Below are 144179 nucleotides of genomic sequence, written 5' to 3'. Positions count from 1 at the left end.
AAATCTACTAGCTGGGTTCTGACCCAGCCTACTATTTTTCAGGTGATAGAGATCGGGGAGCGCCACCAGCTTGATCCCAGTTCGTCAGTTCAGAGCTCCTTTCTTAGTTTTCGCTTTCGAGATTAGGTAGTTATTTGGAGTTTCACTTTCTAGATAGTTATTTGTTTCATTCGTTATTGTCCGACCTACGTGTCGATGATTCAGAACCATTGTTTGAGTTAAGAAAGTTTAATGGATTTCTTTTAGATGATTTATTGATTCTTATGAGCTTCACATTTGATATTATTTGTCTCTTTTGATGGGTATATCAACTATGTTTACTGTTCTGCGGAGAAATGCTTTGAGTTTAGGTTTTCATGGCGGCCGACGTGGAAATCTAGGCTTGGGGCATTACAAGAAATCACTCGTTCAGAACATAGATGTGCTCATTATGGTATGACACTTGCATTTTAGGGTAAGACCATTAGTGAAGAGATCTTTAGCTTCCACATGAACTTGTTTACTTGATTCATTATGTTTTGACATGCTTAAACCCTTCACTATATGAACCATGCTTATCTATGATTTGGATGTTGGACCCTTTTGTTTTATGAAAATCGATGTTTGTGGGTATCATCTATGGAAACCCTCACGAGACAACACTCGTCCACTAGGGCAACCTAGGGGTTCAACGGCTTGTTGCATACGCTAAATGCAACCGGGATGCCTCCGAAAGTGAGTTAGATTTTTGTTTTGTTTTGTTTTGCTCGAGTACTAGCAAAATCTAAGTTTGGGGATGTTTGATGGGTCATGAAAATGTCCCATCTGAGTCGTTTAATTTAGTCGAGTTAGTTCATTTAGAGTCTTTATTATAATAAAAGGGTTGTTTTTCTTGATTAGGTGTCTTTTGTAGAGTTATGTGTGAAAAGTGATTAAAAACGGGAGGAAGTTATTTGAAGGGCATTTTGGTCTTTTTGACACAAGGGTATTCTGGTAAATTTGGCCAAGATAAGTTTACGGGTGAGAAGTAGAGTCCAAGACGAGCTCGTAGGAGAAAACGGAAGTCAATTCGGAGTCCGGATGAGTGAAATATGCAAAGTCAAAGTCATGTCAACATTTAGTCAACACTCGGGACACAGTTAGGCACGGTTCTGGCTAGTGGAATAAAAGTCGCTTACGTGGCCCGACCTGGGATGTGGAGCACAAACGGACATTAGTCATGTGGTCCCTCTTTTCTACTTTTTACCCCCGCCCCCCCGAAATTACCTAATAGCCCCTCCTTTTTGTCCTTTTCAATTTTCAACCAATAAGAACCCATTTCTTGAGTAGAAAGTAACCCTAACTTCCTATTTTAACCCTCTTTCTCCCTTTTTCTCCCAATTAACTCCTAAAACCTAGTCATCAACCCATCTATAAATAAATCTCTACCTCTCTCATTTCTCTCTAGACTTGAAAACCCTCTCAATCCATTTTTTTTCCATTTTTTTCCATCTTTCTCTACTACTACTACTACTACTTCCTCTCTACCACTATTATTCTTCCATTAATAGTCATCTCCTTCTTTCTTCCATATTCTTCTATCATTTTTATCCCCCTTCATCTCTTCTTTCTAACTTCTTTCTACATCTAATTTCTTCCTTTTCCTTCTTTTTCTTATTTGGGTGGCAATAAAATAGCTATTACTTGGATTTCTTGGAGTAAAATTCTTGAGCACAATTGGAGAAAATCTTGAATAAAATGGAGATACATGAGAATATGGATTTTGAACATTCTTGGTGATTTCTTTCCATTAATTTCTTAGTATTTTCATTTATTTTACAATGTCAATCAATGTTACTCTAGATTTCATGTATAGTTAACTTAGCAATCTAAGGTTGTGAATGAAACCCATTTTGGATCTTTGTAACACTTGTTCTTGATTAATTAAAATCCCTTGATGTGCTTTAATGTCCATTGATTGTTTATCTATATGGATTGGATTTTCTTTCCATTACTCATGCCTCATAATTAGATATTACATACTTTCGTTAAGTTGTTAGATGGAGTATGCTTTTTAGAGGATGAATAATAGTTAAGCGATCTGAATCTCTATAAGGAAGACAATTAGAATTAGTAATTATAAAATTGTTTTATCTAGAACAACATCCGGAATCCAAATAGTTCATTATATTGGATCCCGAGTAAATACAAAAGAGATTTAAGTAATTAAGTGCTTGTTTTATAAAGTGAAATTATGCGGTGGATTTTATAACCTTAGATATCTTCTCACCTCTCACTTAGATAGTTTAGTTAGTTTTATTTATTTTCTTATTTCTTGCAAATCAAACATCAAATTTATGAGTGGGGTGGGTGTGTGTGTTTTAGTCTAAGTTAGCTATTGACATCTTGATTATTGGGTTAAACCCGCATTCAATATCCGAAGTTACCTACCTATTTCTTGGGACGATTCACGAATTTACTAACTTACTATAACTTGACCCCGTATACTTGCGGGAATATACCTATTTTAGGCCTATCATTATTTATTAATAGTGATGTTTCAAGTTTTCAATGTGATGTTTGTGCACTAGCAAAAAGTCACCGTATATCGTTCCCGTTAAAATTAAATAAAAGTCCAATTTCTTTTATGATCTTACATTCTGATGTTTGGGGTCCATCCAAGGTTCCTACTTTAGGTGGGTCAAGGTTCCTACTTTAGGTGGGTCACGGTGGTTTGTTACATTTATTGATGATTGTACTAGGATGACTTGGGTGTGTTTGATGAAATCTAAAAGTGAGGTGAAAGTATTATTTCAGAAGGTTCATAAATTGTTTAGCACTCAGTACAACTCAAAAGTCCAGATACTTCGTAGTGACAACGATGGAGAGTATATAGATCATGAACTTCAAACCTATTTGGAATCCCATGGTGTTGTGCATCAAACCACTTGTCCAAATACCCCTCAGCAAAATGAAGTCGCGGAAAGGAAGAATCGTCACTTATTGGAAGTCATCAGGGCTATGTTGATCGAAGGACATATGCCGTTATCTTTTTGGGGAGAAGCACTTCTTGCTTCAACCTATTTAATTAATAGACTACCTTCTAGTACTATTGAGTTTAAGACTCCCTTTCAAGCTCTAGCAGATGTTATAACCTCTCCGACAGTTTCAAATTTACCTCCTCGTATCTTTGGTTGTGTAGCATTTGTTCATCTTCATGAGCACCAACGTACAAAACTAACTCCAAGGGCATTAAGGTGTGTATTTATAGGGTATGCTGCAAATCAGAAAGGGTACAAATGTTATCATCCTCCAACTAAACGAATGTTTGTTACATTGGATGTTATCTTTCATGAAAACTCTAGTATTTTTCATCCGAGTCTGAACTTCAGGAAAGAAAAACAAACAAGAAGTTTTGACTCTTGATTATGAAGAAACGGAAAATCATATAGAAGAGAACAATCTTGGATCTAATATTGAAATATATTTAATTCCTGAAGAAACAATACCAAATGAGTCAGTAATGAAAGAAAGTGTTAATGAAATCATTGACGAAATTGTGGATTTGTCTCCAATTGAAGCCACTGCACCAGAGGTTCGTGATACACCAAACCAATCGCTTTTTCGAGGATGATCCTGAAGCACCATCTGAACCATCTAGGAAAATATTACCACCACTTCAAACTAGAGGTATTCCTAAACCGACATATGAACCTGAATTGTCTAATAAAGTCAAATATCCTATGAGTCACTATGTGTCAGATCATCGTCTGTCAGAATCAAATAAGTCATTTGTAAATCAATTATTTACTGTATCTATTCCTAACAATGTGCAGGAAGCCTTATCTGATCCAAAATGGAAAGCGGCTATGAATGAGGAGATGAAATCCTTACAAAAGAATGATACGTGGGAGTTAGTTGATCGTCCAGTTGAAAAAAATCCAGTAGGATGTCGATGGATTTATTCAGTAAAGTACAAAGCAGATGGTACAATTGAACGTTACAAAGCGAGACTAGTGGCAAAAGGCTACACTCAAACTTACGGAGTCGATTACACAGAAACATTTGCTCCAGTTGCAAAAATCAACATAGTTCGTGTGTTGTTATCATTAGCAGCAAATTTCGATTGGCCACTTCAACAATTTGATGTGAAGAATGCTTTTTTGCATGGAGAACTATTAGAAGAAGTATACATGGATCTTCCACCAGGATGCAATATACTAGAGACACATAACCAGAAGATGTGCTGATGAGACATGAAAATGTCTCATTTGAATCTCTTAACTCCGGTTAGTTAGTCCAGTTCGAGCTGTTACTCTGATGATTTGCTTGATTTTCTTTCTCAGGTATCTTTTACGGAGTTCAGGGTGAAAAACAGATGAAATCGGGAGAAATTGATGTCAGGGGTATTTTGGTCATTTTGTGATTCTGATTTCATGATCAGTATTAGTGCTCGGATGGAAAGTAGAGTCCAAGGTGAACCCGTAGGCGAAAACGGAAGTCAAATCGGAGTCCGGATGAATAAAATTAGAGCAAGTCAAAGTTCGGGTCAAATTTGGTATACTAGAAGTCAAGAGGGACACGTGGCATGCATCCGGCAAGAAATCGAATGAACCAGGGAATACGCGGGCTACTGTCTGTCACGTCCAGAGGTACACCAGGCTATACGTGTGATCCAGCCAGCCCGACCCGACCCGACTCGATGACGTCAGCTGACGTCATCATCTTCTTCTTCCTTTCCTTATAACCGAGACCTGTTTTCAAACCGAGATTTTCCCAAATTAAAACAGGAAAGGAAAGAAAGGAAAGAAAGGAAAGAGAGGAGATAAGAGACAGAGAAGGAAAGAAGAGAGAAGAAAGGAAAGAAGAGAGAAGAAAGGAAAGAAAAGAGAAGAAAGGAAAGAAGAGAGAGAGAGATTCGGCCATGAAATTATAAAAGAAAACAGAGACAGAGGGATGAAGGAGGTCGGATGGGACGAAGCCTCTCGAGCTCAACTAAACAGAAGTTATTAGAGAGAGAGAGAGAGGGTACCTCGGCTTTTGAACAGAAAAAGGAGGAACGACTCCTCCACAGCCATTGAAGACCGAGAGCTAGAGAGAGAAAGTGAGAGGAAGAGTTTTCTTTTTCTGTTTCTTCTTCTTCTTCTAATCCTTCTCTTTGTGAGAGAGAAAAGGATACATAGAAAGAGTTAAGAGAGAGAGAGCTCCTGGTTTGTAGAGAGAGAGATTGAATCAATTTGAAAACTACATTAAAATCATTTTATCTTCTTCTCCCTTTACTGTTCCTGTTAGAGAAAGAAAGAGAGAGTTCCATTATTGTTTAGAGAGAGAAAGAGAAAGTTTAGAGTGAGAAAGAAAGAGAAAACCGAGAGAGAGAAGAAAAACCAGGGAAGGAAAATTATTTTCTCACCTGGAAATCGTTTCCGGGAAGATGAGAAAATAATTTTCCCTAAGGTTCTGTTTGGCTGCGCAGAAGGAAAAAAAAGCGAAAAAAGGTGTTTTCTTCTTCGAATCTTTTTCTTTCTTCAATGTTATTAATGTTTATCTTTCCCACCATGAATAGCTAAAATATCTTGCTAGGATTTGTGATGAAGTTTTGACATATAATTTTGATATCTTCTTTATGCTTTAATATCTTGATGTGGTTTAAATATAAAAATATTGAATTCTTAGTTTCGATATATGACGATTTCTTCATTGACTATGCTTTCGATTTGATACATTATACTTAGGTTTAGTTCTTTGATAGTGTATGCTTATAGATTGATAGTCAATAGTTGAAACTTTATATCAAGGCTTTAGAATTTAGACTTTAATTATTTTCGGCGTTAATTAGACTATTTTCCGGGGATTGGTACATTCGGTTACCAAAACTCGAGTGACAAAAAGATATGCATGATTAGGTTTTCATGAGGATGTGTTAAAATGGATTCTAAAATCCTAGGCTCTCTTCCTAGAATCCTCTCCCCATTTGAGTTCATTTTTCATTTCCGTAATTTTATATTAATATTTTATTTTATTTTAAAAACCAAAATCAAAACCATTTTCAAAACCTTATTATTTCCTAGTTCTAGAATAAATTTAACTAGTCTCTGAGGAACGAACCGGACTTACCGGAATTATCACTTGACGCCCGTATACTTGCGGGTGGTGACCTATTTAGGAAACTTTTTAGGCCCATCAAGTTTTTGGCGCCGCTGCCGGGGACTAAGTTCAAAATTTTTTTCTAAACTTGGAAAGTTTTTATTTTTGGTAAGTTTTTATTTTTGGCCACTTTGACTTGCTTCTCTATTTTTGGTGTGCACGGCATTAAGGAGCGAAAGAGAAGGCGCAAACAAGGAGGAGTCGAAAAGAAGAAATTTACAGTTTTATTTTATTTTATTTTTGGTGAGAGAGAGACTTTAGACTTTCTAGACTTTATTTTTGGATTTAAGTTTTGACCCTAATTTAAAGGGCATAAATTGTAACCGAAAAACCAAAACGAAGCCTCGGGTTCGAACACTCGCGGGGAGAGTGGCCCGAGTCGTCTGCAAAGGTCGTCGCCCGTCTCGAACGGGAGGTAACTTTCTCTAATCACCCACGAATCCCCTGTTAGTGGGTACTTTTTATAAGATCTTAGTAGTGCTTCCTCGGTTTTCGATTAAAAAAAAAAAAAAAAAAAAAAGAAGGACCAATAAAAAGGAATCGAGTGTAGTTTTTGCAAGTGTCAATTCCCATCTTGTGATCGTGCCTGATCATCATGGCGCATTTTTCTAATGGTTGGACGTACCCTGTTGATGATGATGACCTTGATCTAAAGGGACCCGTCATCAACCGAACTGATATAACCTTAAGAGAATACCAACAGTTGCGTAAAGACTGGCTTAACCAACGTGGTACGACTCTAAGAGATTGTCAACGACTTAACGAGGGGAATAGGCTAGTTGAGCCTAACCGAACTGGTATGACCCTAGGAGAGTACCAACAGATGTGTAGAGACGAGCCTAACCGACCGGGTATGACATTTCAGGATTATAAACGAATGTCTAGAAACAGTCCGATTAGTGAGTGGAGTAGACCATATGAGCCTGATCGATCTCATATGACATTAGGAGATTATCAGCAAATGTGTAGAGATGGTCCGATTAGCGATGGATATGGTCCGACGCCAAATATATATGAGAGACCTTATAGTCCACACTATTCTGAGACCAATGACTTTAGAGATAGGTATGATCCTAATATGTACGGTGAGAGTTTTTATCAAGAGTCTTCATTTAATTACACTAGTGAGCCTTATTATGAGGAGACTCTTGAAGATAGATCTCGATCAGAGTCCGAGAGTCGTCTTATTGAGATTATGTCACAATTTGCGACTCAAATGCAGCAGGATACTGAGTCCTTGGCTCAACAGATGAAAATGTTTAAGTCACAGTTATTCGCCGACGAGGAAGGGGGTTCACCACCCCAAACTCAGGAAGGTACTAGGTACGATGACGAGGTTAATACGTCTAACCCTAGTACTAAGTTAAATGTCGATGAATTTACTGATAATACCCTAGAGCCTGAAAGGTCTGATGACCTTGTTGTCTTGCTTCCTCCTCCTATGTCATCTCACCATGATAGGACTACACTAGACATTGATATTCAAGATGATGGCTCTATGAGCAAGTTTGGGAATGACACTATTCTGAACTTTCCGACATTTGAGATTTGTAAGGAGTCAGCCTTAGATGAAATTCTAGGAAGGCATGATATTATACCTGACTGCGAGGCTTCAGATGTCTTTGAGGACATTGATAACGTTAGAGACATGTTAGATACTTTGTCAGATTGTGTACCTAAGGAAACCATGGACCTTGACCTGGTCCCCGAGCATATTGCCTTACCCTTAGAGTCTAGTTTGACCTTTCACATGGTCTCAGACTCGGTTGTTGATCCCTTTTGGGACACTTCAGATGTCTCCTCTAGAACGTCTATGGAAATAGTGGATATTCTATCCACTAAGCTTGCAGATGACTTTCTGCCTTCGACGGATATATTGGCCCTTCATTGTTATGTCGATCCTTTTGATGACTTTCTAGTCATTGGTCCAAGTATTTATAGTTACTTAGTGGACTGTGCATCCACTAAGTTTGGGGATTGCCCCTCATCTTTAATAGTCTCACATGCACTCTCTGCAATTCACAAAGATGTGAGACTATCGTTCACTGAAAACTTTGTGTTTTGGGTGGACCCACAGATGTATCGAATATTGGTTTACAGTTAAACACATATCTGTAATCCAGTAGGTTAGTTCTTTCTATTTGTTCGAGTCATCTGTTTCGTCTGGCTGAAGACGTTAAACTTAGCGCTTTCTGGGAGGCAACCCACACTTAGGACTTCCGAATCAGGTAATATCTTTCCCTCATCCTGTTATTTTTGCATAGTCTTCAGAACATTGAGGACAATGTTCGGTTTAAGTTTGGGGATAGGGGATTGAAATTTTTGCTAAGTCCTTATTTCAAAAATTCAAAAGGGTTTAAAATTTTTCAAAATTTTTAATTTTTGGATTGAAAATGTGAGTCTAGTTGTTTTTGCTTGTTAATAGTTATAGAGTCTAGTTCGTCAGACTATCCGTTTGCTAAAGGTTTTTCCATGAATTTCGAGTCTTGGAGTTGTCTGTGCACTAGCCATGTGAGTGTTAGATAGGTGAAGAGTAGACTTTTCTGAGAAAACTTAATCGATCATTAGTGGAGACTTAACCTATGTGAGATTCTGAGCCTTTCTTGTTGCTTTGAGTGATCTCTTCTGAGCTAATTCCGAGTAGAATGAAGAGCTACTCAACCTCGCAATATTTATTAGAGCTCAGTTGATCTCTTGAGTTCAAACTTTACAACCACTAGGGATGTCATCAGGAAGTAAACCCTTCTCTTGTAGTCTGAGAAACTTGAAAGCAATGTCAACTAGAGGAAAATATATCCAATCCAGTTGTTAGAACCCTGAGAATAAAACATGAAGCAAAGTGGAGAAAATTATACCCAAGGAAATTGTTGAGGAAGTAAGATGTGTATTTTGAGTTGTATTATCAAAAAAAAAAAAAAAAAAAAAAAAAAAAAAAAAAAAAAAAAAAAAAAAAAAAAGAAAAAAAAAAAAAAAGAAAAAAAGAAAAAAATGTGTTTATGTGGTTTTGTTTAAGTGTTTATCCCTTGAAGTAATTCTTGAAGATTTGAAGACGTCGAGTTCTCAGGAGTTCTAGTCACATCATCATTATAGTCTATTGACCTCTAGGGAACATTGTTAGATAGTTGATTAGGTGAGAAGAGTTGGTTAACTTCCCCATTCCGTATTAGTGGTTGTTTCCTTCTTTGAGATCAGTCGTTTACCAAAAATTTAGTCCGTCTTTTGTAATGTGTTGAGTTTTTCTTCATGCTCATACTCGCACATTGAGTGAAACATTTCTGAGTGACTTTAATTTTTGAGTGTATGACCGTGAGGCAGCAGTCGAGGCGAAATGTATTGAGAAGGTAATCGAGGTCTTGTCTGTTTGGAACCGAAATGATACTCATATTGGCTGGTCATGTACACTTTAGGTCTTGATTACTAGTGAAGAGATTTTTAGCCTTTGTATGGTTTGGTCAACTTTGATTTCATTTCTATTAACGTTCGAAAACTTACCGGATAACATTTTTTAGTCCATACCCTATTTAGACCCTTCTGCATTTTTGAAATTTTTGAATTTTGTGGGTATATTCACTGCAAACCCTCACGAGACAAAACTCGTCCTTTAGGGTAACCTAGAGGTTTAACGGCTTGTTGCACGAGCTAAGTGCAATCGTGATTCCCTACGAAAGTGGTGAACTGGGCTTGGTTCTATTTTTCTGTTTTGCTCGAGGACTAGCAAAATCTAAGTTTGGGGATGTTTGATGAGACATGAAAATGTCTCATTTGAATCTCTTAACTCCGGTTAGTTAGTCCAGTTCGAGCTGTTACTCTGATGATTTGCTTGATTTTCTTTCTCAGGTATCTTTTACGGAGTTCAGGGTGAAAAACAGATGAAATCGGGAGAAATTGATGTCAGGGGTATTTTGGTCATTTTGTGATTCTGATTTCATGATCAGTATTAGTGCTCGGATGGAAAGTAGAGTCCAAGGTGAACCCGTAGGCGAAAACGGAAGTCAAATCGGAGTCCGGATGAATAAAATTAGAGCAAGTCAAAGTTCGGGTCAAATTTGGTATACTAGAAGTCAAGAGGGACACGTGGCATGCATCCGGCAAGAAATCGAATGAACCAGGGAATACGCGGGCTACTGTCTGTCACGTCCAGAGGTACACCAGGCTATACGTGTGATCCAGCCAGCCCGACCCGACCCGACTCGATGACGTCAGCTGACGTCATCATCTTCTTCTTCCTTTCCTTATAACCGAGACCTGTTTTCAAACCGAGATTTTCCCAAATTAAAACAGGAAAGGAAAGAAAGGAAAGAAAGGAAAGAGAGGAGATAAGAGACAGAGAAGGAAAGAAGAGAGAAGAAAGGAAAGAAGAGAGAAGAAAGGAAAGAAAAGAGAAGAAAGGAAAGAAGAGAGAGAGAGATTCGGCCATGAAATTATAAAAGAAAACAGAGACAGAGGGATGAAGGAGGTCGGATGGGACGAAGCCTCTCGAGCTCAACTAAACAGAAGTTATTAGAGAGAGAGAGAGAGGGTACCTCGGCTTTTGAACAGAAAAAGGAGGAACGACTCCTCCACAGCCATTGAAGACCGAGAGCTAGAGAGAGAAAGTGAGAGGAAGAGTTTTCTTTTTCTGTTTCTTCTTCTTCTTCTAATCCTTCTCTTTGTGAGAGAGAAAAGGATACATAGAAAGAGTTAAGAGAGAGAGAGCTCCTGGTTTGTAGAGAGAGAGATTGAATCAATTTGAAAACTACATTAAAATCATTTTATCTTCTTCTCCCTTTACTGTTCCTGTTAGAGAAAGAAAGAGAGAGTTCCATTATTGTTTAGAGAGAGAAAGAGAAAGTTTAGAGTGAGAAAGAAAGAGAAAACCGAGAGAGAGAAGAAAAACCAGGGAAGGAAAATTATTTTCTCACCTGGAAATCGTTTCCGGGAAGATGAGAAAATAATTTTCCCTAAGGTTCTGTTTGGCTGCGCAGAAGGAAAAAAAAGCGAAAAAAGGTGTTTTCTTCTTCGAATCTTTTTCTTTCTTCAATGTTATTAATGTTTATCTTTCCCACCATGAATAGCTAAAATATCTTGCTAGGATTTGTGATGAAGTTTTGACATATAATTTTGATATCTTCTTTATGCTTTAATATCTTGATGTGGTTTAAATATAAAAATATTGAATTCTTAGTTTCGATATATGACGATTTCTTCATTGACTATGCTTTCGATTTGATACATTATACTTAGGTTTAGTTCTTTGATAGTGTATGCTTATAGATTGATAGTCAATAGTTGAAACTTTATATCAAGGCTTTAGAATTTAGACTTTAATTATTTTCGGCGTTAATTAGACTATTTTCCGGGGATTGGTACATTCGGTTACCAAAACTCGAGTGATAAAAAGATATGCATGATTAGGTTTTCATGAGGATGTGTTAAAATGGATTCTAAAATCCTAGGCTCTCTTCCTAGAATCCTCTCCCCATTTGAGTTCATTTTTCATTTCCGTAATTTTATATTAATATTTTATTTTATTTTAAAAACCAAAATCAAAACCATTTTCAAAACCTTATTATTTCCTAGTTCTAGAATAAATTTAACTAGTCTCTGAGGAACGAACCGGACTTACCGGAATTATCACTTGACGCCCGTATACTTGCGGGTGGTGATGTGCATATTAAAAAAGTCATTGTATGGATTAAAACAATCACCAAGAGCATGGTTCGGAAGGCTTACAAAGGTTGTGAAGGAGTTCGGGTATCGCCAAAGCAATTCTGATCATACCTTATTCATAAAAAGGCGCGAAGGAAAACTAACAGCACTTATTGTATATGTTGATGACATGGTAGTCACTGGGGATGATCCCGAAGAACGGAAGGCTTTACAAAATTACTTGTCTAAAGAGTTTGAGATGAAAGGCCTTGGTGAGTTGAAATACTTTCTTGGAATTGAAGTCTCTCGATCCAACAAAGGGATTTACCTATCCTAGAGAAAGTATACTTTAGATTTGTTACATGAGGTGGGTATGTCAGCATGTGAGCCAATTGATACACCTGTGGAAGAAGGATTAAAATTATTCATTGAGCCTAATCAGATCCCGGTTGATAAAGGAAGATATCAAAGACTCGTTGGAAGGTTGATGTACTTGGCGCACACGAGGCCAGATCTTTCATATGCGTTAAGTATTGTTAGTCAATTTATGCACAATCCAGGGGAAGAGCACATGAATGTTGTTTTACGAATTTTGAGATATCTGAAGGCAACTCCGAGAAAAGGTATTTTGTTTACTAAAAATTCGAGTTGTAAAACTATTGATGCAGATTGGGTCGGAGAAGTAAATGGTAGGCGATCAACTGCAGGATATTTTACCTTTGTTGATGGGAATCTTGTTATGTGGAGAAGTAAAAAACAGAACGTCGTTGCACGTTCAAGTGCAGAATCTGAATTTAGAGGTATGACTGGCATATGTGAAGCGTTATGGTTAAGACTCTTCTTGGATAATTTAGGATATCCTTCTGAAAGACCAATTCGATTATATTGTGACAATAAAACAACATTTGATATTACTCACAATCCAGTCCCGCACGACCGCACAAAACATGTTGAGGTAGATCGATGTTTTATAAAAGAAAAGTTGGACGACAACAATGTAGAGTTACCAAATCTCCGATCTGAAGATCAATTGGCTGATGTTCTTACTAAAACAGTTTCAAGTCGAATATTTTTGAAACTGGTGGACAAGTTGGGCATGTGCGATATCTATGCACCAACTTGAGGGAGAGTGTTGAATTATATTTCCATAGTTTGGGATATCCCATATAATATTCTCATATAATATTCCCATATCTATGCACCAACTTGAGGGAGAGTGTTGAATTTAATTTTCCATAGTTTGTGATATCTATGCACCAACTAGTAAATATATTAGAATCTAGTAAATATATATTGTAAAATTAGAAATTACTAAACTAGTAGTATTCCAACTCTATAAATAGAGTCTTGTATTTCTTTTGTAAACCATCAAGGAATAAAACAACTTCTTTGATCAATTTCAATTTTCGTATCGTTAAACAGGTGAGTTTTGACTCTCCTTAGTAAATGGCTTTGACGTGATCGTAATGAACCTAAAACTTTATGGACTAAGATTATCTGAAAGAAATATGGAGGCAATGCAGCAGTTTGGTTCCCTAACTCTAGTATCCCGACTAAATTTGGAGGTCAACATAAAGAGATATTCTCTCAACTTGACCAATTATTAAAGCCTTTTTGAGGATTGGCTTGAATAAACTGCCTTTTGAGGATTGGCTTGAATAAACTGCCTTTAAATCTTCTTTTTGGGAAGATGATTGGCTTGAATAAACTGCCTTTAAGTCTTTCCTTTCTTGGTTTGTGGAAGAAATTAAAATCCAAGAATCTTTCTCTTGTGGAGGTAATAGTTGAACATCCTAATTATTTTGATTGGAACTTGAGGATGCCAAACAATCTTTCTTCCACTCGAGTCATTGCCACTTCAAATCTTCTTCTTCGCTTAATGCTTTCGGCTCCCCACTTTCCAATTTGCCTAGCACGAGAGTACGGGCTTTATCGAACAATGATCTCTTCTCCTCTAACTCGTTGTATAAATATTTAGAACAAACAAAATTTCCTTTTAACTCCTGTAAAGTATTTCCCAAAGGTAAAATTTGGAACAAATTTATTTCATCTAAAGTCTCATTCTTTGTTTGGGCTATTTGGCATAAAGCAATTCTTACTACAGACTCTATCTGGGAAAAAGGTAAGATTTGGATTAACAAATGTATACTTACTTAATTCGTATGCTCGAAGAAGAATCTTGCAACCATTTGTTTCTAAAATGCCCATAAGCAAAGAGAGTTTGCTCAAATCTTTGTGGTAATTTCTCACAAAACTTTAGTTCTTTTGTTTCGGTTGGAGAGGTGATAGTTGTTGCCAAGAAAGTTAATAACATAGTTCAGAGATCTTTCTCGATTGATTGTTCTCCATTTGCTATCTCGTCGGCTCTTTGGTTGGAGAAGAATGATAGGATCCTCAATGAGAAGTACAAATCTCTCGAGCAACTAATAGTTTTCATTAAAGAACTTATTTTCTATTGGAGTTCCCTATTGGATTGGAAGAAGACCATTTTGTTAGTTTAAATCATACTTTTATACATGCATATAGCCAAATACAATATCAAACAATATGTCACGTATAATCTAAACTACACATATCTCCACAAGATTCAAAGAGATTAAACTTAATCATGGAAGCGTACCTTGATCCATAGCTTGTATTTGGTGTAATGGGTTGATCTTCCACTTGGTTCATCTACTCTTTAGATCTCTCTTGTGATGAAGGGATTTCACACTTGACAAAATGGTAGAGATTATGAAGAAGCCCAAATGGAGACCATAACCCCTATTTATAGACTTTTATTTCTAATTTGGCCCCTCATCAAATTAGAAATCACTTACTGGTCTCTACACGTTTAGGCCATGACACTTTGATACCTACTGGTCAAGTCAATCCATATTAGACCACTTTACGACTTGACAATTTACTGAGATAGCCATACAAATGTCTATACATATGTGAGGCCACATATGTTGGAATTTCTTCCAACAATCTCCCACGTGGGCCACATATGTTATTTATAAATGTATACATCCTTATGAGCTCAAAATGTGCTATCAAATATTAGGTATCCCAAACAATCTGGTCCATCAGTTGTGCTAGTATGGGATTAAAGGGACTTTCGTAACATTCAATCGTCACTAAATCCATTAATAGTCACACATACCAACATAACCAAATGATGTAGATCAATCATGGACGCGTAGCATGGAAATTACATGCAATGTGATTTTACCATGCCTATTTCCAACTGGTCCTACCGAAACTATATTGAGATCCATACTTGACTTAAAAACAAAGTGGGATGTCCTTAATACTTTATTTCTACAGAAAGACTTTAGTTCAGCAAATGCTGTCTGAAATATAAAATAGAGCAACGTCTGAATTACATCAACCCAAACATTATAAACTCCCACTAAACTGAAGTATCCTTAAGTGGTGCAACACCTGTGTGAGCAACATGCTCATGAAAGACCTTAGGTGTTAATCTTTTAGTCAGCGGATCCGCAATCATGGAGTTTGTCCCAATATGCTCTATAGATAACTGTCCACTTTGTACTCTTTCTTTTACAACAAGGAAATTTATGTCAATATGTTTTGACCGAGAAGAGCTCATGTTTCGGTTGGAATATTGAACTGCTGAGTTATTGTCATAGTATAACTTCAGTGGTCTTTCAATACCATTCAAAATGCGCAGTCCAGTGACAAAATTTCGCAGCCATAGTCCATGGTTTGATGCCTCATAACAGGCGACAAATTTTGTTGCCATGGTGGAGGAATTTATGAGTGTTTGTTTGGCACTCTTCCAAGATATAGCTCCACCAGCCAGTAGATAAATGTAACCTGGTGTAGATTTCTTACTGTCTTGGCATCCAGCAAAGTCAGAATCCGAGTACCCTATGATCTCCAAGGGATCTAACCTCTTGTATGTGAGCATGTAATCCTTAGTTCTCTGCAAGTATTTGAAAACCCTTTTGGCTGCTTTCCAGTGATCCATTCCAGGAATGCTTAAATATCTGCCTAACATACTGACAATGAATGCCAAATCTGGACGTGTACAAACTTGAGCATAGATCAGACTCCCAACTACTGAAGCATAGGGAATCTGTTGCATTTATTTAATTCCCAGGTTGGTCCGAGGGCATTGATTTAGACTAAACTTGTCTCCTTTAGCGACTGCGGTGTCTCCTGGTTTACATTCTTGCATACCATACCTTTTAAGAACTTTTTCTATATAGCTCTTCTGTGATAATCCAAGAATACCTCGTGCACGATCGCGGTGTATCTGGATCCCTAATACAAATGAAGTTTCGCCAAGATCTTTCATATCAAACTTCTTTGATAGAAATTTCTTAGTTTCATGCAACATTTCCTTATCATTGGTAGCAAGTAGTATGTCGTCGACATACAAAACAAGGAATACAAAGCTACTCCCACTGAACTTGTGATACACACAATCCTCAACAATATCGGTCTCAAAACTAAATGAGACTACAACTTGATGAAATTTGTAGTACCACTGACGGGAAGCCTTCTTGAGCCCATAGATGGATTTCTTTAATTTGCAAACCATATTCTTTGGATCACCAGATACAAAGTTTTCGGGTTGCACCATGTATATTGTTTCATCAATGTCTCTATTGTAAAAAGCCGTTTTGACACCATCTGATCTAGCTCAAAGTCAAAATATGCAACAAGTTCCATAATTATCCTAACAGAGTCTTTCGAAGAAATCGAAGAGAAAGTCTCTTTATAGTCCACGCCTTCCTTTTGAGTGAAGCCTTTAGCTACAAGACGAGCCTTATATCTCTCCACATTACCTTTCGAATCCCTTTTGATTTTAAAAATCCATTTGCAACCCATGGGTTTCTTACCTTCAGGTAATGGGACAAGATCCCAAACTTGATTGTCTTGCATTGATTTGTATTCTTCATTCATGGTGTTGATCCATTTTCTAGAGTTAGAATCTTGAATGGCTTGACGAAAGTTGATTAGGCCATCTTCCGTCAATTCACTAGTGTCCTCATGTTCTTGGAGATATACTACATAATCATCCGAAATAACACTTCTCCTCTCTCTGCTGGATCTCCCTAATGGCACTACCTCTTGAGGTTGTTGAGTTTGTCCTTCAGGAACAACATCCTGAACTGAAGTGGGGAGTTGTTCAACATTGTCTTCTAAGGGTTCCAAATCTCCTTCTTCGACAATCGTGCGCATGAAAATTGGTACATTTTCAGAAGTAGTAGTAGGGATCACAATTGATTCCTCCTCAAAGACAATGTTTCTAACCTTATTTCTCCCCCCAAACTCAACATCCTAAAAAAAAACTGCAGTTCCCGTCTCAAAAATAGACTTTGTTGTTTGGATCATAAAGTTTGTATCCCCTAGATCGCTCCGAGTATCCCAATAAAGTAGCTCCTTATTATTTTGGAGTCCAACTTCTTTTCGTTCGGCCTAGAAAGCCTTGCCTCAGATAGACATCCCCAAATATGTAGATGATTTAGACTTAGCTTTCGCCCTGTCTAAAGTTCATAAGGTGTTTTAACAACTGCTTTAGATGGTACTCTATTAAGGATGCAAGTTGTTGTCTTTAATGCTTCTCCCCAAAGTGACTCTGGTAAGGTAGAATGACTGATCATACTCCTTACCATATCCTTAAGAGTGCGATTTCGCCGTTCAGCTACATCATTATGCTAGGAGAACCAGGCATGGTGTACTATGGAACGATTCGGCATTCCTCTAGGAAGTTAGCAAATGGCCCTAGATGTTGTTCTCCTGAACCGTCGTATCTGCCGTAGTATTCACCACCACGATCAGATCTAACGACTTTTATTTTTGCATTGAGTTGATTTTCAACTTCAACTTTAAAAGCTCTGAACACGTCTAAGGACTCAGACTTTTCATGAATAAGATACAAGTACCCATATCGAGAGAAATCGTCTATGAATGATATGAAGTATCGTTGACCATTCCAAGAAGCCGAAGGGAATGACCCACATATATCAGTATGAATCAATTCTAAGACGCCTGAAGTTCGAGTGGCACCTAATCTCTTATGTTTGGTCTGTTTGTCTTTTATGCTCTCTACATAGACATCTAAGTCTGAGAAGTCAAGTGAATCCAAAATACCTTCTGACACCAGCCCTTTGAGTCTATTTTTGGATATATAACCCAAACGCTTATGTTATAATTTTGTTGAATTCACTTCAGTAATTTTTCTTTTCGTACCCCGTGTTTCCACGTGCAAGGTTTCATTATATGATTCAATAGTGTCAAGCAAATATAGCTTATCATAAGCACTTACCGAACCAGTACCATACTTATTTGAATTTAAGGAAAGACTAAATTGATTATTTCCAAATAAACAATGATAACCAGATTTTTCCAAAACGGAAACAGAAACCAAATTCCGTCTGAGTGACGGTACGTAGAAGTGTATTTCAAATCCAAATAAAATCCAGTTCCTAATAATAACATGAAACGACCTATTGCATTGACCTCTACCGTCTGCCCGTCTCCCACATAGATGTATCTTTCACCATCAATTGGCTTTCGGTAGCTCAGACAACCCTGCATAGAAACACTGATGTGACTAGATGCACCTGAATCTAACCACCATGTGTTTCTAGGTACTGAAGATAAATTAACTTCAGAACATACCAAAGTAAAGAACATACCCTTCTTGGCACGCCAAGTAGCATGTTTGGTACATTCTTTCTTCACATGTCCAAGTTTTCCACAAAAGAATCGTTTTCTTCCTTAGGTTTCTTTTGTTCTGGACCCTTAGCAGCTTCATTATTCTTTTTTTTTTTTGAATCCAAGCGAAACATTTCATTTCATAAGTGATAAAAATCACAATTTACATGGATGATAATTCTTATTTCTCTCCTCTGAAAACTTCATGAGAGTTACATACCTTTAAATGCAAAGTACCTCATGAAGAGAAAGAAATTGGACTAGACACCGACTCGATAAAAAGACCCTAAAGGTCGAGAATGAAAAGACCCTAAAGGTCGTGAATGAAAAGACCCTAAAGGTCGACAAAATACTGAACTAATATTAAAAGAACCACCGCAGCTTCATTATTCTTATTCCTTTTCTTTCCCTTCTCTTTTGAGGTACTGGCCAAATGAGCACTTTCAGATTTCTTATGCTTCACTCTTTTCTCTTCTTGCACACAGTTCGAAATGAGCTCATTAAGAGTCCACTTCTCCTTCTGGCAGTTGTAACTGACCTTAAACTGATCAAATGGTGCAGGAAGAGAGTTCATTACCAAATGCACGAGGAAGTCCTCATGCAGCTCGAGCTTTAGTGCCTTAAGTTTGGAAGCTATATGAGACATCTTCATGATGTACTCCATGATATTTGCCTTGCCTTTATACCTCATAGAAGTCAGGTTCACCAAAAGCGTTCCTGTTTCTGCCTTATCATTCTTTTCATACCTTTTTTCGATTTGGCAAGGAAAACAATAGCCTTAGTTACCTCAGTAGAGATTGCGTCTCGAAAAGCTTTTGGAATGCCGTGCTTGATGATCACGAGACTCATGCGATTGGAGCGATCCCACCTCTCATAGTGTCTCCTTTCATCAGGAGAACTATCATCCGTAAGAGGGGCGGGTTGCTCCACCCTAAGTGCAAGATCCAGATCCATGCATGCAGCCCAGAACGATCAGAACGCTCTCTTTCCAGTCCTAAAGTTATTCCCATTGAGAATGAGAATGTTGTTAGCATTCATTGGTATATTTGCAGCAACTACACAGAGAATAGATATAATAAATTTACATGTTCATATCATAACTATACTAAAGTGAGATTCAAAATTTAAACAATAACGAGATACATAGCAGAATATCGAGCACAACATTAATATCAAGTCTTTGACAGTAATACTAATTTGTAAGTGGTATCTCTGTTGCAGTAATCAAATATAGACGATAAATCCTGTCAAACAATAAGTTTATCTTTGGACCAACTCATCATTCATATGGACACCTTACAATCATCTCACATTTATCACCGCATGTGTATATGTTGTTCGGCCAAATATTAAACTACCTTTGGGTCGACTTAATACCCGCATGAATTTACATACACATGCCTACTCCTACATTGTCATTGAACTAATCTACATAAAAGAGGTCACTTTGGCGGCATTTTACTTAAATAAGTTCTATCAAATGTCAGATATTATTTGAGGGATGTATCCGTCATTTATTATTTAACTTTTACAAAATAAATGTCCAAAAAGAACCCTTAATTTGGTCTATAATTGATCTAATCAGATTGGTCTGACTCAGACCGGTCTAACCCGCTCAAACGACATCTGACTTAGATCAGTCAAACATGTCTGACTCATCGAGTCAGATCTGTCTGACTCAGACTATTCAATTGGTCTGAGTCAGACCAACTCAATTGTCTTCCCACGCTCCACATTAAAGTGGTGTGGTAACGCCCCCACTTTAAAGTGGGCTGCCGTTTAACAACCACTTACTGTTTGCCTTTTTTCTCTCTTCTAAAATAATAAAAGAAAAAACAGGAAGTTAATAAAAAAAACAATCTAACACCAAATTTTGACAAATAATTTGTTTAATCTAATATATTTCCACAAAATTTTGATAAATCAAAGATTTAAGTCAATATCAAAATTTTAATAACATGTGTTTATACTAAATTCATTTTGTCTATAAAACTTATTAATCTAGTTGATTAACACAAAAGATTAATATAATTTTACACATAAAACCATATATAAAAAAATTAAGCTAGATATTATCATGTTAAAACTTGATGTGTTAATCTAATTTTATCAATCAACATGATGAATAATTAACAAGCACATGGTATGATCAATATAATTCCAAATTGACAAACTAAAACCTTCATATTGTTCATAAGGCAAAACATATACTATGAAGCCAAATACAATATCAAACAATATGTCATGTATAATCTAAACTACACATATCTCCACAAGATTCAAAGAGATTAAACTTAATCACGGAAGCGTACCTTGATCCATAGCTTGTATTTAGTGTGATGGGGTGATCTTCTCACTTGGTTCTTTTTCTCTTTAGATCTCTCTTGTGATGAAGGGATTTCACACTTGACCAAAATTGTAGAGATTACGGAGAAACCCAAATGGGACCATAACCCCTATTTATAAACTTTTATTTCTAATTTGGTCCTTCTTAAAATTAGAAATCACTTAATGATCTCTACACGTTTATTCCATGACACTTTGATACCTACTGGTCAAGTCAATCCATATTAGACCACTTTACGACTTGACAATTTACTGAGATAGCCATACACATGTCTATACATATGCGAGCCCACATATGCTGGAATTTCTTCCAACACATTTTGTTTTCGATTGGGTTTTTAACTGGCGGACTTTAATTTATATGTAAATATTTGTTTTGCTACAGTTTCTTATGTAATCTCCATGATGACTCATTGTCACCACTTTTTTCATGAAATCGCCATTATTAAAACAAAATATTTATTAGTACATTCTAATAATTATAATCTCTTTCGAGATCATAAAATGAATGTTAGATAAACACCCTATAGACAAAAACAAGTTCAAAATATTTTTAAGTACTATATTCTATAGGTTATATGTTATATTCTATATGTTACATGTTTCGGGGACGCATAATGTTGTTCAGTGTGTTATAAAATGGAGGAAAACATGATATGCCTTAGATGGAAATAAATAGCCCTAGATAGTTATATAATATACTAGTTTCAAAAAAAAATAGTTATATAATATACTTGTACGCCGTGTTATAATCGAGTCTTGTGATTTGATTTTAGGAAAAATGTGTGCATCTCATCATACGGTCGTAATTAAGTGAGGTTCGCCCAACAAAAATAGATCTCCCATTTTTTGCAACCTATTTATCATCTCTCTTTACAATAACTAATGTTTGCAAAGACTTCTCTCTCTCTAACAACACAAATAGAAGTGGTTCCAGATTTCATCTCTCTTCTCAAGTGCATACTTTCCTTTCCCTTCTTCCTCATCATCTTCTCTCCCACGGAAACTATCAAACCCGATCACTAACAAGGGAGACAGGAATAACCGTTTATACCTAAAGAGAGAAAGAGAGTTCGAGATCTAGTTTTCCGGCGAAGGGACTCCCTTCGTCGGATTTTCCTCTTTTATGCTTTCCTTTTTCGTTTCTTTCCCTCTTTCTCTCTTTAATCGTTGATTAGATCTGGTTGCGGCGGTGGATTGAGCGGGGATGTTGGGTTTAAGATCTGGTGGTATTTTAGTGGTTGTGATGATGGGGTTTGGATATGGTGGTGGAGTAATCTGCTTTACTGGCATGATCTAGTTGTTGGGTGTGATTAGAGGTGGTGTTGGTGTCTGGATCTAGTGGTGTTTAGTGGCGGTTTCTTTTTGTCGGTGGTGGTGGTGGTGTGGAGAAGTGAAGAATACAGATGTGTTTTAATGGTGATGGCGGTGGAGTTGTAGTTCTGTGGTGGTTGTAGTGTGGGGAATTGAAACAAGAGGGTTTTAATGGTGGTGGTGGCGGGTTATGTTGTCTTTGTGTGGGCGTTGATGTTTTAGCGATGATGGTTTGTTCTAGTGGAGGGTTCGGTGGCAGTGGTGGTGGTGGCGGTGTTTAGTGATGGTGTTGGGTGTTGGTGTTTAGTGATGGTGGTGGTGTTGTGGTGGAGAAGAGGTTGAGGGTTATGGTGGTGATGGTAGGGGTGGGAAACGGGCCGGGCTCGGGTACCCATGGGCAACTCAAGTCCGGGCTCGGGCGTTTCGGGTACCTTATACTAATGAACAGTTGACTTCTCGGGCGGGCTCGGGCCGGGTAAAAGTCATATTTTCTTGCACAAAGCCCGCCATGGGTACTAGCCCATGACGGGCATAACGGGCATCGGGCGGGCCGAGTAACGGGCTGACCATCTTCAAATATCCAATTTTTTTAACTTTTAAATTTTTTTGGCATAACACTATATTACTATGAACCCTAAATTTGTTAATTTTAATCCGTAGGAAGATCACAAACCTTTTATAAATTAACATCAATATGAAAGAAAAAAATAGAGATCTACACATATATGAGACATGAACAAAGATACTAATCTTCTGTAATTTTATCTTTAGAGAGAGAAACACAGAGAGTGAGATAGATATATATATCCAGATCTATATATTTGAAAGAAAACACGAAATTATTTTTACAGATCTTTATTAGAACTTTCCTAAAAAGTGTATTTGTTGTTTCTTCTTAGATTTGCCCAAAACAAATATACAGATCTACTTTAAAACAAAATATTCACAAAGAAAAGATAAGAGTAGAGAGAATATTTGAAGAAAAGAGATAAGGATTTATGTCTTGTAGATCTTCCATGATGATAATCTTCACTCTTCAAAGCTTATCTTCAACCAACAAACTCACTATCTTCGTTTTTTTTTTGCTTTAATCTTCACATCTCCCTGTTTATCTTCAAACAACAAGATCTATTTCTCTGTCTTTCTCTCTCTCTCTCTCTCTCTCTCTCTCTCTCGTTCTTTCTCTGTGCCTCTTCTTTTCCTTTCTCATTTTGGGTCAGTGGAGATTGGAGAGGCAAAAGGAGGCTTTTATATCCTACAAAACCCTAGGATTAGAAATCTAATCTGACCATCCATCTCTAATCTAACGGACCTTATGAGTCGGGTATGTGATCCGGGCTTTGCACTCGGGTAATGCACTCGGGTAAGCCATTTCTTAGTAGAGCCCAAGCCCGCCCACTAAAGTTTAGCGGGCCGGCGGGTAGAGCCCATCTCGGGCTTCGGGCAGCACGTTTCTTCGTCGGACTCGGGGGTTTCGGGCCGGGTGTCGGGCTCCCGGGCTAAATTCCCACCCTTAGGTGATGGTGGGTTCTGTGGGGTGTTTTAAGTGGTGTGTTACATGACGGTGGTGTGTTACATGACGGTGGTGGTGTTGCGGAGCAAGGGAGAAGAGAGAGTTATTAGTTTTCTATATACTTAGTACAATAAATTGGCGGTTCTTCAGTGTCGGCGGCGACTTTCCTGATCATGGCGGCGGTGGCTCAATCAACCGGAGTAGTTTAGTCTTAGTTTTTTTTTGTGATCTTTAGGGTCTTTTCATCTTTGATCTTTAGGATCTTTTCATTTTTCATCTTTCTTCTTTTCGTCAGTGTGTAGTCAATTTCTCTCACTTCATGAGGTACTTTACATTTGAAGTTCTGAGAATTTACTTATGTAACTCTCATATTGCTGGCCGGATGAATAATCAATTATATTCATGTAAATCTGTGATTGTATCATTTATGAATGAAATATGGTTTCGCGTGGTTTTGAAAAAAACTAATGTTTGCAAGAACATAGTGATGGAAGATAAAACAAAAGAAAAGAAGGGTTAATTCCTCGATTGGCTCCCTAAATTAGGGTTAGTGTCCCACATGGCACCCTAGATTAGGCAGAACACCGAGATAATCTTCTTTTGCATCTTTCCATGTGTTAACTTTTAAGTCCAAATTAAACTTTCTGAAACTGCCATTTATCTTTTCTTTCTCTTTCTTTCTTTGGTCCTCTCTTATGGTTTTCTCTCTACACTTTATCTTCAACTTCCATGACTATCTTCTTTTTAAAAGATGATATAACACAGTTCATTGGTGAATGTCTCACACGGACTGATTGTTCTGTATATTTGAGTTGTCGCCAATAGGTATTGGTGGCGGTGCCGGAGATTGTCGATAATAGTGCACTTTCACCTAAGGTTTCGAAAAGAAATTTTATTTTAGAAGAAGAAAAAGATAGAAGATGGAAGTAAAGTTTACCGAAGTTAGTTGGTTGGGTGCTTATAAAGAGCTCGGGTCAATGACCATTGACTCGAGTCAAGAAAATGGCCGTCCACTTATATTAGTTTGGTTGGGTTCTTATGCAGCGCTCATGATTTTGTTGTTCTTCTTGGTAAAGAGCGGATATCATTCGTTTTACTAAAAATAAATCCGTGAGAAATATTGTCCCGCCGTTAGTCTCTCTACAATCTATTTTCTTTAGTCTCTCTACAATCTATTTTCTTTTGAAATAAACATGAAAATTTATATAAACGTTGTTGAAATTTTTAAAGTTTTTATAACATTTTCTTACTTCTAACAACATACGTACGTGTAACACGTTTTTCGAGATTTTCATTCTCTGCCATCGTGTTCTTTTTATTAATAATTGCATGTAAACTAATATATATTTTGTTGGCATTTTGATTATTTTTCTATCATTTTATTGATTCTAACAATATAATATTTATAACATGTTTGCTGACTTACTAAGAGTAGGTGAACAAAATTTTGAATATTTACTTATAATTTAATTGATTCCAACAACATACTTGGTATAACATTATTTTTGTGTTACTTAGATTAGATGAACGTTGTTGATGTCAAAATTTGTCTTCTTAGGATCAGTCAGAATAATGAGATTGCAACGTTGAATCCCGCTTTGCTCCTCTCCATCTCGGGGCAAAACCTGTAAGGAACTCGGAAGCATCTCCGACGCCCAAGATAGTCAGATTGTTCTTGCAATTAAAATATTGAATATTGAGTGAACCTTGAAGACTTACTCCTCTGATTGAGAGAGTTTGTCCGCTTGTTGTGATTGTGCCTTTTTTTGAGGCTACTGATTATAGGTCGTTTTGACCGACTGTAGAGAGGCGGTGATGATGAGGCAGTTGAAACTCACCGTGCTTGATTGAAATTACTATTTCGTAATCTGAAGATATTAGGATTCTTCTTTGGAATTATCCCGTATATTTGATAAATAGAAGTTTCCTTATTCTAGGATACTCGATAGGTTATATTTCAGAGTTTGTAGATTCTTTAGGAGAAGCTTCCTCCTTGTGGACTCTTGAAGCCCAAGTTTAATACATATTAAGAACCTTACCGATTGTGATCTTTGATAGGATTTTTGGATTAAGTCGGTAAGCATTAGGCATGCTTCTTCCTTCATGTTTTGGTATTGAGGTATTGGCCTCACTTACGCAGGCCCCCTGGTATTCCCTTAAATCCCTGGGCAGACCTAACCGTACTTGAGCCGGGGAAGAGCTTAGGTGTCTGAGACAATCGTACGAGCCCCATAGTTCCGGACTTGAGTGGCAGATCCCTTTCGGATTCAACCTCTCTGTTGACTTGATACGGGTTGACCCTTTGGGCTTATAGTCTTTTCTTGACTTATGGATCGTACTCAACTAATGACCATTTTTTGGTTCATCAAACACAATTTTGAGTATTTACTTGACTTATTTAGAGTAGGTTAACAAAATGTATAATGTTAATGTAGCATTTTCTTAATTCTAACAACATACTTAGGTATTACATATTTTCCGACTTTATTAGGTTACGTGAACAAAATTTTCAATGTTTTTCCTGCATTTTCTTCATTCTAACATTATAGTTAAGTGCAACATATACCCCAACTTAGTTACATTAGGTGAACAAAATTTTGAATATATTTCTAGCATATTTTTCATTCAAACAACATAATTATTTATAACATGTTGTTTAACTTAGAGCATCTCCAATGCAAAACTCAATCTTAGAAACTCGGAGTGCCACATAAGATTTTCTGAGTTTTTTCTTAAAAAAATCATCTCCAATGCAAAAGTCAACTAAGATCTCAAAGATGATGTGTCGAGAGTGGAATAGAGATATCTCAAGAGGACCCTCTATTTTCAGAGTGTCCTCTTGAGATATCTCTAATTGTCCAACTCATCAATATTTAAATTTCAACCAATAGAAATCAAGTCTTCGTATATTTCCAAAATAACTAATTATTTTTTTACAAAAATAACCATGACACGTAAGTAAAATAAAAGAGTTTAGAGTGTTGCATTGGAGACATACAAGAATTGAGGATCTCTATTTTCGACACCTAGGAGTGAGAATCTCAATTGGAACTTGACAAATAGGACGAATTGAGATTTTTTTGAGTTTTGCATTGGAGGTGCTCTTATTTAGATCCGGTATACAAACCTTTGAACATTTTTCTATCATACTTATGTATAAAATATTATCTGACTTGCTTATATTTGGTGAATAAAATTTAAAATTTTTTCTAGCCTTCCATTGATTTTTATAGCATACTATGTAGTGTAATTTCTGACTTACTTATATTAGGTGATTTTTTTTTAACATGTTTCCTTTATTCTATTGATTCCTTTTCTTTTATATGGTTATGTTACATTGTTGTCTGTTGCTATCCGATGATTGAATGGATTTCAATGAATAAAATTCTTTTGCCTCTTGTTTTAATCGGAAAATAACCAAGCCAGACTCATGGGGTTTTATCTTCACGAGACAGATATTTGTGTACACTTATCAATATTATGTATATCCAATACTAAACTGTGACGGGCCAATGAAGTAAGACGATGAAACAATAACTCTACCGCCAATAGCAAAGAAAAAACTAGAAAGATTGAGTTCCGAAAACATACCAAAAGTGAAGGTTTGCAGCAGGTATACGTAAAAAAAAAATGACTTCTGCTTATACAATAGTTATATTTGTTAGTAGAACAGAATATGGTAGTAGAGTCTTGAATGCGTTTAGAGAATTCATTATATTTTACCCGATTATTGTATGTCAACTCTTGGATTTTGATATATGCTCTTAAATTTAAAATTTACACATTTTTATTTTGTTGTAGCTCTATATATTTGATTTTATGTTTACAATCATAATGTCTTGTTGCTTTTTGTTTAGTGCTAGGATTTCTGTCTACATTTCTCTGGTGGATCTAACAACAATTGACAATGTCAATCTTGACCTTCATGATTGTTTGTAATAAATTAGAAAATGTTGGTAGAGTGCGACAAGTTTCGTAAACATCTTTATAGTATTTGTAGAAGTTTGGTTTAACTCTCGACATTATTGTGGTGTTTCTAGCAGGTTGCAATATAAATTTACGGTAAACTAGATTTTTTTTTTGTTACTTATATGCAGGGGTACTTTTAGATTTTTCTCATGTGTTTAAAGCTAAGGGCCTTTTTGCCTTTGTGATTTAATGTAATAAATGTTGCTAAAATTTTAACAAACTCTTAAAAATCCGCAAAATGCTACTAAGGTGTTGTTTGTTTTTTAATTTATGTCTGAATCTAAACTGGCTGAATCTGAATGTGCTGAACTGAATTTGCTGAATCTGATTGGTTGAATTTTTAAAAAAATTTGATGTTTGTTTTTTTAATCTGAATTATAGGGTCTGAATTGACATTTTGACCTTTATACCCTTATTGGTCTTTTTAACAAAAGAAACCCTAACTATCTTTCTCAATCTTTAGAAGTAAAAAACCCTATTTTTTCTCCTCTTTCCCGTACCTACCTCTCTCCCATGGATGCCAAGTAGAGACTCCTCTCTCTCTCTCTCTCATTCTCTTCCTCTCTCATTCTCTCTCTCTCCCTCTCTCATTCTCTCTCTCTCTCTTCCTCTTTACCCCTCTTTATACCCAAAACTCGAAGATCAGAGAGCTTACCCTCGCCAGATCCCTCAAAGGTTCACAATACTTCTGATTTTTCGAAGATTTGGGTTGTGATTGCCCTAATTTTCGAACAACCAAATCTTGAATAAATTTACTGACCTAAAATACCCAAATCTTTTATTGTGTTTGCCCTAAGATATAGGTTGTATTTTGATTTCAAATACCCAAATCTTTGATTGTGTTTGTCTTAGGATTTAGGTTGTATTGTGCTTTAAAATACCCATCTCTTTGAATAAACTTGGGTTTCAGGAGACTTGGGGTTAATGGAGGACATATACAGAATCTAGTGAGGGAGAATGAAGGTGGTGGTTCTGGTCGTTCGTGCTAGCAGGTGGTGGTGCTAGCCGGTGGTGATGCTGGTCGGTGGTGGTGCTGGTCGGTGGTGGCGCTAGTCGGTGGTGGTTGTAGTTCTGGTTGTTGGTTCCGGTGGTGGCGCTAGTCGGTGGTGGCTGTAGTTCTGGTTGTTGGTCCCAATGGTGGTTGCGCATTTTTTCGGCTTTCATAGACATTTGTGAATATTTGTGGGCATTGATGCACATTTGGTTGACATTTATTATTATTGTTTAATCACATGAAATAATATATTTGTATGAACATGTCAAAAATATATTTTTCGATTTTCTTAAACATCTATGAATATTTGTGGACATTGATGGACATTTTGGTAGACATTTATTATTTTAATATTATTATTAATGTTTAATCACATGAAATAATATATTTGTATATACATTTGTAAATATTTGTGGACATTGCTGGGCATTTATTATTTTAATATTATTATTATTGTTTAATCACATGAAATAATATATTTGTATAAACATTTCAAATATATATTTTCGACTTTCTTAGACATTTGTAAATATTTGTGGACATTGATGGATATTTGGTGGTCATTTATTATTTTAATATTATTATTGTTGTTTAATCACATGATGGACTCCAAATGTCTCTTGTTTTTGCAAAGACATTTTGGGCTCCAAATTTGTCCCAAATCCTTCACAAAATCTATCAAACTATGAAGTCTACCAAAGTTCGCGGACATTTTGTCTATAATTGAATGCCACAAACATTCGGGGATTCGAAAATGTCTAGATTTGAATGCCTCAGACATTTCAGGATTTTCAAATCTCCGGATTTGAATGCCTCAGACATTTCAGGATTCTCAAATGTCTGGATTTGAATGCCCCAGACATTTGAGAATCTTCAAATGTCTACAAATGTCTCAATCCACTACCTTAGACATCTGTAAATATTTGCAGACATTGATGGACATTTGGTGGTCATTTATTATTTTAAATTGAATTTTTGGGCTTATAATCCAAAAAACGGACCCTAATAGGACTTTTAGTCCTCTCTAATCCTATAAAGGGTTTCAAAACCAAAAAAATAATACAAATGGATATCTAGTCCATTTGGTGTCATCTAGAGAGAAAACACAAATCCCTAGAATACCAAATAATTTATAATACCTAAACTAACCTTCCATATATATAAGATCTAATTTAAGCTCAAATCAACCAATATTTGTTTTCCTATTTTATCTCCCTGTTTCTCTCTCCAATTACCGACTCTAAAGGAAGAAAGAAATCTTTATCTTCCTTAAATTTGTAACTGAAACCTTCTCTTCCTATCTTTCTCTCTCTCTACATCTTCATCTTCTGAAACTATCCTCCATTAAAACAAAAAACTTTGTAACCGAAACCTTCTCGTTCTATCTTTCTCTCTCTCTACATCTTCATCTTCTGAAACTATCCTCCATTAAAACAGAAAACTGAGTTTCTAAGTTCAGGTAAAACTCAAACCAAATTTTATGTTTTCTGATTATGTTTCGATTGAAAATCTTTCATTAACTTGTTTCATTATCATTAGAGCTATTCAAAATCATCATCTTAATCGTTAATCAGGTAAACAATTTTCTTATTTGATGATTATGTTTCAGATCAAGAAAGTTATTATTGTCTTTCTCTCTCTAAAGTTTGTATTAATGATCACGATCTTCATGAGATTAATACTTCATTTCTAAATCTTACAAATCGAGTTTACTTATTGTTTGCAATCAATCGTCATATCAGTTATCAATAGATTTGGAGTTTATGCAAAGTATGATATTCAAATTTTCTTCAGATCTGATTTTTTTCCGTACAGATTGATGAAACGTGATTTTTTCGCACGGTTACTCATAACAGAATTAACATTATATATACTTTAGAATAAATTACCATAATGTAACGTAAATTATATAAACTTTTCCCTACGATGTTTATCAAATTGAGAACATGATATATGTTCTGGTTCTGCAAATTTTTCACGAATAACATTAACATTATATTATTTTGTGTAAATCATACGCAATTTATGGAACATTATGTATGATTTAATATCAAAACAGTTCTCGTTTCATTATTAGAACATCTTTGATTTACATATGTAAATCCTGTGTACTTTTCTGTAAAGTACATGTAATTTATTCAAATGTTCATATAATTTACTGCAAATAATATACTTGTACATATAATTTATTTGAATTAATCTATCTCACTTTGTTATCACAGATGGAGTTCCAGCCAGAATCATCAAATCAAAATAAGGAAATCAAACTGAAATAAGATGGTTGGGATAAGATATTTACAGAACTAGGACAGTTACTTCCTGGGGGTGCAAAAGCTTTTCGATATGCTCTTAGGCAATATAGCATCAACACCGGGCATAATTTCAAATTCATAAAGAATGATTCTAAGCGTGTTACTGCTGTCCTGTTGAAGATTGCAAATGGATAGTGCATGGATGGACACCATTTAAATGCGATTCTATGTTCATATTGAAAGACATGGAAAGGAAACATGATTTCATTATTTGTGATAAATGTCTCATTATTTTTCATAAAGTTTGCATAATTTATTGTAAATTATACATAATATCGTATTTACAGTTTAGGTATATAACGTTTAAAATTATACTTTATCATTAGTATATCAGAATTTGTTGTACATCATTAAATCCCAATGTAAAACATACTTATTGTATATCAGTATACAATATAAATTCCTTCATATAAATGACCACTATCAGAAATTACAAGGTTTGAACAATTAAAAACTTTTAAATTTTTGTTGTAATCATTGGTTATTTATAAAAAAAATTACCGAATCCTGTGGTAAATCACGGATACTTGTGAATAAATTATACATACTTTACAGTAGTTTAAGTTATACCAGACAGAAATTGACATAATTTATCAAACAGATCTCTAAAAATTGATTTATGACGAAGCTTTGAACATCAGAAACTATGTCACAACAGAAAAAACCATAAAAATCAACCCAAAATCTCACCATAACGTTGAAACAAACTTATATATGATGAAAAATAACCATACAAAAAAAACTTGTGAATAAATTATACATACTTTACAGTAGTTTTGGTTAGGATTTTTGTTTCTGATTGATTCGGATAATAGGAAAGAGAAAATTGATTTGGTTTCTAAATCTGTAAAGAAGAGAGAGAAAATTAATTTGGAAATATCCGTGGTGATGACGTTTCGTTTTGGTTAGGATTTTTGTTTCTGATTGATTCGGATAATAGGAAAGAGAAATTTTGCTTTCCAAATCTGTTTAGAGGAGAGAGAAATTATGATTTGTTTCTATCCATTTTTTTCTAATAAATCTCCATATTTTTTGCTAATAAATCTCCACAATTTTTGCTAATAAATCTCCACGTCAAATTTGAGCGTGGGACATTGACGGTAATGTGTTTAGAAAGTGAGGGTTTTTATGTCCATAATGTAAAAGGACTAAATATCCATATTTTGAGAAGATTGGATCATAAACCTTTTTTGAACATTATTTTGGTCTATATACCCACCGACCCTTTAAATTATTATTGTTGTTTAATCACATGATGGACTCCAAATGTCTCTTGTTTTTGTAAAGACATTTTGGGCTCCAAATTTGTCCCAAATCTTTTACAAAAGCTATCAAACTATGAAGTCTATCAAAGTCCGCTGACATTTTATCTATAATTGAATGCCACAGACATTCGGGGATTTGAAAATGTCTAGATTTGAATGCCTCAGACGTTTCGGGATTTTCAAATGTCCGGATTTGAATGCCTCAGACATTTCAAGATTCTCAAATGTCTGGATTTGAATGCCCCAGACATTTGAGAATCCTCAAATGTCTACAAATGTCTCAATCCACTACCTTAGACATCTGTTAATATTTGTGGACATTGATGGTGGTCATTTATTATTTTAATATTATTATTGTTGTTTAATCGCATGATGGACTCCAAATGACTCTTGTTTTTGTAAAGACATTTTGGGCTTCAAATTTGTCCCAAATCCTTCACAAAATCTATCAAACTATGAAGTCTAGCAAAGTCCGCGGATATTTTGTCTAAAATTGAATGCCACAGACATTCGGGGATTTGAAAATGTCTAGATTTGAATGCCTCAGACGTTTCAGGATTTTCAAATGTCTGGATTTAAATGCCTCAGACATTTCAAGATTCTCAAATGTCTGGATTTGAACGCCTCAAATGTCTACAAATGTCTCAATCCACTCCCCCCTCCCCCTCTTTGAATGAAGTTTCAATCTCACCAATTGAACTAGAAAATCATAATTTTGTTACAAGAACATAGAGGTTTATACACAGTCCATTATCTTATTGCCTTTCAACTTCTTATGTGTCACCTCTTTGGTAGTTTATCTCTTTTTGGTCAGTGGTTCAGTCATAACCCCCTTATTTCTGTTTTCATAATTCTACAAACATAAATGTGTTCTACAAAGAAAAATTTGTCCCTTTGAAAACTGGACAAATGAATACTATGACGATCTTCTTTGTTTGAATCTTAAATAAAATCTGCAAAATTCTAATGAAAAAGCAAAATTAATAGTGAAGTCGAAAATAATCTAAATTCTAAAAATTAAAATCCTTCATAAACACTAAGAAATTTATGAATCTCGCTTAAGAATTCTTTGATTACAAATCCCAACAAACATAACTACGGAAAAAATGATAATACTATATACCAAAAAATGTTTTAACAGAGTTTTTCATACCTTTTGCACTCATTGACGTTCTTCTTTGCTGGAATCTTCTTTTCTTTCTTAGAATTTGGAAAGTTCTAAAGACATAACAAAATTATTACTGAAATCTAAAAATATTTTAGATCCCTAAACCAAACCCCAATAAAAAATCTAAAACGCCCATTTTGAGTTACTTATGTATAACATTTTACTTGACTTACTTAGAGTAGGTAATGAAAATGTTTAATACTTATCGAGCATTTTCTTGATTCTGACAACATACTTCGGTATAACATGTTTTCTGGCTTAATTAGAGCAGGTGAACAAAATTATGAATGATTTTCTAGCATTTTCTTGACTCTAACAACATAATTAAGTATAACATGTTTTCTGACTTCCTTACATTAGGTGAACTTAATTTTGAACACTTTTTTAGTATTTTGTTGATTCTAACAACATAATTATGTATAACATGTTGTTTGACTTACTCAGATCAGGTGAACACAATTTTGAACATTTTTCTAGCATCTTGTTGATTCTAACTACATACTTATGTATAAAATATTTTCTGACTTACTCATATTGGTGAACAAAATTTTAAACATTTTTCTACCATTTTATTGATTCTTAGAACATCTCCAATGCAAGACTCAATCTTAAAATCGTAAGTGACACTTAGGATTTTAGAGTGAGTTTTTTCTTACTCTCCAATGCAAAACTCAATTGAGTGTTGAAATAAAGAAAGAACAAAATATATTTAAAGAACCAAATATATGGTTTCCTTTACCAAATATATGGATCACCAAGATTGTCTCTTATCGTCATCACATTTAAACAACCAAATATATGGTTTCCTTTCATCCAAGAATTACAACCAGTGACAACTTGCCTTCTTTATATAGATCCATTGTACAATAGCATAAATAGAGGTTATTATTCCCTTGTAAAATCATCAAGCAATACAATTTCCTTTCAATATGATTTCCTTTTCTTAATTCTCTCTTGATAACATGGTATCCGAGCATGGTTTTTAATCTGCTCATCATCTACCCAAATCACAACCAGTCATTACCGAGTCACCATGTCAAATGAAGATAACTCGGGTAATGACCTCACCTTACAACTTGCCAATCTGCTAAAAAATTCCCAACCAAAAAGCCCAAAACTATCCGATAGTTTACAAATCAATCTGAAACTTACCAGTCAAAATTATGTGCTATGGACCTGGATGATTCGGGTAGCCATAGGCGGAAGGTCAAAAAACTTGTTGAAACATTTAACTTCAAATCCACCAGATCGAAATCATGAAGCTTACGAACAATGGGAACAAGACGACTTAGTCGTTTTTTCATGGTTGATACAGAATATTGAACCAATACTTGCGGGCAATCTAACCGAGTTTCCCACCACAAAGTCGTTGTGGGATGCTCTGTTGGTCACATATAGCAGTGGTAGAGACAAGTTGCAGACGTTCAACCTTCACGTTAAAGCAATTGACATCAAACAAAATGAAAGTTTCCTTGAAGATTTCTGGATTACACTACAAGGTATTTGGGGTGAGATTGACCGAATCGATTCGAATCCCATGAAGTGTCCAAAGGCATCCAAACCTACTAAAAAATCAGGTCAGAACAGAAAAATTTTCAATTTCTAAATGCCCTAAACCGAAAATATGACCCCATTAAAAGGGAAATTCTTCGATTGGAACCTCTCCCAACTGCAGAGGCAGCCTATGCGGCTGTCCGTAAAGAGGCTGCTCACCAGACCATTCTAGGAGCAACGTCTATTGATGCAGGTAACATAGCAGCCGGTTTGAGTGCCTTCGAAACAGGAATATGGCTCATAACAAAGGGTCACCGTCGATCCGAGGGAAAAAAACCCGGACCATCAACCAAAGAGGACAAGTCTCACCTTAAGTGTACTCACTGTGGTATGACAAAACATACCAAAGAGCAATATTTTAAGCTTGTCGGATATCCCGAGTGGTGATGTGACGGTCACAAAAAAGGAATAAAAAATGTTGGACCAGAAACAGAGAAAGCTTCTTCTGCAGTGGGCAACAATGAAGCCACCAACACCTATAATAGTGATCGGAACAGTAGTGGATTCGGGGGAATGGTTATGGTGCATCAAGAAGAAGAAATTGGGGGTTATGTCTATAGGTATTGGGTTTGAGAGAGACATCTCAAAAACCCATTCTTACTCTCTATTTAATTACAATTTACCTCCTAAAAATTATATTAGAAGAAGACAAGAACAATCATGGATATTTGATTGCGGAGCCACCGACACCATGAGTTACGAGTTATCAGATTTTGTCACATCAACCAAGCCTACAAAATCATATATACAAGTAGCGAACGGAGAAACAATGAATGTGAAAAACGGGGGAACAATTGAAATTTCTCCAACGCTTAAACTTTCTAATTGTCTCTAAGTTCCCTCCTTGTCACATAAACTCTTATCAATAAGTCATGTAACAAAAGAGTTAAATTGCTCAGTCCTCATGCAACCTACTTTTTGTATTTTACAGGATATCTGGACGGGAGAGATTATTGGGCGTGGCATTGAAAGACAAGGGTTGTATTACATGGATGAGGTGACTCAAAGTGGTACTGCAATGCTTTCTCATGGGACAACAGAACGTGAAGCCTGGTTATGGCATAGAAGATTGGGGCATCCATTAACGAGTTATTTGCATATTTTATTTCATAATTTACTTCCTTCCAATGAGACTTGTGTTTTAGCTAAAAGTCATCGAAAACCTTTAAACCAAGTAACACAAAGGTTGATTTACCTTTTTCATTAATCCACTCGGACGTATGGGGTCCATCTCCAGTTATTGGGGGACAAAACCTTCGTTTTTTTGTGATATTTGTGGATGATTGTACACGAATGACCTGGGTGTATCTACTAAAAAATAAGTCTGAAGTTCTTGAGAAATTCAAGATTTTTTACACCATGATCCAAACCCAATTTCAGAAAAACATTCAAATTTTCCGATCAGATAATGGAGGGGAATTTTTTAACACCAATATGAAACAATTTTTCCAAACCAAAGGTGTAATTCATCAAACCACCTGCACCCATACTCCAGAACAAAATGGTGCGGCGGAACGAAAAAATCGCATATTGTTAGAAATAACCCGGGCCCTTCTAATTGAATCACAGGTTCCCAAACTTTACTAGCCAGAAGCCCTTGCTACCGCCACTTATCTTATTAATCGGCTGCCCACTCAAATCCTAAAAACAAAAACCCCATTACAAGTTCTTTCAAAAACCACAAAACTGCCCCCAATTCTTACTCTTGAACCCCGAATTTTTGGATGCACTGTTTTCGTCCATATACCTAAGTCAAACAGAACTAAACTCGATCCATGTGCTGAAAAATGTGTCTTTGTTGGATATGGAGTAGATCAAAAGGGATATCGATGCTACAACTCCAAAACCAGACATATGTTCACCACTATGAATTGTGATTTTCTTGAAAACCGAGTATTATTTTGCCTCCCAACACAGTAGCCAAGGGGAGAGTGAATCTCTTGGCACACTGAGTTGGTTGAGATATATGACATGTGAAGAAGGGAGAAGCCACAGTACCCAAAATGAGTCTCCTCCTTCCACACATACAGAAGTTTCGAATGTCAGTGTCACCAAAGAAACTACTCCCAACCTGATACCTAAGGTATGTAATACTACTCCATCTGATCCTAATATTCTACCTGATCCTGTTGAAACTGCTGAGAATATTACTAATGAAACAACAGAAGAAGATGACAGTATACGAGAACAAGAAAATTCTCCAACACATGATACAAGGGGAAGAGATGAGTTGCCTCCTAGGGCAAATCGGGGAGTCCCACCTAAAAGATATTCTCCAAAAAAGGAGGCTCGGGGATGTAGATACCCTATTGCTAACATAGCCAAAGGAAATCTTTCCAAGGAAGCCAAGGCGTTCTCCTCATCTCTGTATGCTGAAGAAATTTCTCACAACACAGAACAAGCCTTAAAATCAAAGCACTGGAAAGATGCAATGGAAGAAGAGATGAGAGCCTTGAGAAAAAACAACACGTGAGAAAAATGTGTCTTGCCATCAGGGAAGAAAACAGTTGGATGTCGTTGGGTCTATACAATTAAGTACAAACCCGATGGTACGATCGAAAGATATAAAGCTAGGTTGGTAGCTAAAGGCTACACTCAAACGTACGGGATTGATTACTCGGAAACTTTTTCTCCAGTCGCGAAGATTAATACAATCAGAGTTCTCTTTTCCATAGCAGCAAATAAAGAGGGGCCACTTCACCAGTTGGATGTAAAAAATGCTTTCGTACATGGAAAACTTAAAGAAGAAGTTTATGTGGAAGCTCCACACGGGTTCACAAATAACTTTGGAGAAAGGGAAGTATGCCTTCTAAAAAAATCTCTGTTCGATTTTAAGCAGTCTCCCAGAGTATGGTTTGGCAGATTCACCTTAGCAATGAAGAACTATGGGTTTAAGCAAAGTAACTCTGATCATACATTATTCTTGAAACAGAGAAACAACCTCATAACCTGTCTAATAATCTATGTTGATGACATGATTATTACAGGTAATGATCATGAAGAAATAGCCGGATTAAAGAAAAACTTCTTTACAGAGTTTGAAATGAAAGACCTAGGGAGACTTAAATACTTTCTTGGAATTAAAGTTCTAAGATCGAAACAGGGAATTTTCATGTGTCAAAAGAAGTATGTTTTTGATTTACTAGCAGAAGTTGGAATGGTCGATTGCAAACCAGTAGATATTCCTACTATTGTGAACCAAAAGCTCTATATGGAGGAAAAATCAGAGCTAGCTAACAAAGAAAGATACCAACGAATGGGAGGAAAACTGATATATCTCTCACACACTCGACCTGATATAACATATGTTGTAGGAGTGGTAAGTCAATTTATGCATCAACCCCAGAGTGCTCATATGGATGCAGTCTTAAGAATTCTAAGATATCTCAAAGGAACAGCTGGTCATGGAGTCTTGTTCAGACCTAATGGGCATCTAGAAACTCAATTATACACTGATGCAGACTGGATAGGAGATAAAGACAATCGAAGGTCAACGTCGGGATACTTTACCCTGGTTGGTGGAAATCTCGTGACTTGGAGAAGCAAAAAACAAAAGGTAGTGGCTCTTTCAAGTGCTGAAGCTGAATTCAGAGGGATAGTAAGGGGTTAACTGAAGTACTATGGGTGCAAAATCTCTTATATGAGATAGGATATCCACCACAAGAAATTAGCAAGATTATAAGTGATAATGAAGCAGCCATCAAAATTTCAGAGAACCCAGTACAAAACGATCGGACGAAGCACATAGAGGGAAGATTGACACTTCATCAAAGAGAAGCTGGAAGCAAAGATCATTACCCTATCCTTTGTTCGATCAGAAAGCCAACTTGCTGATATTTTAACAAAATCAGTTAACGAAAGAATCCTTCACAAGTGTCCGGACAAGTTGAATTTTGGAAATCCCACAATTCAACTTGAGGGGCGTGTTGAAATAAAGAAAGAACCAAATATATTTAAAGAACCAAATATATGGTTTCCTTTACCAAATATATGGATCACCAAGATTGTCTCTTATCCTCATCATATTTAAAGAACCAAATATATGGTTTCCTTTACCAAATATATGGTTTCCTTTCATCCAAGAATTACAACCAGTGACAACTTGCCTTCGTTATATAAATCCATTGTACAGTAGCATAAATAGAGGTTATTATTCCCTTGTAAAATCATCAAGCAATACAATTTTCTTTCCATACGATTTCCTTTTCTTAATTCTCTCTTGATAACATTGAGATCTTAAGATGATGCAGAAGCATTTAATTTTAAGATTTCCGAATTAAAAACTCTATTTTGAGATATCTTTTGAGAGTCTTAAGTGTCCAAGTCATCAAAGTTAACTTTAAGACCAATAGAAAGTGTTTCTCTCTTTCTCTCTCAACTAATTTTTCCTATTAAATGTATGGGTGACACGTGTAACTATTAGAGTTTTTTAGAGTGTTGCAGTGGAGTAATACTTGAATTAGAGACACTCAATTTAGCCATATAGGAAAGAGAATCTCAATTACGAGTTGACACATATGTTAATTAGAGTTTCTTTTGAGTTTTGCATTGGAGATGCTCTTATAACATACATTTGTAAAATTTATTTTCTGACTTACTCATATTAGGTGAACAAAAATTGGACTAGAGAAAGAGATATAGAGAGTGATCGTCCAATGATGAAGATAACTAGATTAGAGAAAGAGAGAGAGAGAGACGATTCGGTAGAGAGAGAAGAAGATAAATTTCTTTGCATAAGAAAAGTGAGAGAGAAAAAGGGAGAGTACAATTGGTTTTAAGAGTGAGGGTTTCAAATTCATGAAACTGAAAAGTCAATTCTTTTCTTCTCATTTAGGATGGTCTTTTTTAACTTGAAGATATGTGAGGAAATAGTAGAGAAAATAGATGTTAGACATATAAATTAGGGTCCGTGGGTATATAGCCCAAAATAATGTTCAAAAAGGATTTAGGGTCCAATCTTCCCAAAAAATGGATTTTTAGTCCTTTTGCTCTTGGGACTAAAAACCCTTAATATATATTACATAATTCCTTCCATGTCCCAGTCGTTTTTCGCGGGATTTTAATATGTGAGGCCGGCAAAATTTTCAAACGGTTTAATGTACCTTGATTTTAGGATAAATTTAGGAAAAAATGGATAGATTCTCACGAAATTTTCTCTCTCTTCTATAATCTGTTTAGAAACAAAATCCAAACTTTTGCAAATCAATTTTCTCTCTCTTCTTTACAAATTTAATATGGAGATTTATTAGCCAAAAATATGGAGATTTATTAGCAACAAATCATAATTTCTCTCTCCTCTAAACAGATTTGGAAATCAAATTTTTTCTTTCCTATTATCCGAATCAATCAGAAACCAAAATCCTAACCAAAACCAATACGTCATCACTACGGATATTTCCAAATCAATTTTCTCTCTCTTCTTTACAGATTTGGAAACCAAATCAATTTTCTCTATCTTATTATGTAAATTTTTTTTCGATTCAAAACAATTTTCTCTCACTTAACTTTCAGATTTGGAAATAGTATATAATCTAGGATCAATTTAGCGTGATTTGGGGGTTAATATACAAAACATATATGTCACTTTCTCTCACTTAACTTTTGGTTTTGGATATAGTATATTTTTCTGGGAACATTAAAGCAGCATTTGTTTTCGTTTTTACTCATACATAAATACTCATCGAATACAAATTATGAAATAAATACGTAAATTATGTATTATTTATGACGAATAAACCATCATTTGTCAAGTATTCAACGTAATTTATCAAATGTATTTGGGTCTTGTTCAGTAAATTACACATAATTTCTTTTACATTACACATAATTTCTTTTACATAACACATCGTTTACATTCCGTTACAAAAAAAACGTACAAAATCTTCTCTTGTTTAATAATGGTGCCCATCCATGTTGCCCTATTGCTTGGAATGCTAATGGAGGGGGCCGAATATGAGGCTTTTCCAAGGAATCATGATCAAGATCCATTCAAGTGTGCATTTCTTATAAAATATTTCGAGGAGCCAATCAAAAAGTCAAGTAACAAGAACAAGGGTATTTCAAGTTTGATTTGCTTATTTTGATTTGATGATTCTGCCTGGAACTCCATCTGTGATAACAAATGGAGAGAGATTAATACATATAAATTATATAAAAAAGTATATTATTTACAATAAATTACATGAATATTTACGTAAATTATATGTAATTTATTTCAAAGTACACGGGATTTACATATATAAGCGAAGTTGTTCTAACAATGAAACGAGTACTGTTTTTTAGATTAAAGCATAATTAATGTTCCATATAATATTCATGATATTTGTGATAAAGTATATATAATTTGTCAGAAAATACATATATCATGTTCTCATTTTGAAAAACATTGTACGGGAGATGTTTGCATAATTTACTATAAATTATGGTAATGTACGATAAAGTACATGTACTGTTAATTCTGTTATGAGGAACCGTACGAAAAAATCACGTTTCATAAATCCGTACGGATTGAAAACCAGATCTGAAGAAAAAGTACGAATATCATTAGGTTTAAACTACATATCTAAAGATATCTGATATGATGATTGATTGCAACAATAAGTATACTCGATTTATAGGAATTAGTAATGAAGGATTATCTCATCAATATCGAAATCATTAAAGAAACTTTTAGAGAGAGAAATACAATAATAACATACTCGATTTGAAACAGAATCATTAAAGAAGAATTTTGTTTACCTGAAAAACAATTAAGAAACTGATTTTGAAAAACTCTAATGAATATGAAACAATTTCTTTATTTTAATGGAAGATTTTCAGTAGATTAAGATGTAGAGAGAGAGAGAATCAACTACTATAAACTGAAATGGAATCACAAAAACTTATATTGATTTATGTTTTACCTGATTAACTTGATATGAAGAGACATAAATGGAAATGGAGTTCTGAGCTTGTGTATTGGATTAGAAGACGAATGTTTGAAAAACAATCTAATGAAGATGAAACAAGATTTCTGAGTTTAATGGAGGTTTTGTTATGTGATTCGGATTTAGAGAGAGAGAATAAAGAGGTTTCGGTTACTGAAAATAATGAATCACGTTTCTTTGTTTAGAAACGTGATTGGAGAGGGAATGTGGGAGATAAAAATGGAAGAAGATCTTTATGGATTTTGAAGATAAATCAGTTATAATATATATTCCTTTGTTTAAAAACGTGATTGGAGAGAGAATGTGGGAGATAAAAATGGAAGAAGATCTTTATGGATTTTGAAGATAAATCAGTTATAATATATGAGGAAGGTTAGATTAGGAATTATGATTTATTTGGTATTATAAGGATTTGTGTTTTTTCTCTAGATGACACCAAATGGACTAGATATCCATTTATATTATTTTTTTGGTTTTGAAACCATTTATAGGATTAGAGAGGATTAAATGTCTTATTAGAGCCCGTTTTTTGGACTATAAACCCAAAAATTCTATAAATTACTTCTAGTGGAGTAATTTCTCATTTTAAATTATTTTTGGGTCCTAAATCCATTGACCCAATAATTTTGGATCCTAAACTTATGCCCGGAGATTTGAAAGTTATTCTCTCTCCAAAGAATTTCTAGTTTAGATAATATAATATTTTTAGTTAACTTACTTATCCACTGTAAAATTATATGACAGTCTTTCATAGAAGGGGAGAGAAGATGATACAACCACCAAAGTGCTGGGAGAGAAAATGCAATCAAGTGATAAGATTTTATACACTATAGGGAAATTTGATCCTCTGATCAGAACGGTTGATTCTGATGTTTTTCCGATTTGGTTTTAACTTTAGGTGACCCTAGCCTAGCGTTTTCCTAAATGGAAAGAGGAAGAGAGTACTTCAACTGTACAAATCCAGCATGAATCCAGCTGCAGGACTGTGACATATAGAGTATCAAATTCAACTACCAAGAGTTCAGTCTTCAATTACCCCATGTTACCCATCTATCTTGTCATTAATATCCACCATATCCTTTTCACTTACAACTCAAATTCTTCATTTCTTTCTAATCCTCGCGTCAATGAAACAGTATTAGCGATCCTCCCATAATTTGGTAAACAAATGTAGTATTTTCGTTTTACCAACTGTTTGTAAGGAAGCAGTTGAATAAGTTTACCAACAGTATTAACGATCCTCCCATAATTTGGTAAACAAATGTAGTATTTTCGTTCTAATCCTCGCCTTTTTTTGTCTTCGATAGTATCTCCAAGACTTCTAATTTTGTTAATAAGTTCAGTGACACGAGATGAAAAATGTTGAATATTTTCACTCTCCTTCATTCCCAAATTATCAAATTCTTTCCACAATGATTGAAGCTTAATAACAATAACTTTTTCGGAACCTTGAAATTCCTTTTTCAAAATATCCCATGCAATTTTAGCTTTAGTTGCACCCATAATTCTATGAAAGATCGATTTACTAACCCCTTGTTGGATGTATTGCAATGCTTTTGCATCCTTTTTAATTAGCTCTTTCAATTGAGCTATTGTTTTGCCTTCTTCTTCATAACCTTCATCAACTAATTCCCATAAATCTTGTGATACATAAATTGTTCTCATTTGAATGCTCCAATAATCATAGTGTTCTCCATCAAAAATTGGTATGGAATTAGGTGAAAGATTGAAGGTGGAATTTGAAGATGGTGTTGTCATTTCTTTATGAGATTGAAATAGATAAAGGGGATAATTGGCTCTAGAAAATGGTGCTACAAGAATTTTCAAAAATTTAAGGACTCGATAAAAATTACAAAGAGTTAATATAATTTTTAGACTAATCTTTTAGTCAAACTTCTCTAGACTATTCTTCTCTAGATATTTCTACTTTAGAAAAGACTTCATCTAAATATTTCTCCCAATACAAAGAGTTACATAGGAAATTACAAATTACTAATTTCCAACACCCCTTCTTAATTTGTAATTTTTATCGAGTCCTTAAATTTTTGAAAATTCTTGTAGCACCATTTTCTGCAATAATCTTCTTTGGATGATGGTTTTCTCCTTCTGATTTCAATTCAGACCAAAAATATTAACTCAATTTTGTTTGCATTTGCTCGCTATAGCTGGAAGCATATTTTTAAATGAGCAATGAGACTTTTGTAATATCTTACTTAGGACATCCTTGAAGGAAATGAGAATCACTATTTTTTCTCCATAATCTTCATAAAAAGAATTAATCCCGCTTTTCGTTTCCCAACTGGTGTGCTCAAACGACAACTTTGGTCGTATTTTCGTGCAGATGCTTTACTTTTTATATGTTGACACGAGCTTGATCAATTTTAGATTCAGAGGCTCTTCACAACCTATTGAACTTGATCAATTGGATTCAGAGGTTCTGAATTTAATTGTTATAACTCAACCCTGCTTTTTGGGTCTTCTTTTGGTTGATATATTTTGTTAATTTTTCTGTCTCTCTTTCTTAAGAGATTCTCTCATTCACACCACCAGGTGGACAAACCCTTTCTTTGGGTAGTCACTTTTTTCCTTGCTCTCTCTTTGTTTCTTTTTTCTTCTTTGTGGGAATACCATACATTAAGTTTTTTTGTTTGCCAATAGTGAGGAATTCATCGCCTTTTTTCCGTTGCATTTTCCCCCTTCTTTCTTCCTTTCTAATATGGAGATACACCAACACCCATTTTTCAATTTCCAATTAACCTTGGATGAATATTTGTGTAGGACTCAAAATTGAACCTTCGGCTCTGATACCACTTGTAAGGGAGGAAATTTGAGAGAAAATATCTAGATAAGATTTATAATAAATTAAGACATATAATAATATATTTAACTATATTAAAATTTAGAGATGTACGGGCTAGAACCCGTACAGAGCTCCTTCAACTCTTACAACTTACTTTTATAAGTTCTTCAATTCAATCTCTAATTTGCTTCTCTTGTACTTCCTATGCTTCATTTCCTTCATACCCACATCTTACCTCTATTTATACTAAAGATAGGGCATACTAGTAAAGACTAGAAAATTCCACATTGGGACTTACAAAGAGTTAATATAATTTTTAGACTAATCTTTTAGTCAAACTTCTCTAGACTATTCTTCTCTAGATATTTCTACTTTAGAAAAGACTTCATCTAAATATTTCTCCCAATACAAAGAGTTACATAGGAAATTACAAATTACTAATTTCCAACACTGTTTTGGGTCTTTGGCCCTACATATTTTGTTGCACTTTCATTTTTGTTTGGGTCTTTCTGTCATCGGTCTACAACACATGATAAGTTATACATTCTTGAGCCCTTGTTTGATCTATAAATCAACGGTCGATGAGCTCAAGCTCATAACTCCCCATATGAGCTTGAGCTCATTGAATCAGGGCTCAATTTTAGTATAGATATCGTGAAATACGGTTAAAATATTCAGAGTTAGTGAAAAATGTGAGAAGATATCACAAAAATACTAGAACCACCACAAAAAGTTGATAAATTTTTTGGAAACGTGCAAAATTTGTTTGAGTTTTCATAACCTAAAATCATAACGGAAACTCAGACCCTAAGTCACAAACTCTTACAGGAATAACCTTAAGTAATTCTGAATAACTTAAAACCACATACAGAAACCCTATGCCGTAAGTCACAAACTCTTACAGGAATTCAGTATAACCTAAAACAAATTAACAAGATCCAGTGTATGTTGGGTGCTTTACTTGTTCTTACAAGAAGATTAACAAGAAGATAATTGCTAAACTTAAAATGTATTGAAATAGATGCTATTGTTGAATGTTGTTTTTGTTTTTTGCTTGATATCTTCTCATTACAAAGACATCTATTTATATAGATCATAGATGATAGACATAACTATTACAATAACTCCTAGACTCTTAGACTTACAAACTCCCAACTCTTGATTTTCTAAACTCTCAAGTCTTGATTGACACAACTCTTGACTCTTGAGTAACATAACTCTTATGTAATAAAAAACATACATAAAACATAGATAATTATTTTTCTAGAAATTACTAATTCCCTTTCAACACCCCTTCATAATTTGTAATTTTTAAGATTTTCTTGAACTTCTCAAATTTCTCACTATTGATGGACTTCGTGAGAAAATCAGCTGGTTGATCATTCGTTCCAATGAACTTTAATTTTATCTCCTCTTTGTTTACCAAATCTCTAATGAAATGGTGACGCAATTCAATGTGTTTCGTTCTTGCATGAAACACTGGATTTTGTGTCATAGCAATTGCTGACATGTTATCACAATGAATGAGAGTAGGTTGTTCTTGAGTCTGAAGTAAATCAATGAGAATTCTTCTCAACCAAACTCCTTCACATGCTGCCTCAGTAGCAGCAAGATATTCAGCTTCAGCGGAAGATAATGCCACGGTCTTTTGTTTCTTTGAACTCCATGAAACAATATTTGTTCCGAGACAAAATATGTAACCTGATACTCTTCCGATCCTCTAAAGATCCAGCCCAATGGCTATCAGTATAGCCAACTAAATTGTTATCTTCTTCTTTCTTATACAAGATGCCTTGTTTTCTTGTACCTTGAAGATACCGTAGAATCTTTTTTGTTGCTGCATAATGAAGTATACTTGGCTCATTCATAAACCTCGATATAAGACTAACCGAGTGCATTATGTCTGGCCTTGTATTTGTGAGGTAAATCAAGGATCCAACAAGACTTCGAAATAATTTTGATTCAATTTGTTTTGCTCCATCGTTGACTTGTAATTTCTCATTCAATGCCATAGGAGTAGACAACGGCTTGTACTTGTCCATCTGAATTTTTTTCAATAAATCATCAGTATACTTTTCTTAAGAAATAAATATCTCACCTTTTGATTGCTTCACTTGGATCCCAAGATAATATTTCATAAGACCCGAGTCAAACATCTCATATTCTTTCATCATTTTGTTTTTGAAATCCTTCACCATATCCATGCTTGAGCCCATGTAAATTAAATCATCAACATATATGCATACAATAAGAAAATCATTTTGGCCTTCCTTCTTCACATAGAGTGATGGTTCACTTGGACTTCTTTGAAAACCATTCTTCTGAAAATAATCATCAATTTTGCTATTCTACGCTCTTGGTGCTTATTTAAGCCCATAAAGCGGTTTTTGAAGACGATAGACTTTGTCTTCATGTTCTTGCAATTCATAGCCTTGTGGTTGTTCCACATAGACCTCTTCTTCAAGTTCTCCATTAAGAAATGCTGATTTTACATCTAGTTGATAAACATCTAGATCAAATTGTGCTGCCAAGGCTAGAACTGTTCTTATGGTTTCCATTCTTGCCAAGGCTAGAACTGTTCCAGGTTGTTGTGAGTAACCCTTTGCTACTAACCTTGCCTTATGTTTTTGGATAGAACCATCTTCATTAAATTTTGTCTTATAAACCCACTTAAGGCCAACAACTTCCTTGCCTTTTGGTAGGTCTACAAGTTCCCAAGTTTTATTCTTTTCTATTGTAGCAATTTCGTCATCCATGGCGCTTCTCCAAACTTGTTCATTTGCTGCTTCATGAAAAGTTTGTGGCTCACTAGAGAAAAAAAGCTACATCACACGACTCATATATATCTTGTAATGCCCGTGTTTTTCTTGGTGGTGAATCTGGACTGCTTGGCCTTGTGGCACTTGATGAGCGTGATTGTGAGTTTGTGTTTGGACTAGATGGTGGAGTTTCACCAACTTGTGGTTCTTCTCCCTCAGATACTGAAGGCTCCAAAATTTAAATGATTTGGTGCTTCAGAAGAACTTCCCCAACTCCAAGCTGTCATTTCATCAAATACAACATCTCTTGAAACAATCAACTTGTTAGTGTTAGGATTAAAAAGTCGATAGCCTTTAGATTCATCACTATAACCAGCAAAAATAAGTTTTTCACCTTTCTTGTCAAATTTTTCTCTTTCTTGAGAAGGAACCAGTGAATATGCTATGCATCCAAAAATTTTTAAATGATCAATTACCGGGTTTTTTTTGTGCCAAGCTTCAAATGGTGTCTTGTTCCGAACAGCCTTTGTTGGTGAACGGTTAAGAATGTAAATGGATGTGTTGACTGCTTCAGCCCAGAATTTCTTAGGAAGATCTTTACCTTTTAACATGCTTCGAGCCATCTCAACGATTGTTCTGTTCTTTCTTTCCGCCACTCCATTTTTTGTGGGCTTCTTTGAACGGTGAGCTGTCTTTGTATGCCATTTTCTTTGCAATAGTTCATGAATGGACTGTAAAGATATTCACCTCCTCGATCCGTTCAGAGAGACTTAATTTCATACCCACTATGCTTTTCAACATACACTTTAAATTGAAGAAATGCTGAAAGAGCTTCAGATTTTTGGTTAAGAAAGAAAATCCACATCATTTTAGTAAAATCATCGACAAATAAGATGAAGTATCTCTTATCTCCAAGTGACGGAGTCCTTGTAGGTCCACAAATATCTGAATGTATCAATTCAAGAGGGTCTTTGGTTCTATAAGATGTTTTAGGAAATGGGAGTCTATGTAGTTTCCCATATATGCATCCTTCACAAACCTGATTTGTCTTTTCAATGGAGGGGAGTCCAATCACCATATTCTTTTGTTTAAGCAAATGCAATCCATTATTATTCAAATGACCATATCTCAAATGTCATAATAATGTTTTATCATCATTTTCACTTTTGAAGGCAAATGTGTCAACTTGTGACATGAAGAAAGGAAATACCTTGTTTTGGTTCATGTCAATTTCACCCAAGGTTTTGTTTCTTTGTTTGCAGAAAATTCTGCATTTTCCATCTCCAAAATATAGTGAATAGCCCTTTTGCAGCAACTGTCCAACACTGAAGAGGTTTTGGGTCAAGTTAGGAACATATAAAACATTATGGATTAATTTTTGTGTACCTCCTTTTGTATCCACTGCAATGACTCCCTTACCAATTACATTTTGAAGATTTCCATCTCCAAGCTTCACTTTTGACTTGTGACTTTGATCAAGCTTCACAAAGATATCTTGATTTCCCGTTATATGATTGCTACAACCACTATCCAAGTACCAAATGTTGTTAGTTACATTTTGCGTATTCATACAAGAGAAGAGTTGATGTTCCTCCTCATCTTTGATAAAGTTTGCTCCTTTATCTTTAAACCAACAATTTGTATAGGAACAGTTTGCATTTTTGCATATTTTGCATTTGAACCTGCAATCTTTAGTTTCATGATTAGATTTTTTGCAAATTCGACAAGAGGGGTTTGAATTACCGGATTTTGATTGTCAATGTTCCTTTCTTTCTTTCCCACCTCCTTTTCTACCTTGCTCGGATTTAGAAAATTTCTTGTTTGAGAAATTATATCTTGATCGGAAAGCTTGCTCCAAAGGTTGATTTGTCGATCTATTGATTCTTTGATCATGTGCTTGAAGAGCATTCATAAGTTCATTCATGGTATATGTAGATAGATCTTTTGATTCTTCAATAGCTGCAACTACATGATCAAATTTTTGAGGAAGACTACGAAGGACTTTTTGAACAATTTTTTTGTCCTCAAGTATATCTCCACAACTTCAAATTTGATTAACAATTGTAGTAACATGAGAGGAAAATTGCTGAATATTCTCACTCTCTTTCATAGTTAACTATCAAAGTCCTTCCACAAGGATTGAAGTTTACCTGGAATAATTTTTTCAGACCCTTGAAACTCATTTTTCAAAATTTCCCAGGCTTCTTTTGATTTTACCGCACCCATAAGTCTAGGGAAGATTGTTTTACTTACCCCTTGTTGGATGTACTGCAATGCTTTTGCATCTCTTTTCTTTGTTTGTTTTAGTTGTGTTGCATCTAGTGCTTCTTCATCATATCTATCTTCAATGAACTCCCACAAATCTTGTGAGATGAAAATTGGCTTTCATTTGAATGCTCCAATAGTCATAGTGCTCACCATCAAAAACAGGAACTGAAATTGATGAGAGGTTGAAACATGAATTGTTTGTCGCCATTGGTCTTGAACAAAATGAGATAGATGGCTCTAGATACCAAATTTGTTGGGTGCTTTACTTGTTCTTACAAGAAGATTAACAAGAAGATAATTGCTAAACTTAAATTGTATTGAAATAGATGCTATTGTTGAATGTTGTTTTTGTTTTTTGCTTGATATCTTCTCATTACAAAGACATCTATTTATATAGATCATAGATGATAGACGTAACTATTACAATAACTCCTAGACTCTTAGACTTACAAACTCCCAACTCTTGATTTTCTAAACTCTCAAGTCTTGATTGACATAACTCTTGACTCTTGAGTAACATAACTCTTATGTAATTAAAAACATACTTAAAACATAGATAACTATTTTTCTAGAAATTACTAATTACCTTTCAACAGTATAACTTAAAATCGTATTCACAAATCCTACCCCCTAAACCACAATTTTGAATATCTCTACACAAAATTATAGATTTTGGTGCATTTGAGTCTATACAATGAAAAAAGAAACTAACACATACAAAGACTCATGTCAATCTTACTTTTCATTCAATGAAAAATCAAATTTCATTCATAACAGACTCAAGTCCTCAACTACATACAACTAATTCTGACACATATTAACTTTCCTTCACCCACAACTAAAACCACCCATAAATATATAAACACCAACCCATCAAACTTTCTTCATCAACCCAAAACTTACTACTTTCAATCTAGCTAGAAACCCTTTATTTCTCACTACTTTTTCTCTCTGTCTCTAGTTAGAAATTTAATCTCCAATGGCTAATGAACAATCTCTTCTATCAACAGAGATTGTTAACCGTGGGATTGAATCATCTGGTCCAGATGCTGGTTCTTTAACTTTCTCAGTTAGAGTTAGAAGAAGATTACCTGATTTTGTTCAATCAGTTAATCTAAAATATGTGAAATTAGGTTACCATTATCTTATAAACCATGGGATATATCTTGTTACTATTCCTGTTCTTGTGTTGGTTTTTAGTGCTGAAGTTGGAAGTATTAGTAGGGAAGAATTATGGAGGAAACTATGGGAAGATTCTCCACGTTATGATCTTATTACTCTTATTGCTTTCTTTGGTGTTCTTGTTTTTACTCTATCTGTTTATTTTATGTCAAGGCCTAAACCGATTTATCTTGTTGATTTCGCTTGTTATCGACCATCAGATGATCTCAAGGTATATATGTTAATCATTTTCGATATTATTTGCATGTATTACTTACTACATTTTCGGATTTAGGTATATAATTATGCTTGAGTCATGCATCACAACATTTTTTTTTTTTAAATGTTATCTAAGTCTTGTATATGTGAAGTTACCAATTTCATCATATAATCAACCCATTACCAAAGAAAAGGAAAAAAAAAAAAAGAGAAGTCTTCGATAATTTGGAATCTTTTTTGTTTAATTTATATACTCCTTTATTTATGAATATAATCAATTAGGGTGTTGTGGGGTTTAATAGATCAAATTTAAGCTAGTAAAATTTTCAGGTTTCCAAGGAAGAGTTCATCAAACAAGCTCAAAATTCGGGCAAATTTGACGAAGCTAGCATTGAGTTTCAACGGCAGATTCTTCAATCGTCGGGTATAGGAGAAGAAACCTACATTCCTAAGGTAGTTATGTCATCGGAGTATTGCTCAACCATGAAAGAAGGTCGTGCAGAGGCCTCAACGGTCATATTTGGTGCTCTAGATGAATTATTCGAAAAATGTCAAATTCGACCTAAAGACGTGGGAATTCTAGTCGTAAATTGTAGTCTTTTTAATCCTACACCATCACTCTCAGCTATGATCGTAAATCATTACAAAATGCGTGGAAATGTTCTTAGCTTCAATCTTGGTGGAATGGGTTGTAGTGCAGGAATTATTGGGCTCGATTTAGCCCGAGACATGCTTCAAGCTAATGCAAATAGTTTTGCGGTTGTCGTTAGTACTGAAATTGTTTCGTTTAATTGGTATCCGGGTCGGAATAGATCTATGCTTATACCTAATTGTTATTTTCGAATGGGGTGTTCAGCTGTTCTTCTTTCGAATAAACGATGTGACTTCACTCGAGCCAAGTATAGGCTTGAACATATTGTTCGTACTCACAAGGGAGCAGATGATCGAAGTTTTAGGTCAGTCGTACTAACTTATTCTTTCTTCTTCCCTATTTCGTTTTAATAATAGTTCTATGCTTAAAAATGAATAAATAAGAATATGTATCATGAGAAAAGTATCTTTAGAGACAAAGGGTAGGTCACAGTTTGCTCTGCTTTCTAGGAAAAAAAAAGATAAGTACATGAACACATTTTCTGTATGGAATTTCACATTAGGTCTGATTTCTACCCTTTTCATAAGAAGCAATATATGGCTAATTCAACCCATATATCCAATTGAGCCCTTTCAATAGCTAAACCTCTTAAAGTTGGGGGTGAAAATCTAGTTTCTTTTGTATGACAGGTCTGTATACCAAGAAGAAGATGAACAAAGATTTAAGGGTCTAAAAGTTAGTAGAGATCTCATTGAAGTAGGTGGTGATGCTGTAAAAACAAATATCACAACTCTCAGCCCTCTTGTACTTCCAATCTCTGAGCAACTCACATTTTTCGCAACACTCGTTCGGCAACGCTTATTGGGTGGTGGCAAAAAATTGTCGAAACCATATATTCCTGATTATAAACTAGCTTTTGAACACTTTTGTGTTCATGCTGCTAGTAAAAGTGTTCTTGATGAGCTCCAAAAGAACTTGGAATTAAGTGATGAAAACATAGACCCGTCACGAATGACACTTCATAGATTTGGTAACACTTCTAGTAGTAGTATTTGGTATGAACTAGCTTATGTTGAAGCTAAGGAGAAGGTGAAAAAAGGTGATAGAATATGGCAACTAGGGTTCGGATCCGGGTTTAAGTGTAACAGTGTTGTTTGGCGATCGTTACGAAAGATTAAGAAGCCAACAAGGAATAACCCATGGCTTGATTGCCTTGATCAATATCCTGTGACTGATCTATAAGAAAATGGTGAAGTACTAGCTTGAACTTTAAAGTTGTATTTTGTTTGGCAAAGAAGATGTTATTACAATTATGGTGTATCTGTTTATTCTACTTAATTACTATCTGTCATGTACTAATCTTGGATATGCTACCTTATGAATAATTAGGTAACAATGCAATACTTATTTGTTCCCCCATATTCTTATCTTTCTAATAATCTAATCTGTAAATAGAAGGAAGGGGTAAAGTAAAGAAAAAAAAAATTGTTTTATTGACCATTAAAAAATTATTATCAATGGATTCGATATGACACTAAAATTATTAGTAATACGTGTGGTTCTCACTTCACTAAAGTCCGTATCCATGTGAATAGCAATATAACATTCATGTCTCTATTACAGCATGGCGATTCTAAATAGAAACATGGTTTGAATGAAATAATAAGAATTCTGTACACCTTATTTATGTGGGATTGTAATTTAATTGGTAGGCGGAAGCTGGGAGTTCGAGCCCCGTCAGATCTGACCTAGGATCCGACGAATCCATCAATTCATCTCTCTATTTTCTGTGAAGAGGGTGGCAAGGAGTAGGATCTAACTCCCGGCGTTGGTCTTTTTTTCATGTCTCATCAAACAAATACAAGAATTTCAATTACTTTTTTACCGATTCGTGGGGTGAGACATAGGTAGATTGGTACAATTGTTGGCAGGAACATATTCAATTCAGGATTCTAAGAGATACCATACTGGTCTGGCTTTTCGTTGCTTTTGATCCATGAAATGGAACAGAATACACATTCGTTCTATCTAGCGGTGGACCAAAAAAATGACAAACTCTTTCATTCTTTTTCCATTCAATCAACAATGATCAAGTCCAATTCTTATAATTCTTAATTCTATTAACCTTACCCGGGCTTAACATGTCGTGAATCCTCTTAAAAGAGAGGGGTGCCTTCGGAAACACGGATAGATGCATGTGGTGCATGGTTGTCGTCAGATTGTGGCGTAAGGCGTTGGGTTAAGTCTCGTAATGAGTGCAACCCTCGTGTTTAGTTGCCACCATTGAGTTTGGAACCCTGAACATAATGTCGGTGATAAGCCGGAGGAAGGTGAGGATGACGTCAAGTCATCATGCCCCTTATACCCAGGGTGACACACGTGCTACAATAAAGTATAATGTTTTCAGGAAACTGTAGAATTCTCACATTATGGAATTTGTAAGAAACTTAGGTTTTGATTTGAGTCTCAGAGACCCAACTGAATGAATGATCTACTTGGCTAGTTTTACAAATAACGTTTTAAAGACTGTGACACAACAAAAAGTGTTGTTCTTTTGTAAGCAATATTATATTAGCAATAAAAGTCGGTCCAAACATTTGGGAGGCCGCAGGCGGAGTTAAAAGTTGGGGCCTATATAACATGTGCTAGAAAAAGTAAGTTAAATTTCTAGAAATGCTTATGGAAAGATTTAAACTTTTGTCCTCAGGGACGGAACAAGAACTTTTGTTAAGGGAAGGCTTAAACATTCTAATCATAAACTAATTTGAGAAGTCTATACATAAATAAATCATAAAGATTAAACTCAAATATTGATTCAATTCTTGAGATTTCGTAGGGAGCGCATCTATCGTTGAAGCTTTAGTATTGAATGCGAAACTTCTTCTGGTCCGTCAATAATTTTCTTTTGAAAAATTGATCGATTGTAGGATGTTTCGTAAGCTGTAAATTTTTCAACACGAATGATGCACACAATAGTAAATAATAAGAACAATAAGTAGACTGATAAAATAAGGACTGATCTTTTTCGTTGCCACTTTTCGATCGTCGTTAGTAATTCGAATGCTCCCGCTAGCTATTTGAATCGTGCCAACATAAAGTACACTTTATTGACATTAGTTAAATGGTTACTTATACAAATATATACAATTAACTTGTAACTGCAAATAAGAGATAGATACAAACGGAGAGGGTGAATAGATAGAGAGTGACTATTTTTCCAATAAAGTTACCTTATCTCGAATTACGATTGGAGAGACAACTGATTATTAATAATGAGAGATCAAAGTGTGGATGACTCGAATTGATTTCTCTTGACAGTTGGAACCACTATAAATTAACAAATAGAAAAACAATTGAAACTTGAAAAAAAGACTTGAAATAACAGAAATTTGAAATAATAGAAACTTATGGACGGTGGAAGTTAAGTCATTCAAATTAGATCATTCGTCCTAATAACTCTAGGCGTTGTTGGAAACTTGGGTTAGGCGATGGGGTGGTAGAAATATAAGGTGCTCTTGTTAAATTTTGGGTTGGGTATGGACTATAGAGGGACCAATTAGGTTTAAAGGTATACTATTTCAATAATCTAATGTATCATGATACGAGAAGGAATAAGGGTCAGGGGGGCATGGCCCCTCCTGGCCCATGCATACTTCTGTCGCTGTTTGCCCTCTTCCATGTAAATTAAACTCTTAACTAGTGAGTTACAACTTCAATCATCTTACAAGTTTGTTTATAATATAGGCGTTATTTCGAAACTGTCATATAAAATCTAAACACACGAGGCCCTTTAATATGTTGGGCCCCAAGCGACCACTTTGGTGGTTTTGGGCTCCGACCGCCCTTGAACAATATTAAAACTACACTTAACTTCTTTGTTTGAAAAGACAACAACTTCTATTTTAGTTATTTCTAACTAAAAAGAAAAAGTATACTGTTAAAAGAAACTATTAGTTCAACTCTTCCTTCGAAATGAAAATTAAGGGGATGGTAGTGGTTCAGGACACTGGGGGATATTTTCATGTCCCCCAACATCCATGTTAATGGTTGGAGACCTTTATGTCCTCAAATGTCTATGTTATTCGTTTGAGACATTTTAGATGTTCCGCAATGTCTTTGTTATTCCTTTGAGACATTTAAAATAGGGCGCGGCTTTGGGGAATAAAGAATAATCTCCGGGGAATAAATTCTTTAGGGAATTCATATTATTTTATATATTCTCGGGGAATATTTTATTTTAGTACAAAAATTCACTTGATTAACATTGGTCCCTAATCTTTATCTTCTTTATCTCGTTCGCCACCACAACTTCCCACCACCAACATTCTCACTTAATCTCTCTAACTCACTATTAACCTCTCCATCCTATTGCTCTCTCTCTCTACAATTTTTCTCTCAGAATTATATGCAACCAAAAGGATGTGAGAAAAGGAAATGTGACAAAAGGGAAAAAGAATGGCCGACATCCCTATTGACTGATTTTAGGGTTTATATTCTTACACTAGTAAGTAGAGGACAATCTAAAGAAAAGCTGGAACATATGCTTTCTTCTTTCTCTGCCTTAGATTTCAAAAACTGGAACTCTTCTTCTACAGTGCTCTAGATTCTTTTTTACTTTACTAAAATGGAAGTTCTACATGATGAAATTTGTATAATTTGTTGTTTCAGATTCTAAGTTTTGATCTGAATTAGTGTTTGATGAATATTTTGATATGGATTGTTAAAGAAGTATTATTAGTGGTCATTAATGGAGTTTCTGTCGTTTGTTAGTTCTATGTTACCTTTTTTATATCTTTGATATTCATCTTCTATTTATAATGTTAATGCAGAAATATTAATGGAAATCTGATGAAGTAAGAAAATGGGACAAGATCAGAAGAAAGTCAGAAACTAGCTTCTGCAGTATTTCTCTGTTTGGTTTCAATTCTTTTTAGTGCTACAGATCTAATGACCTAAAATTTTTGATTGATTTCAATAGTTCCTCTTTCTCTCTCTCTCTCTCTACAAGTCCTCAAAGGAATCATACGTCCCAAATCTATTTCTCTTTTGTCACTTTCCCTTTTCTCTAATTCGCTCAAAAAGTTTTTTTTTTTTTTGAAATGGTTCCTGGAAACCATGTTCCTGGATCTTGCACTACGAGTTGTTTAGGTAAACTTTGAAAACCCTAAATCAGAAATAATCCATCTTTCTATGTAGAAATTTGTGTGAATTGGTGGATTGGACTATTAGTCTTTGATTTGATATAATAGGTTCTGGCACATGATGTATGTCTAGGGTTTTATGCATCTGATTCGTGAAATTGAAATCGGGATGGAGAAGATGAAGATAGGGATCAATGTTTGATCGACTCAATTTTCGGACTAGAAGAAAATATATGCCACTAAATCAATATTTAATAACTAAATCTTTATTCCTTGGAGAATTATTTTTATTCCCCAAATGCTCACCCTTAAAATATCCCATATAAATAACAAAGACATTTGAGGACATTTTAAAGGTCCCCAACCAAATGGTCCCAACTTTTGTCTACAATTCAATATCTCGAAATGTCTATAAAGACATTTTATGCATGGATAAATGTCTGAAATATCTTAAAATGTCTACGAGACATTTTGGCCATGAATGTCCTTTCAACTCCCTATCTATAACCACCCCCTAACATGTGTTTAAAGGTGACATTCGTGTGAAAAACATGAAGAAGAAAAAAACTTTTCAAGGCAATATACGAAAGAAGATTCTTGTGTTCTATTACACTTTTTTTTTTTGTTGAAAGGTAGTACATTAACATAAAGAGTCTATTACAATAAACCAAGTAAAAAAACAAAACTACAATAAGTAAAGTAGTAAAACAAAATAACAGAACTGAAGAAGTGCATAATATAACTCCGATTTGTAGAGCAGTCTTCATTCTATAGCTTGCGAGGCTGGCAGCTCTTCTTGAGAAAGATATAATCTTTGATCTTGAGAGTCCATCTGATTGATTTAAAGATGAAGCTCGTACCTAACTTCCTGTAACACTTAAGATGGATTAAACATACATCCAAAGTTTCACGAAGAAACGAGGATGTCTACAAGATGGAATCATTAGATGATTCCGGGTTATCCCGCCAGTATTCTCCATATACAGAGACCATATATCATCGAATTCTACGAAGCAGAACAGTTCAGACACCTGGTAAATGGGATCTCCATCATAGCCCAATATAAATACCCAGCTAATCCGACAAATGATCGCAATAAAATTGCGAAAAGGGGTGGAAGTGAACATGTTGCGGAACTTGAATTCAGAGTTAAATCTATTTGATAACCAAAGAGAAATGTAATCAACAAGACAAAAGTAATCAACAAAAAGTGAGTTGGAAGATAAGCAACATAATTTGCATGACGAAGCTGGAGATTAATTGTCGACGTAGAGTGTCGATCGGGGTCGAAGGGAAAGTTGAGATGAATGCTTTTTATAACTGGTCTGATTGATAGGCATAAGTGTTCGGCAAATGGACGGTTAGTGTTCCTAAACTGATTTCGATTCAAGATGGGTGAAACTAGAATGGATAGCCGATCAAAATGATCGTAAGTAGATCGACAACAATGATACTCTATATAACTAGGAAAAGATAAATGATCGAAGTAGGCATAAAGGTTCAACATGATAAATGGATTGACAGGGACGAGCTCAGGATATACAATAGAGGTACATGACCTTAGAGGTCTGCTAAGATGGCAAAGAAAGATTAAAATTAAGGTTTGTTCATTGGTGGATATGAGTTGGAGGAGAAAAAACCTCACTTGATGAGCTATAAGCTCGACCACAGATTTCACCTAAAATTCACATGCAAGAACAGATTTAAGTGAAAAACAAAGATAAGTAGACATTAGGAAATCTAATGCCGAGATTAGCTTTAAAAAAGGTCAGGTTTGTGCACTGCACGGTACTGAACCAATATGTCAAGGTTAGATTTTGAGTAATGAAGCAAACTAAGTTAACCTTAAATCAAGACCTAACAGCAGTTAAGACATGCATGCTTTCTTCCCGCTGATAACACAGATAATGTCTATAGGGTGAACACTAAGCTACTGAATAAGGATGCTAAAGAGATAAAGATGGAAGCACAATCCAGATCTGATTTTAATGAGAGGTAACTAGTGAAAGAAAAAAGCTAACACTGAAATCTAGGGTTAAGCGTGAAACATCCCTGTTATCCAAGATCGATGATGGTGGTGATGCTAGTCGTTCTTGACTGATTGCTGCCCTCTTAGTTGAAGTTGTTGGTCTTCGACAAAAGATCTAATCTATTCTGTTCGTTGGAGGTTGCCATTGATTGTTGTTGTAATGATTATTTAGGGTTTATTATTGATTGAGGTGGTTGCATGTGTGTTAATGAAAGCTGGAGATTGAGATTGAGGGGGCGTCTTCTTGTTGCTAGGGTTGGATTTGAGGAAAAAAGAGTGGGAAGAACTTGAGATCTGACTGACGTCAGCCGGCTCTCTCCCTTTCTCTTAAAAAACCCCTGTGTTTTTCCTACTTTCACCTGAATCGAGTTTTGTGTTCTATTACATGAAGGTGCAAAATGAGATTTTCATATTCAGTTAGGGTTCTTCTTCAAACAAGATTTGATGCCTTATTTCCCCAACACCTAATTTTTACTTCTTTAATGATGTGCTTGGAAGAAGAAATCATGAAACCACTGATTCATTATTCCATATGATTTTTTTGGTTTGTTTGGTAGTAAGTATGCTAAGATCTCTCATTATTCTTTTTAAAATGCATATTTAATTTTTTGAAGAAGTTGTTTTTTCGAAATACTATTTTTTCCGAAAAATCGTAGGTTTTTTTTCTTCAGAAAATCGTCTTTTTAGAAACCTTTTTTTCCTCGTTTTTTCTCAGGAAAACAAACAAACAATTTTTCCGGAAACCTTTTTTCACACGAACAGTTTTTCCACGAAACCTGTTTTTCAATATTTTGAAAAAAACAAACGGTTTCTGAAATAATATGTTTCCACAAAATCCGGTTTTTGAAAAAAAAAATAGTGTTCCAAGAGACAAGTTTTTTCCTGGAAAAAAATTTATTTCTTAAAGAAACTGTTTCATAAAACAAAAAGGGTTATCTCCAAATAGCCCCCAACTTTATGACCAGCTTACTGCCTAGCCCCCTACTTTATAAAAAAATACCCAGATGGCCCATTTTTTCAGTTACCGTTATATGTCCGTTAACTATTCATCACCTCTCTCTCCTCCATCTCACCACCTCTCTCTACCACCTCATCGTCTTCACCGACGAAGGTCGCCGACCGACCAATTTTTCGGCTTGCAACCTTCAAACATATAAAAAAAAAACTTTTTTTCTCTCTCTTCTACTTCCTCTTCCTCTCCTTTTCTCGCTCTAAAAACTCTCTCATCATTTCTTTCTCTTTTTAACCATTTCATGTTCCCCATTATTTCCTTCTCTAAAAAAATTTCATCTCTCTTTCCAAATTATTTCTCTCTCCAAATATTACAATTGAAAAGAAAAAAATCATAGAAATAGTTAATTACATTACTTTATGAAGTTATTTAGAATTGATTATGAAATTATTCAGAAAGAAATTTAATCCCAATAGGAAGAAATTGATATAGGATAATTTCCAGGGCCAGTTCAGATAATACCACCGTATTGTATCCTCAAGGCGGCTCGTTTCAAGTTTGAACTCCAAAAACACCAAATCTTTATCTGACCTACGAAACCAATCTCAAGAAGAAGAAATTGATATAGGAAATTAGTACAGATTCAATTACTAAACCAATCTCACCTCCTTCATTTCTCATAAACACAAAAAAATTGGTAAAATTCATTAGGTGTGAGAAAAAACCGAACCAATTGGCCGAATCAAACCAAGTCGAACCGCACCGATCAATTTTTAGGCCGAACCGGTTACCGTTCGACTCGGTTCGGGCAAAAAACCGAACAACCCAAAATCAGTTTGGTTTGGCCTCGACTTGAGTTTCTAGAAACCGCCCAAACCGAACCGACCGAACTCTAAGGAAAAATGAAATAATAATTTTGTACAGTTAGAAAATGTTAAACTAAAAAGGAAAAAATTAAAAAAAAAACCCTAATCTAAGTCTTCCATACTATTATCCATCCTCCTTCCTAGTTGTTGTTGTCGCCTTCATCAACCACCTATTCAACTTGATTGAAAGGTTTTAAAGGCAAGTCTTCACTGATTTTCTATTTACCACAACCCATTCTTAGTTAGTAACTTAAAATTATAAATTTTGTATTCACACTTCTACTTTTTTTTTTGTAATGGTGGAAAAGTACGATGAATTTTTAATTTTCATTCTCGGCATATGTAATGGCGGAAAAGTATGATGGGTTCTTAATTTTTATTTTCGACATATGTAATGAAATGAATAACATTAGTTTACAATTTTCTCTAAATTGTGTTCGGCTAAACCTATCAATCGAACTCAACCGAGCCGAACTAAACCGAATCGAACTAAACCGAATCGAACCACGTCGGTCGGCCGAATGATTGGCTCGACTTCGGCCGACGATTTAGTCAAACCGTCACTTATCGGTTCGGCTTCGGTTCGAGCTAAAACCGAAAAAAAACCGACCGATGCTCACCCCTAAAATTCATCATCGTTACACGTAAAGATCCTAAAAGTAATAAAAAGTGGTTTGTTAATGCTTTGAATTTTGATCAAATTCAACGATCCCTTGATGCAACCACCATACATCTGATTATTCTGGAGAGAAAGTGAAATAAACCATACCCACATATATGATTATTCTAGAGTGAGAAACAAATAAAGGATTTGTGAAGGAAGTTTAGATGCATTAGACGTAGTTGGAGATCAGATTCCATACCATTTCAGATGTCCGATCTCTTCAGAGCTTATGCGAGATCCAATTACCGTGATCAGTCGACTTCAATCCAATCTTAGTCACGACTAACTGTTATTTGTCGACTCAAAGGAATCGCTTGTGATACAGATAAAAATTGGTCTTTAATTTCATCTTATAATCCTCAAGATACTTCAATTTCCATTATCTTCTACGGCAAAGAATCTGAGTGAAATGAGTTCATTCATTAATCAACTACGTTACTCGTTATATTTCACAGACCTTCAGATCTGGATTTTCTCATGAAAAAAGGAGAGGAAGAGAGAGAAACCAAGAGGGCGAAGAAGAGAGATTTGTTTTTTCTTTTTTGTGTTTGAAGGTCACCATCCGGAAAATTGGTCGGCCTCAGCGACCTTTGTCGGTGAAGACGATAAGGTGGCGGGTGGATGAGGTGACAGAGAGATGTGATGAGATGGAGGAGAGAGGGGTGATGACTAGCTAACGGACATATGACGGTAACTAAAAAAGGGGGTCATCTGTGTATTTTTGATAAAGTAGCTAGGGGGTTAGGCAGGAAGCTGGTCATAAAGTTGGGGCTATCTGGGAAATAACCCAAACAAAAACAGTTTTCGGGAGAAAAATGAGTTCTGAAAAAAAAAATACGATTTCAGAAAAAAAGATTTCGGGGAAAAAAATGATTTTTTGAAAAAGAAGAAGAAATTTTTCTTAAAAAACGATGATGGACATCACAAAAAGTTCGTCTCTTTCCTCCAACAACCGTTTTCTTCTCTTGCAGAGAGTTATCCAAATCTTGTAGTTTTTCGGAGGAGGGATCCCTCCTCCGGAATTTCTTCTTTTTATTTAGTTTATCTTTTAGATCTACTATTTCATACCCCACTCAGAAACCCTAATTTTCAATAACGTCCTCTCTACAAATCCTTATTTTCATTCACTGTGTGTAATTCCTTTTCCTTTCAGATTCCGCTAATTTTATTAGAGATTAGGGTTAGTATTAGTTTTATTTATATATATTGAGAAGAAGAAATTAAAACTAAAGCACAGGAATAAAAGAAAAAAGGGGATATAGGATATGTATAAATATCGAGGAGGAGGTGTTGGATCGAAGTCTCAGATTTCTACGCTTAATGGTAAACGGATCAGTGATGCCATAGATAAAAATTTGCGAAATCATCACCATCCACTTCAGAGGGAGCAGTTACTGACGATCTCTCGTTACTTCAACACTCCGCGGCTTTATCGAAGATGATCAATCAACTACAACAACGCAAGTCGAGAGGGATGTAAATTAGTATTTTCAATATATTAGTATAATAAAATTTTATATTGTCGACCTTTAGGATCTTTTTATTCTCGATCTTAAGGATCTCTTTTGTCGATCTTTAGGGTCTTTTCTTTGAGTCTATGTCTTGTCAATTCCTTCCCCTTCATGAATTAATTTTCATTCAAAAGTTCTGTGAACTTTACTTATGTAACTCTCATGTAGTTCTCAGAGAAATAAGAATTATCTACCATGTAATTTTGTGATCGTTATAACTTATGAATGATATTATGGTTTTACTAAAAAAGGTATGAAATTTGGGCTAGTAATCCACAACCTTAGCAAATCTTAGGGAGTATGAGATTTTTGTCCAATACAAATTTTGGACTTAGGAATCCTTAAGATTCAAGTGTTTTAAGATTTTTGGTGGCTAAACATACTAAGGAATCTTGATTCCTACCAAATCTCATTTTTTATCAGAATCCTACATCCACCATATATTTCTTTTAGAGATGGGAAAAATTTAAACTTTAGTATTTCAGTATAAATACAATGAAATATACATGTTACCACTCATTCAAAGTGAGCTTCACACTCCACCTTCTCCTTCTTTGGCTTCATTCTTTCTCTTTTCTTTTCTCTCCTTTCTTTGATCATATTCATCCACCTTCACTTCTGAATAGTCTGTCATTTTTATCCACCCCTTTCCTACTTCACCGCTTCTCATTTTCATCTAACATTTGTAGAAGATGTGTGTTATAATAATTTAATCTGGTCGAGCATGGGGTGGGGGGGAGGGGATACTTCGAATTTGATCAGGGACGATTTTTCCTTATTCTTATTTTATCTAGTTTTATCGGCATAACAAATGATCTCAGTCCGGTTGTTGATTAAAAAACTCTAGTTTCTATTAAGTATTCATGTAGATTTACATAATCATCCGTTTTTATATAACACACAATATTTTTTCCTGACCGCAGTATAAATTTGTCTTACGTCCTTTGTTTGCTTTGATTGTAGATGTCAGTTGCATCCTCTTATGTATTCCCTCTAACTTTTGATAGTTAAAATACCTATTTCTATTGACTAATATAATTTGAGGTTGAATTTTGTACTCCTCTATTTTATCCTCTTAATATAATATAATGGTTTTGAATCCTCATTAAGGTTATTCTTACCCTCTTAAATTATCCCATGTGAATTTGGATGTAATAGGAAATCAGACCCAAATCTAAATAATATTTAAAAAAAATCATTTTGTGAGCATACGATTTTACTTCCGAAATCAACGTGAAAAATATTTTTGAAAATTTCTGAACAAATTTTTGTTTTCTCTCAACCATTTTGTAAATTTCTGAACAAATTTGTTTTTGCTCAAAAATTATTTTGCAAAAACATTTCGCATTTTATCTTTTGCATTTGATAAACACAGCCTGACACTAACATTTTTCAATTTGTCTTGTAACTAAAGAAAAAAATAGTTTCCGCATTTTTTGTTTTGTTTTTATAGAAACATTTAGACTAATGCGTTTTTATTTGCCTTTGCAAAAATTAAAATTTTATGCATATTATCCTTTTTATTTGACATATTTTGGTTGATGCATTGTATATGTTGTTAACAACATAATTATGTATGTTGTCAACATTTTTATAACAAGTCAGGACAACTATATATGTTGTCAACATTTTATAACAAGTCAGAACATTATTGCATAGAAGGGTAAAAAAGAAATTATGAAAAAAAATATGACTGTCTTGTTTTTTTTTTAGGGAAAGCAAATACATTTATCCGAAAAGATACAAGAGTAGTACATGAAAGGCCAAAAAAAGACTAATGTCCTTCAGGGACTAATTAGTATAAAGTTAACAACAGGGATTAAATTAAGACTCTGTCACCCACTTAATGCTGAAGCGGCAAGATCGTGTGCGTCCATATTGTACTCTCTGCGACAGAAAGACCACGTGATGTGGAAGCAGCTTGCCATTGCACGTGTTTCGGCAAGATCCACCGATAGTTGCCAAGGGACCGTCGGATCCTCGTCTTTGAGATACTCGATTAGGGTTTTAGCATCTGTTTCAAGTATAAAAGAGACCAGCCCCATTTCCTCCGCCAAGAGCAACCCTAATTTGACTCCTTGAATCTCACTGTGGAGAGGCGATTTGGGGGTAAAAGTTGAGCTCTTACAGTGAAGAATCGATCCCGAGTCGTCTCTTGCTATAGCTGCTGCCGAAGCTCCATTGATTTGAAAAGATCCGTCCGTATTTATTTTGATCTGGTTTATTGGGGGAGGTAACCAAGCTCCTTCCTGCATGTCATTAGAAGTAGATGAGGAAGTAGAAGGAATAAAAACATACCTGAGTTCATTTTTTGTGCTCCACCAACATCTCCTTAGATCTAATTTCTGACCATTGATAATGACATTATTTCTAGATTTCCACCATTCCCATAGAAGGTAAGTGTATTTGAGCCAGATATTATTAGCACTTTCTCCCATTTTAAGTAGCATTGAGAGATTATTCACCGGATTCATTCCTAATTGTTGCAGCTCTTCATCTTCAGTGGTTCGAATTAAATCTTTAAAACACAAGCATTCGCCAAATAAATGCTCAGTTGATTCAACTTCGGTCGTGTGACAGAGGCGACAAGTCTGAGGTAAATGGGGCATTCTTCTTCTAATATTTGTTAAAGTTGCATTACCATTATGAACCATCTTCCAAATGAACATTTGAACTTTCGGTGACATAGTGGTTTTTTTCCAAAAGAGTTTCCATGGGAACTCATAGGCTGTAGTCGACAGAATGGGTAAAGATTTTATCTGTTTATAGTATGACTTCGGTGACTGTCTTGTTAACAACATAATTATATAGGTTTTTTCGTCTAAATTTTGTGCTTCTCGGTCATTTTTTCATCCTAGTTCAAGCCACCCTGCCCTCACAATTGTGGGTTAAAGTCGGGTATCGAGTCCGATCCACGTGAAATACTTTGGGTTAGAGTCGGGTATCTAGTCGACCCGACCCGACCCACATGAAATGCCTGAGGAATAAATCGCGTACGGCGTATATATGTGTTCTCTCTCTAGCTTTTCTCTCTCTAGCAAATCAATTTTTCCCAACTCTCTCGTCTCTCTCACTCACGACTATCTGATTTTCATGTTGATTTCTCGAGCTTCAAATTAGAGGAAGAAAACCCTAAAAAAATGGGCATCTCCTTCAAGGTTTCAAAGACCGGAACTAGGTTTCGCCCTAAATTTATTCAATCCGAAGATCTTCAAGACAACAGTAACGAGGATGCAAAAATCCCGGTTGTCCCTGGTATTTTATCGACTTCAATCACAACTCAAAAAACCGAGGTATTTACAAACTCAAAATCCCTAGTCTTTCCCTCAATTTCTCTCGTAAAATTCATGAATTCCTTAAAATCTTCTTTCATTGTGTGATTCTCTATAGTAAAGTTCAGATCTTTTGGTAGGAAAATTCATGCATTTTGATGGAATTGTGAAGATTTTCTTTTAAGAAAGTTTGGGTATTTTCTTAGTTATGAAGTTTAAGATTTTTTCTTGTTTCTTTGACCGTGAGTTTTAGGAGAATGATTTTAATTTAGGTTAGGTTATATTAGAATCAAGATGTGCTTCTATCTGCTCAGTTGGTTGGTTCATCTCTGGTTTGAGTTTGAGCTAAAAGATGCCTTCTTTCATTTCTCTAATACATAAATGAACTTCTAATTGAACTTGGAAACTAGATTCTAGTTTAAAAGTACTAGCAATTAATCACCTAACTATAGATAGACTACCTAAAAATTTCAAAGTTTCAACTTTCAAGTGAAACTAAATGCTCTACATTAATAATCGTACTACCCTTTTCTTAAAGTGTAACCTAATTGTGTTATATGATCTCTTCAATTGTTCATACAGATGTACTTTTGAAGTTTTTTTTTCGTATTTAATTGGCTTGCAGAAGATCTTTGTGTGTTGAAGTTCATATTTGAGTATGTTGTCTAGTTGATGCATTGATGTCATCAAAACATAAAAAAAATAAAAATTATCCTATAGATGTCGTAGAGAAATTTAACAATGAATCAATGACTGCATAAATTGTGTACACCATAGTCTTGTATAAGTTGTTGAGTAGTTGTAATTATTTCGCTTGTTTATGATGCTATTGATTGAAGGTGATTTAGTTACCTATGTTTCTCATACGAGATTGTGATAATGAAGCTGCATTTCGTTGTTTATAAATTCTTCATATAACGAAATCAATATAACTATTCCATATATAGTAGATTTAGAAGAGGATCACAAATAAAAACGCATAAATCAAATACCATATAATCCTTAATGAAAAGAAAGAAACTCAAGCAATAGCTCTAAATATTAGCTTCAAAAATATTATAAAGGAATAAAATATCTTTGGGACCTCTTACACCTCACGCCATTTAATGGGGCATTTGGAAAGCTAGGAACATCCTTTAGGGAGAGCATCAAATTGACCTTTCTTACTTCGCTTCTCTTTTCGGAAAGTGTGGAAATTGGATGCAGCAAACATCCTTTAGGGATTTTATGACAAATTGGGAGGCTATCTTTGCAAATTTATAATTTTAGCCCGTTATGTTCGGTTGTCTTTCTTCTTGTATTTTGTTTTTCTAATATATTGGTTCTCTCACTTTCAAAGAAGTATTGGTTTGAAGAACGCACTTGCCGGACCTTAGAGACTTAAGAGGAGAAGTAAGAGGAGAGAAGAATGAACAAGATGAGAAATGGAAGAAATAAGAGAGATGAGTGAGAGAGAGAGAGAGAGAGAGAGAGAGAGAGAGAGAGAGAGAGAAAGAGAAAGAGAAAATGTACAATTAAGTAGAGTTTCATAATTGATATGCCCAGTTCTCCTTTGCTATAGAATTTGTAATTTCTGTACCTACCCAAGTGGCACCTACTTATACAAGAAAAGGGTTTCGGCTGTAAAATTTTGGGTTGCTGTAGAAGCAACTGGTAAGCATGACCTTTCCCCTTCTGGGCGAACTTCCGTTACGGGATTTTCTTCCTACTTGTTGACTATATTTATTGGGTTTTAGTTTTCAAAAATGCGATCCTAAACTTGAAGAGCCAACTCTTTGCATTAGAGTTGTGATTCCATATAAACTTCTTATGACCTGTATTGGGCAATTACTTTTTGTGAATTTTCTTGACTCAGTAAGTAGTTAGATTTTTTGGATATGAAATTGAACTTGTTCCATCATTAAGAAGTTTGAACTCAGCATTTAGTTGTATAGATAGGAATTACCGAATGAAGGGAATAATAGCTCACAGCACGACCATCCAGTATAATATGTGTCATTGCCGGTTCATCTTATTTATATCATCCAAAAGAAGGTATTTTACGGGACAAATAGATGCTGCATGTAGTTGTGTACTTGTGTGGAACCTGGCAGTGTCTTCTTATACGGCAAATTTGATGAGCTGATTTGTGAACCATGAATCTATGGCATATGGTGTTCTAGTCGTGTACTGTTAGTTTCTATCTAATTGGACTTCATTCAACTAGGGTTATGCCAATGAGATGGCTGAGGATGTAGCTGGTGTCTCTGGGTCGTCCTCGTGCTCTGGTGGACAGCTTATTTCTGCAGGTAAAAAAAATCCTAATTTATTTATTGACTTAGTTGGTCTTCTTCGATTGCGAACTCCGTAATTTCTGAATGTTCCTCTTTTGAATAGAGCATGAAGTCTCCTTCACGTTGAACCTCTACCAAGATGGATATATAATCAGAAAGCCTTCAGAGGTTAGCTAATACCTTTATCTATTGATAACTAGTGAAAGAGAGATGTATTTAAATGAAAATGACCAAGAAATGGTTCGTAGTTGCCTTTTATATGGCATGTTGGTCCTCTAAGATTGTGGATATCTGGAATTTCAGAAGGGAATTTCTCCTCAGGACATGGTTCAGGATTTTCAAAAATCATTGCATCCATATGACAGGGCATCCGAAACTCTATTCTCTGTAAGTACCTAGTCTTTGAACAACTTGTTTGGTTTTTTAATAACTTCGAGACCTTCTTTCTTGAGGTAAAAAGTACCATCTTGTCCTCTTTCAAAAAAAGAAGCAGCACAGTTTGTGACATGGTATAATTCAGATAGATATGGAGCTAATTCTGTATTGAACCAGGGTATAGACTACTTGCAGATTATTAAAATATTTATGACAAGACATAAATTCCTGGTTTCTAAAAAGTGCTTTAATTTGTGTTTGTGTGAAGGTGTATCTCATTTTTCATCATCTCATCTTTTTAGGTTATTTGGTCAACTGGGATAGTTTAATTTACTTTCAGCAACTTACTAAAATTTGCGCTCAGTGCGTTGTGTTCTCTTAATATCTTACACTTATCTTTATCATAATTGTCCTTACTTGTATTATGTTTATGGAGGCAATCGAGTCAGGTCGGCTGCCAGGAGATATCCTAGATGACATACCCAGCAAGTATTTTGATGGGACACTGGTCTGTGAGGTGAGCGGCTCTGACAATTACTGTTCTCAGTTCGTAATGATCGTCGAATGATTTTCGAAGAACTTTATGGAAAGATGTTTTTGGTTTATGTCTTCGTGGTCTCCCGGTGAAATATGAACTGCACTCTATTCGCCTTCACCTATGGAGAAGGTTCAAACTTGTACGTCCAAAGAGTCAAGATTTAGTGACTGGGATTATCTAATTCTAATTTTTTTCTCCATTCCAGGTTCAGGATTACCGCAAGTGTCCATCTGAACCAGGCAATGCTGTTTCCGCTTCGGATCAATTACCTGTTGTTAGTAAAGTATCTCTTAGGATGTCATTGGAGAATGTCGTGAAGGACATCCCAATGATCTCAGATGACTCTTGGACTTACAGTGATCTAATGGTCAGCATGTTTCCGTCAGCCCACAATATGAGATGCTTCTTTTGTGCGGATAGCGACTAAATGTTTGAATTCTTAACCTGTGATGCAGGAAGTAGAATCAAGAATCTTGAAAGCCCTGCAACCACAGCTTTGTCTAGATCCTACACCAATGCTAGACAGACTCTGTGGCGACCCTGTTCCCTCCAAGGTATTGAATCTTATTTGTTTATGAGTTGGTAAATATGTAACTTTTACATAATTTCGGTAAGTTATTTTTGCAGCTCAATTTGGGGTTGTCTGGTCGGCAGAAGAGAAAGTTAAAGCAAATGGGAGAAGTAACAGTTACATCTAACAGTCAAACCCATGGAAAGAAAGTTCGCATTGATAGGGCACCAGAAAGCTCAAACTGCAGGTCAGGAGATTTTGGAGCCATATCAGGTGATGGTACTCAACACCTTCATGAGAATACTACTCTCCATGTTTCAAGCGGTGGCATTCAATCTTTAAGACCTAAGAACTTCAGACCAGATACTTCTTCACAATCTGTATCTATGGTACCTCACCAATCCAAGCTTCAACATGGAGGTTTATACCCAAGAATTATGCCGGATCATGTTTCTGGGTCTAATATGAATACGCCAGGAAATTTGCCTGCTGGTCGAGACTTCATGATCTCATATGCTGACTCTATGAATAATGGCGGTGGTTCTTCTCTTCATGGAAAAAGGGAAAACCAAGACGTCCAGTTAACTCCCTTCTCAAATGTTAATAAGAGATTTAGGCAAGGACAACTTGGTATAGATGGCATTTCACAACAACAAGTAGGGCAGCAGTTAGAAAACCTTCAGGGGACAGATGTACTATGGAGGAATTCAGTTTTACGTCAGCAAGCAGAACCTGGAGGTGTCCCATATGCCAGTGCTGGAGGTCAAAAGTTTTTCCCAAAGGTGCTTGAAGGGGTACCAAATCAAGAGGCTGGTGTATCCCCCTTTTATTTAGAGCAGCCAGGAATGGGACTTCATGTAAAGGAAGAGAGAATTGAAAATGATAAATTGGATAAGACAGAGTTCGTTAGAAATAGAGTTGAAGCACAAACTATAAGAACAGAAGGCAGCCAACTTGATCCGCAGCAGATGCGAGTACAACAAGGGCTACCACAGCATTCATTTGTGAGATCCCATTTCCCTGCTCAGATGCAATGGAATAGTATAGGTCAACTTGTTGAGAAAGACATGAGAAAGGACGAACAATTACAAAAAAGAAAACAAGTGCAAAGTCCACGGGTTTCATCGGGAGCTATGGTTCAATCTCCTGTATCATCAAAGTCTGGCGAGTTTTCAAGTGGTTCATTTGGACCCCAACTTGGTGCAGTTGCATCTTCTGCGTTTGGACCATCACAAAAAGCAACTGCTATGTCAGGTGCAGCAGTTGGTGCAACCCCGTCTGTGGTTTCTAGTCCAAGTGATTCCATACAACGGCAGCACCAGGCGTCACTGGCTGTCAAACGAAGATCAAGTTCTGTCCCTAAAACTCAAGCCATGAGCGGAGTTGGTTCTCCTGCTAGTGTCAGTAATATGAGTGTTCCATTGAATGCATATAGCCCATCAGTCAGCACTCCACCTTCGGCTGATCAAGTCGTTCTCGATAGGTTCTCAAAGATTGAAATGGTGACCCAAAGGTATCATATCCTTTTAATACTTCTCCACTTAACCTTTATGGATATCACAGTAATTCTTCAAAAATGATTCTCTGCATTATCTTAACCTATGGCGCAGCACCCAACATATGAGTAACAGTAAGCATGTTTCTTCTTGAAGGTTCACTGCTTATTGGTTTCTAAGTTTGATCATCGCAACTATGCCTTGTTTCTTTTTCTGCATTGTCACGTGGTTGCGTGAGTTTAGTTCCATATCTTAAAGGCAGGGGGCATGTGGGCTTTTTGTGGGTTGGGTAACCCCTTTTGATAGGCTGGTAATTGGATCGGAAACTCTAGCTAGTGATAAAAGAGTATCATAGTATACCTGACACAATTCCCGATGTCACACCCAACGCCCGTACAAGCTACTATTGTGGTTCTACAGAGTTGGACGAGGATGCCTAAAGGTATGCCCACACATAACACAGAAATTGATTCATCCATGAGGTTAGTGGGTGTAATGAGAGAGAAAGGAAACGGTACGCAAGGTTCCCTAACTGCAAACAGAGTATTCTAGGGTTTGTGTGGGGGGATATCGGAGTGTTGTGATTGTGCGGTTTAGTCACAAACTGTGGAGGCAAGGGTCTTGGAGTTTGTGTGGGTTTGGGCAACTCCAAGTCCGTGATAAGCATGCTTTACATTTATAAAAGAATACCATACGATTGGGTAGGCCCGGCATCTCAGTATAAGTTACATAGTTTGGCACCAACCTTGCATTTCTGGGTCCTGCTTCCATCTGAACTTCGCTTTCTATTAGGAAATTTAAGTCGTCTACTCTTACAGCAAACTGTCACTTGTAAAAAATTTCAGGTACCGACTCAACAATAAGAACAATAAGGTGGATAATTGTATCGTTGGCAAACCCATTGCTTATTCTACTGAACAGCTCTTATCATGTCTTTCCGACGTATCCAACTCCGAGGACTTCGATCCAACAGCTATGAAGCAAATGTCGAAGTCGCTCGTCGGTGGGAGCATGAATGTTTGTAAGACTCGTGCACTGAACTTTGTACAGCCGGAGCGTAGGCTTCAAGGTATGTTGTGTGCTGCTCCTTGTCAAATATCCAGTTTCTGTCACTTGATCAACTACTGGATTATTTGTTTTTCTTTCTCGAGTATTCCAATATTATTTTTTTCTCTGTACAGGTACCCTTGCTATTGTTCCTAAAGCACGTAACAGATTAATAATGTCGGAGAAGCAGAACGATGGCACAGTAGCAATCCAGTATGGGGACATAGATGATAGTGAACTTCTGGTTGCTGAGGATTTCATGCCCACGTTGCCTAATACTGTAAGTTTATCTTTCAACATTAATGCGAACTTTCATGAAGTGGATGCACGTCATGACATAAAGATCATATCCATTTTTTCAGCCATTCAGTGTGTGATTGGGTCATTACATCAACGTTGAACCAATCACTTTACCAATTTTGAATTGTTCGGAAAAAGAAAGTAATACCAACCACTATCTTGCCATGTATCATTCCCTATGTCTTGTAGCAGTCATTGAAATTCTTGAGTTGGTCAATATTTCAAAGAAAATGATTGTCCATTTACTTTCTTTTATCATTTTCGTTATATACTGAATGTTATTTTTTGGCTTTTGGAATGTAAGTCTCTGTTACAACTGATTCATTTCATCCAATTATGTCTCAGAATTATGCAGACTTGCTTGCTGCTCAATTCTGCTCACTGGTATGTTCCTCAATGTAGCTTTTCAATTTTACAAATTCAGTTCAAATATCTGGTCTTTTAGCATTTAATCTAAGTTGCTTGATTTTGACTTGCGTAGATGACGCGTGAAGGATTTCAATTAGCTGATGATCAAGTTAGGGCAAAACCCAGCATGAACTTTGCAATGAATAATCAATCTCAAGGCTCTGGAATCCCTTCTGATGGCGTGCCAACTGAAATGCAACGTCACCCAGAAACTGTTGCTTCTGGAGCAGCCATACCAGCTAATAGCGGAAGTGCATCTCTAAGCTCGTCCCAGAATCTTATGACCAGCTCGCATATGTTACCTCCTGGAAGCAACCAGGCCTTACAGATGTCACAGGGGTTTAGAGGGAGTGTTGTGATGCCTGCTTCACCACAGCATATGGATTCTCAACCTTCACTTCAGCAGCAACACCACCAAAACCACCAGCTCATGATTCAACAACAACGTGCTCAGATCCAGAGATCATCTATGATGCTTCCAGCAAATCCCCTCTCTCAAATGAATCAAATTGGGCAGCATTCAAATATGCAATTGGGTAACCCCATGATGAAGAAGCAGCCTTCACATCTTCAACTTCAGCTGCAGCAACAGCAGCAGACCCAGCAACAGCAGAAGACGCAGCAAACCCAGCAGTCACAACAGCAGGCGCAGCAGCAGCAGGCACAGCAGCAGCAGCAGGCACAGCAACAGCAGCAGCAGCAGCAGCAGCAGGCACAGCAACAGCAGGCACAGCAACAGCAGGCGCAGCAACAGCAGGCGCAGCAACAGCAGGCGCAGCAGCATCAACATATGCAAAGGAAGATGATGGGACTTGGAACAGCCATGGGTGTGGGAGGCATGAGCAGTAATTTGGTTGGTCTTGGAGGCTTAGGCAGCGTAATGGGCATGGGTAGTACAGTGAGGGGAATAGGGGGATCTGGAATTTCAGCACCAATTGGTCCCATATCCGGTATGGGCAGCATGGGTCAAAGTCCAATGACTCCGTCTCAAGCTTCTAACATCAACCATGTAATAAACCAACAACTTCGTGCTGGAACTATAAATGCAGCTCAGGCTGCTCTCATGTCATCGAAACTCAAAATGGCAAGCCGAGCTGGAATGTTGGGTGGCCCTCACTCTGGAATTTCTGGTATGTCAGCACCAGGGCAGATGCACCAAGGAACTGCTGGTCTTTCCATGTTGGGTCAGACACTAAACAGAGCTAACATCAGCCAATTGCAGAGGGCATCCTTGGCATCCATGGGCCCACCAAAAATGATCCCTGGGACAAATTTTTTCATGAACCATCAACAACAGTTGCAGCAACAGCAACAGCAACAGCAGATGCAGCAACAGCAACAGCAACAGCAGATGCAGCAACAACAGCTACAACCACAATTACAGCACCAAATGCAATTGCAGCAGCAATCGCAACTACAGCAGCAATCACAACTACAGCAGCAGCAGCAATCGCAACTACAGCAGCAGCAGCAATCACAACTACAGCCGCAATCACAACTACAGCCACAATCACAATTACAGCAGCAGCAGCAACATCAGCCTCAACAACAACAACAAATAGGCTCTCCACTACAAGCTGTTGTTTCATCACCTCAGGTAGGTTCCCCTTCTGCCATTTCGATCCAACAGCAACTTACCCAACAATCGCAGCAGCAGATGCAGCATCTTAGCCCACAGCAGATCAGCCAACAGGCCCAGCAGCATCTAAGCCCGCAGCAAATCAACCAGCAGGCCCAGCAGCAGATGCAACATCTCAGTCCGCAGCAGATCAGCCAACAGGCCCAGCAACAGATGCAGCATCTTAGCCCACAGCAAATCAACCAACAGGGCCAGCAGCAGATGCAGCATCTCAGCCCGCAGCAAATGCACCAACAAGCCCAGCAGCAGATGCAGCATCTAAGCCCACAGCAGATGCAACACATCAGTCCCCAGCAAATCAACCAACATTCCCAGCAGCAGATGCAACATATTAGTCCACAGCAAACCAGCCAACAAACTGCAATGAGTCCTCAGTTGAGCTCAGGTACAATGCCACCTGTAAACACTGCCAGTGCCGTAGTCGGTCCAGCAAGCCCTCAATTAAGCTCCCAAACCCTCAACTCTGTTGGTAGCATTACCAGTTCCCCAATGGAGTTGCAAGGTGTGAATAAAGCTAATTCTGTTGGTCACATATAGATGGGAATGTATCTATTTTCCTTCATGTATTTATTAGAATGATTTCTTAAAGACAGTGAATCAAGTGACAATGGAGATCAAGCATTAGTCTTCTACTAAAAACAAGATTGGAAGAAATGTGAGTCTTCCAGTTATAGTGTGATATAGTTATTCTAGTTATTTCCTTTTGTTGTTCAAGTAAGATATTGTTTGAAAACTAGTTGTGATTGATATACAGAGAACTAAAGCTATTGCAATAAAAATAATATTCTTGTTGCTTTACCAACACTTTCGAAATGATTTTATATTAAATCCAAATCCAAAGTTTTCAATGTAACCTCATTGCAGAGGAGAGAAAATTACGACTCCAAGGGCAATCAATTTTCAAAACGATTATAATTAACTTGTATTAAGAGCATTGATTGGAATTGCCCCTTTTATTTAGTGAGCAAATATCTCCGTAGACCACTGAAAACTGTAATATTTTTGTTTGTTGAAGTTCAAATCTTTTAATTGAGATCAACAAGACTCACCTTTGGACTTGATAGCCGAGTGTAAGGGAAAACAAAAATATTAAGTTGTTTAAAATTTTTCGTAATATATCGACTTCGTTGGAACTCTATGGCCAACAATGCTAGGGATACCCAAGCTCAGGCAGATCTCCTTCATGTCGGCCATATTGGCGCCTGGGTCGTCGATGCTAGGGACGGTGATTAGTCCGTTATTTATTATTGTTTGATAAATAGTCCCTCCCTCACCTTATATAGGCGTTTATGATTGTCATGGTGGTCCTCAAGCTTCACGTTTTTATTAATACCCATCTCTTCCTCACCTTCAATAGTAACTAATCTAACCTACCCAAACCCTAATTTTTCATTTTTCTTTTAATCTCCTATACGAATGAATCCATAATTTTGTTTCTTTTCAATTTTTCGGTAAATTTAAAATTGGCCTCTGAACAAGGAGGGGAGGATTATCTACTGATGTGATTAAGAAAGCTTTTGATGCAACTGAAGAGGGGTCAAACACGGTCCTGATTAAAATAAAAATATTACGAGGGACTATTTCTTAAAACAATCATAACTAACGGACCAATCTCTAATTCCGTCCCTTAGCATCAATTACCAGGCGCCAACTGGGGAAGGATTTTTTATATTTGGTATGAAGGATCAGGTGGTTTTATTAGTTACCCCATTTGGCTCCTTTTTAAGTCCCAATTTACCATCTACCCATTTTTGGTTGCTTAATAGAGACTCCCATAATATCTTTTCTAGAGACAGAAAAGGATATTTAGTTTGGGATATATATAAGAAATAAAAGGAAACATAAACCCAATTATCAATCAATATAAGAATAGATACAAAGAAGTTTTGTTTTGGGAGAGATAGAAAAGAGAGAGATTTGTAGGTGCAGGAATGGCAGAGGGTATAGGAAAGGGGAATGAATCCCAAAATTTGAGATCACTTCTTGTTACCCAAGACAGAGACTTTCTTCTCCGTAACAATGGCGATAAGGTACATCCGTTAACCAAGAATATAATATCTACGTCTTCTGTTTTTTATTTTCAATTTATTTTGATTGGGAAGAACACAAACATAACATATTTAAATGTCTTTAGGTTTCCAATCACCATATTATTGATTTTCATAATGCAAATATTTATTATCATTTCATTAAAAGATCCTTTAGTTAATTTATTTATTTATTTTGTCATATGACAGATTCTAGTATCCGAACTAGAAGGAAACATCGTAGCATTTTATATTGCTACAAAGGAATTCAGAGCGTGCCATCAATTTCAACCAATCCTAATAGAAATGTACGAAAAACTAAAAGAGAAAGGAGAAAAGTTTGAAGTAATATTTGTTAGTATGGATAATGATGAAGAATCATTCAAAAATCATTTCATGGAAATGCCATGGCTTGCTCTACCATTTGAAGACAAATGTGTAGACGAACTTCTTAGCTATTTTAAACTTCAAGCAATTCCAACGATAGCTATTATTGATAAAGATGGAAAAACCCTCACTTCCAATGCATCAAATTACATTAGTATTCATGGAATAGAAGCATACCCATTTTCTAGTGAAAAATTGTTGGAGTTAGATGAGGTTGAGAAGTTGAGAATGGAAACACAGACATTGGAGTCACTTCTTGTTTTGGATGAACTTGACTTTGTTCTTGACAAAGATGGTAATAAGGTATGATTCTAATCCATTATTATTTAAGAGCAATGATTTACTTTTGTTTACTTGAAATCAAACTAGTGGTGTCAATCGGACTAGGCCGACCCCTAACAACAGTTATTAACATGGCTAAAAATTATTTCAACCACTAACTTTGTGTTTTTCATCAGATTCAAGTAACCGAACTCGTGGGGAAAACTGTTCTCTTCTACTTCTCGAGAAAGATTTGCTCTCAATGTGTAGTTTTCACCCCGAAGCTCGTCGAAGCATACAATGCTATCAAAGCCGAGCATCCTAATGATTTTGAAACAATCTTTGTCTCGGTTGACAATGACGAGAAATCGTTCGAAGAATATTACTCTGAAATGCCATGGTTAGTTATTCCTTACAATGACAAGAGAGAAGCATCATTAAGATGTAAATTGAGAAACCATGGTACTCTGCCTCACCTTGAAGCAGTAGGACCAAATGGAAGAACTATACTAAACGAAGCAAAAGAACTAGTACTATTCTTTGGATCGAAATCGTATCCATTTGATGAAAATCGAGCGAAGGAGATGGAGGCAATGGTTGTGGAAATGGGGAAGGATTGGCCGCAGAAGGTGAAGGTTAAGCTCCATGAAGAACACGAACTTGAACGAGATCTAACGGATATGTATGTGTGCCTTGGTTGTGAAGAAGCTTGTCAAGGGTGGATATATAAGTGTGATGAGTGTGCCTTTTTCATTGATCCTAAATGTGCTTTAGAAGAGAAAGAAACATCCAAGGATGAGAATGAAGGTATTACTAATGGAAGGGTATGTGAAGGGGGAGTTTGCTTACTTTGAAGTCAGGGGTAAGACCAACTAAGGAAAATACCTATTTTCATAGGAAGCTAGGGGTAAGACCAACCAACATTTCACTTATTTTATTTTAATTTATGTTATTTTAGTTTTTTTGAGTGATTGGGTAAAATAATACTTGAATGATTATCTTATATGGTTTATGTCATTGCAACTCACTAATTCAAACCATGATCTCTTATATATGTCTAGGTCATATGTGTCAGTTGGGAAGTTAAGAGTCTTTTAAAATTGGAGGTTTGTTGTTCCAAATCTATAAACATTAAGTTGTAATGTGTTTTAGGGCAGATAATTTATTTGCAGAGGAATATTTGAAGTCTATAGACTTTGTTTATTTAGGTTTGTATCTCTTGGGTTGATGCATTTGAATGGTGAGCTATCTTAAGGCCCTATATATCTCCTAGGTTGATTCTTCCGTGTGGCGAGCCTATACCTTTCGTTTCTAATTTGTATTTTCTTTTATCTTCTTCATTTTCCGGCATCATAGTCTTTCAGTTATAGTTATATGTACTTATTCTGGCTTCTTCCTTTTGTTGTTGAAGTGAGAGATTGTTTTAGAAACTACTAGTTGTAATTGATATACGGAGAACTAAAGCTATTGCAGCAAATATAATATAGTTCATTGCTTTACCAACACCAGCAATAATTTTATATTCAATCGAGATACAAAGTCTTCAGCGCAACTTTATTGAATATGTGAGAAAATTACAACACCACGGCAATATGAATCTAGAGCAGTGAGCGGAACTTGTCTCTTTCAGTTCGTACATGGCTTCGAGTAATATCCTTAACAGAGCAACATCCAGACAGGGCCATGGTTAGTTCAAGCTCATCCCTCAACATCTCAATGACTCGTTTCACCCCATATTCTCCCTTTGCTGCTAGCCCATAGATCACTGGCCTGCCAATCTGCAATATATATGTAAATATTAAGTACAATCGTTGAGATTGTATCAGACAGTGATGAGTAAGAGAAATCATACTAGAACAGCTTTGGCACCAAGAGCTAAAGCTTTGAAAACATCTGTTCCACGCCGAATTCCTCCGTCTAAAAGGACAGGAACTTTCCCACCAACAGCATGAACCACCTGCAACTCCATCATTATCGAAATGAAACAAAATTGAATAAACTTCTCATCGATGTTATAATGTATGTCAGCTTGGATTTCAGGTGCTCCCACTTATCAAACGCAATTTCAGCCAAAAACTGTTTTGGCGAACTATTTATGATCTTCGTAAGAAACTATGATTCTTCAGAACAAGAAATTACCTCTTCAAGAACAGAAATAGTGGCTGGAACATAATCAAGCTGACGGCCTCCGTGGTTCGATACAATAATCCCAGATACTCCTACTTCCACGGCTTTCTTCGCTGTAAAGAATTAAGAATACGTACGCGGAAAAACAAGTAAGACTAGAGGCGGAACCAAGAATTTCTATTGATTGAGGCTGGTTTAAGTAGGCTACTACTCTAGTGAGTAATTGACTAGAACATATTAGCATAAACCCGAAAAAGGACCAGTAACCGATACTATTTACAAAGTAGGAAAACAATGATGAGAAAAGTTAGTAGAGAATAATATAGTATGGTCAATGAACAAAGGAATTTCAGTCTGTGTTATTTCTTTGATCTCGCAGTATAAGTCTCTAACAGGAATACATAGTATTTGGTAGGACAATTGGATGAATTAAGAGTCTTGAATTTACCATCTTCAGCAGTGAGCACCCCCTTGATCAGAATTGGTAGTTTTGTTATTGATTTCAACCATTCTATGTCCTATACAAATAATAAGATCATAAGAAACCAATATTATTGAAGAAAGAAGATGTTGCTTAAACAAATATGTCAATCCATTATGATTCAGCATTATTACATAACAAAAGAAAATTATCCATTTTCAAGATTCGATTAGGACTTCTCAAAGTTCAACAGTCGATTAATTCAATTACATCTTAAAAATGATAACCAAGATATGTTAGTAGTTTCATACCTTCCAAGTCAAAGAAGGATCTAGAGTTTGAGAGGCAAAAGCTTCAAGTTTAGAACCCTTGTCCTGTAAAGAGATGAAGAAATATGTTAAGCCGGTCGATAATTAACCATCTTCGAGTCCTTCAATTTTGTTTAAGATACTAGGACTAGTAATGAAAACTTGAAGAGATTATTCCTCTTTGTAATTTTTTGATAAGGCGAAGTCATCTATTAAATGGAAACTCTTCGGGTATTTATCGAGATAGATGAGTAAAATAGTTGAAGTAAAATACCGGAACTACTACAGATGATAGAAGACCTTCCAAATTCGTCAGTGGAGGTGAAATCATTCTGCAAATTTCATAAAATCAGATATACATAAACATAATGCAAATTCACAAAATTGAGAGAGATGAATTCATTGTGAACTTAGATAATGGGTGTATAAGAGTCTCACTTGTTCCTTATGTCAGCCTCCCTTCGACCAAGCTTTGGAGTGTCGGCTGTCAGAACAATAGCCTTGTATCCATTTTTTTCAGCTCTCTGTACTAATGTAGCCGAAATATCTCTTCGCTTATATATCTTTCAAAGAGGAACAACAAGCAACTAAATTGATAACCCCAAAATTCTAAAACTTAACACTAAATAAAAAGAAAGACTAAAAGAGAACACGATTAGAAGGTGACATACATATAACTGAAAGAACCGAACAGCGTCACAGCTAGAAGCAACCTCCTCCACTGTCCTGGTAGCCGAAAAAGATAATACCTGAAAGTAGAAGAGGTAGTTGTTAAAAACAAAATGTCTGAAGCTGGAGTTACTACATGGACAACAAAGGTCCTCGAGTCTAAAAGGGTAGTGACTCAAGAATCCATCTCGGGCGCACTTGAAGTCATTGAACCGACGACGTGCGCGGGCTCTTGCTCTTGTATCATGAGAAAACTTTTACTCTGAAAGCTCGAACACTTCGTGAGACGAGTAAGAATGTATATAACAAGCTCCCCAGGGCCTACACGGGGGTTTCAGACATAGAAAACTCGAGTCTGCTGCCCATTCAAGCATGGGAAGTAAGAAACCAAAAAGCATTCCGTATTATTACCATGATCGTGTTACATGAAGCTGCAGCTTTCGCTGTTGCAATCTCTCCTGAAAGAGGAAACATATAACCGTTATCAAAATTACAATGCAGTAGGAGAAACCATGAATTTGTTACATGAAGCTTCGAGTAATGGATTAATACTTTAAAGTTGATCCGAACCTTCAGGATGTGCTAAATTATGCATAGCAGTAGGAGCAACCATGATGGGTGAAGATATGGTGTAACCCAATATGTTGGTTGATAGATTTATTTTACTCACATCTACAAGAACTCTTGGTCGAATCCTGTCTACGATAAGCTAACGATCAATAAATGATGAAAAAAATTATTAAATACTATTATGATTTTGGTATTTTACGTGATTCGACGAAAAGCATTCACGTTTTCTTTCAACGTGTGTTGATCCTCTGCTCCTCCGGTGAAGAAATCGTAATACATCTTTGGAACAACTTGCTTTGCTATTTCTTGGAATTCACTTACATTAACTTGTTCATCATCCATTTTTGCTACAAAACATGACAAGTTCCACTTAATAATCAATAAATAAAACCTTATACCAACTATAAGTCGTCAAATATGCAGTTAGTATTTCTTGTGCAACCAGTCAGGTTTCACAACCTACAATAGTATAGTCCTTGGAACTTAGAAGTACAGTTGTATTTGTTGTCGTCAAACCAGTTAAGTTTCTCGCTCTGTAATTCGACAAAAATAGCTGAAGCGGAGTGACCAATAACACTTTCTGGTTTATTGCACCAAATAATAATAATAAATCAAAGTTAGGGAATCACGCCAAAACTGTAACGTGTAGTGGTTCAAAATTAGGGAATCTCGCTCCGTAATTGTTAGACACACCACGGCCAGCCAGGCACGGCATTGAGACGTGTCGTGCCCAGACCACAAGGTCTGGGCATAGAAACGCCCCATGGCAACGGCCCAACCATGCCGTTTCCGTGGCGGTTTCAGCTGTTGCTGTGCCGGGTCGTGGCTAATGGGTCAGTTGTTGCCAACTGTAACAAAAGGAAGCACTAAATAATTTTCAAGTCAAACGTTGTGATCTTCGTTTAAACTTTATAATCTATGTTTATTTTATTACGTACTTTATAATTTTATTAACTATTAATTTTATTAATTAATAACTACTTTCAACAAAATACCAATAATATTTGTAAATTAATTACCTGTTTCTAACGGGTTAGCGTGGTGTGGCGGGTTAGGAACGTCACTGGGCGTGGCGGGTCGTGTTTCCGTTCCTGAGGTATCGTGGTTGACGGGTCTGGGAGCTTAAAATCCCAGACCCACCACGACCCGCTTGACCCGTGACGGGTCGGCACAGCACGCGACGTTTCGTGCCGTGTTGCCTTATAAACGGGTGTGCCGATCCGTTTTCGGCCGGTACGACCCGTTGGCCACCACTAAATACGTACCTTGTTTGTTCACTATGACAAAATGAGAAACCAAATTTACTAAAAAATTAATTGTTTTAACAAGGACTCAAGGATTGGAATTTTACTCACCAATACTCATCCTCGGTGCTATACTAAAGGCTCAAAACCCCATCCTCTAGAGACTGTGGACTTCGGAAACTATTTTATGAAAATTTGATTTGATCACAGACTTTTGAGGATTTCACGCATTTAAATAAACGGAAACAAATTTGATTTGATCATTGACTTGTGAGGATGTCAAGAATTTAAGGAACCCGAAGAACCAATTATATATATTTTGGCTTTTTGCAATCTTTTTGCAATTTCTTGCAACCATTTTGTAAGTAGCTGCACTGCTGTTGCGACTCTTTACCAAACCAGTTGCAAACTTTTTGCAAACAGTTGCAAATTTCGAAAATACACAGAGAGTTGAAAGTTAAAAGAAATTGAGTGATATTTTTTTATCAAAACAAAAATTTATACAAAGTTTTGGCCAAATGAATGAAACAGGAAATTGTGTTATCCCCGTAGCAAGTGAGTAGTGAGCTAATATAGCCAAACACCACACTTCTTTAGAGGGAATAAGTCTTCTCTGGCTACTGAGGTGGCGATTCCACAAGAGCAAATTCCACCTCAGCAAAATAAAAATTACACGTAGGAAAATGAAGTATGACACTTCAAATTGCCTAGCTGGAACAAACAAATGGAGTATTGCATAAAACCGAGTAACAGTACATAAATGGGTGGATGCCACGTTATCAACCCAGTGCAGGAGAGAATAATAGACTGACAGTCTAGCAGACAATAACAACTGTCCAATGAAAAAAGTTCAATAATTTCTAATTCTTTTTTTTTTTTTTGCAATAGGTAATTTCTAAAGATTGAAATCCTTGTAATTTCATTATAGTTCTTGAAATCAATATAAACATATGCCTCTATCTGGATATGCTTCAAATTGAACAATTAACAATGAATGAAAGAGCTTATTAATTCATTGCAATTTTAATAGAATTTCTCAATAATCAATTCAGAATAATATTTTGCAACTATATTGGTAAAACTATCAAGCATCTCAAACTGGAAGTTTAGAGAGAGAAAATCTATCTTACCTTTCTATATAGATAGAGGGGAGTCTGTAGTTCCTGAAACAAAATAAACCACAGCAAGAAATGAGAGAGAGAGAGAGAGAGAGAGAGAGAGAGAGAGAGAGAGAAGGGTTGATCTGTTTGGGGAGATAATATTTTGGTGAAAACTAAAAGAAACTTGTGTTATTATCTAGTTGAGATAATAACTATTTAGGTCAAAAAAATATGCAAAATAGTTGGAAAGACACATAACATTTGGAAATTATCAAAGAGGTCAAAAAAATCCCGAAAGTGTCCCGAAATTGTGAATCGTCATCATTGCCCTTAACAAATTTCGAAATGACGCGCCTGTCCAACATATATAAAGTGATTTTCAGAAAAAAAAAAATCAAATCTCTCTTCTTTCCCTCGCGATTCAACGACTTTTCAGTTTCCGATTCGAAAGTCTTCGTTCTTCTTCATCTTCTTCCTCGAATTTTAGGGTTTCTAAAGGTTATAATCTCTCTACAATCGACTAAATCAACACTAAAGTAAGTATATCTTCACTAAATGTTTCGATTTCTTTTGGTTATATCCAACTTTCTGTTCCGATTTCTTTAGATTTGTAAACCCTATTTATTTGATTTTGTGTTTATGAATTTTGTTTACAAACATCTTTTAAAGTAGCAGAATTACCTAATGTCTTTAAAACCTAATATATCTTTGACTAGCAAACCCTATTTGCAGTTGTAGATCTGCAAATATGGTTTGTAAACCGAAAATATTTGATCGTGGTTTTTGAATGGTTTTTGAGATCATGATTTGCAAAAATAGATCTGCAACTAGAGTTTACAAACCCTTTGCTAACATTATTTGCATTATTGAATAATGAAAGTGTTTGAACATTGTTGGTTAGAACTGTGTTGAAGGAGTTATACAAACATTATTTGCATTATTGAATAATGAAAGTGTTTGAACATTGTTGGTTAGAACTGTGTTGAAGGAGTTATACAAACATTATTTGCATTATTGAATAATGAAAGTGTTTGAACATTGTTGGTTAGAACTGTGTTGAAGGAGTTATACAAACATTATTTGCACTAATGAATATTTGCATCAATGAATAATGAAGTATTTGAACATTGTTGCTTAGAACTGTTTTAAATGAGTTATGCAAACACTATTTGCATTAATGAATAATGAAAGTGTTTGAACATTGTTGCTTAGAACTATTTTGAATGAGTTATGCAAACACTATTTGCATTAATGAATAATGAAGTATTTGAACATTGTTGGTTAGAACTGTTTTGAATGAGTTATGCAAACATTATTTGCATCAATGAATAATGAAGTATTTGAACATTGTTGGTTAGAACTGTTTTGAATGAGTTATGCAAACATTATTTGCATCAATGAATAATGAAGTATTTGAACATTGTTGCTTAGAACTGTTTTAAATGAGTTATGCAAACACTATTTGCATTAATGAATAATGAAAGTGTTTGAACATTGTTGCTTAGAACTGTTTTAAATGATTTATGCAAACATTATTTGCATTAGTAAAAACTGCAAAAAATGGTTATGAAAAGTTTTGTTTACTGCTGAAAATTGGTTCTCTTGATTGATTATGCAGAAAATGGTGAAAGCTAAAATAGCAGGAAATCAGATGGTGAAATCAGATAGTACCGAGCCTATGCAATCCGATAGTACAGATATTGTGGTATCAGATACTTCAAAAGTGATGAAAACAGTTGGTAAAAAAGTTGTGAAAAAAGATTATCACACTTACAACTACAGGAGCACAATGAGGAAAACAGCAATTTTCATGAAAAAGATAGGACGTAAAATGAATTTTGAACACTGTAATTCACTTTCGGAAACTCCTTTTGGTTCACTTTTTCAAGCTTTCTATGATGAAGAAATAGAAGCAGCCAATTTAGAACGACCAATATCAGTTATCTATGAGTTGGTCAAAAGATACAACGTAGAAAAAGGAAAATTTGAATTTGGTGAGTTAGATATAGAGTTCAAGGTAGACGATGTGGCTATTCTGCTAGGAATGCCAAAAGAAGGTGTACTTGTTTCACCATTTGAAGGAAAAAAGGATGAAGAATTTGTTAGTAGATATTTCGGGAAGGCGTATAAAGTTTCTACAACAACCATAGAATCAGCAATTGAAAGTTTCTTTGTAGAAGAAAACGAGAACACAGAAGATTTTGTGAAGTTGATGATCATGCATATCTCTTCCTCTTTCCTGTTTGCAACACAAGCTGGAACGACTATACAAACATCATTCACGAACTTGTTGAGGTCAATGGAAGGTATAAACTCAATTTCATGGCCTACTGTAATACATAATTACATGATGAGGTCGATTGAAGAGAATGTCAACAGACCAGCAAAAGCTTCAGGATGTCTTCTTCTTTTACCGGTAAATTAATTTTTGTTCATCTTCATTCACATTATGCAAATTTACATAGTTTTCTCGTCCTAATATGTTTGTGTTAAAATTATGCAGTTCTGGTTTTGCGAACATTCTAATCTTTATATAAGAGTACATCAAAAGAAGGACAGATGTCCTCGAATTATTAGATGGAGTCTTGACCACATGAAGTTAGATTTTCTTGATGCTCTGGAAGATCTGTCAGCTAACCAGGTATATTATGTTTACTTTTGCAAATCATTAACTTGTGTACTAGGGTTACATACTGTATTTTTCATAGATTGTTTGCGATGTTGAATGCATTTTGTAATTTGCAAAAATACATTGTTTGAATTTCAGCTCTCCGAAGATTTTTTTGTGCCTCTTTCAGAAAGTGAAGAACTTCTAATTTCTGGTGGGATATTGACTATGCCTGATGAAATAGTTGTTTCTAATTTGAAACAACTTGAAGATAAAGTTCAAAAGTTAGAAGTTCAGTGTGAAGATCAAAAGAAAGATTTGGAGATAAAAAATGAAGAAATCGAGAAGTTGAAGCAAGATTTGAAGATAAAAAATGAAGAAATAGAGAAGTTGGAGGAGGAAATAGGTTGTGTAAGAGAATCAAACATGATTCTAAATAAAGATATTGAAGAACTAAAAACTGCAATAGAAGCTAAGTGCAATGAGGAGGTTGAGGAGAACACATCAAAAATGAAGAGACCTGAAAAAAAAGTGGCTTCAAAGTCAAATACGATGAGTATGGAGAAGAATGTTACTGTTAGTCATGAAATGACTAAGTTGAACACAGAAGTTGATACGTCTAAGTATCAAAAAAGAAAGTTCAATGAAACTTCAGACTTCGTGACACCAACCAATCAAGTCAAGACAAAGAAGTTAAAAGTTAAAAACAAATCAAGAGGTTCATCAATTGAGAAAGTTAGTGTTCAAACTAATGAAAGTGCAGAAAAGAAAGCAGCTTCATCAATTGAGAAAATTAGTGCTCAAACAAAGGGAAGTGCAGAAAAGAAAGCAATTGAAGATGGTAAAAAGGGAAGTGAAACTAGTAACAAAGAAATTGAAGCTAGTAAGAAAGGAAGTGGAGATTTTGAAAAATGAGAAAGTTCTGAAATATGGAATTTGTTCACTAGAGAGGAACTCAAAACAATTAAAGGATTATATGCATTGGCAGACAAGAAGTAAGTACATTTCTTCAAACAGTGTTTTCCTCATTGTATGCATTTGCAGTTTCAACCATATATCTGCAAACAATTAGTTGCAAACTCTGTATGTGCAAACAGTTGGTTGCATCTTTTTTCCTGCAAACAGTTGTTTGCAACTCATTGGATGCAAAACATATGGTTGCAGAATAGTGTTGCAAGTGGTTGCAAAATAAGTGATTTTGTTTGAATATTTTTTTGTAGTTCAATTGCTTGGGATAAAAACCAACAGTTGTTGATATGTGGAGAACAAATCGAGAGTTTGATTATGAACGATTTTGTTGATAGTCAAATTATTGATTGGTATCTAGAATACAGAGTGGGAATAGTCAAGGATATGACAGTTTTCAGCTCAACAATATGGGTAAGATATTTCAGACTACTATATTTTGTATTTAGTTTTGGATTATTTATCTAATTAGATTAACGTTAATTTACATGTAGACTTTAATGCAATTCGAAGCTTCGGAACGGAACATGTCACAACTACTTGCTAAGAAACTCAAAGAAGCTTTTAAGAAGAAACGTGACTGGTTCCTGTTCCCATTAAACACAACTATTGATGACAAGAGTAAGGAAGGTTGCCATTGGCATCTTGTTGTTTTTGATAGAGTTGATGCAGTATGGTATCATTATGATTCTTTGAAGAAAACTCCAAAATCAAGTATGAGAAGTGCGAAGGATGCAAAGAAGTTCGCAGTCATGTTGGTTGACATGATCAATGAAGCTGGACTAACTAAAGAACCACTGAAATCAAGTCCAAAGATAACCAAAGTTAACTGCCCAAAACAGAATAACTCGTGAGTATAAAAAATCATTTTGATTTCATTGTTTTAGCATATAAATGATGAGTACTAATTAGTGAATAATATAATGTAGGATTGATTGTGCAATGTATGTGCTTTTGTATGCTGATGTTATAAAAAATGGAGACAGTCCTTTGATTAAGCCAAACTGGCCGGAAGAAATGCCAGAGAAGGCTTCAAGGAAGAGAGCTGAAATTGCAGCTGCAATCTTGAATGATTCAACAAACAAACCCTGGGTTGAAGGAACAGTTAGTGATGAAAATGCTGATTGATGTATGTGAACAGAACAAGTATACAGAAGTATGCAACCAATTGTTTGCATATTTGATAATTTCCTAACTATAGATGTTTGCAATATTGATTGAATATTTGATAATTTCCAAACTATATTGATGTTTGCATAATTGTATGCATATTTGACAATTGAAAACTAGTATTTTTACTAAATGTTGGTAGATTTTAAGGCCAAAACAATATATTTTTTATAAAATTTGTTAGAGCAAAACACAAATTTATTTTTCTAAAACAAATCGGGGGCTACGCCCCCGAACCCCCGTCAAAGATATTTTTACTAAATGTTGGCCAAAATAATATAAAATTTGTTAAGAGCAAAACAAATTTATTTTTCTAAAAAAATCGGGGGCTACGCCCCCGAACCCCCGTCAAAAATATTGAACTTAAATTTAAAAAACGAAGGCAACAAACACCCATCAAAATTTATGAAAAAAAACAAAGTTATTATGCGAACAACTCAAAATTTTTTTGTAAACAAATGGTTTATATGCTTACAATAGTTGGAACTCTTTTGCATAGATAGAATGTGCAAACACGTTTGCATATGCTAACGTGCAAACACATTTGCATAGATGGAACGTGCAAACACATTTGCATAGGTGGAATCTACACGTTTGAATATGTTGAATGTGCAAACACGTTTGCATATGTAGAATGTTTGCATATGCTGAACATGCAAACACATTTGCATAGATGGATCGTGCAAACACATTTGCATAGGTGGAATCTACACGTTTGAATGTTGAATGTGCAAACACGTTTGCATAGGTAGAATGTTTGCATAGGTAGAATGTGCAAACATGTTTGCATAGGTAGAATGTGCAACATATTCGCATAGGTGGAATGTGCAAACATATTTGCATAGGTGGAACGTGCAAACGTTTGCGTAGGTGGAATGTGCAAATATGTTTGCATAGGTGGAATGTGCAATAGTGGAATGTGCAAACACATTTGCATAGCTACACTTCCAATCAGGTGCCTACATACAAACCTAAAAAAGTGTACCTGCAACAGTTTCAAGCAAATTATCTTCGCATTACATTTAACCAGAAAAAAGTTCATATTCAAATGTCAAATAATCCTTTACATTAACAATAAAGAAAAACAATAAAGAAATGAATGTCAAAATTAATCTTAATTCAATATTGCTGCACACGTTCTTTTGTTGTGATACGATAACTTGCCACAACGTCCACATTTTCTCTTCTTCTTAAACTTGGCTGCTCCAGCACTCTCAATTCTCACACTCCTTAGCCTACCAGGTTGTCTCTTATTTGATGGTGGATGGATTATCATCTCATTTGCTGAAAACTCCTTGGGTTCATCACTGTTTGGAATGGGGTTAATGGCGTGTTCATAAGTTTTCTTGAAGCTTTCGGTGGTAAAATATCTTCAACAAATAAATCCATAGGTCGTCCATCATACTTGATAGCTGTTATAGCATGCTCACATGGTATGCATTCAACTTGCCATTTCAAACACGAACAGTAGAACGAACTCAAATCAACTAACTGACTTGGTGTTGAAAAGATCTCATATACAAATTTCGATGATTTTACAACCTTCCATGTAGAACCAAACTTTCTCCTTTGTCTTATGATTTTATCTATCTCTGGACACAGCAAACTAGTCCATTTTTCAGCTAGTTCAAGTCTCGTTTGCATCATTTCCATCATTCGTACACGAATGGTTTCTAACATTAGAACTATAGACATGCCCCTTCCCTCCCTAATCCATGAATTATAACTCTCACACAAGGATGAACAAACCTCGCCATACCTTTTACCGACAAAATAAGAGTTTGCCCACTTTTCAAATGGGCAATTCTTAAAGAAATCCGTCAAACGTCTACCACCTACTAACTCCATCTCTTTAAAATGAATGTTAAATTCATCCTTAGTCAACGCACGAGCAGCCCGATACAACAAAGACTCAATGTAATCTGCTCTTTGAGAACCATAACCAATTGCATTAACTAAGTTGTTCCTAATATGCCACACACAATAACTATGGTGTGCATTTGGAAAAAGATCACCAACTCCTTTGATAATACTCGGGTGACGGTCAGACAAGAAAGTATATGTACGATTCCTATCAACAACACGAGCCAAATTCTCCAAAAACCAATTCCAATTTGAATTATTTTCAACACTAACAACAGCTAAAGCAATAGTAAAAAATCCTGAAAAGAAAACGTAGTTAAATAAATAAATTGCAACTAGTTAAACAAAACTATATAAGTTCATCAACTTAAAAAACCATACCAAACATGTTTTCATGACATATATATGCAGAGGTTGAATATGCAAACATGTTTGCATGACATATATTTGCAAATATGGTTGCAGAACACACAGATGCAAACAACTGTTTGCATAACAAACACATGCAAACAGGTGTTTGCATACCACACATTGTTCCCAATCAGGTGTGCATACAGAAACCTTGAACTTAGAAATCATACTTTCATTACCATTCTTTTTAACTATTCATAACACAATACTATATGAATTCATTAACTTAGAAATCATACCTTCATTGCCATTCTTTGCACAAGCTGTTAGCAAAGTCCCCTTATATTTGGATTTAAGATGCGTCCCATCAATCCAAATAACAGGCCTGCAGTACTTAAAGCCATGAATACAAGCCTCGTATGCTATGAAAACCCTTTCAAACTGATAAGTGTCCATATCAAGTTGTAGCTGCACATAACTACCAGGATTCCACTTCATAATGGACTTCGTATACCAATCAAGTTTAGCATATCCAGATTCCTCGTCACCAAATGCAGAATCAAGTGCTTTTTTCTTAGCATTGTAAGCAATATAGTACGGGATTTTAACACCATAATCTGATTGAAAAGTAGTAATAATAGCTTTATTTTTCTTTTTCGGATCAACCTTTACTTCACTTTCTATCAAATTAGATACAACTCTAGAATGAACTGCTGGCTTGTTTATATCAGTAAAACCCCCACCGCAAGTGTGCTCAGGAACATATTTCTTCAAATAAAATAACGATGAAATACCAAACCTTGAACAACCATGAACCTTCCACCCACAACCCTCAACCGGACATACTGCAACTACCCGATGAGCATGGTTCCTCTTCATTCTATACCCAAAACCAAATTTGATGGAATACCTATTCAATGCAAACCTAAATTGATCGGCACCTCCTTCAAACTTCTGACCAACTTCAGTAAACACAGATCCCCAAGATTCAGACCTGAGAGGATGTTGGAACAACTTCGATGAACCAGCTTGACTAAAACAAGATGAAGCACTCGATGACTCAACTAAATCCATTTCCTGAACATCAAAACAATTCTATTAACAATGCTGCAAATACAAAAAAGCTAAGTTATACTCAATTGTGCAAGCACGATATGCAGTTCTACCCAAATTGTGCAAACACAATTTGCAGAACAAAATTCATCAGAAAAATAGATGTGTAAAATCATCAGAACCAACAAACCATGTATGAAAAAAATCAAAACACTAAAACATAAAGCAATCTATAATACATAATCTATAATACATAAAACACAAAATTCATATATACTATCTCCCAGATTCATCAAGTAGAGTAATATAAACAAAGAAACAAATCAAAAAGATATATAACAATCTATTATATAAATAAAACTAGGTTTAGGATGAAGAAAACTAACTTACAGTAAAGAAGATGAAGAAGATGAACTGATGAAAACGAATGTGAATAGTTGATGAACAAATCACAGGCGAATACAAAACCTCTCGCAGAGATGGAAAAACCCTAATTATTTGTGTTAAAAGAAAACTAAGAGAAGATGAATCAGTGATGAAACTAAGTTAAGCAAGAGAACTTCATCATCGTCTTCTCTTCGTCTTCTCTCCACCGAAATCGAAAAATCGGTGCCCTAGTTTCTCCACTTTTCCGGTCGAGCAGACATAAGGTAGAGAGAGAAAGCAAAATAGAACTAAAAGGGTATTAATGGAATATTTCAAAAATTCTTATAAAATTTTGACCTGAATAATAATTAATGAAATTATTTTAAACCTAATCTCTAGTTAGCCTTAATATTTTGATAGCAAATAACTAATAGTTAATGATTGAGGCTTTTTTAGTTATTTTGAAATTATTTACTACCTAATAAGTCATTTTCTATATCTAGTTTTACTTTTGGTGAGAAATGAGGACAAAAGGGGCAGGGGCAGGTACTACTTTTTTTTTTTTTTTGAATGTGACAAATCTGTGGGGATGAAATGCACCACACAACTTTGGACCAACGGCATGGGACACACCACTAGTGCTAGTTGCACACTGTCTATTAGCAATTGGGAGCTGCAGTTTTGACAGGAGTTAGATACTTAGATCCCGAGTGATGAAAGTAGCGAGACGTTTTTATTGGTGGAAGCATATTTTAGTAATAATATTTCACTAATGAAAAAAACAAGTCTACGTGATCCGCATAGGCAAAATTAAGAAGTTATTACCAAGTTTCACATCATCCGATTTGCTTACATTCCAAGAGAATACAATGCCCCAACGGTTAAACTAGTGAAATGGTTCCGACGTACTAAGAACAACAGCTTCTCAAAATACCTCCCCAATATTATATCTATTTTGTATTGTAATAATATTCTTGCGACTTAATATAATCACCACTTCAACAAAAAAAAAAAATTACATGATCTGCTTCTTTGGGCCAAAGCAGCCAGAGTGGTTGTTTTGGGCCCCGGCGTACTTGAGGGCATTTTATTCTGAGTTTAATAGACTTGTCTGATTCAAATGGGATCTTAGTTGGGGTGATGACGGACAGAGGATCGAATCACCCCTCAAACAAGATGAAGTTTTTTATTTTAATTTTCCTTTTGTACTTAAAAGGCCCCTATTTTTAACTTGGTTTTGGGCCTCAAATTTTTTGACCAACCCTGTTTCGAAGTTTTTTATTTTACTTTTCCTTTTGTACTTAAAAGGTCCCTATTTTTAATTTAGCTTTGGGCCTCAAAATTATTTGGGCCGGCCTTGAGTATATTTTATATATATATATATATATATATATATATATATATATATATATATATATATATATATATATATATATATATATATATATATATTATTCTGTAAAAAAAAGTGCAAAATCAAAAAATGATTATGCAACTTAGAGAGAGAAAAAAAACGAAAAATATAGTTTAGAATGAGTAGAAGTAAGAATACTAACTTTCAAAAAGATTAGGAAAACCTAAATATCTACTGTCCAGTGGCGTATAAGAGGAGAAAAATTAAATAAATTAGACTAGAAAACTAATAAAAAACTAATATCCAGGGGCGGAACCAGGATTTCCAGCTAGCTTGGGCAAGCTTAAAGTACTATAAATCGAACATGTAAATATTATGTATTTGTTTACGAATTTCACAAATTATTATGCATATATGTACAAATTTTGATATTTTGTTATTTGAAACTAAGTAGATAGTAGTTTGAAGAAGGGGAGAGAGAGAGAGAGAGAGAGAAAAAAAAAAAAAAAAAGAGGAGCGAGAACGAGGCTCGTTAACAGGGGACTAGTCCCTCTCTACAAAAGAATTTCGTCTTTTCCTAGAGGAAGATGAAAAGAAGAGACATTGACCTTAAATATGAGGCGAAAATGAGAGTGGTAAAAAGTACCAAATCTTCTATTCTCTCTTATAATAACCTTTATCTTCCATAATATTAAAAACTTTAAGGTTAAATGTATTAAGATAATACTTAATCACTATCAAAAGAGAAAAAATAAGCTATTTTTGAAGTTGGTAAAAATATAGGAATCATTTTTTCGAATGGAGATAAAACAAGTTAGGTCAAAGAAGAAAATTGACAAAAAAGTGGGCAAAGTTGCGTTTCCAGGGATTCAAAACCACTAAGCTACTTCTTCATTAATGTACATTTCTTACATCAAATATAGAAATTCAGATTTCATCAAAAAAAAATATAGAAATTCAGACGGGGCCACTGCCTAGTCTGGACCCAAATGTTGATATAACGAGTTGTTAGACTTAGATTTAGTGGGTTAGTAGTAACCCTAATAGTTGGGTGTGGTTAACAATAAGTTTCGAGGTAGGCTTAGCGTTGAGTTTGTAAGTGGGCTTCTTGTTAAGTTTTCATGTAGGCTTATGTCTCATAAACTAGTAGGTTAAAAATGAGTTGAATATATCCACTGGGCACATGGGATGCATAAGAGAGTTCACATTTGAGTTGTGGGGGCAGTGGCACGTGCCCCACAGGTCTCCATGTGGGCTCGCTCCTTAGTGGTAAAGTTCTTTCTCCTGTTACAAGGACTAGGTTATAATTGGTGTCTCCCATACGGCAGAATTCCTTTAACACTTTAGACGATTTCGTATTTTCAAATAAACACATTTTACATCTTGGACGGTTTTGTCCTATTCATTTCCTCATATCATGAACCAAATAAATTGATTATATGGAGCCATAAACGTTTCGGTAGGGAAAAAACTAAAACTCTATTATTGTACATCTTCGATTGTTTTGTACTGTGTCATATTCTTGAAAATTCTTTTAACACTTTAGCCGATTGCAAATTGAGAAATAAACACATTTTGCATCTTGGGCTGCTTTGTCCTATTTTTGTCCTCATATCATGAACCAAATAGATTGATTACATAGAGTTATAAACTTTCTCGTTAGGGAAAAGAAAAACTAAAATTATTTGGGTGATTTAGAGATATTTAAATGAAAAAGAAATAAGGGTAATGATAGGTTCACAAAAGAAATTGAGGAATCTTTTGCTGGAATAATGTGGCATGTTTCTCCTCAAATATTTTGCTAGAGAGCGGATCGTTTAAAACTATTTGAATATGCCTCTTTCATAATCAACTTTTTACAACCTAGATTCGGTCAAAGTCTACAAATACAGAAATTTGCCATGTCATTTTGACAAAAAGACCATTAACAAAATCTTTAGTGAACCTTGCATTTTTTAAGAAAAAATATTAAATAAATGGGTTATTTTCCTAATGGCCCCCAACTTTGTGACCAGCTTCTCGCCTGGCCCCCTATTTTACGAGAAATACCCATATAACCCCCTTCCGTTATAACACCGTCACTCTCTCTCCTCCATCATGTTTTCTCTCTCTGCCAACTCACGCCACCTCATCACCTTCTCCGGCAGAGGTCGCCGGCCGACCAAATTTCCGGCCGGCGACCTTCAAACTAAATTTTTTTTTTCTCTCTTCCGGCCGGCGACCTTCAAACTAAATTTTTTTTTTCTCTCTTCCTCTCTCTCTCTAAAATTACTTCGGCGAAGGGAGACCTTCGCCGGAGTGGTCTGTTCTTGAAGAACAGACCGAGATCTGTCCGTGAGTCTGTTCTTCAAGAACAGACCACTCCAGCGAAGGTCTCCCTTCGCCGGAGTAATTTTAGAGAGAGTTGAAGAGAGAAAAAAAAAATATTTAGTTTGAAGGTCGCCGCCCGGAAATTTGACCGGTCGGCGACCTCTGCCGGAGAAGGTGATGAGGTGGCGTAACAAATGATGTGGCGTGAGTTGGCAGAGAGAGAAAACATGATGGAGGAGAGAGAGTGACGGTGTTATAACGGAAGGGAGCCATATGGGTATTTCTCGTAAAGTAGGGGGTCAGGCGGGAAGTTGGTCACAAAGTTGGGGGCCATTAGGGAAATAACCCTAAATAAATTAATTGGAATTGAAAAACATATAAGTGAATACTATCTACTTTGTACATTGTAATATGTATTCAATCTCATGAGTTTCAGAGTTGTTCAAAACCAATAAAACACTTGTTTCTTAGAATCCACAAATGTTGGCAATGGAGTTAGATAGATTGACAACATCTTTCCAGAAAATCGAAACTAGAGGTCTTACCCCTCAACGCGGAGATTCGTCTTATCACTGAGTGATCGTTCTTGTGTCCTGGTTTTAGACTTAACTAATCGACACCACGAATTTCAGTTAGAGTCACACAATGTCTCTGTTGTACAACTCATATATAAGATCACGTGTCTCTTCATTGGTTAACCATAAATAGTTATGGGATATTTTAAACGCTAATCTATTATATAAAACGCAAAGTTTTTTGCTGACTAGGACAAACTCGGAGACAAATCTGGTCATTCGTTGGAATTTTGATACATTTTTTACCTTCAGATCTATTACCCACCTTGGTTTACTGACCCACTAAAAGAGGTGACTAAACCCTTTAATCTGGTCAGTTATCTCTCCTAGCGCCTTTTTTTGCCTTCCCTTCCCGCGTTACACCACGTTCCAACATTGATGAAGGAAATTGATGAAGAAATTGATGACCAAAACTGATGAAATTGATGACAAAAACTGATGAAATTGATGACAAAAACTGATGAAATTGATGACAAAAACTGATGAAATTGATGACAAAAACTGATGAAGACCATAACTCCAAATCGATTTCAGCCTTACAACCACCAATTTGTTTTCAGGTTCTGGTATTTAGGGTTTTATAATGGTTTTCCAAAACTCCAAATCGATTTCAGCCTCACAACCACCAATTTCTTTTCAGGTTCAGGTATTTTGGGTTTTGTAATGGTTTTTTATTGTTTGTTCTTTTCAATTTTAGGTGTTTATGGGTGATGAAATTGATGACCAACACAGACGAAGACCAAAACTGATGAAGAAATGGTTTAGGGTTTTGAAATTGAAATGGTTTTTGATTGTTTTTTCTTTTCAATTTCGTAATGGTTTTTATTGTTTGTTCTTTTCAATTTCAGGTGCTTATGGGTGATGAAATTGATGACCAATTGATGAAGAAATGGTTTTTGATTGAAAGGGTTTATGTTCTTTTCAATTTCGTAATGGTTTTTTGTTGTTTGTTCTTTTCAATTTCAGGTGTTTATGGGTGATGAAATTGATGAACAACTGATGAAGAAATGGTTTTTGATTGAAATTGTTTAGGGTTTTGAAATTTAAATGGTTTTTGATTGTTTTTCTATTCATTTTCAGGTGTTTATGAAATTGAAATGGTTTTGTAATGGTTTTTTATTGTTTTTTCACATTCATCGTATGCTTTGTTAGATGATAACCTACTCGCGTTACAGTCTCTCCATCTCACCTTTGGTGCGTTACAGTTTTCCTCTCTTCAAGCGTTACAAACCCATTATCTCTTCCTTCAATATCAAAACAGAAGAATCTTCATTATGTCTTTAGGTTTTTTGCTGTTACAAAATCGTCATAGTAGAAACTCATGCCCAAATATTCAGGTCCGAAATCTTCATGCCCTAAAAGACCAAGGTCATCCTTTCGGTGAGAAGCTCTTTCCCCTAAATCATCGAAGAAATCTTCATGACAGAAATCTTCTCAAGGTAATTTTCGTCTCCCTCTCTATAAATCATTTGTGTTTTACAGGTTAACTTCAACAGTTGTATTTGAGGTATTCATCACTCTTTCCTTCTCCAATTTGTTCATATTGTTTTATTTTACTTCTATGGTTTCCATGAGTAGGGGTTTCCTAAAATTCTTAGCTTCTTAGTTGGGAAGTGTTGTTTCTGTATTCGATTTGCATAAGTTACAGAAGTTCATGTGCCAGATTCTTTTCTCTGTAGTCTATTGTATCAATGCATATGAACGTTGTTTGTTATAAAGATTCGTTGTTAATTTTTGACTTTGCTGAAGCAGTAGATAAATATGAAATTTTTGTCAACACAAAATCATATATAAGGGAGAAGAGGTGACTACAGATGATTAAAACTTTTTTGTTTATATGCTTTCTTTACTGTGTACTTAGTCAAATTTCATAGTAGATGACATTGTAAGTAATGTCTTAAAAGGTATAGAGCATTATGAGCTTCCTTGCACTACAGATGAATTCATTTTTGAAATTAACCCAACGTTCTCCAAACAGTAATAATTTGAGATATTCCATTTTCGAAGAAAAAACTTACAGTCTATTGTTCTTTAAACTTTGCTAACAAGAGGTATCACATGTTATGTTCTAGGTGAGCAAATATTATAGGTCTTTCAGGTGCTCACTGGTTAATCATGGAGTTCCAATCTCACTGTCTACAAAATTCTCACGGGGAAGCGACTATCACAGGTCTTTCTGGATGAGCAAATATCACACTCTTTCATGCTATACTTATCTGATCTCTTTATTTGTTGTTAAGTTTTAACCAACTTGATTTTAATTTCGCGATTTTTTTGTGCATTTCAGAAACATCAAGTAGTGTGAACCCTAATTGTTCGTTGAAAATCTTTAAGCAATGCAGACTATTATGGGTATTCGACCCATATGATCAACCGGTCAACCGGGCACCATTATAGTCGACCCAAGTCGACCCATGCACGCATGCAAGATCTCAACCGGCCTCACCAAAGATCACAACAACCTTAGCTATCTTAGATTTGATGTATCTTTATGTATCTTCACCTTGTGCTTATCTAATGTATACCTATATATATATACATCATTATGTAACCCTAAATATACAGAGAAATATAATTGAATTTAAATCTCTACTCTGTTAAACCGATTACTCTAGCTTCTCCCCTCCCGGTTTCTCCATTGCAATCGTGAGATCACTCACTTCACACAGACGTTGTATATTTCAGGTACTTCAATTCTATTGCTCTATTCCGAATGAAAACAAGTTACGACACTTAAACTTAGATTTAGTGTGGTATTCATTTTCATTGCTTAATCTTGATATATGTTTGAGATTTTCTCTAATGTAGAGGATTATTCGATCTATATGTCGTTGTTTATCATTTTTGTGTCCAAATATCATAGATCTATATTCTCCTTTTGTTATATTCTTATTCTGTATTTTTTCTATGAAATTTTGCCTGCACTGTTGAAGTGCGTACGTAGACGGTAGATCATAAGTTATAAGTTATTTTGAGTTGGATTTAAGGGATTTCTATGAAGTTGGTTTTCGAATTTAAAAATAAAATTAGTGAGCACATCCTATGAGTTAGTTACAATTTTTCTGTCTTCTCAATACTTGATGTTTGACTTTTAAATTTAGAATTCATGCTATAATAGGAAATTGGGAATCTATTTATAATTTTTGACATGAGAGGTTTGTTATAGTTTAAGTTGATGTTAGCCATTTTATTATGCATTTTCAGAACATCATGTATTGTTAGCTCCATTTGTTCGATGAAAATCCTCAATCAATCTAGATTTTTGTATTTTCCAGGTACTCGCATAATTTTGCTATTTGTTAATTATTCAAAAGAATTTTTTATGCGTAATGTTTAATTTTTTTTACAACTAACTATTAGGATGCTAGGTCGTGGTTGTCTGCCTACAGATGTCATTCTATTTTGGTTCTTTTGTGCCATTGGCAATGGTTTACATTAAAGTTTGATGTATACCCTTAGTCTAACTTATGTACTGTGGTTAATTAGGGAGTATGCCTCGACAAGAGAAAGGCTATCTGCTAGAACTTTAGCTTATATACATAGTGTTAGTGTGGATTCGACTAGGTTATGATAGCTTGGGCGAAGGGAGAAATATCTCGATCAAGTGGTAAACTTTCTCCTAATTTTCAGTTAAATTACACAAACCAGATCGAATATTTCGTTTGTTACATTATATGGTTATGTATGATGTGCAGGTTATATTATTTGATGGGCTTATGATGGATAATCTACTAAAGTGTTCAACTATTCTAGAAGGTGATTTCATAGAGTTAGAAGATTTGCATTTGCATCTTGTGGGATCGAATCTTTAGGTTTGAAGCAGAACATCAACAAATTCAATTAAGCAACAAATTGAGATTCTGAATTGGTTAATTTGACAAAGTTATTACTTATAACTTCCCATTACACAGATATAAAGTAGAAGATAATATCAATCAATGGGAGTAACTACGTTAAGTGAAGAAAATAAGAACTTCTGAAGAATTTACGTCCAATTTTTCAGTTTTCTTTCGACAAAGAAGAAATGGCAAGACTGCACATTAAAAAGGTAACTAACTACTTGCTCTACCTCAAGTCATCAATTTCAGGATTATTAAGAATTTCATGATAAAAATGGTATAGCTGTGAAAACTTATATCGGTTTGTCCACTTTAATAGCCACGAGCTACAAATGTAGTTGTAGTAGGCCGTTGATTAGATTCAACGAGACATAAGACTAAAACTTGATGTTGTAAAGACATTCCGACTTCAACTATATCATTTCAGACTTGATTGCATTAAAACTTTGGTCCATTTTCTTTCATGAGCAAACAATTGGTTTCTCTAATTTGTTTTGTTTTTTAGTTGAGATGAAGCATTTTGTGAGAGAGAAAGAACTCGGATTCTATCAACGTTTACTTGTTAGAACAAATCTAGATGCCATCACTGCTCAATCACTATTGCAGGTACTTTCAAAAATGCTGAAGCATCTCTCTCTTTCTAAATATCAAAACGTATGTCATAAGTTCTTTCGATCTTGAAGTTCTATTTACTATCTATGTAGAAATTAAATAACTTTCATATTGCTTCTCAATTCTTGACAAAATCGTTGCAAGTTTAGTAAATTGCCGATTTTACTCGCCTACAAATTGAAATTCACTGCTTTAAGCATATATGCATCATCTGCGTGAAATGATGATTTTCAAAATCCGACTAAAAAATTAGATCAAAATCCAATCAATGCGAACAACAACAGAGACAAGATTGATGAGGAAGCAACTATAGTTGATGCTGCTTCTGCTGCGAAATAGTATAATAATGTTGCAATCCGTGGCCATAAGAAATAGTTGATGCATGTAGTATTTCCATATAATTTACAATATTTAGCCTACTCAATGAGTCACTTTAATGGTTCGTCGTTATACGATTCAAGTGTAAGAGATGAATTGCGCAGTCACGAAAATTTTTAGAATGGTGATTTTAGGTGTTAGATTGATTTTGATTTTAATACCCTATGTTGTGATAAAAGCACGTACCCGTGCCCTACGGGCACGGGCTATATCTAGCCCGTGTTGTGAAACAAATCAAGCCATTCGTTGCATTTTCTATTAAATCTTGGCCCTTTGATTTATTACCTCCCTAAAAAAAATGAAAATCCATTCACCCACTCAATCCATGAAAGTAAAGGAGACACTGAATCTGAGCTGTCAGAAAAGAGAAACCTTTCATATGCTTTGCGGCCACCATTAGATTTGTTTGATGTGCGTTTATATCTTCCCTCTTCAGTGCCTTCGCGCTTTTTATCTTCCCTTAACAGCTTCATGGGTTATTATTCGCGCGTTACAATCTTCTTCACATAATAAAAATCGCCCAAAATCTTCATGGCTGAATCTCCACCTTCATATCTCCACATCAATTTATACTCATAAAAACAACCATACCCACATCCTTCCCCCAAATTGTCACAGATCACAATCTTCTTCTTCACCTTCAATTTAGGTCAACTGAAGAAATTTACCAATAATCTCTTTATAAAACCATTGTCTCCTCCAGATTCAATTGTGAATCAACTTTTATTATTCAACAGGTGTATTTCTATCTTCTATCCTTTCGGTTCAGCTCCAGCAGGTAGAATCTTCTTCACGGTTAAAGGTAATATTTTATAGGTAAGTTGGGTTTAAATTATTAATTTTACTGGTAAATTGGTTTGAAATATTGATTTTATAGGTAAGGTAATATTTATGAACTTGAGTTTTGTAACTTTCATCTTTGTTTTGATTTTCTATCCCTCTTTCTAAATCCTCTAATTAATAGTACATCTTAAGAGATGAACACATTTCAGTAATAGGTATTACAATCACTTTTTCTTTTTCTCTCTTTATATCTTTTGTTCTTTACATGTTTGTGGTTTTAGTTTTGACTCAAAGATATCTAATTTTGTTTTCTCATCTCTATTAGGTTTGTGATTTCGTACATCAACTGTTTGATAGAAGGTCCTGTGATTTCTGTAATTGCCTTATAACTGTTCGATAAAATCTCTAACTTCAAATTGATACAGTTCAAGACTTTCTATGGCAATTTTATGCACTCGTGCATTTTTCTACCATCTTCGAGTTTGAATGAACCGGTATATTAACGAACAATCATAAAAGGATTGAGAATACGATTTATGGTTTCTGTTCTTTATTCGTTTTCTTATTTCATGAAGCTATAAGTTCTTATTATATTATTATTTTTCACTTCTTTTCTATCCTTACATAACCATTGTGTATTTAACTGCCCAGGACATTAAAGAATCATGGTCGACTCTATGCCAGCTCTTCAGTGATGCGAATGCAACAATTATCGGTCTTTAATAGGGGATGAGCTGGAAAAACTTTTCTTTGTAAGTACATCTCTTACCCAAACTGTTGGCTCATTGTTTCCTGTGTCAAGTTTTTTAGCAGTGAATCAATATTTTTTGCTTATGTTTGATATATTATTCGAAGTTGATGTGGCTGCTTGCTAGATTGTTCCAATTATCGCTCTATCATCTTGTGTAATATGGTGATGTTTCGTATTATCTTAAGTCTGGTAAATATGGGTATAAAGTGATTGTAATGATGTTTCTGCTTCTAGATGAGTATTAGTTGATGTGTGAACTGTTTTTCGGGATTAGAAATTTCGGTGTCGTAAAAGTGCACTTTTGGTAAGGAAGATATAAAGTATAAAATAGCTGGATTAGTACGGTTGTCAGAATAATCTCAAAGATCAAAATGACCTGAAAGAATAGTATTTATGTGTTTAAGGACAAAATAGTCTAACGATTTCAAATTCAATCTCTGATAACTAACTTCTCTTTATACAATTAAGTAACTAACAAATTAGCTTTTTGATTTGAATTTAATTACTTGTTCTTTTCTCAGATCTTCAGCTCGGATATAATTTGAAGCTAGCCATATTGTCTCCATATGTTTCATCTCAGTTTCGTTAATGGGTAACTTCCTTCCATATTTGTACTTCAATTATTTTGTAGACTCAACTGAAGTTGGACTCTAAATCGTGAGGTATCTTCATTATTTGGGTGTTCAAAATATTTAGATCCATATTATATGTCAGAATGTCTTAACTTTCAGGTTTAAGGTATTAACTTGAAACTTCTCTATAAGGTGATAGTATTTTTAGTTTTGAAGCCTCGTGAAATATAACTGGTTCATGCTCTCAAATTCATAATCATAAATTTGTTATTGTACCCTTTTATGTTTAGCCGATGAATATGTGGTGTGGGACATATCTCTCGTGGTCGAGTACATAATAGTGGTTTGTGTTTGTTAAGGTTCAGAATACACCTACAAGTTTTGTTATGGAAAGTGACTCACAAGAAACTCTCACCTTGGACAAGCTTTGAGCTAGCGTCAAGGTGCAACTTCGATTTCCATTTATATTTTGCGTAGAAAAGTTATGGTGTCCTCGTGTTAATTTCTATATGGTCCAATTATAGAAGATTTGGAACTCTATTGACTGTTGCAGGAATTTGCTACTAAAGCTCCTGGTTTTGGATGAATTAAATATGCAGGATTTGTTATTAATTTATATGTTCATAAACAGTTCTCTCCAAACTAATTTCATCTTTAACACAGTTTCTCGGCTTTGCAAACAAGTGGGTGGCTAAACAATTTAAAACTTTGGTGGCGGTTCATCCCAGTCTAGGGAATTTAGGAATCATTTGCTTATGGTCCAAAGAAATCAAAATTCTAATAATGGAAGGATGCTCTGGGTTTTCCGAAACTGCAGGGCATTTACAAATTGGATTTTCTTTCATTAATCTCTAGCATGTTTACTTCAGCTAGAATGGGAGTCATAACTCTTAATCCACTAAATTACTGTTCAATTTTCCTTTAGCTGTTCAATTTTCCTTTAGCTGTTCATTTTACTCAATCTCAGGGTTATTGTTTTTGCTTTTTAAGCAATGTGTAATTAGTCTTCAGTTAATAGTTTTGTCAAGCTTTCAGCTCAAGCTTTATTCTTTATTCAGCTCGTACGCAAAATAAGATGGTTTATCTATCGATTTCGTTTCATGTTAGAAGCACTATCCATAAATTTCAAGTTTGGTTTTCGTGTCCGTGTCCTAAATAACTCATTGAGAAAGTATTACCGTGCCGGAGGCACGGGCTATAACTAGTTTACTTACAAAGCATAAGAGGACATAAATTTCAACAATTGTATAACTTTAGCCTCGAAGTCAAATAAGTAGTGACCTATACAAACATTTTTTGGGCATCTTGTAAAGGAACTAATTGCCCAAGTTCCAGTTTTCAAGTCTCAACAGATAGTATTTCTTTTATTAATCCAGAAAATACACACTCAAAAATAAAGACTAATCCGTATAGTAAGGGAAATATGTTCTTTATCTCTTATCTTGGTACCAAAATTTTCAACCCTCTGAGATCATCTCTTATTCCCAATCTCAAATCCATGCAGTATATTAAGGAAAAAAATAAGAAGCTTGATTTTGATTTTAAGTTGGAGATTTCAGTTGTAACGGCTCCACAAATTCCAACTTTAACCTAATTATAAATTCAAAAAAATTGTGCATTATATCTAAAGGGGCATTCATGTCATTACCCAAGGGCTTAGTGCTCCCCATTTCTTCCTCCTTTCCCTATAAATTGTTCTCTATTCTTTACATTTTACAACAAGAAAAGAGAAGAACAAGAAGCTTAATCACATATTATAAGCTCCAAGTTTCTAACCATGGCCAAAACTACTCCTACATTCCATGTCATGATCATTTCCTTTCTTTTTCTTGTAGGCAATGCACCTCTATCTTTAGGGCTTATATTCAATGGAAAATCGATCTCCACCGTTAATATTGGTGGTATTGTGTGCTGCATGACTCAAAACTTACCACTTAACCAACCACCGAAGGTGGTACCTGGAGCTCCGGTCGATTTAATCTGCAGAAGTGGCACGACGGAATCACTAGTAAAGACGGTTACTACCAATACTGCGGGAGCTTACTTGTTTGTCCTAAATCTACTTGACACTATACTTTTCGACCCAAATTCGTGTTATATTAGGGCTCATATAGCTTCTACTACATGTGTACTACCATTGCCTAATGCTGTCCTTAAATCACCTGTGGTGGTGCTTAATGTGGTTGAAGCTTTGCTCTCTGGCTTACTTGGAAACTTACTTATTTGTTATGCTGGACCAGGTTACTTGGTAGGTTAAGCAAATATGCTTGCCCATGTTTCAAAGTTTTGCTTTTAATAAAGCCTTATATGAAAAGGCTCTACTTGCGTTGTAATAAATTGGCAAACAAACTAGATGTAATCTACGCGTGTAGTTTGTGTAAGTTCCTATAGATTTTGGACTAAAAGTCAAGTACGATATGTTTGTAAGGTGAGCCTATGAATCCTTATAGTTGTGTACTAATATGTCTTTTCTTTTTCGAAACTAACACGGCAAGTAAGCCATCTTCTGAACCACAGTTGGTAATATCTAAATTTAATGATAGGTTGCAATGACGACAAAGTTAGCAATTGAGTTATTTACCGGGATTGTGTATATACCGTCAGCGATACAAAGATTTACCAAGTAATTATCCATACGCATAGAGGACCTATTGAGGCATAGGCAAGTTGTGTTATGACATAAGCACCGGCTCGTAATAGTAGCTAAAAAACTTCACTATTTTTAGTGTCAAGAGCTCTCAGTGCCCATCCGTGCAATTTTCACTACCTCCGGTACTACATCATGTACGATTCAAGAAGCAGATTCTTTAAGGCGAAAATTAAAGGCCATATTGTTAATTAATTCGAATAAGATGTGGGATATAGAACTGTATAGGCATTATCTTTTGGAAATATCGTTAATATCATTTATAAAGAATTAAAAATTAAAAAGAACATCGTGATTTTACATCGCATGACATAGACCACGAAGGATGAGACAAACACAAACTATCATATAAATAACCCTAAAGGCCGCTGAAACTAATCCTTAAAGATTATAGTTATTACAAATGTTAGAGGTTGCAGAAGTGACCTCCCTTCCTCTACCACCAAATTGATGATGTTAAAAAGTGGTTTTTCTGGGTTATCTTTTGATGGTCGAGATCTAAGAAAGGGAATGGATCATCTTTTTTTTCTTACCATTTTATTTGAAGGGGTCCTACGGAAAAAAGAGCACACCTCAAAATAGTGAATTTATGAAACTATTAGATCTTTTATACCGGGATCCATCTTTGTGACACCTTTTTGTCTTACGAGAAAATTAGATCATAAAAAAAACTAGTTTAGAACTGCTACGATCAGAGTTGAAATTTTCTTGTTTGATTAATGAAACAAAATCAACAAAAAACAAATAAGACACTCCAACACTAAAGTCAGTGAGGTGTTTCTTGCAGTGTAAATGAATGAATTCAAAGTCTGAGTTTAGAATTGTACCTCTCTCCCTTTTTAGGACAAACTTGATAAGCTTATACATGTTTAGATGATTTGTAATGGTGTCCGGCTGAAATGATGTGGTGGTAAGGCACCGGTCTTGATGATAGCCATATGTCGGTGGTCGTTTGTAGGATTCAAGGCAGAGTTGGGCGCAGGGGCAGAACTGACTTCAGGCAGAGTTGAGCTCAGGGTCAGAGCTAACTTCAGGCAGAGCTGAGCTTAAAGTGTCAAGAAGACTTTTGCACCTCCGATGTTCTTTAGTCCTTTCTATGTCCACTTAGTTTGTTTTCCCTTGCAAACAAAAGATGAAAAATCATAGTTCTTCTTCTCTCTTTGTTTAAATTTCTTCTCTTTTTTTGTCTATTTATCTTCGGTTGCTTGTCTTCTTTGTCGATTACTGTACGGGCCAAAATACGGCACAGGAGCGCCCCTAGAAATTCACGATTAATGGGCCTACACTGCGACCAAGCCCATGATTTAATGGTTAATGGGTCCGACCCATTTATCTTCGGGCACCCTGAAGCAACACAAACACATCTAGCCCTGGATAAAAAGGTCAGTCCTCACCTCTTCAGCAGACCTCACTCCGTATATTCGTTGGGAGACGTTACAGTCATTCAAGATGACAATATCCCGAATATACCCGTTGAAGGGTTACAATATATGTATTAATGGTGACAACTCCATGCGTTACCACATCGAAGACGACAACTCACTGCCAGGTGATAGTCTACCACGAACACTATAAAATAACTGAGAAGAAGATGATACAGATCATCCAAGAACAGACTAATACATCTGGTTATCGACTAATACATCTGACATTCGCATAACATTACGTTCGATTACTTAATTTCCTGGCAATCAACTCACATCTTACTTTCTCTCTCATGTAGTTCCACTTTATCACACAGTCCGGCTTCATCTCTCTCATCCAAATATTGTTACCGTCTTACATCAAGATACGACCTTATCAACTACTGTTCATAGAGGGTACAGGTACTTATTACCTTTCACGGAATGACCGGCCTTATCAAGTGCATTCATCAAGGTACAGGACCTTATCAAGTACATTCACCGAGGTACAGGATCTTACCAAGTATAAGATCTTATCAAATACAGTACCTTATCAAGTACAGGATCTTGAGGAAAGATCTATTTTCTCTCTCTCCTGACAACCTGACAACTACGTGATCAAGGGTTTGACTACTTTATCAACAAAGGTTTGCTTACTTTATCTCTCCTAGAGGTCAGACTCTTCTCACATCACCCACATAATTATTTAAAGGTCAGACCCTTAAAGCTTTTCACTTATTCACAGCACATACCCCCAAACAAGGCAAACCTCACCAGGGCTGCCTTATTCAAGGACATACCTCATAGGTTGTTGTCACATTATCTCTCTACGCAAGCCAGTCTACCCGTAGACATTGAGTTCCGGCCACAGTCGTCCCATACTCCAATCACCCCCCTCTACGGTAACATTTCAAGGATAATATTCATGTACGAGGGTGTAACCCGTGCCCGTAGGGCACGGACAGTATTTCAAATGATATGCAAGGTTGTGTTTTCTCTTTCGAATTAACATAACAAATTGACAGCAAACATAGGTAAAAAGAAAAGTCGTGTTCTATTAAATAGTTGCATCGATGCAACAATTAGTAACAACCCATCTCTTAATATTTTTTTCCATATGGAATTTAAAGTTTAAAATGCACCTTCAGGAATAAGTTCAAAACTAATTTAAGTAAGAAAAGAAGTCAAAATCAATTCGTCAATCTCCTTCTCATTGTGGGGGACACTGAACCTTCCGGGCACCACTATGCATATTATCGAGCTTGGTTCCTCATCTATTCTTCGATGTTCACAACTTCCCAAGAGTTGGTCTTAATGAGCGGTTACCTACCGTACGACAGGTCAACACAAACTTAGAGTGATTCTTCTGCGAAAACACAAATAATATATCTCCAGACTCTAGTAATCGTCTCATTCTGCAAACAAACAAACAAAAAGAAATTCAGACCATTGCTAGAACCCACATTGTACATTTGAAATCCAGTTGCAGACATGAGTTGAGTCAAACCTGATCTCAAAATAGTTATTCTTTATCTGACAGTCTGAATAAAAGCTCATAAAATTGAATGCGTCGAATAACAGAAAAATTGATTACATACATCAAGCATATCGAACATTTGTTTTATGGTGCTTCTTTACCACCTATTGTCCATGTAAGCAGTGAACTTATCGAGATAGCCAACTCATCTTAAGCGAAGTTTTCTTTTTAGGGTCATGTTAAGCTAGAATAGATTGACATCTAAGGTCATTGGAATGCTATTACACTTTCCATTCATCATTCACGTTCTTCTTATGAAAATTGTTTAAATTTCTAAAAAAGAAAACCTACATATCATAAACGAAAAGACAATGTAAATGAAGATCCAATAGTTGAAACCAAGTATGCTTACAATCAGTTTCACATTTGCAATAGTGTGGAGGAGTATTCTCGAACATGGTCACAGGTTCATTGGAGCTTTATCTGTCTCTTATAGAACACGCAATAACCATTTAGAAGAAAAAAATTTAATGATTGAAAGATAACTTGAAAAGAGGCTATACCCTACTACTGAAGCCACTTAAATTAATTAAGTTTAGTATTCATTAACGTATTGAGTTTTTGCAATGGAGATTGAAGTTGAGAACTGAGATACTGGCAGAACTAAGATACTGGCAGAACTCTGTGCAAAGTTAAGAACCTAAAATCTATTTGAAACCAAGTATACTTACAATCAATTTCACATTTGTAATAGTATGGAGGAGTGTTCTCGAACATGGATACATACTCATTGGAGCTTTATCTACCTGTAATAGAAAGTGCACTAACCATTTAGAAGAAAAACATCTAATGATTGAAAGATAATTCGAAGATGGACTATCCCCTACTACTGAAATCACTTGTTTTGGCACAGTTAACACAGTCTTTACAAAAATAAAATAGTTTCTAAAGCAATTAGTGCATGCGTTGTGTTAATGGTTCGTAGACGTATTAATACCTCACAAATATAAACACGAAATACCCTTCATGTGTTGTCTCTACCTATTTCCAACATATGCACTATCTTAACAAATGACAACCCTAAGTGAAACAAATGAAAACAAATCAAATCCCTAAAGTGACCTGCGACGACGATATGAATTGATATCCAAATATGAATACCCTTTAATTACCATTAATCCAGCTTTTGGAAGTTTGGAAATGATAAGCAATTCTATATCATTATTTACTGAATTCATTTGAAGAGATTTAACCTAAAAACACAATTGAACACCTAAACTACAGTTATGTGGCTCAGTCTAAGAACATACCCGTCAGTGTTTTGTTCTTCGCAGTAATTTCGAAAGCTAAGATAAACATTCTTAAACCTATTTGCACCTACACTGTAAACCCAAATAAAATCAATCACAATTATCAAAATTTACAGTATAAAACACTGAAAAATATCTATATAATAAGGGAGGAGGGTATCTTTCCCCCTCCTCCCAAGGGTCAAGATTTACCCTCACAAGTTTATATTAGAGGGTTCTGATTTGTTTTATAAAAATTGAACGGATTGGATTTAGATTACAAACCATCAAAGGGACAAAAATGAAGAGGGAAAGACAAAGCATCTTTGCAAAGATTCTCTTTTTGAAATTTGGTTCCCCCAAATATCTCCTTCTCCCTCTCAGTTTGAAACGCACCTCTCTAGCTTTCTCCCGCAACCCCCTTTCTCTTTCTTCTCTTTCTCAACATTTCATCCTCCCTCTCAAACAGAAAAGTTCCTCTTCAAATAGAAAAGTTCACTCTCTCAGTCTCTGCTACCCTCTTTGAACTCATTTCACATTAAATTAGTTTAGGGTTTTCATGTAGAATTATCTAATAGTGAAGTTTTTCTTCTCATTTTCAGTTTTATTCTTTATCCAAGCACGGTTTCAGCAAAATAAGGTAATAGTCACTGAACTTTGGCTTCACTACTTGAGAAACTAGACTAATTTGGTTATTGGTTATGCTATTATTATTATTACTTTCAGAATCATTGTTTCTGTTTTTGAATTGAGAATTTGTAATAGAACTTGCAACAAAAATTCTTTCTTTGTTTGCTCCTGAAGTGATAAATTTGTAATATTACTGTTAAACGAAAACCCTAAATTAGTAATTGGTTTTGGATAATTTGAAGTTTGTGTTTTTATTACTGGTATAATTAGGCCTCATTCAAAGTCATAATTAAGTCTTACTGTTACATTTGTTTTGCCTAATTTGGCGTCATTTCGGATTCGCTGCTAAATTTGGCGTCAATTAGATAATATTTGGATGAAGCCCTAAGTTGAGTTTTATGATTTCTTATTTAGATTTGTTCTTTTTGCTTGATCATGTCAGTTATATATAATCAGTTTTCTGCCGATACTGACGCATGATAAAGTAGCTTCTCCTAGGCGAATATATCAAACACAAATTTTTGTTTGAAGGTTTATGGCTTTATTCATTAAGGGTGTTGCTACATGTAGCTAGCTATGTAGGAACCTTTCGTAGACTTTCATGAGTCCATCAAAATTGTCCTTGGCATAGACTCTATTCGTTTCAGATGGGTTGAGAGTCGATGTATTTGTTTTCTGATAACTTCTTTATTTCTTGCCTTACATATGTTAGAAATCACTCACTTCTAATTCACTACAATAGAGGGAAAGTACATAATAGACATTTGTTTGTTTTAATTATTCAAATGCCGACATTATGTGCCATTCTATTATGTTCTGAATCTCAGGTTGTGTGGTTGGTTGCTTAAGAAAGTTACATATTTTCTCTTTTTGATGAGTATTGCAGGTTTACTGCGGCCATGTAATCGATTTTGCAAGACAAAAATAAACGAATAGGCTGCAGGTTTGGTTCCTTTCCTTCTCGATGTTTGTATAAAAAAAATAGTTTAATGGGTAGTCTCGCAAACTTATCTGTTATCTCTAACGGCCTTGGTTGCTTAAGAAAGTTACATATCTTCTCTTTTTGATGAGTATCACAGGTTTACTGCGGCCATGTAATCGATTTTGCAAGACAAAAATAAACGAATAGGCTGCAGGTTTGGTTCCTTTCCTTCTCGATGTTTGTATTGAAAAAAAATAGTCTAATGGGTAGTCTCGCAAACTTATCTCTAACGGCCTAGATTTGTTTTCCCGAAATTAGGTGACTCTCATTTAGAGTACACACCATCAAGGGTTTAAATGAAAAGAAAATGAAGAAATCATCTTTGAACAAATGCCTTTTTTATAAACACCCTATTGCAGGGATTGTGATCTTCTCATGACTCTCTAACATAGGTTTTCTCTCCCTCTCTTTCTCTGTCTTTTCATTCTCTCTCTCAAGCAGGTTCTCTCTTCCTTTCTCAAAGTCGATTAGCAACCATTCGGAGTTCATTTTTGGGATTTCATATGGAGGGTTTCATCATTTTACAACAATTCGAGGTCTTTGTAGTTTGATTCGTTCTGTTCTTCATTCTAATTGTTGTTAGTTAATTATCAGTTTGGTGTTGTTATATCGCAAACTTAAACTGTTTCCTTTTGTTAATTTACAGCTTCTTCAAAACATCTAACGATCTTATATAGGTGTTGCTCATCAGATTAGTCTGCTAGGGTGAGTAATTTCTTATACTCCGACTTTGCTTACTGATTGTATCTGCCTCTTTATCAAGTGTCGAGACTTTGTTGATGAAGTTTGGTCGACCAAGTAACTCATTCTCTAATTTTTCCTAGGAAACTCCTTCTCTTTGTTGCTCTATGTTCGTCTCTATGTCTCTCTCTCTCTCACACACACGCACGCGCACACAACACACACATTCCTCCCTCTTTCTCTTTCTCTTTCTCTCTCTCTCTCTCTCTTTGTTGTTCGATTTACACCATTGTTGTTATTGGCAGTGGTAAGCTTTGCTACTCATGAGTCTCACAAATCAGATATGTTAATGCTAAGCCCTTCCATTCCTTCAGGTTCTCAAGGTTGCTTCCACCAGTCTTCGTTGCTAATTCCACTGTTTGATTTCCTGACATCAATTATCCTTTTCACTGCGGGTAATTTGATTGTAAACTAATTTCTAAGGAGTGAATTCGAAATTTATATTGTTAGGTCTGGATTTTCTACTGTCAAGACCTATGATTGAACCACACTTTTGTAATTTAGAAATTCTTACTTCTAATAACAACTACACCACTATGGCTACAGATAATATAATGCCAACTGACCTACCAAATATTACTTTGGCATTGGTTTAATGATATTCATAGCTAGATTTAAGTTATACCTTTTAATGGTTTAATGTTATGATCCATCGTTAGAATTAAGTTATACCTTTTAATATTGTTTCCAGTCGGTCATTTTCAGCTAAAAATAATAGGTTAAACTTTGATTATATATTTTGTAGTCCTAAAATGGTTTGCTAATGCTAACTCACTGGCACCCTCAGAATTTAATACCACAACGTATAGATTTAACCTCAGATAGAAAGGAAACTATTATGGTTTGTTAGCCTTAAAATTTTTTGCTGTCACTAGCATACTTATGTGAATTGACTTAGACTAGCATAGAAAAAGGTTACTTGAAGCCAATGAGGCTCCACCAGCGAGTTCATTCACGTTTGTCTGTAGAAAAGGTGTTTCGACATTGCCATAACATTTTTGTCCCTGAGATCACATAAGCTCCCAAAGACCATTCGTGATGAGGAATTTTTTTCTCCTTGGTATTATTAAAATTAGTAACAATATGAATGTGCAGATTCATTCAATGCGATAAATGATGAGGGATGACGATGTATCAGAGACCATTCGTGAGGTGAAAGCTATACATACATTTCCCTGTGGAGTTTCCTGACTCTTTGACTCCAAAGTAGTGCAAGGCACCAGAGACTGTAAGCAGGTAATACGTGTTTCATTAGGTTATTTGGCAGTAATGTTGTCAGTGAAGCCTTATTTTTTAAGAACAAATTATGTTCGTGGCTGAAGGTTATTGACTGACGCATTTATGGTGTTCCGAACTTTGTTCTTCATTTTACTTTAATCGACTTTACTGATGAGGATATCTCTTGCAACACTTCCATTTATTTTTCATGGGTTGGTCGAGTTTTCATGAATATTCAACATGGTGATACATTAAAATTTGGTTATTTCTCTTCGCTACATACCTATTTGGTTGGTGCAAGGGTTGCATCGAGTCTGGTAGGGACTATGCTTGGCTACTACCCGGTAAGAGTTTTGCCTCAAAAACTGCAATTGCCTCAGTTAACTCTACATTTTTACCGTCCTTCTAACTGTTTTTGTTTACCTCTTATTTGATGCCACCAATCTGTAACTCTCTTGAACTTGGGTATCCAGAAATAGGATACATAGTTCGTGCTAATGGATATCAAGTATAATCCATGATAAATTTGTTTATATGGTTTTTAGTTTGAAGATGAAAGAGATATGTGTGGAGAACCATCCATTGCACAAATATAGATGAAAAGGTAGGCTTAAAGTTCCTCTAACATCCTTGAATTTAGCAAAAGATGTGAACTTCTTTCTCTAACTATGTGTAGGCAACTCAAGCGGATGTGTTAAACTCTTCTTATAATCAATACATGGAGAAGTTTGCAACTTCTACTTATAAACTTTTTTCTGTTAGATTAAACTCTCTCTTTCTTTTCTTAGATTCAACTATCATGTTTGTTAGATTAAAGTCTCTACTCTTTCTTTAGATTAGTTTTCTTTATTTGTGAATTAGATGAATTAATAAATTGCGTACAGGTGAGTGATGATTGAGTAAATTGTGAACGTTTGTGTTAGCTTACGAGGGTGTAACCCGTGCCCGTAGGGCACGGACAATATTTCAAATGATATGCAAGGTTGTGTTTTCTCTTTCGAATTAACATAACAAATTGACAGCAAACATAGGTAAAAAGAAAAGTCGTGTTCTATTAAATAGTTGCATCGATGCAACAATTAGTAACAACCCATCTCTTAATATTTTTTTCCATATGGAATTTAAAGTTTAAAATGCACCTTCAGGAATAAGTTCAAAACTAATTTAAGTAAGAAAAGAAGTCAAAATCAATTCGTCAATCTCCTTCTCATTGTGGGGGACACTGAACCTTCCGGGCACCACTATGCATATTATCGAGCTTGGTTCCTCATCTATTCTTCGATGTTCACAACTTCCCAAGAGTTGGTCTTAATGAGCGGTTACCTACCGTACGACAGGTCAACACAAACTTAGAGTGATTCTTCTGCGAAAACACAAATAATATATCTCCAGACTCTAGTAATCGTCTCATTCTGCAAACAAACAAACAAAAAGAAATTCAGACCATTGCTAGAACCCACATTGTACATTTGAAATCCAGTTGCAGACATGAGTTGAGTCAAACCTGATCTCAAAATAGTTATTCTTTATCTGACAGTCTGAATAAAAGCTCATAAAATTGAATGCGTCGAATAACAGAAAAATTGATTACATACATCAAGCATATCGAACATTTGTTTTATGGTGCTTCTTTACCACCTATTGTCCATGTAAGCAGTGAACTTATCGAGATAGCCAACTCATCTTAAGCGAAGTTTTCTTTTTAGGGTGATGTTAAGCTAGAATAGATTGACATCTAAGGTCATTGGAATGCTATTACACTTTCCATTCATCATTCACGTTCTTCTTATGAAAATTGTTTAAATTTCTAAAAAAGAAAACCTACATATCATAAACGAAAAGACAATGTAAATGAAGATCCAATAGTTGAAACCAAGTATGCTTACAATCAGTTTCACATTTGCAATAGTGTGGAGGAGTATTCTCGAACATGGTCACAGGTTCATTGGAGCTTTATCTGTCTCTTATAGAACACGCAATAACCATTTAGAAGAAAAAAATTTAATGATTGAAAGATAACTTGAAAAGAGGCTATACCCTACTACTGAAGCCACTTAAATTAATTAAGTTTAGTATTCATTAAAGTATTGAGTTTTTGCAATGGAGATTGAAGTTGAGAACTGAGATACTGGCAGAACTAAGATACTGGCAGAACTCTGTGCAAAGTTAAGAACCTAAAATCTATTTGAAACCAAGTATACTTACATCAATTTCACATTTGTAATAGTATGGAGGAGTGTTCTCGAACATGGATACATACTCATTGGAGCTTTATCTACCTGTAATAGAAAGTGCACTAACCATTTAGAAGAAAAACATCTAATGATTGAAAGATAATTCGAAGATGGACTATCCCCTACTACTGAAATCACTTGTTTTGGCACAGTTAACACAGTCTTTACAAAAATAAAATAGTTTCTAAAGCAATTAGTGCATGCGTTGTGTTAATGGTTCGTAGACGTATTAATACCTCACAAATATAAACACGAAATACCCTTCATGTGTTGTCTCTACCTATTTCCAACATATGCACTATCTTAACAAATGACAACCCTAAGTGAAACAAATGAAAACAAATCAAATCCCTAAAGTGACCTGCGACGACGATATGAATTGATATCCAAATATGAATACCCTTTAATTACCATTAATCCAGCTTTTGGAAGTTTGGAAATGATAAGCAATTCTATATCATTATTTACTGAATTCATTTGAAGAGATTTAACCTAAAAACACAATTGAACACCTAAACTACAGTTATGTGGCTCAGTCTAAGAACATACCCGTCAGTGTTTTGTTCTTCGCAGTAATTTCGAAAGCTAAGATAAACATTCTTAAACCTATTTGCACCTACACTGTAAACCCAAATAAAATCAATCACAATTATCAAAATTTACAGTATAAAACACTGAAAAATATAAGCTAACACAAACGTTCACAATTTACTCAATCATCACTCACCTGTACGCAATTTATTAATTCATCTAATTCACAAATAAAGAAAACTAATCTAAAGAAAGAGTAGAGACTTTAATCTAACAAACATGATAGTTGAATCTAAGAAAAGAAAGAGAGAGTTTAATCTAACAGAAAAAGTTTATAAGTAGAAGTTGCAAACTTCTCCATGTATTGATTATAAGAAGAGTTTAACACATCCGCTTGAGTTGCCTACACATAGTTAGAGAAAGAAGTTCACATCTTTTGCTAAATTCAAGGATGTTAGAGGAACTTTAAGCCTACCTTTTCATCTATATTTGTGCAATGGATGGTTCTCCACACATATCTCTTTCATCTTCAAACTAAAAACCATATAAACAAATTTATCATGGATTATACTTGATATCCATTAGCACGAACTATGTATCCTATTTCTGGATACCCAAGTTCAAGAGAGTTACAGATTGGTGGCATCAAATAAGAGGTAAACAAAAACAGTTAGAAGGACGGTAAAAATGTAGAGTTAACTGAGGCAATTGCAGTTTTTGAGGCAAAACTCTTACCGGGTAGTAGCCAAGCATAGTCCCTACCAGACTCGATGCAACCCTTGCACCAACCAAATAGGTATGTAGCGAAGAGAAATAACCAAATTTTAATGTATCACCATGTTGAATATTCATGAAAACTCGACCAACCCATGAAAAATAAATGGAAGTGTTGCAAGAGATATCCTCATCAGTAAAGTCGATTAAAGTAAAATGAAGAACAAAGTTCGGAACACCATAAATGCGTCAGTCAATAACCTTCAGCCACGAACATAATTTGTTCTTAAAAAATAAGGCTTCACTGACAACATTACTGCCAAATAACCTAATGAAACACGTATTACCTGCTTACAGTCTCTGGTGCCTTGCACTACTTTGGAGTCAAAGAGTCAGGAAACTCCACAGGGAAATGTATGTATAGCTTTCACCTCACGAATGGTCTCTGATACATCGTCATCCCTCATCATTTATCGCATTGAATGAATCTGCACATTCATATTGTTACTAATTTTAATAATACCAAGGAGAAAAAAATTCCTCATCACGAATGGTCTTTGGGAGCTTATGTGATCTCAGGGACAAAAATGTTATGGCAATGTCGAAACACCTTTTCTACAGACAAACGTGAATGAACTCGCTGGTGGAGCCTCATTGGCTTCAAGTAACCTTTTTCTATGCTAGTCTAAGTCAATTCACATAAGTATGCTAGTGACAGCAAAAAATTTTAAGGCTAACAAACCATAATAGTTTCCTTTCTATCTGAGGTTAAATCTATACGTTGTGGTATTAAATTCTGAGGGTGCCAGTGAGTTAGCATTAGCAAACCATTTTAGGACTACAAAATATATAATCAAAGTTTAACCTATTATTTTTAGCTGAAAATGACCGACTGGAAACAATATTAAAAGGTATAACTTAATTCTAACGATGGATCATAACATTAAACCATTAAAAGGTATAACTTAAATCTAGCTATGAATATCATTAAACCAATGCCAAAGTAATATTTGGTAGGTCAGTTGGCATTATATTATCTGTAGCCATAGTGGTGTAGTTGTTATTAGAAGTAAGAATTTCTAAATTACAAAAGTGTGGTTCAATCATAGGTCTTGACAGTAGAAAATCCAGACCTAACAATATAAATTTCGAATTCACTCCTTAGAAATTAGTTTACAATCAAATTACCTGCAGTGAAAAGGATAATTGATGTCAGGAAATCAAACAGTGGAATTAGCAACGAAGACTGGTGGAAGCAACCTTGAGAACCTGAAGGAATGGAAGGGCTTAGCATTAACATATCTGATTTGTGAGACTCATGAGTAGCAAAGCTTACCACTGCCAATAACAACAATGGTGTAAATCGAACAACAAAGAGAGAGAGAGAGAGAGAAAGAGAAAGAGGGAGGAATGTGTGTGTTGTGTGCGCGTGCGTGTGTGTGAGAGAGAGAGAGACATAGAGACGAACATAGAGCAACAAAGAGAAGGAGTTTCCTAGGAAAAATTAGAGAATGAGTTACTTGGTCGACCAAACTTCATCAACAAAGTCTCGACACTTGATAAAGAGGCAGATACAATCAGTAAGCAAAGTCGGAGTATAAGAAATTACTCACCCTAGCAGACTAATCTGATGAACAACACCTATATAAGATCGTTAGATGTTTTGAAGAAGCTGTAAATTAACAAAAGGAAACAGTTTAAGTTTGCGATATAACAACACCAAACTGATAATTAACTAACAACAATTAGAATGAAGAACAGAACGAATCTAACTACAAAGACCTCGAATTGTTGTAAAATGATGAAACCCTCCATATGAAATCCCAAAAATGAACTCCGAATGGTTGCAAATCGACTTTGAGAAAGGAAGAGAGAACCTGCTTGAGAGAGAGAATGAAAAGACAGAGAAAGAGAGGGAGAGAAAACCTATGTTAGAGAGTCATGAGAAGATCACAATCCCTGCAATAGGGTGTTTATAAAAAAGGCATTTGTTCAAAGATGATTTCTTCATTTTCTTTTCATTTAAACCCTTGATGGTGTGTACTCTAAATGAGAGTCACCTAATTTCGGGAAAACAAATCTAGGCCGTTAGAGATAAGTTTGCGAGACTACCCATTAGACTATTTTTTTTCAATACAAACATCGAGAAGGAAAGGAACCAAACCTGCAGCCTATTCGTTTATTTTTGTCTTGCAAAATCGATTACATGGCTGCAGTAAACCTGTGATACTCATCAAAAAGAGAAGATATGTAACTTTCTTAAGCAACCAAGGCCGTTAGAGATAACAGATAAGTTTGCGAGACTACCCATTAAACTATTTTTTTTATACAAACATCGAGAAGGAAAGGAACCAAACCTGCAACCTATTCGTTTATTTTTGTCTTGCAAAATCGATTACATGGCCGCAGTAAACCTGCAATACTCATCAAAAAGAGAAAATATGTAACTTTCTTAAGCAACCAACCACACAACCTGAGATTCAGAACATAATAGAATGGCACATAATGTCGGCATTTGAATAATTAAAACAAACAAATGTCTATTATGTACTTTCCCTCTATTGTAGTGAATTAGAAGTGAGTGATTTCTAACATATGTAAGGCAAGAAATAAAGAAGTTATCAGAAAACAAATACATCGACTCTCAACCCATCTGAAACAAATAGAGTCTATGCCAAGGACAATTTTGATGGACTCATGAAAGTCTACGAAAGGTTCCTACATAGCTAGCTACATGTAGCAACACCCTTAATGAATAAAGCCATAAACCTTCAAACAAAAATTTGTGTTTGATATATTCGCCTAGGAGAAGCTACTTTATCATGCGTCAGTATCGGCAGAAAACTGATTATATATAACTGACATGATCAAGCAAAAAGAACAAATCTAAATAAGAAATCATAAAACTCAACTTAGGGCTTCATCCAAATATTATCTAATTGACGCCAAATTTAGCAGCGAATCCGAAATGACGCCAAATTAGGCAAAACAAATGTAACAGTAAGACTTAATTATGACTTTGAATGAGGCCTAATTATACCAGTAATAAAAACACAAACTTCAAATTATCCAAAACCAATTACTAATTTAGGGTTTTCGTTTAACAGTAATATTACAAATTTATCACTTCAGGAGCAAACAAAGAAAGAATTTTTGTTGCAAGTTCTATTACAAATTCTCAATTCAAAAACAGAAACAATGATTCTGAAAGTAATAATAATAATAGCATAACCAATAACCAAATTAGTCTAGTTTCTCAAGTAGTGAAGCCAAAGTTCAGTGACTATTACCTTATTTTGCTGAAACCGTGCTTGGATAAAGAATAAAACTGAAAATGAGAAGAAAAACTTCACTATTAGATAATTCTACATGAAAACCCTAAACTAATTTAATGTGAAATGAGTTCAAAGAGGGTAGCAGAGACTGAGAGAGTGAACTTTTCTATTTGAAGAGGAACTTTTCTGTTTGAGAGGGAGGATGAAATGTTGAGAAAGAGAAGAAAGAGAAAGGGGGTTGCGGGAGAAAGCTAGAGAGGTGCGTTTCAAACTGAGAGGGAGAAGGAGATATTTGGGGGAACCAAATTTCAAAAAGAGAATCTTTGCAAAGATGCTTTGTCTTTCCCTCTTCATTTTTGTCCCTTTGATGGTTTGTAATCTAAATCCAATCCGTTCAATTTTTATAAAACAAATCAGAACCCTCTAATATAAACTTGTGAGGGTAAATCTTGACCCTTGGGAGGAGGGGGAAAGATACCCTCCTCCCTTATTATATAGATTTATTACTTCTCTTGCAAGCTTACTGACTTGACCGTCAGAGTTCCTTTGGTCGGCACCATCCCGGTGTCCCCTAAAGACTTCACAGTCACGTGTGTTTGTTCTTTTGTCACAGGTTAACCCAAAGACGTCGTCGCACCCATAAAAATATTAACAGGTGAAGGTCCGACTTCTAGTCAACGGTCTGGTCCTCTTGACTTCTTGACCCGCGATTTCAACCCCTCACAATTATCATCTTAATTTGTCCAACTTTCAATTAATTTCTATATTTTCAAACAGTACGATTTAACTAAAATTTAGTTCACACTAGAGATTGCCTCCTTCAAAACTAGTAATATGCATCGATTTTTTTTCCTACGGTTTTAATTTATGGTCCATCCAGCATGATGTAAAATCCTGACCTCTCTCTTGATTTAATGTACATCCTTAATATACTCTATAACGTATAATGTATCCGTGTTGAGAGCTTTTTTTTTTTGTGAATTATTGTGTTTGCAAATATCTTTGGTTTGGGTATTTAACTTCACCCCCCTGCGTTCAAATCCTGAATCCGCCACTGACCATGTGTTATGGTTTCTTTTTAATTTTTATGTTGTCTCCTTGAATTTTTCTCTCTTGTACTTGTTTATCTTCCATGAATCTCAATGCTTGGATATCCACACCTTTTTCAATTTAACTTGTCCAATTTTTTTTGTTTTTGATAAGAATTCGTTATGTTGTCCCGAAAGAAAGAACGGAAGAAAATCTACTAATTTGGAGAGATAGTCCGCAATGTGATAATTGAAGGAAAAACTCTAATTGACCCCCCAAAAAACCCTTTAATAATGAAAAAAACAAAATAAATTAATGAGATACATCAATAAACCCCTCTTCTCCTACCTTATTCCTCTTGTTGGTCCTCTAATAAAACCTTATTAGCATTCATGCTGTTTTTCTTATAAAGATAAAAACAGAGAAGAATGTCAAGGATTTGATGATAAAAACAATCAAAATCTGACTTAGGCTAACCACTCACTGTCCATGCTATCAATTTCTCCTATGTCCATCCTGCAAAATAAATAAATAACTTTACTATTTGCAAAAGAATCCAAACAATTTCACAATTTTTGACACTTCCTACAAGAGAAAAACATAGCTGGGCTTGCTTGTCACATAGTGGGTCCACGGCCCACTTCTGTTTATGGAAATGAGCATTCTTTACCAGTTGAAATATAATGGGCTTTTCTAGTAGCCCTTCTTATATTTTGGGTAATTAGACTCTCTAGTAACTACATCAACTATTTAAGAAAGAAAAATAGTCTTAAAATTTATTTTATGTCACGAAACAGAGGTATCGGCCAAAAATAGGCGTTTATTCTAAATTTTTTGAATTGATCTTAGTTTCAAACAAAATTACTAGAGGAAAAGAAACCATAATTGAGCGGAGGTCCAAAATTAAAAAAAAAAAAATTTGGTCCAAATTATCCCTCCACTTGTGAAATCTCGTGAATTTCCATGATTTTTCGTAATGCTTTATGATTGTTCATAATGTAATACGAACCGTCTTACTTCAATTTTTTTATGAGCATTCAAAATGCATTATGAATGTTCATAACGAATTATGAAAAATATCGTATTTTATTTTTCAACTCGAGTGCAAAGTCGTTTTTGTTTCTAAACTATTTTTGTATCTTATATAGTACATTATGACCAGATATAATACGTTATTAAATCTGGTCATAATATAGCCGCTCACAATGAAATATAGCCGCTCACAATGCGTTATGAAAAGAAATATAGCCGCTCACAATGCGTTATGGAAAGATATATAGCCGCTCACAATGCGTTATGAAAAGAAATGATCATAATATTTTTTGAGGTTTTCTTTTCTACTCTAGCAATCTCGTATTTTCGAACACATTACGAATTATTGAGTCATGGCTCAATAAAAATAAATTAAAAAAAAATTAAAGGTTCTCTTTCTGAATGGGAAATGATAAAGTTACAAAAGATTTTGACAAAAAAAGGTTCCCAGCTGATGTGGCGGGTGTGGTTTCAAACTTTGACCAAATCTAGGCCGTTGAGAGATGAAAATCACAACTGCCACATCAGCTGAGAACTTTTTTTGTCAAAATATTTTGTGATTCTAGCATCTCTCTTTCTGAATTGCAGTTTCCATAACTTAATGAATTCTTTCGTAATAATCCTATGCAAGACTTAAAGTGAATGTTTGTCTAAACTTACAGAATAGTTCTTACCAAGGTAAGGTAGGTTCTTGCAAGTGATCCTCTGAAATAGAATCATCCAAATGCTGTTGCAAGAAGAAGCTCTCATTGTTATTTGTATTCATCCAAGTTGGAAATTCCATTACTTCATCAAACAAGTAATTAAACCCATCTCCTTGATCCAATGATGGTGATGATCCTTGACTGTTTTCCTCCATGTTTTTCTCATTAGGACTACTTTCCATTTTCTTCAAGAACTTAAACCACCATGCCGAAGTAACAAAATTTAACCTATCATTCCATTCCATCTCATGTTGTTCCCCAATCGAACGTATCTCGGCGATGTTTTCGTCATCCATGGTCGGGTGTAATCCTCCATTCATCATCATATAAGTATCAATCATTTCTGCGGTCATCAACTGTTCTTCCGGTGATGTAACGAATGAATGAGCTTCTTGGCCATTAAACACAAGAGTAGGAGAAGTAGAAGATGGAGATGGAGATGAATAAGAGTAGATTGATGATAATTGGTTGTTGTTGTTGGTGGTGATAGTGTTATTATTTTGATGGTAAAGAAAATTGGTGTCTAAGTTGTTAAAGTCATGGAAGTTGAGATTTAAACCTAATGGTTGATGATTAGGGAGAGTGAGATTATCAATTAAGGGTAGTGTTGGGGCAATAGGAGGTGGAGAAGAAGAACAACAAAAGAAAGGAATGTTATTAGATGGAGGAAGAGGGCAAGAGAAAGATGAATAAGGGTGACAATTTTCAAGGTAATTTGAATGATTGTTGGTGTTAGATGGGTAATTTCTAGGGTTTCTCCTACATCTTGTTGTTCTTTCTTCTTCTTCTTGTTTTCCCAGAGATGGGTTTTGAGGGAATTCATGGGGTTGCCCTAGTTGTTGTTGTTTTTCATTAGCTTGTTTCATTGAAGCTCTATGATATTTGAGTGCAGTAACAATCTCCCTCCTAGCTTCAGCCATATTTAGAAGTCTTTCTTGGTAGGGTTTACTAGTATGAAGTCTTCTTCTAACTTGTTTTTTAGGTTGTTGGGGAAGATGGGTAGGACTATTTTGTTGAGTACTAGTATTATTAGTTAGGGTTTGAGGTGGTAAGTGATTCAGATGGTGCAGAACTTCATTGTTATCTGGTGATGATGATGATGATGATGATGAGAGTTTAGGGGTCATGGGTGGTGGTGATGATGAACCTTTGGTTTTTGAAGAGGTTAATTGTTTGACAAGGCTTCGGATATAAGCACCAGAGAGTTGAGGTTCTTCTTTTAGCTTTTTAAGCTTGTCTGTCTCCATTGGTGTTGTTTCTCCTCCTTTCTTGTTTCCTTGCTTTGTTGAAGATCTATTTCTCATCTCTCTTTCTCTCTTTAAAATTGGATGATGAAAATGGGATGGAATATAGAAGGAGAACCTAGAGGTGGAGGTGGAGGTGGTGGTGGGTAGAGGGAAGAATCATGGGACTAGCTTTTTCAGGAAGGGAAGTACAACAAACAACAGAGTTGCTGGAGGGGGTTGTTGGAGTATGTCTCATTTCATGGTTGTTTAAATAGGTAAAAGACATTCTAGGGTTTTGGAATTGTTTGGCTTTTTTCTCATTTTGGCAATAGGTTTAGGTTGTTAGGTCTTTATTACAGAGTTTAATGGGTTTGTTGGAAGAAAAATAGAGGCTGATACATGATTATATGTGCAACCGTTGGACACCTCTCTTAAGTCTATGAGGTCGTGGGCTCGAGTCTCGGTAGAAGTAGATTGCCATCAAAATTTATCCTATGTAATTTTTTTTTTTTTGTTAAAGAATCCTATGTAATTTAGGTTATAAATAATGTAATAATTTGTCTAGCTTTAGGCCTCTTTAATTCTTGGTATAAATTAGGCGGTTATCGTGCTTAATACATCTTCATGATGCATCAATGTCTTGTAACGACTAATGTATATCGTAGTCGAATTCCCAAAAAAAAAATTGAATTTGTGCTTACTAAAATTTTTTTCGATAAAAGTTTTAGCCTTTAGGAGTGATTCTTTTCCTTTCATAACATCAGTCGCAATATTTATGATAATAATTGTAGTTACAACAAAGGAGTTGGATAAATATTTGAATCACCACAAACACACACTTTGCTCAGACCTTATAAAGGTCATATAGATAGCCTTAAAGGTCATTCTAAGAGGCACTAAAGGCCTATCTGCATTATTTTTTCTTTATCAATACTCTCTTAACTTAGGTCAACAAATGATGAATTTTTTCGTGTTTTTCATTGATACTCTTTCAAATGATGGATTTCTTTTTTTAGAGAAAGCAAAATAGTTTCATTGATCAAAGAAAAGCAGAGTGGTAGCTAAGGAAGCTAACCATCCCTGAGACAACAAAACAAAAAAGCATAAGATTACAATTGAACTGGCTTATAACCTGACCATGACATCCCAATTACTAACAAATTGACTGAACTGAGTATTGCTAATCCAATCCTGATTCGAGGCCCAAAAGTAAATTATACTCTGCACCTTGACGATTTTATTCTCTACGTATTGTTCAGTATCATCTTCTTCTTCCAAAACTCGGTGATTCCTCTCGAGCCAGATTATCCATATGATGGCTGGAGGGATACACATCTGAATAAAAGACTTTCTATCTATAATCTTTGAAACTTTCCAATTACTAAGAACTTGAGAAATGGTATGGACATTAATGTCGAAAGGATGATAAGGATATATAGAGTCCCACACTTAGATGTGAATGGGCAAAGGAGAAAAAGGTGAGAAGAGGTTTCACAGTTTAACTTACACAGCGAACATTTGTTTGGCATAGTGGATCCTCTTTTTATCATCATATCCATGGTGTCCCATCTAACATAATAGTCCAGAGAAGAAATGACACCTTTGATGGGATAAATTTATTCCATATCCATTTTGGAATTAAGCTTTGGCGAGTGACGGATTGTTGTTGGAGCTCTCTATAGAAGGAGTTGACGGAGAAACCATGTTGAGAGGGCATCCATACTCGATTATCTATCATGGAGAATAAAGAACTTGAAGCTTGAGTTGTCTCACTAAGAAGAGTTGAAAGATTTTCAATCTCGTTACTTCGAATGGGTCTTGAGAGATGGAGGTTCCAAGAGTCATCATTAAAATCACTACCCAAGTGTTCTTCAATAGTTGCATATTTCTTCTTGGAAGCCTTCCAAAGAGTTGGGAATCGAATTTTGAAAGACCCATTCTTGGTCCAATCGTCTAGCCAGAAGCTTAATTGTTTACCTCTGTTAATCTCTAGCTTGGTATGTTTTTGGATACTTGGGATCATTGGTAGGAAAATGGAGCTTATGAACAAAGCATTGGTAGGAAAATGGATATGGCGGTACGGTCAAGAACCCAACAGCTTCTGGAGAAAAGTTATAGATGAAAAATACAAAGGCTTCTCTTCGTTATGGTTCCCCACAGATCAAAAAGCATCAAAGCACTCGGGCCCCTAGAAATCAATCACCAAAATGATGGATTTCTACTTCCACAAATTATGAATCGAATTTGTGAATTAATTTTTAAAGTAGATGCAGAACCAACTGAGGAAGCACATGTTTGCAATTCAGTTTGTATTATGAAGATCTACGACAACGACTATTAACTCAAACTCAAAATATCAATGTCCGAGCCGAGCTCATTAGGTATTCATACGCTTCTCCTAAAAGTATCCGTTGTCACCTTAGTATGAGCCCCATTACACTTTGTACATGTAATTTCAGTCTAGTCTTCCCTTAATATCACTAAACTTTTATATTTCCTACATGATGTGTGTTAGAACATAAAATCTTTTTTACTTTTTTTTTTTGTTGAAATAAAATCTTTTTTACTTGGTGGATGAATTTTACAAAATAATGTGGAACTTTTTGTTGGTTAAACTTAGCGAGAAATTTCCTTTTTATACATACTAATGAGAAATGAGTTCATACCCTAATACATAAATAAACATAAGCAAAACATGATCCTGGCAAGCAAAACATTAAGGTCATGTTTGGCGCTCGAGAATAGAATGTGGTTCCTGAGTATCGCATTCCCAGAATCGATTCTTGAGAATCAGATTATTTTAACTTGATGTTTGGCCTAACCAAGAATAAGAACATCATTCGTGATAGACTCCTAACTTGGTGTTTGGTTCGTATAAGAATAGGAATGTAAACTTTTATAAAAGTCCTGTTATACTCTTTTTACTTAATCTACATAAATTATAGGTCAATTTTGTTATATAAATTTTAATCATATTTATTTGTATATATGAAATAGTAAAGCGAGACACCAATTTAAGTTGTATTCAAAGATTTATTTAAAATAAATACAGTTATCTTTTTTTTTTTTTAAACATTATGAAATCGATTTGTGTTATAACTTAAGGTCGCGGAAGCTATCGAACCTATCATAGAAATTGATCCGATTATGAAGATTAATCGAAAAGCTAAGTCAAAATCAAATATGCGAACAGAATTTAACGAGGTTCGGCTTTAAAGCCTACGTCCTCGGGCGAACAAGAAATCTTTATTGAAGGATAGATGAAGACGACTAACACAACCCGCAAGTTCGTCCCAAGATGGTACCGTATAGTAATAACCTTCTATACTAAATCTTCGACGACCGAGAAATTTAACACCGCTCAAAAACTATGAAAAATTTCTCTCACTCTTGCTCTCTCTCTCTAGCTCTCTAAAGAAGAGTTGTTGTTGATGTGTTGGTGTGATTTACAAAGACTCAAGACCCCTATTTATATAGGATATCAAACCCCATAAAAAAAGGAACTTTGGTTTCTAAATTACTTAGGTTTCTAAATTTTGGTGTCAATTGCCAAACCGCCTATATCCAACTTTGGATATCCACCGACCATAGCCAATTGAAGCCAAAATTGGAAATTGATTCCAAAATTGGAAAAGCCTCTCACCAAACCGCCTTCAACCAAACTGCCCAATTTGGTTTCTAACTTTCTCAAACCGCCTCAATCAAGAAACCACCCTCTCACAATTCTCCACCTCGTACACAATTTGACACCCTTCAAATTTTGGACGAACACCAGGATACTCCTTGTAAGATATGTCTGCTTCTTGTAACATCATCCGACTGCACCATTTGACCATGGTTGCCTACGTACCCTTTTACAGGATCAAGCCTACCGTAGTTCTACCAACCCTTCACATAAAGATTACCTTGTCGCCATTACGCCCTTTCGGGCAACTTAACACGAGCCGATTTGTAGCAATTCCAGGCAATGCTGAAACTTGCTACATGTCACCACTTTAGTCAACATGTCCGCGGGATTCTCATCTGTGTGTACCTTCATTAGAGAAACATCACCTTCCTCTATGACATCTCGTACAAAGTGATACCTGACATCAATATGCTTAGTACGAGCATGATGAACCTGATTCTTCGCCAAGTGGATCGCACTTTGACTATCACACCATACATCCACGCACTCCTGCTTAATCCCTAGATCATCCAGAAGACCCCACAACCACAGTGCTTCCTTCACACCCTCGGCCATAGCCATATACTCGGCCTCCGTAGTAGATAACGCAACTGTAGATTGTAACATCGATCGCCAACTAACTGGAGCACCATGTACCCTAAATACATAACCAGTAGTAGATCGTCTTCTATCTAGATCGCCAGCATAATCCGAGTCAACATAACCGCTTACCTGACATGTGTCTCCACCAAAGCACAAACCCGTATCAACGGTACCCTTCAAGTACCTCAAGACCCACTTCACAGCTTCCCAATGTGTCTTCCCCGGGTTTGCCATAAACCTACTAACCACACTGACCGCCTGTGAAATGTCCGGACGAGTACACACCATAGCGTACATCAAACTGCCAACTGCACTAGCATACGGTATACGATCCATATGATCCTTCTCCACCGTAGTAGTGGGAGATTGTTTTCCCGAGAGCCTGAAGTGTGGTGCCAAAGGTGTTGACACCGCCTTCGCATTCTGCATCCCGAACCGAGAAACTACTCGTTCGATGTAACCTTTCTGATTCAAGTACAGTTTCTTACTTGACCGCTCTCTCTTAATCTCCATTCCCAGTATCTTCTTTACAGCGCCCATGTCTTTCATCTCAAACTCTTGACTGAGTTGAGATTTCAACTTATCTATCTCCACCATGCTTCGAGAAGCAATAAGCATGTCATCCACATACAAAAGGAGATAAATAAAGTCACCTTCGCGAAGTTTCTTGATGTATACACAACAATCATAGTCACTTCTGCGAAAACCATGCTTTAGCATGAAAAAATCAAATCGTTTGTACCATTGGCGAGGGGATTGTTTGAATCCGTAAAGAGACTTCCTCAAACGACATACTTGATTTTCTTTGCCCTCAACCTTGTATCCCTCAGGTTGAGCCATATAAATTTCTTCTTCCAAATCACCGTGCAAGAAGGCGGTTTTAACATCGAGTTGTTCCAGCTCAAGATCACTGTGAGCAACAATACTCAATAGCACCCGAATAGAAGTATGTTTCACGATCGGTGAGAAAATCTCATTGTAGTCGACCCCTTCTTTCTGTGCATAACCCTTGGCCACTAGTCTTGCCTTATACCTTGTACCCTTGATTTCGGAAGAATCCTCTTTCTTCTTGTACACCCATTTACAACCAATAACAGACTTACCTTCGGGCAATGGGACAACCTCCCATGTCTTGTTCTTGTGAAGAGACTTCATCTCTTCTTGCATAGCAACCAACCAACTCTCTCTATCCTCTGCGGTAATAGCTTGTTTGAAGGTGACCGGCTCGTCGTCTTCCACCGAGAGTGCATATTCAACAAGATTTGCCTGCCCATAATGCCTAAGAGGTTTGTCTGACCCTAACCTCTGTACCGGCTTATATAACCGTTTCGGCCTAGTGTGTACCGAAACATCCTGCTGTTGTTGTTGTAAAACTTGTGTACCTTCCCCTTGAACCTCCTCATGACCGGGTTCATCAATTTTCTCATCCTGAGTATTATCCTGATGCTCCACCTGATCATGATTCCTAGAAACCCGTTGGTCTTCGGCTTCTACTTCCACTGCTTGAGCTTTAGTAGACCCAACATCACCACAACTAGGCACCGTAGCTTTCGCCATAGCTACAATAGATGACTCATCAAATACCACATCTCTGCTGATTACAAACTTCTTGTCTTCCGTACACCATAGCCGATAACCCTTGACTCCTGTAGCATATCCTAAGAAAATTGCCTTCTTTGCTCTATTGTCAAGTTTGTTACCTTTAACATGGTAATAGGCCGTACAACCGAAAACCTTAAGTCTCCCGTAATCTGCATGTTCACCTGACCACACCTCGTAAGGTATGCCGCCATCTAAAGAAGAATGTGGAGACCTGTTCACAATATAACAAGCTGTAGCAACAGATTCTGCCCACCATTCTACGCCTAGTCCCGAATTGGAGCGCATACATCTAGCCTTCTCAAGTAGTGTACGGTTCAATCTCTCTGCGACTCCATTCTGCTGAGGTGTGTTTACTACTGTCCAGTGCCTCACAATGCCTTCCTGATTACAAAACTCCTTGAATGCCCCATCCGTGTACTCGGTCCCATTATCCGACCTTAACGTCTTCAGCTTTCGACCAGTTTTGTTCTCAACCATTGCTTTCCACACCAGGAATGTGTTGAATACCTCATTCTTATGCTTCAGAAAATAAAGCCAGACAAATCTCGAATGATCATCAACGAATGTAACAAAATACCTGGAACCACCCTTGGAAGGTAACTTTGCCGGTCCCCAGACATCGGTGTGTACGTAGTCTAACACCTCTTTGCTCCTGTGCTTGCTTGTAGAGAACGTCACCCTGTGTGCCTTCCCGAACACACAATGCTCACAAAACTCCATGCAAGGCTTCTTCATGTCCTTCAACAAGCCTTTCCCGCACATCAAAGATAGACCCTTTTCTGACATATGCCCAAGGCGCATATGCCAAAGCCTCGTACTAGCCGTTGGATCCCTTCCACTGATTCCTACTGCTACATCTCCCGTAATTGTTGTCCCCAAAAGTTTGTATAAATTACCGTAACGAGTACCTCTCATTACCACCAAAGAACCCTTAACGACTTTTATGGAGCCATTCTCTATAATTATCTTACAGCCGTTCCGCTCCAACACACCAAGGGAAATTAGATTTTTCCGCAAATCGGGTATGTGTCTTACGTCCGTCAATGTTCTCACCACTCCATCGTGCATCTTGATCCGTATTGTTCCGAGTCCCACAGTTTTACATATACTATCATCACCCAGTATAACTGTACCACCATCTATACTCCTATAGGTAGTAAACATCTCCCTATTTGGACACATATGGTGTGACGCCCCTGAATCAAGCATCCACTTATCGAAGATCTTCTCAGACACCTCTGTCACCGAGAAACATTCGTCCGCCTCTTCTGACACATATCCCGCCTCTTGCATCTCTTGTTTCTCCTTGTAGCCTTCGTTCTTTTGCTTCAACTTTCTCTTTGGACAAGCCGCTTTAAAGTGGCCAAGCTCACCACAACTAAAGCACGTTTTCTTGAAAGAGCCTCTAGATTTGGATCTAGATTTCCCGCCATTTCCCTTTCCCCTTTCATTACTCCTCCCCCTCGTTACAAACAACCCTTGTGCTTGATCCTTGTCTACTCCACCCGACGCCATACTGCTAGTAGCAACCTTACGAAGGTCATCCGCTAATAGCGAATTTCTCGTCTCTTCCATGGTTAGACTATCACCAACAAGCATCAAAGTTTGAACAAGGTTCTCATAGGATTTAGGTAATGAAAGTAACAATATGAGGGCTTGGTCCTCATCCTCAACCTTAACATCAATATCCTTCAAATCTGAGATAATCCTGTCAAACCTATTCACATATTCCTGAATAGAAGAACCCTCTTCCATTCTACATGTGAATAATTTGGATTTTAAGTAGACCCGATTCGTTAAAGTTTTCGTCATGAAACTGCTTTCTAATTTTAACCACACACCCGCCGCCGTTGTTTCTTCGTCTACTAGGAACGCCACGTCCCTCTCAAGACACAACATAATGGTAGCCCGTGCTTCGAGATCTAACTCCTCCCAATCCTCATCTGACATATCTCCTGGTTTCTTTCCCGTCAACGTCTTGTGTAATTTCTGCGAGATTAACAGATTCTTCATCTGCATCCGCCAATAAGAAAAATCGTTTTTCCCATTGAACTTCTCTATCTCATATTTCCCTGCTTTGACCGTACCACTTCTCGATCCCATCTTCTCTTCGTTCAATCTCAACAAGGCTCTGGTACCAATTGTTATAACTTAAGGTCGCGGAAGCTATCGAACCTATCCTAGAAATTGATCCGATTATGAAGATTAATCGAAAAGCTAAGTCAAAATCAAATATGCGAACAGAATTTAACGAGGTTCGGCTTTAAAGCCTACGTCCTCGGGCGAACAAGAAATCTTTATTGAAGGATAGATGAAGACGACTAACACAACCCGCAAGTTCGTCCCAAGATGGTACCGTATAGTAATAACCTTCTATACTAAATCTTCGACGACCGAGAAATTTAACACCGCTCAAAAACTATGAAAAATTTCTCTCACTCTTGCTCTCTCTCTCTAGCTCTCTAAAGAAGAGTTGTTGTTGATGTGTTGGTGTGATTTACAAAGACTCAAGACCCCTATTTATATAGGATATCAAACCCCATAAAAAAAGGAACTTTGGTTTCTAAATTACTTAGGTTTCTAAATTTTGGTGTCAATTGCCAAACCGCCTATATCCAACTTTGGATATCCACCGACCATAGCCAATTGAAGCCAAAATTGGAAATTGATTCCAAAATTGGAAAAGCCTCTCACCAAACCGCCTTCAACCAAACTGCCCAATTTGGTTTCTAACTTTCTCAAACCGCCTCAATCAAGAAACCACCCTCTCACAATTTGAATGAACAAAGAACGAGAAATAAGAAAAAAAAAAACAAAAGATAAGGAAAGAGAGTTATGTTCGAGCAAGAGAGTTGTTATGGCGGTGGCTGAAATCCTAAGTTTCTAATTTTTTTTAATTAAAATATTACGTGAAAGATAATTTTGTTCATAAATATTAAAGCAAATCATTCTCGAGAATGGAATCACAAACCCACCCCTCCCTGAGTTTGCTATTAATCCATTTAGGGGGAATCTCATTCCTAGAGGAATAGGGTTCCCCCTGCATTCCCGGCCTCCCGAGAACCAAACAATAGTCGCGCCAAACATGACCTAATGTGATTCGAAATCAAATTTCCATGAGGTGGTAGTATATGCACACATAATTATATAATTGTGTAGAAGAAAATAGTAGATTTTCATATACGGCAATAGCACATACTGCGAAAAAATCAAGCCGAAGAATGTGGGAAAGTAAACCAGACCGTCGAGATCCATCTCGTTCATCAAAATAGACAAATTGTCGTAAAATCCAGCCATTGATCTAATTTTCATGCCAATTCGTTTATCTTTTTTGCACTTTTTTTTATTTTCGTTTTATACATATGGTAAAGGCAGAGATCCATTTTTTCAGTTGTTGCATTCTCAAATCTATGTAGGAAAATGACGGAATGTACTATAAAAATATACTCACCCTATATTTAAATAGAAATCGACCGTCTAATGAAGGTGGAAAAATTTATCAAAAGAAATCGAGAGAGTCGATTTGAAAATTGAAACCGTTAATTTCACGTAGTATTGAAACAGACTTTGATGTGTAGCCTATTCTTAGACTTTCCACCAAAAATAAAATATTTTTTATTTTAGAAAGATGGAGTCGATTATGGTAATCTAAAAATAAATAAGGTCATAATGGTCACAAAACAATCTGAGCATCTAAATAGTATCTCAGAAAGGTCAGCATGGGACCAGAGTCTATTGAAAAACGTCAGCGCTGACAAAAGAATCACCATTAATTACTATTTCTACTTTTTTTTCTATTTTTTATTTTTTATTTTTAGCCCTTGAAATATCATACTCAACATGATCCAAGTCTGTTACCAAAACAGAGAATTTGGACCTTTTGTAAAGGCATTCACACAACATACTAAAGCTCCATTTCTTGTGCTCCATACCCCCCTACCTCACTTAATCGCTTTGGCCCCTTCTCTGTCTGACTCACTTTTCTTTCTCTATTTAGAAATGCCTTTATTCATGGAAAATGAGAGTACCCTGGGGCCGAATCCCGGCTGGCGGGCATATGTCCGGTCATGATCTAGATAGAGAATGTGACCGAACTTGTCCGGCGGGATTCTGCCGGATAAGTCCCATGCATAGTATCTCTATTATTTTTCCATAGTTCCATTTGGGGCTTTGATGGAAATTATGTATGACTTGAGTATATAGCCCGTGTCTTTGGTACGACATAATTTGTTGATTATCGTACGTAGATGAACACACAACATTATCATTCAACAAAACGAAGTCCGATCAGATTATCCTAACGCGATTAACAATAATTTGTTGTGTCGAAGACCTATGCTATACTTCAAAATCAAACACCGAATGAAATAATTTGAAGGAAATTGCTCACTACAACCACAAAAGATTGAATCAAGCTCAAAACGTAACCTAGATTTAGTTTTGGAATAGTTGTATTAAATTTAAATATACTGTCCAATTTGGCTACTCCAATTCTCACCATGAAAACAAATATATAGAGAAACTGATGTTGAAATGTTTTATGAGTCTGGGAAAGGTGTGGTGGTTATTATTTTAAGAGTGGAGGTCATGGAAGATGTTAGAGTAAAAAAATAAAGATGGAACCGGCAGTTAGCTACACTCATCTGAAAAGATAGCAAAAATGGAATTTTATGAGGTTTTTACCTGAAACTTTTGTTATTCGTTTGAGAGGAGTGGAGGTTTCAGAGGAACCTTCCTCGATGGTTTCCGACCCTTAGGGTTTCCGAGTTTCAAGTGAAACAATTTGTGAGGTTTTCTGGTGAAACATTTTCCATTCGTTTGAGACGAAGAGGGTTACATTCGTCGGTTTATATAAATATATTTCATGGGTGTAAATAAATTTTTTATTTGTATTCTGATTATTTATGAAAACAAATTGCAAAACAGTGTTAAAGGATCTAAATTGAAAACATTAGTGTTTTGGACATCAAAAATTCCAAAAAATAATTGTTCTTTTCCATTTGTTAGACGATATTACTTTTGTACAGTAAAGTCAATCCATGTCTGAAACTCAAAAAATATATATATTCATGTATCAAATTCATCGCCGGCTGCCTATGTTTTCCACATTGGCAGAATAACTCAATTTTTAATCGTAATAAAGATACCAGCAAATTTTAAGGGTTTCTTTAGCTGAAGTTTGAATATAGTACTGGATTTTTAGTTCAAAACATACAAAGGGCTAGAGTAAAAATCCTCCCCATTACAGGTCCTATGAGCAAAATCTGAAATGATTGAAAGAACATCAACTTGAATTGAAAATATTAGTGAATGAATGATTTTTGGAGGTTTGGATGTCAGTGTCTAAGCTTACTGATGTCGGACAAGTGACACACATTCAGTTTAATTTGGCCCTACCTTGTCATTCTATGGGGTCCCGCATGTATCTTGATACAGTTCATGCACTAACATTCATAGATATATGTATATATTCACTAGAACTAAACTTGACTAATTAGCTTGATCTCTCAACAAAAAAAAAAAAAAATTAGCTTGATAGAGATCTAATATGACTAACTTGAAGCTCCATAAAATTGGTAGTTAGAATACTTCATTTACTTTTTAGATACTCAATAGACCGGATAAATTTTTGTAATCTCCTCCATTGAGGATACACCCGTGAATCGTCCACGCCTTGAACGAGACAAGGCGGTGTGATATCCTCTTCTTACACTTCGCAAAAGGTGTGAAAGACAATATTGTCTATTATCTTATTATCAACGTAGGAGAAGCTGTATATGGGATGTCTTCGAGTATTTTCACTTTTGTAATTCTAAATGCGGAGTAAATATGATCAGTTCTCAATTATTCCTTCTATCGCGGGTCCCCCGGCTACACATGAGGGGAGCGGGACAAGGACTCCCTAGTAATTTAGTACTTACACATTTAGCATCAAGTAGTTTTAGAAACCTTTTTTGTGCACGGGTCACTCCTTAGTAATTCTCACGTTTAGTACCTATATAAGCCATCGGCTACACATTTAGCACCAACGGTAGCTAAGAGCATTTCCAATGCAAGACTCAAGATAAACTCCAAAAAGCCTAGGCGTCATGTGTGAAAAGTGAATCTCTAAATGATTTTTTTCCTACATGTCCATCTAGAGATACTTTATTAGAAACCTTCTCCAAAGCAACACTCAAAAGAAACTCTACAATTTACTATATTTTAGTCATAAAATTGATTTATTTGCTTATGTGGCACTTAGAGATCCTGAAGATGACACTCTAAACTGAGTTTGTCCTCTTAAAGATTTCTAAAATAAATCTTACCACATCATTTTAGAGACTCATGTTGAATTTAGTATTGAAAAAGGTTTTCAAAGAAAAATTCTAAAAAATCATATGTTACACTGTAAGTTTTAGAATTTGAGTGTTGCATTGGAGATGCTCTAAATAGGTCAGATAAAATTTTGTAACTACCTCCATAAATGGTTATATAAGCCCTCGGCTCCCACATTCAGTACTTATATATGTAGTACGAGGGGAGGGAGACACCGATGATGTAGACGAGGCTACATTGTGATAAATGTCTGGTGGGTAAACGGGTGACTCTTCTCGGGCATCTACGTCGGTCGGGTAACCCAAACGGTTAAGGGTTATCGAATATGATACGGGCTAGGGTGGGTAACCCACCCATTTTCTCTTTTCGGGACGGGTGGGTAAGTCCCAAAGCTAGGCAACGGGCATCATGGGAAGGTCGGTCGACCTCTTTCCCACCTCTATCCCCGATTAATGAAAATACTCCTAACTTTCATATGAAAGATCTAAATGATGAAGAGAGTATACCCGTGTAAAAACACTTAAAGTGAAAGACTATATCTCTTACCACTCCAACCAAGGAACCTTGGTTTATATAGATGATAAAATCACATTTTACCACTCAAATCTATAGGGTCGAGCAAGACCATAAAAGCAATTTAGGATGAGAATTTACTAGAAATCTACTAATGTACATCTTTTAGTTCTAGCAAGTTAAAACTAAAAATTTACTAGAAATTGACCTAAGTAGATAAAATCTACTACTACTCCTTTAATCCTTTTACTGCAATAATCAAAACAAACAGAAAGAATTTCAAACCCAGGAAGAGTAGATAAGTTTAATCCTGTCAAATAACTTCAAAATATAATAAATATTACTTTCTTTATGATCACAAGAAGCTAGGAAGAAGAGAAAAAAGAAAAGGAGAAAAACTGACCTAATGAGGATAATATCAATGAAGATGCATGGTCTTTGGTTCTGAATTATTAAAAGAAAACATAACCCACCAATCCTTTCATGAACAGAGCTCTGTTATGCTTTAACAAATAACATTTGCCCACGAAACCCTCTTGCAGTTTCTCTCTCTATATTTCAATCTATTCTCACATGCACTAGTAATGTAAATGTCTTGATCTTTTTATCTTTTTTTTACAAGTAGAAGGATGAAAAAATTGAAGAGATAGAAAAGAAGCTTTAAAAAGGAACAATAGATTCTATTGTTTTATTTTTCTCTCTGTCACTGAGACCTTTGCAGGTTGGGTGGGTGGGGAGTTGTGGGGGACTATTTCAGTACTGTTCTCTCTCTCTCTCTCTCTCTCTCTCTCTTCTTTCTCTCTCTAGAAATTGAAGAGAATGCAGGTAGGGTCATAAATCAAGCATGAGTAGTTACAACTTACCATACCATCGTTTTGCATTAATTGGTATATTAACTCTTGCTCTTAGCTTTACTTCTAAGAATCAGTGGGGGACTGAGGAGGATAAGGGGGTCAATTTGGGAAGTTTACATAATTTTTGGACAATTTACTGTTCAAAATTGGAACTATCTTACCACTATCAAGCATGAGTAGTAACTGCAATATTGATATATACTAAAAGTTCCTTAATTCTTCTTTGTTGATTAATCCATTGCATGATATTAGTATCATCTCCTCATTAGAATTTTTGAAGTAGATAAGTATGGTTTTGCATGTCGGTTTTTAATAAGAGTTGGTTAGAACATCTCTACCCCAAAACTCAAAAGAAACTTTGATAATCTCACCTATGTTTTAAATTTAAGGGAAAGGGAGATGCTAGAATCATAAAAGATTTTGACATAAAAAAAAAGTTCCCAGATGATGTGACAGTTGTGATTTTCATCTCTCAACGGCCTAGATTTGGTCAAAGTTTGAAACCACACCCGCCACATCAGCTGGGAGCTTTTTTTGTCAAAATCTTTTGTAACTTTATCATTTCTCTAAGGGAAATGCTACAATTACTCGATGTTTCTTACTTAAAGTATGACTTGCTGACTCATCCTGAGTAAAAAAAACGGTCTAGATCGTAATCAAACTTTGAAAAAACTTTCTTTAGTGAAAGTGAGGCAGCATGTCATCCTCTAAGTAATTGTAGCATCTCCCTAAATTTATATTGAGATTTTTTTTTTCTAAATGACACCATTGCGATCTTCTATTCAAAAGAAATCTCTAATGCATCACATTAAAAACTTATAAATTATTTGGGTGTCATTTCTTAGGTAGATAGTTTTTTCTTTTTAACATTGAGTCTACAATTGAGGTCTTCAAGGGGAATTTGAGACAACTTAGAATTAAGTGTTACCCTATCATCTTGGGACACAAATTGAGTTTTTGCATTGGAAAAAAAATTTTCTCTAAAAATTTTAGGCGACACTTGGAGTTTTTCAAAATTGAGTCTTTGCACTGGAGATTTACTCACTAGTTTCTAAAATTATAACTTAGCTACTGATTCATGTATGGGCCGGGACTTTGTAACTTTGGCCTTGTGTTTAGTGTCGAGATTCCAATTCTAACCTTGAGGTCATTAGCATTACAAAAAATAGTACTTGCCCTAAAAAGTTGGTTGATTATCGTCTCTCTCTGTGGTACTTCTAATGTAAAGGAATTAACTAAGAATTCATGAAAGAAATGAATGGGCTAAGAATAAGGGCAATCGACTGAAAATGTTAAAATCGAATCTGCAGATCTTGTAATCATATGGATATTTGAGCAGAGGTGTGAAATGACGTTTCACACATTCGTTATCGTTAACACCCCAACCGGATGACTTTGGACGTCAAATTTCATTGTTTGGACCCACAAAATAGGCTTTTAGTTTTTTTTCTTTTACCATTTTTAGTAAATTTTCTTCTATTTTTTTTAAGGGTCGAAATGTTGTTGTTTTTTTTTTTGTTGAAAAAGAAACTTAAATTTCATTCATCATCTGAATCAATATCATTCAATACATATGTCTCAATACATAAAGGAAGGTTAAAACTATTCCATTGTCTTTGAATTACTTGGTTTACCGCCAGTGTTGTGAGTTGCCACTTTGTTGCAACAACGTCGACAATGGATAAACTGTATTGACACAAATGTTGATTCTTGAGATCGATATCAAATAAGGAGTGAGACGGCAAGTAGGGGTTGTGGTTGTATTAGGAATACATCATCCATGTAAAAGATTGTCTAATAGACAAATTATCTAAGTTAATAAGCAGATTACACCACATTGGGGACCAAATAGTAAGATATCAAATAGTTAGAAACTCCATGGAAATTAACCCAAAAACAAAAGATGCATATGAAACATTGAGGGACTACATATGTCATAAGAAAAGGTGAAGAGTAGTAATTTGGTCACAATTGGCAGCAATAAACACGGTTCTTGGTAGATATAGTGGGACCATCTGCCACCTTCTGACGCTGTTGATGTGACGTATCATAATCAACGGCTAATATTTCTTTCCTATTTTATCAGTTGCTGAGAAGGCTGCCACGTGTTTGCAGTGACTGAGCTCCAATCAGAAGAGAGCTTCCACGTGGGATTCAACTAATGGGACAAACAGAAGGCAGAAAACCAAGCCAATTAATGTGAGAGAATTATTATTGGAACCATATTAGAATGGGAAAATACCTGTTTTATCCCCATCTCAATCTATGAATTTAACAGACCATTTATTTTTGGTTTTCAGGGTTTCAGTCTTTTACATATGTACAGAAATCTCTATCTCTCTCCCACTCACTCACAATGTGAATGGTCACTTTCCATTATATGGTGGTCCATTCGTTTTAAATTCTTCACAAGACATAAAATAGGTAAAGTAAGCGCGTCCGTTTGTTGACATTACACGGTTCGTTAACTGAATAAATGAAGACCTAATGTTCATATTTTTTATCAATCTAAGTTCAATGTCAAGAGTGGTTTGTGTACGATTTTCGATTTGAATTGTTCTGCATTTTTTATATTTTGGAATGAAAATTTAAGTAGTTTTGAGAAATTCAAACTAGTAACTGATAATTGGACAAATAAGCACTAACTAGCTCACTACAAAATCGAAGGATCACACCTGTGGTCGTTTGAGTAGAAAATGAAACACCATGGTATATTTATTTTGCCATTGAATATTTGACTACATATATAACTACAGAATAAGAGAACGACTATAATATTTATGAAAAATGAAAATGAGAATTACTTCCATAATCGTCATGTTATTGTGTTATTGTGTGGTTAGCAATAGAAATATGAGCAATAAGAACTTTAGTGGAGTGATCATTCTAGAAAGAACTAGACAATTGGAGGGGTTCAGGATAACAGAAGCATATTTTTTTTTCTTTTATTGTGGACTAGAAACAAGTTGTAGGCATTACATATTATAACGCATAAATGACCAATCATATAGGTGAGGGCATATGATTTTGTGGAAACATACCGATATTTTCTGGCCTAATAAAGTTAGTAGGGTGACCACTAGCTGGGGCTACTCTCTAAACTGTCCAAATTTTCATGATATCTTACGTCCATATTCATAGAGTTATAAATATATAATAATACATAGATGTTTGGTATCTCACTACCCAGAATCAGAACTTATTAAAAATTATAGTTCCGGCTCTTAGCGATTTCATGTCCGGTTTCATAATTTAAGGATCCATAACCGGAACTTATAAAAAATGCGGGTATCCGTCGGGTATCAGATATTTATCGATTTTTTTAGGACTTCTTATTTAATCGTTTTTAACACTAATTAGGAAGGTTATACTTCATTCAAAAACTCAAATACTTTTGGTAGAATCTATTAAATAAAAGATTCAAATGAATGAGTTATTAAAATTTACGAAAAATTTGATTATTGTATATTTGAAGTTGCTATAAAATTTGTCATTAAATATAGTTTGATTATAGATTATGGATATTATGAATATTATGTTACGTGAGAAACTCAACATGACATGATTAGAACATAATTAACATAAAATAAGTAATTAGGACCTTAGAACTTGTGAATGAATCGACTAATTACGCATTACATTCGGGTATCGGGTACCATCGGGTACCCGTCAGATATACCTAATAAGTATTGTAATCTTATCGGTTCTAATCGGGTTGACGGGTATTACATTCTTATCGGGTATGAAAATGACGATTCAGAGCCAGCATAAACAGTTTCGGTTTCGATTCCGTCCGGTTAAATGGGTATCCATTGCCAACCCTAAGTACAATGGTCAAATTGGCATTATGAGTGGCACTGACCCAGCTTATGTGTAGACCAATTGTCTATCCGCAATATGTTTGTAAGGGAGCCAGTTTGGTATATTTGACACCAATAGTATAGTCCATGAGGAAGATATAACAATAGATGTCGTAAATACTATTTGGGGACAGTTGGTGGCTGTCTATTGCAGATGGTTATTTGGGACGGTTACTAGTTGTCTCTCATACTTAGTCTAAATAATAATTGTTAAATATTTAGTATTTTTTCTTGCTTATTTTGAATATTATTCACTCATATGGCTAAAAACCATTATAGAAAGGATTTTTGAGTCAACAGTCCAAAATCTGGGGGGTAAACCCAAAAAAAATCCACTCTTGCTCAAAAATTAGTTGCAGGTCCAAATGTCAGTTTTTTTTTATTCCCCTCTTGCCCTTGGACGGGACATGCTGACGTTTTCCTGAAAAAAAAAATGTCTGGTAAATAAAATAATTTACCAGTACACGAAAAATTCAAAGTTTCAAAATTTTTTGAAAACTTGAAATTTTCAAACGAAATTTCAAATTCCCGCCCAGCAAACCATCTCTTCCCGGTAAATAAAATAATTTCCCGTACACAAAAAATTCCAATTTTCAAATTTTCAAACGAAATTTCAAATTCCCGCCCAAATTTTCAAATTTTTTTGACTACAAAATCAGTAGTTTTTGTCCTAAGAACCAGATTCCATTTTCTCTCTCTCACTCTCTCTATCTTCTTACAACGTTTTTATCTTTACAAACTATTTTATCTTGAAAATTATATATATGTTGATTAAATTTCGAATCTTCTTAAAACATTTATTTAGTTCTAACAACATACTTAAATGTAATATTTCTATCACTTTTTTTTTCGTAAGAAAAGAAGTTGGACTTCCCATCACCGCAATCTTCTTGTCATAAAAAACATAATATAAACTGATATTTATTTTGCTGGTATTTTTAGTATTTTGTAACATTTTATTAATTCTATTAGCATAATATGTGTGTCATATGTTATGAATTAGTTAGAGTAAGTGAATAAAAGTTTGATTATTTTTCTAGCATCTTATTGATCCTAATAACATTCTTAGATATAACAGAAATTTGAAATTTTTTCTAGCATTTTACTGATTTTAAAAACACAATTATATACTTACACTAAAAAAATACTTCTAAGTTTTTAAAATAACTTACGTGATGAATTGGCCTAACAACAACATAATAATGTATCATATATTTTGTGACTTACTTAAATTATGTTAACTAAATTTTTAACATTTTTCTAGCATTTTCTTGATTCTCCTGTATTACTTAAATTAGGATAACAACATTTTAAACTTTTTTTTTTTTAAATTTTCTTTATTCTCATATATAACATATTTTTTTAGTTGTTTAAATTAAAACAATTTTTAATATTTTTCCAGCATTTAATTGAGTTTAACAACATAGCAAGTGAACAAAAGTTTGATTATTTATCTAGCATTTTATTGATTCCAGCAACACACTTAGGTATAACATGTTTATTGAGTTACTTAGTTTAGATTAACAAAATTTTGAATTTTTTCAGGGACTTTACTGATTTTAACAACCCAATTATATCTTAGAGAAAAATTCAATCTTGTTTTCATCTAAAATATGCATGTAAACTAATATATATTCTGCTGACATTTTCATTTTTTTGTATCATTTTATTGATTTGAACAACATCATATGCTTTGTTAAAAATTTTGCATAAATTTTCGACTAGCATTTCTTCGATCTTTTGTATAAATTTTGACAACTCTACCAACATCTTCTTAACTCTGAAAAGTCGATCATATTTTACAAACATAAATTAGTTGGATAAACAAAGTGTTGTCGACATCGTTGTGGTATTTGTAGCATCTATATAATAAAACACAAAGTTTTTTGCTGACTGGGACAAACCAAAAGACAAATCCAGTCGTTGGTTGTGATTTTAATAAGATACTCACCTTTTGATCTATTACCCGCCCTAAAATTTACAAGTTTATTGACCCACTCAATCTAACATAATTTTGTTCACCTCATGAAATACTAATATGAGTGTACATTAAAAGTGAATTAAATACCCTCTTCACTACCCTCATGAATCTAACGTTTCCATCATCATGAAAACGTACACTAAAGGTGAATTGCATACAATTAAACACCCTCACCATCATGCATCTGTTTCTTTTTTCTTAATTCATAATAAAATTCACTTTCCATCTTCCTAACTTTCTGTCCTAATCAATCTTTTACATATGCATTTATTTTCTTTCTTTTCTTTAAGTACCAATTCATCTTCAAAATCCTCCAACTAAATATGGACAAAATCAAGGTGGAGATTCGAGGTAAGAACTGACAAATCTGTATACTACCCTTGTAACGTTATTGTGA

The 144179-nt window shown here is 35.5% G+C and overlaps 10 protein-coding genes and 6 long non-coding RNA genes across 18 annotated transcripts; 8 read left to right on the top strand and 8 right to left on the bottom strand.

Moving 5' to 3' along the window:
• Nucleotides 1-42852: 42852 nt before the first annotated feature.
• On the bottom strand, nucleotides 42853-43524 carry LOC147543543 (uncharacterized). Its single transcript, XM_086635461.1, has one exon. It carries the CDS (start codon nucleotides 43522-43524, stop codon nucleotides 42853-42855), a length of 672 nt encoding a protein of 223 aa, XP_086491587.1.
• A 6714-nt stretch (nucleotides 43525-50238) lies between these two features.
• Nucleotides 50239-52981, top strand: LOC147543542 (3-ketoacyl-CoA synthase 10-like). Its single transcript, XM_086634389.1, has 3 exons — nucleotides 50239-50986; nucleotides 51304-51929; nucleotides 52255-52981. The coding sequence occupies exons 1-3, from the start codon at nucleotides 50573-50575 to the stop codon at nucleotides 52805-52807; spliced, it is 1593 nt and encodes a 530-aa protein (XP_086490515.1). The 5' UTR covers nucleotides 50239-50572; the 3' UTR covers nucleotides 52808-52981.
• Nucleotides 52982-64563: 11582 nt separating this feature from the next.
• On the bottom strand, nucleotides 64564-65382 carry LOC147543541 (uncharacterized). Its single transcript, XM_086635460.1, has one exon. The coding sequence runs from the start codon at nucleotides 65380-65382 to the stop codon at nucleotides 64564-64566; it is 819 nt and encodes a 272-aa protein (XP_086491586.1).
• A 346-nt stretch (nucleotides 65383-65728) lies between these two features.
• On the top strand, nucleotides 65729-75389 carry LOC147543540 (nuclear receptor coactivator). Its single transcript, XM_086672850.1, has 12 exons — nucleotides 65729-66021; nucleotides 68207-68288; nucleotides 68377-68441; nucleotides 68577-68660; nucleotides 69085-69165; nucleotides 69392-69553; nucleotides 69642-69740; nucleotides 69814-71210; nucleotides 72039-72262; nucleotides 72375-72520; nucleotides 72886-72924; nucleotides 73022-75389. The coding sequence occupies exons 1-12, from the start codon at nucleotides 65869-65871 to the stop codon at nucleotides 75122-75124; spliced, it is 4635 nt and encodes a 1544-aa protein (XP_086528976.1). The 5' UTR covers nucleotides 65729-65868; the 3' UTR covers nucleotides 75125-75389.
• Nucleotides 75390-75897: 508 nt separating this feature from the next.
• Nucleotides 75898-78450, top strand: LOC147543539 (putative nucleoredoxin 1). Its single transcript, XM_086672847.1, has 3 exons — nucleotides 75898-76617; nucleotides 76825-77304; nucleotides 77460-78450. Exons 1-3 carry the CDS (start codon nucleotides 76519-76521, stop codon nucleotides 78114-78116), a joined length of 1236 nt encoding a protein of 411 aa, XP_086528973.1. The 5' UTR covers nucleotides 75898-76518; the 3' UTR covers nucleotides 78117-78450.
• Nucleotides 78451-78729: 279 nt separating this feature from the next.
• On the bottom strand, nucleotides 78730-83903 carry LOC147543538 (peroxisomal (S)-2-hydroxyacid oxidase GLO4-like). 2 transcript variants are annotated; one of them, XM_086672849.1, is made up of 13 exons: nucleotides 83186-83871; nucleotides 82609-82987; nucleotides 81557-81993; nucleotides 81358-81482; nucleotides 81199-81245; nucleotides 80790-80867; nucleotides 80557-80681; nucleotides 80393-80450; nucleotides 80122-80184; nucleotides 79838-79907; nucleotides 79402-79502; nucleotides 79115-79219; nucleotides 78730-79040 (listed from the first exon to the last, which is right to left on the bottom strand). In XM_086672849.1, the coding sequence occupies exons 3-13, from the start codon at nucleotides 81697-81699 to the stop codon at nucleotides 78861-78863; spliced, it is 1095 nt and encodes a 364-aa protein (XP_086528975.1). In that variant the 5' UTR covers nucleotides 81700-81993; nucleotides 82609-82987; nucleotides 83186-83871; the 3' UTR covers nucleotides 78730-78860. The 2 variants fall into 2 exon arrangements, with proteins under 2 accessions (XP_086528975.1, XP_086528974.1); XM_086672848.1 differs by lacking the exon at nucleotides 82609-82987 and having other exon boundaries at nucleotides 81557-81704; nucleotides 83732-83903.
• A 1555-nt stretch (nucleotides 83904-85458) lies between these two features.
• LOC147543537 (uncharacterized) lies at nucleotides 85459-87272 on the top strand. Its single transcript, XM_086637165.1, has 3 exons — nucleotides 85459-86117; nucleotides 86205-86342; nucleotides 86469-87272. The coding sequence occupies exons 1-3, from the start codon at nucleotides 85491-85493 to the stop codon at nucleotides 87222-87224; spliced, it is 1521 nt and encodes a 506-aa protein (XP_086493291.1). The 5' UTR covers nucleotides 85459-85490; the 3' UTR covers nucleotides 87225-87272.
• Nucleotides 87273-89717: 2445 nt separating this feature from the next.
• Nucleotides 89718-91733, bottom strand: LOC147543536 (uncharacterized). The gene is made up of 4 exons (XM_086635459.1): nucleotides 91337-91733; nucleotides 90959-91276; nucleotides 90834-90910; nucleotides 89718-90539 (listed from the first exon to the last, which is right to left on the bottom strand). The coding sequence occupies exons 1-4, from the start codon at nucleotides 91731-91733 to the stop codon at nucleotides 89718-89720; spliced, it is 1614 nt and encodes a 537-aa protein (XP_086491585.1).
• A 5059-nt stretch (nucleotides 91734-96792) lies between these two features.
• LOC147543535 (uncharacterized) lies at nucleotides 96793-98661 on the top strand. The gene is made up of 4 exons (XR_015223933.1): nucleotides 96793-96877; nucleotides 97015-97756; nucleotides 98390-98487; nucleotides 98605-98661. It is a non-coding gene; the product is annotated as an uncharacterized LOC147543535 (long non-coding RNA).
• A 3220-nt stretch (nucleotides 98662-101881) lies between these two features.
• Nucleotides 101882-103427, top strand: LOC147543534 (uncharacterized). The gene is made up of 3 exons (XR_015223648.1): nucleotides 101882-101962; nucleotides 102581-102681; nucleotides 103202-103427. It is a non-coding gene; the product is annotated as an uncharacterized LOC147543534 (long non-coding RNA).
• Nucleotides 103428-105029: 1602 nt separating this feature from the next.
• Nucleotides 105030-105509, top strand: LOC147543533 (uncharacterized). The gene has a single exon (XM_086635457.1). It carries the CDS (start codon nucleotides 105030-105032, stop codon nucleotides 105507-105509), a length of 480 nt encoding a protein of 159 aa, XP_086491583.1.
• Nucleotides 105510-108242: 2733 nt separating this feature from the next.
• Nucleotides 108243-110208, bottom strand: LOC147543532 (uncharacterized). 2 transcript variants are annotated; one of them, XR_015224285.1, is made up of 4 exons: nucleotides 110090-110208; nucleotides 109511-109585; nucleotides 109192-109268; nucleotides 108243-108717 (listed from the first exon to the last, which is right to left on the bottom strand). It is a non-coding gene; the product is annotated as an uncharacterized LOC147543532 (long non-coding RNA). The 2 variants fall into 2 exon arrangements; XR_015224284.1 differs by having other exon boundaries at nucleotides 109192-109262.
• A 1295-nt stretch (nucleotides 110209-111503) lies between these two features.
• Nucleotides 111504-112622, top strand: LOC147543531 (uncharacterized). Its single transcript, XR_015223968.1, has 3 exons — nucleotides 111504-111641; nucleotides 111778-111834; nucleotides 112122-112622. It is a non-coding gene; the product is annotated as an uncharacterized LOC147543531 (long non-coding RNA).
• Nucleotides 112623-115844: 3222 nt separating this feature from the next.
• Nucleotides 115845-119536, bottom strand: LOC147543530 (uncharacterized). Its single transcript, XR_015224283.1, has 8 exons — nucleotides 119476-119536; nucleotides 118901-118995; nucleotides 118732-118790; nucleotides 118307-118387; nucleotides 117140-117606; nucleotides 116880-116938; nucleotides 116423-116494; nucleotides 115845-115918 (listed from the first exon to the last, which is right to left on the bottom strand). It is a non-coding gene; the product is annotated as an uncharacterized LOC147543530 (long non-coding RNA).
• Nucleotides 119537-121687: 2151 nt separating this feature from the next.
• On the bottom strand, nucleotides 121688-125025 carry LOC147543529 (protein AAL-toxin resistant 7-like). The gene is made up of 2 exons (XM_086636520.1): nucleotides 123129-125025; nucleotides 121688-121938 (listed from the first exon to the last, which is right to left on the bottom strand). Exons 1-2 carry the CDS (start codon nucleotides 124460-124462, stop codon nucleotides 121890-121892), a joined length of 1383 nt encoding a protein of 460 aa, XP_086492646.1. The 5' UTR covers nucleotides 124463-125025; the 3' UTR covers nucleotides 121688-121889.
• Nucleotides 125026-134823: 9798 nt separating this feature from the next.
• Nucleotides 134824-137914, bottom strand: LOC147543528 (uncharacterized). Its single transcript, XR_015223756.1, has 2 exons — nucleotides 137491-137914; nucleotides 134824-137336 (listed from the first exon to the last, which is right to left on the bottom strand). It is a non-coding gene; the product is annotated as an uncharacterized LOC147543528 (long non-coding RNA).
• Between the last annotated feature and the right edge of the window lie 6265 nt (nucleotides 137915-144179).

Source organism: Eschscholzia californica, unplaced genomic scaffold (genome assembly GCF_041429995.1).
Source record: "Eschscholzia californica isolate CP2 unplaced genomic scaffold, dmEscCali1.0.p SCAF_4, whole genome shotgun sequence".
NCBI lineage: Eukaryota > Viridiplantae > Streptophyta > Magnoliopsida > Ranunculales > Papaveraceae > Eschscholzia > Eschscholzia californica.
The sequence above is the reverse complement of the archived record's forward strand: the minus strand, read 5'-3'. Positions and strand labels throughout refer to the sequence as shown.

Bases quoted from the DNA above. Each gene is read 5' to 3' on its own strand.
- LOC147543542 (XM_086634389.1), top strand. From the start codon at position 50,573: ATGGCTAATGAACAATCTCTTCTATCAACAGAGATTGTTAACCGTGGG. The intron at 50,987-51,303 runs GTATATATGTTA...TAAAATTTTCAG, and splicing joins GACCATCAGATGATCTCAAG to GTTTCCAAGGAAGAGTTCAT. The intron at 51,930-52,254 runs GTCAGTCGTACT...TTTGTATGACAG, and splicing joins GCAGATGATCGAAGTTTTAG to GTCTGTATACCAAGAAGAAG.
- LOC147543540 (XM_086672850.1), top strand. From the start codon at position 65,869: ATGGGCATCTCCTTCAAGGTTTCAAAGACCGGAACTAGGTTTCGCCCT. The intron at 71,211-72,038 runs GTATCATATCCT...AAAAAATTTCAG, and splicing joins ATTGAAATGGTGACCCAAAG to GTACCGACTCAACAATAAGA. The intron at 72,925-73,021 runs GTATGTTCCTCA...TGACTTGCGTAG, and splicing joins CTGCTCAATTCTGCTCACTG to ATGACGCGTGAAGGATTTCA.
- LOC147543538 (XM_086672848.1), bottom strand. From the start codon at position 81,699: ATGGATGATGAACAAGTTAATGTAAGTGAATTCCAAGAAATAGCAAAG. The intron at 80,185-80,392 runs GTATTTTACTTC...ATCTCTTTACAG, and splicing joins TATCATCTGTAGTAGTTCCG to GACAAGGGTTCTAAACTTGA. The intron at 79,908-80,121 runs GTATGAAACTAC...TTATTTGTATAG, and splicing joins ATCCTTCTTTGACTTGGAAG to GACATAGAATGGTTGAAATC.
- LOC147543541 (XM_086635460.1), bottom strand. From the start codon at position 65,382: ATGGTTCATAATGGTAATGCAACTTTAACAAATATTAGAAGAAGAATG.
- LOC147543536 (XM_086635459.1), bottom strand. From the start codon at position 91,733: ATGGATTTAGTTGAGTCATCGAGTGCTTCATCTTGTTTTAGTCAAGCT. The intron at 90,911-90,958 runs GTATGATTTCTA...TGTTATGAATAG, and splicing joins TGCAAAGAATGGCAATGAAG to TTAAAAAGAATGGTAATGAA. The intron at 90,540-90,833 runs GTATGCAAACAC...TGGTTTTTGGAG, and splicing joins CTGATTGGGAACAATGTGTG to AATTTGGCTCGTGTTGTTGA.
- LOC147543533 (XM_086635457.1), top strand. From the start codon at position 105,030: ATGGCCAAAACTACTCCTACATTCCATGTCATGATCATTTCCTTTCTT.
- LOC147543543 (XM_086635461.1), bottom strand. From the start codon at position 43,524: ATGACAACACCATCTTCAAATTCCACCTTCAATCTTTCACCTAATTCC.
- LOC147543529 (XM_086636520.1), bottom strand. From the start codon at position 124,462: ATGAGAAATAGATCTTCAACAAAGCAAGGAAACAAGAAAGGAGGAGAA. The intron at 121,939-123,128 runs GTAAGAACTATT...TTTATTTTGCAG, and splicing joins CAAGAACCTACCTTACCTTG to GATGGACATAGGAGAAATTG.
- LOC147543537 (XM_086637165.1), top strand. From the start codon at position 85,491: ATGAGGAAAACAGCAATTTTCATGAAAAAGATAGGACGTAAAATGAAT. The intron at 86,118-86,204 runs GTAAATTAATTT...AAAATTATGCAG, and splicing joins GATGTCTTCTTCTTTTACCG to TTCTGGTTTTGCGAACATTC. The intron at 86,343-86,468 runs GTATATTATGTT...TTTGAATTTCAG, and splicing joins AAGATCTGTCAGCTAACCAG to CTCTCCGAAGATTTTTTTGT.
- LOC147543539 (XM_086672847.1), top strand. From the start codon at position 76,519: ATGGCAGAGGGTATAGGAAAGGGGAATGAATCCCAAAATTTGAGATCA. The intron at 76,618-76,824 runs GTACATCCGTTA...GTCATATGACAG, and splicing joins TCCGTAACAATGGCGATAAG to ATTCTAGTATCCGAACTAGA. The intron at 77,305-77,459 runs GTATGATTCTAA...GTTTTTCATCAG, and splicing joins TTGACAAAGATGGTAATAAG to ATTCAAGTAACCGAACTCGT.